We start from the raw sequence: 103,475 nt of genomic DNA, 5'->3' as shown, positions 1-103,475 counted from the left end.
GTCAGATGAACTGAGCTATACATACATGTACACCTTACAATCATTCCACATATGTTGACTTGAGTTATCATTGATATGCTCATAATTATAAATTAACTGTTAACAGAATTTTGAATTTTTGAAATACTCGGGCTTTTCTACCTCAGTAATAGATTACCTAAGCCGTTTTTGGAAAAACTTTAAGGATATTTTGGTCCTCATTGCCCTTCAACTTCGTACTTTATTTGGACTTTTATCATTCTTTTATTCGAGCGTCATTGATGAGTTTTTTGTAGACGAATAGCGATTGCGGCGTAAATATAAAATTTCAATCCTGGTAACTATGATGAGTTTATTATCCATATACAAATTATAACCGACCTATTGCTGATAGTATACAAGAAAGAGAACAAACTGTAAAAACTGTGTTTGACCAAAGAACAAAGAAAATGAGATTAATGTCAGACGAACCATATAAGACAGACATGCACACCTTTTAAAAATTTCATACATCGAATATAGATGACTTATTTCATAAAGAATTTTAGAACAACTCAATAAGGAAACCTGAACATTGTACAATGAACCATAAATATATAGCTAAGGTGATTCTATATACCAATAGCAACATTGCTTATAGTTTAAGTAAAAAGAAGGGCAAAAGATACTAGAGAAACAGTCAAAGCATAAATCGAAAATAAAATGACAACGCCATGTCTAAAAATGAAAAAGACAAACAGAAAAATAATTGTACACATAAACAACATAGAAAACTTAAGACTGAGTGACACGAACGCCACCAAAAAATAAAGATGATCTAAGGTCGGAAGGGTAAGCAGATCTTGCTCAACATGTGGCACCCGTCATGTTGTTCATGTTATTAAAACTAAAACCCCTTGAATAGTCTTATTCGGTAGGTCACACTCATGTAAAGGGAAGGGGATTGTAGTAACGACGTAAGAAACATATATGATATCATCTGTGAAACAGACATTCCCTAACGATCAACCAACTCGTGATGGCGTCCGTGAAATTTACGAAGGGATGATTTCAACTTCAACATTTTGGAACTCTTGGTTTAGCAGCTTCCTTGTGAGTAACAATACCGATTATGAATCAAGGATTTATGTTAACATAAAACAGGTCAAAACACAAAAACTTAACTTTGAGCAATACAGCGTGAAAATGAATTCAAGGTCAAATAAAATCAGCAGACTGACATATACTAATGTTTTTCTTAACACTAAATATATTAGATATAGCTTATAATATCTGATATATGCACTTAACCATGAATTTTACCTTGTTCAATTACTGTATAAACATTAATTTTCGTGGGGTTAAAATTTCGTGGTTTTGTATCCAAAAGAAAGTTCGTGTGGATTAATTTTCGTGGATTTTAAGATTATAATAGAAAACAATTATGTAAATGTAACTTTATTATTTACAATATTCAATAAAACTTATCTGAACTTTCACTGTTGGGAAAAATCAATAATTGCATTTTATAATAACAGTGAGCACACATCAAGTGTTGTAAAAGAGGGACCAAAGATACCAAAGGGACAGTCAAACTCGCAAATCTAAAACAAACTGACAACGCCATGGCTAAAAATGAAAAAGACAAACAGAAAAACAATAGTATACATGACACAACATAGAAAACTAAAGAATAAACAACACGAACCCCACCAAAAACTAGGGGTGATCTCAGGTGCACACGCTAATAATGTAACCTGCACACGCTAATATTGACTTTTACACACCTTTGATGTTTTATTCAATGCTAGGACAATGATTGTTACAACTTGAGGGCAGTATCTATCAAATTGGGTCGCGGTCAAACGAATACTGTCTGACAAGCATGATGACCTAACTAGGTATACATAATGAAGTTATCCTATTAATCATATAAAAGAGAAATTTATATTAGAATATCTTTTATTTTTTAAAGTAGTCACTTTAGCATGAAAATGTAATCCAGGTCCAGGTCTTCCAACTTCTGAATTATTTATCTTTTAAGTAGTTGATAAACTCTGCTACCGACGCTGGGTCACTATCCCTATGTCTTGCGTTCTGCGACAGAAGTCACAGGTTCAACAAAAACTGCACAATAAAAAAAAGTTATAACCTCAACAAAAGCTTTAACACACTGATTTTTTTTTTAATTCTGGGAAGACGAATATCATGTTTTTATTTTAATTTTAATTCATATAGACTAATAATACAAAAAATCATTACTTTTGAACATTTAAAGAAAAAAAGAAAAAAAAAAAAAAAATTAATAAATAATTGCAAGGTCATGTTTTTTATGATATGGTAATGACCATTTGATTTTAAGAAAGGACAACCACCTTGTGACTTCATTAACATAAAATGCAATCTTTTCACATACAATGTAAGTAGCATACAAGTTTAAAGCCATGTATTTTTTATGAGCATAAAGATTTAGCTGTAAAATTACCTTGTTCATAATACATAATTTATAGACCAGCATCACTAGTCCGACTCGAATAGTATGAAACGAAAACATGAAACTTTGAAACATCAATTGTTTTATTCAAAATAACTCACCACGAAGGTAATCGTTATTTTCAAATATAAGATGATGCAATCCACAAATATCTTTCGTCCATTGGAAGGTTAAGAAGAATAAAAATAAAACCTTCATTTAAGTTGTTTTCAATAAAAACAAATAATGCAATATTTAAATACTTAACGCAGTGATAAAGGCATGACTGTCTTTAAGTGCAAGTAAATCCTGTTAACGAAAATCGAGATAAAACATGTGCTGAACAGATTAATGTAATGGGTTCGTACAGTATTTCTTTCTTTGATATACCGAATAGGTGTCTCCAGGTGCACAAGGGAAATTCCTTACAAAAAGAGGCAGAAATACCATATGAGCATTCAAAACTCATCAGTTAAATTGTAATGGAAATACAATGTCTACAAAACATAACATACACAAACACAAAAAAGAAAAAGAAAGTAAACTGAAACATGAACCACTTCCAAAACCGGAATTGAACTTAGGTAGTTGTGGACGGTGAATGGAGGCACACTCATTTGATGTAATTTTCAGAAATTAATCTTTGTTAGTAATGCAGGTAACTTCGCCAATTTAACTTGATCATATTGGAACAAGTACTAGTATACATTTTATACGTTTTCAAGCAAAATAATGAAATAAAGTTATTATAGAGTAAAAACTAAGATCACCGTGTAAAACGTCTAATGCGGTATGTTGACCATTTTTGACATATATGACATGCGGTGTTGGTTTCTCAAAGAAGTGAAACAATTTAGTTTTTTTTGGTAAATTACAGTGTAACCAATATTTTTGGGAAAATATTCAATTGCTAAATGCTATATTGCACGCAAAACAATAAATAAATAAAACTTAATACACAAGAGGAAATGCTGAATTGTTATTTCTCAAACAAATAGTACTTGCAAAAAACAAGGTTTCTAAACACATAATCCGGAACATCATGCGTGTGACGATTGATACAATGAATCTAAATCATTCGATTCATTTGACACGTATTGTAACATTAGTTCATGCTTTTTGTAGTAGCGACCGTTTCCAAGGCACTCGTTGTAAGAAACATGCGTTAAAATATGCGCATAGTTAAAGGGCCGAGCCACCTTAAGGCTGTTTAAACCTAATTAATCCATTACGAGGATACAAATCAAGGTATAAAACTGACGGAAATGAAATGGATTCCAAAGGGAGCGACAGCTATTGCGTTGCTCGAGTAAGAGTATCTTGATATACATGCACCACTTCCCATGCGAATCATTGAGGACCCCTTATTCCCAAAGGTCTTCTTTTTAAAATTCTTAAATGCTGTTAATGTAATATTTCCGTTGGGTATAAAGTAAAAGGTCTATCGAAAGATCAAAGTTTTGAAACATTTTCTTCATAACTAGTACCATATCAATGATTATTCGTGTTAACAGAAGTGCTGACTATTTCTTTTTATACCCTATTGGAAGAAACACCGCTAGCAGTAGTATCGACCAAGCGGACCACCGGTTGTAAACAAAATCATCATATGCGGCTTAAAATTTGTATGCCAGACAAATGTACATATATGATGACTATTCTAGTATATAAAGATTGGATACAGCGAAACATATCTCCCGTTAGACACGGACACACCTTATTGGCAGTTCTTCCTTATGTTGATCAGTTTTTTTATGTAAGGAAATAAAATCATTATATAGTGAACATGCACACGCGTAACGTATTTTTTGAGATAAGTAATTTCGAATCCACCTATCTCAAATATGTTGTCGATGAGATACTAGTAGTCAAGTATTTTGACATTATAATCATTTATGTCTTTATTGTTGAAATCCCCGTTTTTATTCTATATGTAAACAAATTCTTGACCTAAGTCTGTGAATTTTCTGGTATGAGGAAATCAAAACAATAAAGGCAACAGTAGTATACCTCTGTTCAAAGTTAGATCAAACTCAGACAAGAAAACGAAATTATGCATTGCTATAAAAAAAAAAGGGGACTGCCTGAAAAATTGCAATCTGGAATTCTATGTAGACAAAATTTAACGCATTAGTTATATATTAGGTTTTCTGTGAACTTTAAGACATTTGTTCATTAACAAACCTGTAAAAACTTGTAAACATACATAGTTGTAATATTATTAGTTCTAAAGACTACATTGAATGCTAGATAAGATGAACATATGACGATTGATGAACCGAAACGTCGTGTGGTTAACGGACATCACATATGAGTAAGTTATCGAGATCCCCAAAGCGTTTTAGACACACATTTATATGGATCAAATTTCACAATGCGAGTAATTACACCTACGCTATTCAAGGAGTCACATAATTCCTAATTATTTGGGACTTACCCGTAGAGGCTCAAATATGTAATAATGGTTTGTAAAAGATCTAAGTTGTCGCAAGCCAATAAAATTTGATGAAAATAAAAGAAGTATTTATGCAAACAAATGATATCGATAGTTTACAACCACATGAACCGTACCATTAATTATTGGTCCATATAATACCAAGAACTTATGTATCTTCATTGATGTTAACATCAATTGATGTTAAATTAACTCAGAGGAAAGCAAATAAGCATGACATTTATCTCTCCATAGTTTATTGTGGATTTAGAGAAAAAACATGACATCAATGTTTGTATACAAAAATGACATGCTAGTCATTATAATATTTTTCTCCAGTCGAATTAGTCCACGATTTCAACGGGAATTCTAATACAAACAAGGTCGTTGTTCTGGTCATCTCTAATTTCCCATTTCACAGTCAAACGGAGCTGAAAAAAGATGTATACATTCATTAAAAATATGAAAACCAATTTAGACGAAAGCATTTTAAAAAGGGACCAATTATAAAAATAGTCTCAAAGTGGACAAGACCGATAGAAAGTCAATGTTCATTACATGTGTTGCTTTTTCATACAGTACGAAAACTCGTGCTAAACAGAAGAGAAAACTGCTTCGTAATTACATTTGGTTTACAAAAGATGTAGATATAGGCTATAAATCCACAAACATTTGGAATAGTTTAAATTCACGTAAGTTGGATATTTGGTGGATAGTTGTCACATTTCAAATCATAGCACATCAGAGAATGCGACTAATTTGCAAACATGTATTTGTCATAGGAAACAAGAAGATGGGCTACTAGTGACCGATGGACTGCCGGAATTCTTGTGATATATTTTTTTGTTTAAAATTGGAAATTTCTGATACTCTAATGTGTACTCTTTTTTATATTTTCACATGTTTCCTTTTTAAGATTAAATATCAACACAGTATAAACATTGTGTCTTTTTGTATAAAAAATGATTTTATAATTAGCAAATCAAATTCATACTAAATATTATTGTTATACACGTCTACACTGTTCTGCATTATAATATGTCGACACCCACATTGTGGCATTGCACAATGTACTAGGTAATGTTTTTATCCGGCTATAAATGGCGTTGTTACTAAAATCAAATGATTAATTGATGTGTACTAACTGATATTCAGTTTAAGCAATATGTTTTGTGTTTTTACATTGAGCTAAATGTCAGTAAAAAACTGCGGTTATTCTCTGTTCTGTACTTTATGTCTTTTTTTAAATATTTGGGATGTTTGAATACCATGCAATATCTGGTTTGTGTTTTTGTAAGATATTTACAGCTATGATCGATCGGTTGAGTTAAAAATTTGCAGCCGATTTATTTTTTTGTATTTCGAAATATTCACCCGTTTGCAAACAGTAAATTTATAAAAACTACCATCAAATTGAGATTCATGTCAACATTGAAGTGTACACTACTTGGCTGTTGATACCACCGGGGACCAGCAGTGTCACCGACCGAGTAGTGCACATAAATATTAGAGGTACCAGGCTTATAATTAGGTACACCATACGCGCATTTTGTCTACTTTATGGTCAGCATTTACGTGACGATCATATCAAATAGTACGAAAGCCAAACAAGTTCAAAGCTGAAAAGCATTGAGGCCCAAATATTGGAAAAAGATGTTCAAAATACGGCTTAGGTGATCTATCCTTGGATAAGAAAATCCTTAGTATTTCGAATAGTTCATATTGTTGCAAACAGTAACTTTATTGAAAGGACCATGAAATCGATATTCATGACAAGACCGAAGTGTTGACTTCGAGGCTGATGATACTCTCTGGACGTATTATGTAAGTGCCTGTCCTATGTCAGGAACATGCATTCAGTGATTGTAGTTGGTTCATGTGTATAATACTTTGTGTTGTTAAATTGTTATTTTTCTTCCAATCAAATCGTTTCAAATTCAAGTTTGGGCGTTTTATAGCCGACTATATATTTTTGAGGGCCTTATGGTTGCCTATAATTGCTTCAATCCACTTTATTTGAACATTAGTGGAGAGTTGTTTCTTATGCAATTATACCACAGCCCCTTTTTTGTAATTCCCATAATAAGCTAAATCAAAAGCATACCAGCGGATAATGGATGTCGACAGGCAGTTCATTTGTATATTGGATTATTTCCCCTTTGGTTATGTCACAATGGTTAACATTGCTTATGCAAGCATCCTCGGTCACTCCGTTAAATCGAACGCCCTCTTCTCCGTCATTACTGAGTAGTTTAAGAAAAAATTCGGCGACACCGCCTAAAACACCATGAACAACTGTTGTAACTTTGCTGGTATTAACGTCTACAAAAAACAAGAACATTAAGACGCATGTCACATTTCAAGACATTGTCGTAAAGACAAATCTAATTATTTCAAAAATAGTTGGTACCATTTTCCCTTTATTTTGGAAAACAACTACAACTCCATATTTTTATTCATACTTACAAGATTTAAAGAGAAAAAATAACTTTGGATCTATAAATTTTGGGTTGAAAGTGCTAGATTTTAACAACCTATTAAATTGCTCAAACGTTGATAGGTTCGAAAGTGTTTAAAACAAAACAAAACAATTAGGTCTATCAAGCTAATGCAAAGAAAGAGGTTGTTAAAGCATGGACAGAATTGCAAAATAAATTTATAAAAAAAAACAAAGAAGAATTATTTATAACAGACTCGCATAGGGTTAATGAAAATATTCAAATTTCTATAGAGAGATCTAAGTGATACATGGAATGCTAGATATAATGAGGGTAGACTAATAGCTGTGGCGTAATTCTTCAAATTATCATAAGAACATTTTGTTTTATCCAATAACGGCTCAAATGATATATATTTGAACAGCGGGATACTATTGTTTCCTTTATTTACGTCTAGTACTAATTTTTCTAATTAAATATTAAACAAAGGCAGTATACAGTTGTTCAAAAATCGTGAACCGATTGAGAGAAAACAAATCCATATAACAAACCAAAACCAAGGGAAAGACATCAACTTCAAAAAGAAAACAACGAAATAACAGAAACACTGAATTACAACAAAAACAAAGGCCAATACAATATACATAGAAAAGACATATTTTAAAACAACTGCCATATAAATGGTCTATAAGTTAAGATAATAATTGGGATTGGCGTCTTTTTGGTAAAACAAAGAAATTAAAACTTTATGGGTTCGAATATAGAGTCATACACAGAATCACAAAGTAAATTGTACTGGACTCAAATGACCTTAAAGAATCTAATGCTAGAAACGAATATCTGTTAAAAAAGTATCAGATGGTACCCGTGGCTTTCAATACTAGGATATGTGTTTTGTGATTTAATACTAGGTACTTTTTATTATCTTTTTAAGTCGCACGTTTCATATTTGTTTTTATCTCTTTCACAATAATATTTATATGATTCCAAACTAGGGAAGAAAACAATGCTTCCTTTCAAAGCTAGCATTGTTGGTCTGTTATTTAGACGAATTATATATAAAGAACGTATTTTAAGCCTAGTATCACAACCACTGCTGTTGATCCGATGATCTGTGTTACGTTCCTTCAAAGAGTTATCTACCCTTAAGGTGGTATGGGGGTCTTTTGCCATCTTGGATTGTAAAAAACAGAGAATCTAAGGTCAATATTTTCTATCAAGTTAGCAAAATTTGATGCAGGAATGCAGATATTTAATGTGAATTTTCATTTAAAAGAACCAATTTATTAGAATATAACTTAGAAATATTAATATTTTTACAAGTGCAGATTATTTTTGATTGTTTTTGAATATTTTCAAATTGGCATTTTAAAAGGGAGGTAACTCTAAAACAGTGCATTTTCTGAAGAACTCTTCATGAAATTTTCCTATATTGTCTTTTAGCTGGAAAAAACGTACGGTGACCCTATCTTTTCTTTTGATATTCTCAAAGCATTGTCTGAAAGCAATCTTTTCCTAATTTATTTTACAATTCTATCTTTTTGTATAGTTTCTATTCACAAAATTGTGTTTTTTCCTGTATAATCCATACAAAATTCGTCATTTTGTCACAATCTGTAGCTTGAGAAAATGCGCGGTGACCTATCATTTTTATAATATTTTTGAACATGTATCAATAGAAACTACATTTTGACAAAGAATGAACAAATTCTATCATTTTTATTTTAGACTCCCATACCACCTTAAATGGCTTATTTGAAAATATTTATCCTTAAACACAAAAGTTGATATTTTTTTCATATTTTGAGTTTATAACAACTCACATAGCTCTGTCTCCAAATTTGCAGATTTGGATAAGTAACTAGAGCGATTTTGTACGTACTGGGAATGTACGATCCAAAATGGCGGTATAACACGAATCTACCGTACGAACTAATTATTTGAATGCATATCTTGTATGAGTTTAGACAAATATACATTAAATCGGTCAAATAGTTCGTGATTTAGTCTCAGTCTTACTTCCAGATAACCAAGATAAATTAGATTTTGCAATATACACACATTCCGGATAATTAAATCTCATGATTTGAACTTCTACAAGCGTAACGTAATAATCAATATGCAAATATTAAATGATGGGACAGAAAGTATGATACATCTATGAAAAGGGGAAGTTGACAGTTTGAAATAGTCACGTTTGTCATAAATAATAGTTTGAAGTCGCCCTTATCTGTCCATTTCCAAAAAAAGATCAATTTTATGAGGCAAACATTCTATTTTTAGTATGGTTTTTTTTCGAATTCGCCAAGACGAAATACATTGTACAGAAATGTTAAGCATGCCTTATTTTGTATTTGTGTAGGTTTAGTTTAAATTGGCATATGTTACCCTGTTGATCATATGGATTGTAATGTGTCGTGAAAGTCTAATGCATCATCGGTATCTAATGTTACGTTTTAGGCATTCCGTTTGAAGATAAATCAGAATCAGATTATCATTGTCAATACTTTGAAGACTCGAGAGGGTACCATAACTAAAACAAATTGATTAAAATTGAGAATGGAAATTGGGAATGTGACAAAGAGACAACAACCATAGAAAAGACAACAGCAGAAGGTCATCAATAGGTCTTCAATGATGCAGCGAGAAATTCCCGCAACCGGAGGCGTCCTTCAGGTGGCTCCTAAACAAATATATATATATACTAGTTCAGTGATAATGAACGCCATACTAATGTTTGTGACATTTTGGTCTTTTGTGGATTGTCTCATTGGCAATTATACCACATCTTCTTTTTTATAAACTCGAGATTATACACAAAAAACTAAAATTAAAAATAAGACAAGACTAAAAAAGGCCAGAGGCTCCTGACTTGGGACAGGCGCATAAATGCAGTGCGGATAAATATATTTATGAGATATCCAACCTCCCCCTAGCGAATGTAGAAAAGTAACAATATGTACATTAACATCCAGTTCAAGAGAAGTCCGAGGTTGATGTCAGAAGATGTAACAAAAGAAAATAAACAAAATGTCAATAATAAATAATTAACAACAGACTACTAACAGTTAACTGACATGCCAGCTCCAGACTTCAATTAAACTGATTGAAAGATAATGTCTTCATCATATGAATATCAGGCACAATCCTTCCTGTTAGGGTTTTAGTATTATACCATCATAATATATATGAGAAGAACATAACCCGTGTCATGCCAACAACTGGTTTTTGAATAAATGTGTTGGCTTTTGAGGTGTTTACTGACATTTTTGTGCTTTAAAAAGAATATTACCATAAAAGATTGGATGTAAAACACCTGAATGAAGAAATCGGCATGTTGAGCTATATTTACGAATGATGTTCGTGTACCGATGATAATGACAAGTTTGTGATATCGAAACCCTGGTGTAATAATTTTTAAATTTTTAATCAAATTTTATACTCTCTAACAACCAATTTCCATTTCGTTAGATGAATTCAAACGGTAATAGATATGATCGAAAGTTTAACTGTCCCTCTAGTAACTTTCGCCCCTTTTTAAATAATGTTTAATATGCTGTATTTTATCTGAAACAGTTAGAACGCAGTCTCATTTTAATCATTAATTATATAGAAAATTCTTGATAATCACTAAGAAATAAAATGACAAAATGAGAAGAAAACAAATCTACGTGTTGACCATTAATATTTAGGTCTTTTCATTCATTTGCTTCAATAAACAAAACACTTCCTGCTTTAGTTTAGATATTAGTATTTGTCTTACCTCCTATACATTTCTAGGATACTAATTGGTTCAAAGCAACCGTATGGAGACCATGTATATTTTATATTAGGATAGTAGGTGGAGATTATTCAAATACAGGGTTAGTAGTTGTGTTATGTACCTTTACGCAACCGAGCTGAGGAAAAGTGTTACAGATACGAGGAAAATATTTAAATTAAAGATGACGTTTGAAATAAAGTCGTAAAATACATTTTAATCTAATAAGTTGTTATTGATGGATTTTTTTGTGTATAGAATCACTAGCATACAGCCCTTGGATGGTGTAAACTTCCCCAAAAAAACGTGTATGGTGTAATGGTGTATGGTGTATGGTGCAATGGTGTAAGGTGTATGATGCTATGGTGTATGGTGTAAGGGGAATGGTGTAATGGTGTATGGGGAATGGTGTGATGGTGGAACGTGTGATTGGGAATGGTGTGAATGATGGTGTACGACATTTCATTAGTTGAAAACGAAGTTTTTTTATTTTGTTTTTTCAAATTGTAAACATAAGCAATAATAATAATCTTAATATTGAAAATTTAATTGCAATATGGGTAATTTCGGATCGTGTAGATAGAATGGGTAATGGTGTATGGTGTAATGTGTAAGGTGTATGGTGCAAAGGTGTAACGTGTATGGTGTAATGGTACAAGGTGTATGGTGTAATGGTGTATGGTGTATGGTGTTATGGTGTATGGTGTTAGTGGGAAGTTTACACCATCCAAGGACTGTACTATGTAACTGACAATACATATGTACTACATGTGATTGAGCCTCAATGGAAAGGGTAATATATAATGCAGTTTGTAATGATTAATTTGTTATATGAATATTATTAAATATTTTATACCAACACAGCAAAAATATTCGTGTCGTAATTTGATGCAGGTTAAATTACAAAAAAGAGACTGTAGAAAAGGGTATTTTTAACCAACTTACTACAATATGTATGGAAATGCCCATGCTTTATAAAAGGAATATTTCGACATCTGGTCATTATGAACGGAGAAATTGCTACAGCCAGTCATTACGAGATCTCAGTCATGCATTACGAAATCTCAGTCATGCATTACGAAATCACACCCGTGCATTACGAAATCACAGTCATGCATTATGAACAGATGAACGGGACATCGATTAAATCAAAATGTCGTTTATTTCTTTTTTTTTTAAACTTAATTTCATAAAAACAAGTTTACATGACATTGTTTTGTAACGACTTTAAACGGAAATATTTCACAGCCTTTTTCGAGTACGACTTTTGATTATTATCACTGTTTCATTTACGTTGTTCAATCCTCAGAATGCAGACTTAAGATTAGTTCAACTGTCTGATTTAGCAAGTGAAATCCCGTTTTATATAAAAATTCTACAAGTACAGCAACATCATTGTCTTTATAGGATAATTTTGTAAAGGTTTTAAATAATTAGTGAAAGCGACTTAATAATTAAACAGGTGTATATAGGTGTATAACATTCAATAATTGATATGTATCAAACTAGAATAAAAACAAACGTTCCACACTGTATGTTCGAGTCAGAATTCAGCTAAATTAAACAGCTTTGTTTTTGTCGTTATTGAAATTGCCTGTTTTTAATTTACAACTTCACATTATAATGCTACGTAATTTGGAATTGTTTTACCTCAAAAGTAGTTCTAATTAATACTTACTGGAGGTAAAGGTGGCCGACATGGATACATTCGTACCACGTTGAAGATTGCAATCATGTGTTTTACTAAAACCGGAGCACCCAACATCGATAGATTCAAGATGTCCAGTTTTACTATGTAATGCGCTTGGGTCTGAAATAAAAATTAACTGCTTCTTAACATAGAAAGGAAATTTATAAAAACTGACCTTATAATACATACATATGGATATGAAAAAAAAACTAAATTAGTATTTGGTGATATTATGTAAATAGCTATAAGAAAGCTTTTTATTCCGTTGTCTTGTATAATAGTCAATTTTCGAGTTCGATGCGTGTCCGTAAGAAAACTTTGGTTTTATTTAACACAATTCGTGCGTTTAGAGGCATTGTCACTACCATTCCAATATTGAGCGAGTGGTTGGAAAATACCGATGCTATATTGTACGAATTATTCGGTAAATTGAATTCTTAAGTTTTAAAACAGCACTGCTGTCATTAGAGAATTGTGATTAAATACATACAGAACAAAAATTATTATCTTGCATAATGACAATCACTATTACGCTTCATGAACGTTAATAATGCAGGGATATAGAAGATCCTCTCTATCTGGTAAATGACGTCATAAAGCTAAAGCCGCGCAAAAAAGACGATTTTTTATTTCGTCGACCGACAAACTCGAAAATAATATATAGCAATATTGTTGATCGTATACGAACCTCACTTTTGACTGTTTGAAATATTTAAAAAATGTTAGGCTTGTTTTTTCCCCAGAAATCGTAAATTGTGTAAATATTTCTTAAAGAAAAGTACATTAGATATATAAACATAAACGAATCGATCTTTCCAATATATGAAATTGACGAGGGGATGTTAAAATTCAATCACATGGATGAAAACGTTTGCATACTGCATCTAAGCTGTCCAACATTTTCTAACATGTAAAAATAAGCTCCTAACTATTAGATTATATATTAGATAGGGTAAATTAACACTACAATGATCTATTGACTATTCTAATGCAATTATGTTGTTTAAATGGTTCTGATTGGATGTCAGTGAGTGTAAAATTCTCTATCGCCTTGTCTGTATCTAAGGAAGCTGACATTTTGAAATGCGGAATGTAATAACATGAACTTTTTTGCAATAATTGGCAAAATATTCACTTGTTGTATCAAAAAATCGTTTTTTTATCAAACAACTAGTATTACGTTCTGAAGCCAGAAAACGACCGGTATTTCCGTTTGACGCCGGGAGAATACCTATGTCGTCACCTAGTCTAGGGGCCAAAGAAGATCCACTCGTTTTGCGGAGTTTTCTTAAATGAACATTTAACACAAAATTAATGATAATATTTAATTATGTACTTGTTTTGCATTAGAATAGAGATAACTGTATTGTATTTGAAACTTCGCGGTCGTCCATCTGTAGTTTTACTGTCGCAAATACCCGTTAACCTGTCTCCGATACGCATCGCCAGGTAAACTAAATTTGTGACAGTAAAACTACTGATGGACTTCCACAAAGCTTAAAATACAATACAGTTATCTCTTAATTCTCTTATTAAATACCATTGCTTATATATAGTGATACGTAATTTCTTACCACATAATCTGTAACGTGGTTTGATACATCGAACAAGACATACGACGAACGGAAGAATTATGAAGAGGTATTTCATACTAATCGCACTAGATAATAATACAGAAGAAACTGGAAAGTATAACAGCAATTATGTATTTATATATATATAGTACCACAAACAATGACCAAATGTGTTATATCCAATGGATTTACACAAAGTAACCTCCTACTTATCATTTGAATTCCCTTCAACTTAGCATGTACGAATTGTCTAATAATAAAATCCAGATAAGATGTAATACATGTAGTTCAAAACCTTTAAATGAAAGTTTTATTTAGATTGGCTTATGGTTGGTGTGCGCTGAAGATAGTACTTATAGGATTTTGTTATCCCAGGCTAAGATGACCTTATCCGTATTTGGCCCACCTTTTTGGAATTTTGGAACATCAATGCTCTTCAAAAAGTAAAATCACAAAAATACTGAACTCAGAGGAAAATCAATACTGAAAGTCCATAATCACATGGCAAAATCAAATAACAAAACGCCTCAAAAACGAATAGACAAGAACTGTCATATTCCTGACTTGGTACAGGCATTTTCAAATGTAGAAAATTGTGGATTAAACCTGGTTCTATAGCGCTAACCCTCTCTCTTTAATAACAGTCTCATCAAATTCCGTTATGTTTACATGATGCGTTAGATAAACAGTCACAATAAATAAAATAGTCAAAATATGGGTACATCAGTCATCATCGCATAACAGTTTTAAAAGGGACAATTTAACAGAACACAAAAACATCTATCTACGAATACATGGATTGACTTGAGTGTCTGACGTATACGTCACATAAATTTGTCGTTCAATGTGCATACAAACAGTTTTAAAATTTACATAGGCAATGTAAGCATACAAAGTTAAAAAATCAAAAGTATGTAAGAACAAATTACAGAAATAGACCGAGATTTAAACTAGTCCAAAAGTTATAGGTAGAATTTATGAGAATCCAAAAATAGTTAATTCCACTACGCGATTGAATGATTTTGACGTTTGTTGTTCAACGTATATAGTAATTCATAATAGAAATATATCATAATGACATATAATAGACCAAAATAATACTGACGGGATCTTTTAAAGTACAGAGTCACGTAATAAGAACAAAAGAAATACAAAGAGTCGCATATACAAAACAAACCAAAAAATGAAAGCCAATACACACATATTGACGAGATGTATAAGTACCGAGCCAAGTCAAACGGATATCACATAAAACCTTTCAACAGTAAAAGTAATATTAATAATAGAACAAAGACAAATGAAAGAACAGTAAAACATGTTGTTAAGATGTTAAAAACATCAGTACGCAGAATCTATACATCAAGACCATCGTGTATTATTTGAGAAGTTGATATGGAATATTTATCAACAAGGTCTTGATACCTTCCGATGAACTTTTTTTGAAAAAGGACAAGACGTTCTTTGACATACCCCTGGTTCATCAACTTTCTACTCAGACACTGATGACGTTTTAGAAAGTCTGAGTAGGAGCTGCAAGCTTTGTACTTGTTTGGCGTTATACATATTTTGATTTGACCGTCACTGATGAGTCTTATGTAGACGAAACCCGCGTCTGGCGTACTAAATTATAATCATGGACCTTTGATAACTAATTATACCTATAGTGTTTACTTTTACAATTGTGACTTGAATGGAGAGTTGTCTCATTTGCACATATACAATATCTGCTCATATCTATCATTGCTTTCTAGAAATAGTCGACATACCTATATCTTTCAAACCCACCACTTTTCATATGTTTAAGACTTCGCTCATTGTATGTTTTTACAAAAAGGAAAAGGAACAAAAATAAATGTGTGTCAGATACAAAATTGTATAATAGTAAAAGCGTTTTCATTGTAGGGAAATTAAAGAGCACAAGGCTGTATGTTAAGTCGTTTGTGGATATAACTTTGTCTCATTTACAATCCAACAAATTCTCTTTATGAAATATTTGATAATTTATTGTTACCACTCCGATTTTAATGATTTATTTACATTGTAGTTGAATATGAGACTTTCATATTTAAAAAAAAAACCCAGCCTGCTTATAATTTGGTTCAAAGATACTATACTTTTTTAAATCTATCTTCGACTCGTCCAAGATGCGAGTGCAATATAGCTAAACTGATCAATGGAACGGACATATAAGTTGGGATCTTATAAGTATATGAGAAATGTGACAGCTACCTATTTGTAGGAAATTTTAAAAGATTTATATAAAGATACAAAATTAAGTATCTTCCTTAAGCGAAAGATAATGCTTAAATTCATTTAGATAAGATATATATAAACGAGTCTAAATTGAAAACTACGTTCAAACCTATGATTGCGTTGGATAAAAATTACCCTTTGTTTTACGTGTGCATGTAAAACAAATTTCGTTTTATGAGGGTCTAAAACAGCACAAACAACATTTTCCAAAAGACAAAAAAAAGTGAAAAAGTATATATAAACAAAACGCATTTGACTAACAGGTCGAAAAACTGATTTTCTTTAACCCTGCTGACTGCAATTGGCGATTGCCAAATGAAATTGATCACACGATGTAACAAAATGGATCTTAATATAAATGTAATACTAAACAGAAAACAATTAACTTGTGGCCACGATGTTATGCCACAGACATACAGTGTCAATATTTTTTTAGTACACCAGATCCGGATTTCGACAACAAATGTCTCTTCAGTGATGTTAGGGATCGAAACGGTATTTGGAAGGCCATATAAAAGTACCCTCATTTTTTATAAAAAGTACCCTCGTTTTTAGATAGACTCTGGAATTTAAAAATATATATATAAATAGATAGATTATGTATTGAATATTGTTTTGACAGGTTTCCTTATCTTTTAATGTTTATTCTAAATCTTAAGTTATTAATACCGAATGCTACATGTATGTATGAAAGTTATCAGTGTTTATTTAACTACTCTGACTGTATGAGAAGTCACAGTCTAAATTTAGAGACTGACAATTTCACACATATGCATTTTAACCACACAACAAAATGTTTGAAGAAAAGTATTTTGTGAATAACAGTAAACATGTTAAAGGTTCGTGATCAATGTTGATTTTAATGGCTCAATTGAAACGTCATGGACATGAAATACACAGAATGACAGATTAATTTATTTTATTGGATAAAGAAGTTGAATATTAATAATATACTGTAGCCAAAATACTTCCTGTTGTCTATATCTACTAAATATAGTAAACAAGTAATATGTCCAGTAACACGTCAATTTTCATCCTTGTTTTGAGCTGGTTTAAAGATGGAAAATAAGTATAATTGTTGTGGTCTCATGTTCAAAACTTTATTAGTTTTCAAATGACCAAACTGCTGGTAATATTGTTTTGCTCATTAAATTCAGTCATATTCTTTTTTTATTTGTATGTTTAAATCAACACAATTATCGGAATCATGAAACGATGTGTTTTTACCGGTTTTGTTGTCACTCAATCGGTTTATGACTTTTGAACAGCGGTATACTACTGTTGCCTTTATCTTCCTGTCGTGGCAATAATTAAATTTCCTCTGCATACGTGTGGACATCTTAGATGTTGTTTCTTAGCAGATCTTTATTATGCTTGATGTACATATTGAATATAATTGTCTCATAAGTTATTATCGGTCCGAAGAAATCGGTTTATGTCCCTTGATGTTGATACATTTTCTCCATACTCGGGCATGATCATCAAGGGACACACGTCTAGTGTGTTATAAGAAACTTGAACTGCTTAGTCTGTCGTCTCACTTGCATTGATCCCAGTTTTACGAAGTCATTATTTTCTCACATAACTTTAATCTTCTATACGAAACTACTATTATTCCTTTCCCTCCTGTTTTTTGTTTCTCAATTTTCTCTTTAAAATTGTTGATCTACATTCTGGTATTCTTAATCTCTTATCTAGGTTTGTATTTCGTCCGCGTTGTTTTTTTAATCCGTCTCGCCGCATATGTCATGATGCTTATCCGACCCGAATATGTTGGTCAAATATATTGTTTTTCCTCTGTAGGTTTAAGGTATTGTATTATTTGATTTAAAGCTTATTCGTATCATGTACATTGTTTGTGCCTGCCTATTTTCATTATTGCCAACGATTTATTTTTGTTGCTATTTGAATAAAAATATATAATCAAAATATGAAATTGGAATTTCGTCTTATCTATATGTACTATTCAAATTGTCACTGGATACACAAATGTAAGTTAAACATAGGATGAGTTAATTAAAAACAAATCCTACTAAGTATAGAGTGCACTGTGAAGGCATCCGGGGCTATACATTATCAAACTTTGTATATAGAGATGTACCGCTCTTGTCAAAAGACATATAATAATTGTCCTTTTACATATTTTCAAACTCATTTTCTATTTGATGGCTGAATCTCATTTTCTAAAAATAAAGAATAAAATATTGAGTTCGATGATTTTGCTTTAATTCGTTCATGAGGGTCTGGTTCGGGTCTGGTTCGGGTCCTTCAATTCTATATTCTCTTCATTTTTTTCAGCACTTTTTGAAATATGATGTTTATACTGATGTGGAAAGGAAGCACTCTTTTAAACGGGAAATTTAGAAAAGATCTATAAATACCACATGTACTAAATTGACACCCGTATGGCATATTAATACGGACAAAGATTAGATTGAGAATGGAAATGGGGAACGTGTCAAAGATACAACAACCCGACAATAGAACATAGGTTTACTTTGATGAGGTCGAGACTCAGTATTCTAGTACATTATGATTTAGTTTCGCGTTTTTTTAATATTTGAATAATTTAATTTATTTAATTTAGGATGTAACGTGTCTTCTAATTGGCCGACAGTATTATGTGTTATCATCTCATATACATTATTCTCTCATGTGACCATGACGTTTGTAACATGTTTTGATGATTTACGCCAGTTTGAAATGGAACTTAATTAAATTATAGGAAATGACTGTTATATTTTTCTGTCTATTTCAAATAACATTAAAAAGTTGTGCACGCTTGATAATAACCCGCTACGCACCACATTTTTTTTATGTTATTTGTATTAGACAGAAAATAAATTACAGTCATACCTGAAATATATTTTTTTCAAACCTCAATTTTATATGAATGTCACAAAGAAAAATACGAAACCTCAGGAAAAACAAGAAGTAACGTCCTAAACATGCTAAATTTAGATATGAAAATACCACTCATATGCATTTTAATCACACAACAAAATGTTTGGAGATAAATATTTTGTGAATAACAGGAAATGTAAGTAATTATTGATATTAAGAACAACGTTATGAGCATTATGTTATCAGACTCGTGAAATTATTTTACTGAATAAAGACATCGAATTGTATTCAAATGCTGAAACACTCCATGTTGTGTTTCTCAATCAAACATAGTAACAAAGTAACATATCGTGTGACACGTCACTTTTCTTCTTTATTTTTGCTCGCTGATAGATGGAAAATAAGTTTTATTTTTGTGGTTCCATTTAAAACTCTAATTTGTTTTTCAAAGACATGTATTGCTGGTAAGTTTGTTTTATTCACCAGTTGATTAATTTCATTTCTTTCTTTAATGTATTTATATTTTGTATGTTTAAACAACACAATTATTGAAACCATGTTATGTCTAGTCTCAGTGATAATCAAATTGTTATTGTTTTACTTTCAATAAAACAGTTTGGTTAGTTTATATATATTAGTGTATTCTGGCTGTAGCATAACAATAATATCAGATCACTCACTGCAAAATTTTATTTTGTTTTACAATTGGTACGAAAACGTCGCCCTTCCAAAGTTTCAAAGTTTATATAAGCCTTATACAAAGACATAGATCTAATATTGTGTATATGTTCTTACAATGTTGTTAGTAATCAGATCCAATTGTGCAACTCGAAACTTTTGTTTCATACCATCAAATTTATCAGATGGAAAATTAGTAATGACTATTTCACATCATATCACTTATTGAAAAGAAAGTTAAGTTTGCAGACCTCTTTTTGAATACGCATTATAGGCATACACAAAGGGGAGAAGACATTAAAAGAAAGTCATTATGAATAATTATATACCTTTATGGAGTTATTTTCATTCAGAACGTCAGGTCATTCTTTTTCAGAATCAACCCGGACGATACCATGTTTCAATGATATATGCTCCAGGGCATAAAATAATGTCATTATTTTGCTTGCTAAACATGCAATCTATGATTAACTTCAAAATTTTATTCGTCTAATAGTTTTTTGTTGCCGATTTGGAAATTTAATTTCTAACGTTCAATCGATGATAGGTGTAAAAGAAACCGTCATTGTAGTCCCGCATTTTAATTTTAGAAACCAATAACGTGAAGTTTTGTTGATTTATCGCTATAATAAAGAAACATTATCATATATGTCAGATGAATTTTAATATAGACTTTTATAAAATAAATCCAGATTTAACATATTCGTGTGTAAGATTTTGAAAATCTTTTTAAGTCAAACTGAATAGGTTGATTGATTTTTGGTTGCTTGCTTAACGTCCAGTGGCAAATATTTCATGCATGTTCAGAACGATACACACTGAATAAGAAATCATACTGTTACCTACATGTATTTATATTCGTCTTCGTGTCAGTTCTTAACTATTAAGTTAAAATTTATTTATACCTTTTACTTTATCAAATGATCAACTAATAAGATAATCTTATATTCTATTGAATAACATTAACGTAACTCACGAACAGGTCTGGTGCGGAGGGTATATAACTTTATCCTGATTATCTTCAAATAAAATGTAGACAATCTTTCTGAATTTTTCATTCGATTCAAGTAAAATGGATAAAAAATAACCACTTTTCCGCGATAGAAATAACATAACAAATAGAAAAAATACATACCCCTTCCTTCTTTTCCATAAGCTAAGTGGTACAATAAATAACTTACAATGTATCTTGTATTTGTCATACACCTTTATCGGATGGTAACAATACATTTGTGTGTTACTTCATGCAGTTACAGTAATATTTTTATTGTGTATGGGTAATAATTTTTAAAAGGTTTATATCTATATTATTTATTGAGTTTTATTTCACATTTTAAATGAGCTGCAGGGCGTATTAAAACCTGAACGCATTAGAAAGGAATATCCCACTTTAGTGTTGTCGGTAAAATATGATACTAAATGTTACAAATCTTTATAAAATTAATATTTTTTTTTACGGTATATAAGTCAGATAATGCATCTGGTCGGTCTTTCATTTGAACAATCCTGACACCCCTCGGTGTGTTCTACGACAAGAAAAACCTTAACACATAACTGCATTATCTATAACCGAAATTTTATTATAGAAAGGACAAGACTTGTGTCATTGCTACTTAGGAAAATAAAATATGTTTTAACTAAACATTTTCGTTAACCTGAAACTATTATTGTGTTATAGAAGTTGTGGTTTTACCGCAGACCAGTTTAGATATGGAAGTATTAAAGTTATATGTACTTCCGTGATTTTCAATTGAGATTACTATGAATGATTGTAATGTCCTTGACATAGGGACATATAAAGATTTTATCTGCCCCCAAAAAGGTAAATGCATTTAGGAAAGTCATCACTAGAGAGGAACATGATAATTTTATCATGGGTGAACACATTTTCATATCTTCTTATTTAGTAGTACCAGGGTAATAAATGTTTAATTCAACTGCTTCTGAATTCATGAATGAGTAATATGATAACATATGGTTATTAGAGTGCAGGTATATCATTTGAAAGGTTACTTGCATGTCAAAAACTGAAATATTCATTTCCCATATGGATATTGTGAAATAAGATACTATGAATAATCGATGGCATAATGTACAAATAAAGGCAACGATAGTATACCGCTGTTCGAAATTCATAAATCGATAGAGAAAAATAAAATCTGGGTTACAAACTAAAACTGAGGAAAACGCATCAAATAAAAGATAAGAACGACACAACAGAAACACAACATCAAAATGTAACACACACAGAAAGGAAAACCTTATTTGGAGACAATATAATTTTGGATGTAACACGTCTTCTGATTGGCTGACGTAATTTTGTAATGAGCCCATAGACATAATTTCGTCATGTGACCGTGACGTCATCAACGTTTTTCCATAGTTGTGTACGGTTTAAAATGGAATTTAGAATTAAATTATAAGAAATGACTGTAATATTTTTTCTGTCTATTCGAAATAACATAAAAAATGTGATGCACACTGTTAAATAACCCGCTACGCGCGTTATTCAGTGTGCACCACATTTTTTTTTTTTATTTCTTCATAGACAGAAAAATATTACAGTCATTCCTTAAATAAAAATATTTTTAAAGACGGTTGCCCTGGTCGCAAGCTGAATAATATTAAATACAATTAAAAACCAATTGTTCAGAGAACAATTGAAAGTCTTTCCACACTAAAGTAATTTGGATAAGAAGGTAGTTTCTTTATACTGATGCGATAAATGATGGTTTAATTATCTTTTTGAGTGATATAATGGAGATAATATGCTACTTCCGGTGAAATTAATGTCCCATCCGGTCTCATATGATAGCTTCTTTCACACTGATTCCAAAAATATATAGTTTCTATATACTTTTGTATGTAGAATGGGAGATAATTGGCCACTTCCGGTTTTTTGGAAGTAATTTTGAGTCTTCAGTAACCTGTTCATGTATCTATATGACAAAATATATGGATTTCTGGGTACTTTTAGGTGAAAAAAATTGCAAAAATAGCTACTTCCGGTTTTCTAAAGGTCACTTCCGGTAGCCATTTTTCAAGGTCATTTGTCACTTAACCTTTTGTATGAGGTCAAATGTCTTTATAAAGAACTTAATTGAAGATATAATCAAATAACTTCATATCAAGACATTTCAGGGGCACCAACTCCTATAAGATGCCATTTAATTGTATAAGACTAAATGTAACATAGCTTCAATACAATAAAACTGACATTTTGCACTTGTTCTTTTATATGTATCTCTCAAAGTGTCGGAGAAAATGCAAAAACAAACAAAAGTCACAATTGAGAACTTGACCTTGACCTTTGACCTTGACCTCATTTTCTAAGTTGGGACCCAGGGGACTCAAATAAAAACATTCCAGGGTTATACGGTTAACTGTTTATGAGTTATATAAACATACCGACAAATTTATTTTGTAAAGGTAGATAACTACTATAAAATTTCATCGAATCGCTTCGATCCAAATGGGCCAAAAATTACTGAGGATCTAACGAACAATTTGTAAAAAGAAATTTGTCGCTATCTTTTTTTGTTACGAAGGAGATGCACACAGATGTTAAACAGTGAATAGGGAGATAACTCTTACAAAGAAAATGGTTCGGCTTAGCAGGGTGAAATTTAAAAGTGCATAAACTATACGATACCATATGTAAAATATCTAAGCGACATATTGCGAAACAAACATTTATCGCAAGAACAAAATTTGGCGGAAAAAAAAATTAATAATAATCAGAAGAAAAACAATAAGTCTTTCCACAGAAAAGTGGAAAGACTTAATTATGGTATGCTAAAAGACGAAGTGATGAAGCAACCAAACACACACACACAAAAACAAACACATATGTTAGCGCTTATACCCAACTGCAGCCACGCTTCGCGATAGGTCGTGCGACATAATCAGACAAACAAACTTTATTAGATTAACTTTCTAAGGAACGATCGTTTTCATTGGTCAATTCAAACCATCGACCTCACACCTGCAAAAATAGAACACACGTACTTTAACGTTGAATGGACTGATTACTATTCACGTAGCTGGTCAAGGTCGTCTAAAGCTTCCATCGTCGTATTCGCACACATGATTCTAATCACAATTCTAGCTTTATAAATGTGCATGTGAAATTCATTTGTGTTATAATTTTCTGCAATTAATTGGTAGTAAAGTTTAAACTTTAAAATCTTAACAGTTAAAATATTCAATTTAAATATCTCCTCTAAATCAAGGGACGACATCAAAAGTTTAATGTAGGATAAAAAAAACCTCAATTCACATTTTTTTTTTCATTGACACACCCAAGTTGCTTATCATGCCTTCTCTTTTACTCAATGGACTCGATGAATTAACGTTGTAATTGAAAATGAAACTGTATACTTTACTACAAACATTTTTCATATTGTTTGCCAAGTTTTAGATATTCTTCATAGAATAGTGATTTTTTTTCTGATTCCATTAACTTGAAGGAAAAAAATAAATTTCGAAATTGTAAGTAAATTCATAACATGTAACACGCTTTGTTAAGAAAAAATGGAGATGGCCAATCATGGCACAGCGGATAATTGAATGAAGTTTATACAAACGATATAATTCATGAGGTTTTGCTAGTCTCGGTTGAAAAAACGAACGGAAATTATATATTATAAATATTAAACGGTTGGTTTTCCCGTTTGAATGGTTTTACACTAGTAATTTTGGGGCCCTTTATAGCTTGTTGTTCAGTGTGAGCCAAGGCGCCGTATTAAAGGCCTTACATTGACCTATATAAATGGTTTACTTTTATAAATTGTTATTTGGATGGAGAGTTGTCTTATTGGCACTCACACCACATCTTCCTATATCTATGTAAATAGAAACAAACAATGTCTGTATTCATTAAATCATTTAAATGTATTTATAAAAAGGTGAGTTTCATCTTATACATACATTTAGTCATCCTTAATTTCTTGATAATTTTTTTTATCAGTTTATCATACACGTTTCGTTTTGTATTTTATTTCAAATACGAATACATACTACATATACTTTAGCGGATTGTTCAACAATGTTATGCAACTCTATTGTTACAGTATAAATTTAAAAAATAAATATTCACCCATTCATAATCGAAAACAGTACATTTATATGTAATAAAGATGATGTGGTATGATTGCCAATGCCACAACTCTCCACAAGAGACCACAATGACACAGAAATTAACAACTAAAGGTCACTCAATTCAATAATGAGCAAAGCCCATACCGCATAGTCAGCTATAAAAGGCCACGAAATGACAGTGTAAAAACAATTCAAACGGGAGTTGTTCCTTATAAACTACGACATTTCTCACAAGTATTAATATTTATTTAGTTCCAAACATGCGAAAGAAATAATCGTCACTGAATTCATTCAGGTGCACAAATGATACGATTATCTTTGGGGAACAACTTCCTCCTTTTATGGTAGCTACGGTGTGTATGTTTTAGCATGAAAATAATAAAGGATGAATGTCAGTGCAACCCATCATTAATTATTGTAAAGCAGAATCAGTATTATGAAATACTTTATAAGTGACTACGACATTGTAAGGATTATAACCTATCGTAGGTATGAAAGAAATTAAAAGTGGTTCATTTATTCATCCGTATAAAAGCGGCACATGTATTTTATTTTATCCTTATATTTCTCATCATGCCGGGTACAAGATAATTGAGTTGCTGCATGCATAAAAAACTTAGAATATCAGTATACTTTTTCGACCCCACTATTTGAAGTTGTAACATAAATTGGATTTTTTCCTTTGATGTTTTTATGAAATAATTTGCTTTAAAAGTGTGGTAAGGGAAAACCATGGTATATTATATGCAAATTAATGTTGTACCATACTTTGCTAATTAAATATGCAACTCAACTAGAATTCAAAGGGAAAAAGGCGGAGCTTCAGCCATGGTATAACATATTCATGTTCATGTTATTCCATGGCTGAAGCTCCACCTTTTCAGTTTTAAATGTATCCGCCTCGTGAATATTTAGGAAACTGTTAAACATACTAAAAGGTCAAGATCTTCATTTGTTTTCATTTCATAACAAAAAGCAAAAAATTATGTGTACCCAAATCTAAAGAAACCTTTTTCAAAATATATAGGATTGTTACGAATTCTCCTAATTTTGGAAACAATTACTAAATGTTTTTTCTTTAAGTTGTGAAAAAAATGAAATGTGAAACTATCATTTTTTTTGCAAAGATCCAATTAAATTTCGATTTAAAAAAGGGAGTACCTACATAAAAGGGAATAAATATCGGCTACAAATATCTAAAAAAAACATGATTTATTTTTGCGATCAATTAGGGGAACATACACTATCTACGCTCCCTGGATCCGCTACTGTTTAAATACAGTGTTTTATCATTAGAATTGTGTTTTAATAAATAATCTAATAATCGAATTAACAAAATAACGGAAGAAAGCAGTTGGTACGAAAACTAGAAATGTATAAATATGCATTTTTCAATGAGATGAAAATTCTGTAAAATATGATTAATTTGTATGATACTTGAAAACAAAAAAAAACCCAATTCTTACCGCCATTATAATAATTATTCAATCCTTGTCCGACGCTGGAATCCGATATTTTTGTTTACCTCAGTCTGATGACATTATGAAGTTACTTGTGCAAACAACCATACACGGGGAGCAAAACGAAATAAAGATATGGAAAATCTGACATTTTCTTTCCTGTTTTGCAAATTCAGGGGTTCTATTACATGAGATACACATAAGATCATGCACGAGGCGCAAATGTGACTTGCGCGAGCTTCCATTTCATTGGATAAAACTGTAACGTGATCAATTTCCAATATTAGTTGAAGGTCTTGAAGCTGTCAATCATTTTATTTATATTACAAATTTTATATACCATGTGTCTTACTCATTAACAAATTTAAACAAACTCATCCTTCGGATTCGTTTGTTTATATATGTAACTCGTAAAAACCATGGTATATATAGTACTTAGCAAAACATTTATTTAAATATTTTGGCCAAAGGTTTGTAAACTATACAAATCATTGTTTTTACGTTCGTAGTAACATAGTAAATTCCATTGTCGGTCACCTGTGTCAATTCACGTGCACACTGACTAGACTGACTACATTGCTGTTGTATTTAAATCTTTCGGCCAATGAAATGAGACGTTACAAGTTGTTTGTTAATGATACGCCAGAATGTTATCAATGAACTATCAAATGCTAAACTTCACTGCATATCACTGTATAAAGGGTAGAATAATCAACATGAATTTCGTACTTATGATTTCAAGTGATTCAATATGATAAGATATTTATTGGGACAAACAGAAGAATACAAAACGCCCAGAAGTTGTAAACTTCTAGGAATCGTTTAATTTGATTTGTGTTAGGTTGCTGTCTTCTTGATTTATTCCAAACGTTCTAATAACGCATATGCATTATTGCATTTAATTAAACTTGTGAGGATGTAATTCAGTAGATGTTTAATACAAGCACAAGTCATGGGTCATACTGTGACCCTATCACAATATCACAGAACGCACATTAAACTAGAGAAAACAATTTCAACAGTGTGCAATTATCTTTAAAACGAATTAATCATGAAAAATGATAACAACAAAATAAAAAACCCAGCTGTATTTATAGAACTATTCATACGGAAATAAAGTAAGAAATTTGAAACCAATGAGTTATATCATTATCATCATACACAAATACTTTTGATATGTTTTTATCGGTTTCGGAAGTCTAAATATTCATAATCTATAAAAGGAAGAAAGAAGAAAAAGTCGTTATATCCAGGAACATAAATGTCAAGTTAATTTACCAAATACTTTAGTAAATCTGATCTGAGTTTTCATATTGGTTTTTTTTGTCATTTAATTTAATTTGAATGTTTCCTTCAGTTTAGACGAAAAAACCACCATACTTCTAAAGCTTTACCTCATGATACCGACTGTGATATCTCTTGTTATATGTTTCCTGTAAGATATGTTCTGTAAATTGAAGTTGAACACAAGATCCACCAAAGAGTCAAAACGATCGGTGGATTATTGCTTCAATATAACATTTATAACAGGTACGGAAACTAATTACTTTTGGTGCCTTAGAGTAAAAACACGCAAACACACACACACTCAAACAATCGTTATACAGAAAATTTATTTTGTTTTATGATTTATACCAACCGTGTTATATAAAAAAAATCACACGTAGTCAAATATAGGTACCTCTATCAGAAAGCCATTGTTAACCCAAAAACTAATTATTATGGCTATATGAGAGCTTGATTAACGAAAATTAAAAAAAAATCTCTGGAAATAGAACCTCGAACTATAAACCATATTGAATGCACACAACGACAAGAAGGAACTATTTTCAAAGAGCCTTTTAGTTATTTATGCATGTTTATTAACATCTAGGGAATGGCACAATAATAATCAGATTTCAACAAAATAAATGAATAATCAAATCCATGAACATTTTTCAAGAACAGAAATTATAATTGACAAAATAGCACCTGGTATGTAAAATATTAAATTACATTTTTATATATTCATTCCAGACAAATCATCAATAATGTATACATTAATGGTTATATTTTCGAGCAATGGATACATCTTACGGTCCGGAGTGATCGCCCGTCATAGGTATTCTTATGGTAAGCACAGTGAACGTATCAAAATCACTCGATTCTGAGTAGATATTTCAAAGCGTACACAAAGACTTATGGGTTAATTTATAACGACCTAAACATAAAAACCAAATGCATTGTTCGATTCTACTTTTATTTTGTTAATCGAATTAGCAGTGAATTTTATTACTTAAAATGTGTTTTTAGAAAAACTGTTTTTATATTATTTCTTTTCATTAGATAAATGAATTTGTACCGTTAAAGATTCTGCTCTGAACTTTATACTTCGCATCTGCTAGTAAATTTGCACGTTCAGTGTACTATAAAAAATATTCCATTATCTTTATAGGAAAAACTTTAGAAAACCAAAACAATGTAAGTATTATAAGAATAAAGATACGTACTACATCTGTCACTTTTAAGAAATTGGAAAAATTAGGAAACATGCGCAAGATGTCAGGGATTTTCAAAAGCCACAAGTCGACGGTAAACTGACAATGTAAAATATCAGGGGAAAAAAACTCAACGGATAATACAAAATGGTAGTTCCCTATTCGAACGGTTAAGTCAAAAGCTCAAACACATCAAGAATGGAGAACAACTTTCATATTCCTGACTTGGTACACTACAAAGTGAACGCTCTTGACCTTTTTTAATCCACTTGGTTTCGTTGAGAGAGTAAGTTTTTTTACAATTTTATAGATCCTTACAAAAAAGTAATTACCATGGGCTGAGGTAAAATACTCCTCTTCAATCTAATTTTGAAGAGCTGGATATGATTTGGTAGATATTGTTCAGTATACAGAAATAATGAGTGATAATTTTGATATGAGATGGACTCAAATTCAATTACAAAGTATACAAAACATCCCTCCTCGATGAATAGAATAATAACACGTAGAACCAGGAGAACCAGGTACATGTAGTGACCGTTTAAAGACGCAGGATTGCATATCCGCGGGGGATTGATAACATCATCTTATTTAAACCAAATATTCAGTTTTGAATTCATTAGATTTTAAATTTGAAATATAAAAGAAATCATTGATTATTGTAAAAGTTAATAGTCGTTACCTGCGACATCGCAGGTCAGTAATTGAATTAAAGTATCCGCGCATTATTGTAAGCATGAGTTTGTAGTATTTGTATGGTCTTATGATAAGGTCATTCTGATTAAAAGGTGCAATGTTTGCCCTGCTTTCAACTTTTTTCTGTTATAACCCTGTCCTTGTTACCTTACTACAAAACGTTTTTACTATTACCCGTTCGTTGTCATGTCATTTGGGCAGCATCTGCAGTCTCGATGTATCCTTTATTTTGTATCTAACTCTTTTTATATTTTCATGTTTGGTATATTTTTTTTTGAGAATGAGCGAATCAGATAGCTTTTTTTTTATTGGACTGGATTTTATTGTTTTTGGTGAAGGTTAAATTTCTGGAAGAAAGACCAGTCACGACCAGGCTGTAAAACTGTGTAGGCAAATTGCACATAACATTTGTACCGATTCATCATTTACATCATAATCCATTGTTATGCTCCGAATAAAGGAGCAGGAAACAGAACATGAAAACATTCAACCGGAAACAACATGTGACATTTACTTTTATTTTGGTATCAAATTCGATCAGGAACTTATTATAATAGTTTTTAGAATAAATAATGACGCGGTAAACAATAGGACCTGAAATAGTGTAATTTTTAGTCAACGCAGTTGATTTCTATTAGGTATTCATAAAGAAGAATTCTTTGATTTGTCGTTTTGGAGTCATACTTCTTTAATTTAGTAACATAGATCAGTTTAATTCACGAGATATTAAAGGGAGTGGCTGGAAATAAAACACAACTGAATTTAGTAACATAGAAACTAAGATAGTTCTCACTAAAGGAAAATACAGCAAGAAATCTCAAATAAATACTTGCTTCCCTAGAAATCAACTTTTAGTGGGCAGACAGGTATCTACGTTTTGATAATCAGATGTATGTAATGAGGTTTACATGATGTATATATTCCATTGCCAAAACATTAATGAACCATAACTTCAATATTATCTTCGTCTTTCACTGATTTCAACAGGCACATGTACTAGCACATCAAAGTTGAATTCATGTTTAACAGAATACTCGTACCACCTTATATTATCTTGTTGTTATGATTATCAGTGTTTTGACTTAGTTTGAATACAACCCAAAGAATACAATTATCTAGGATTTTCCACCGCATATCTAAATTTCTCGGTTTTTTTCAGGAAAAAAATAATTCGCATACTGTTATTCAGTTCTATATAATTAAAATTGAAATTGACGATAAACAGAGACCAAACCTTCAAAAGAACAATCAATCTATTTATTACGAGTTGAAGCACCAATTGCATTTGTCCCTTAACCAGTCAGATGAGGGAGGAACTAACATCAAATATTTCAACGAGGATGACCAAGTAAGTACATACATATTTCTTGTCTCTGTATGAGCCTCCATTATAAGGAGAACAACCATGAGTTATGGCGTATAAAGGAGGACATTTGAAGGCTGTATCGGTACAGATTATCTTGGCATTTGAAAAAAAAAATATAAAAATTAAAACATTTTTTTTTTAGTTTTATCCACATAATGTACATTTTGTATATCGAGTAGCAAACATCGTGCATGAAACGCAATATTATGAATCTAATAGCACAAAAAAGAGAATAATACACCTAAAACAAACTGAATCGTATTTATATTATAAACTGAAAAAATTACAAATTATCACTTACCGTATAGCGGGTTATTTTCACGGGTGTAAAATTTCGCGATTTTCATTGAACAAGGTATACGAAATATTTTGGCGGTTAATATTTTGGCGGATTGAAAACTTGTATTCATACCTTTGTATGTACACCTTTAATTTGGCGGAACTTATTTTGGCGATTTTGTTCTATCCGCGAAAATAAGCGAAAATTTGCACCCCGCGAATATAACCCGCTATACGGTATGTTATCAATTCACGCTGTTAGCTAATCATTAAGATAACAAATAAAATCTAATGAAAAGGAATGTACGTGTTTTTTAGAATCAAAGGAAAAAAGGGAAATACAATGTACTGCAATATGTTAATAAAAATAATATGACACAACCCATACGACAAAGTGTAATTGGCCTACACATTTGAATAATTTGATTTTGAATGTAACGCGTCTTCTAATTGGCAGACTTTATTTTGTTACCAGCCCATATATATAATGAAGTTATGTGATCGTGACGTCATCGACGTTTTTTCATGCTTTTCTACGGTTTAAAATGGAATTTAGAATTAAATTAAAAGAAAAGACTGTAATATTTTTTCTGTCTATTCGAAATAACATAAAAGATGTGGTGCACATTGTTAAATAACCCGCTAAGCGCATAATTCAGTGTTCACCACATTTTTTATGTTATTTCTTCATAGACAGAATTTTGTTTTACAATAATTCCTTAAATTAACCCATCATAGCACAAAACTTTGTATGACAGGCACGCGTTACGTCTACGTCATTGATGATCGTTTGAAAAAGACAAATAAAAAAAAAGTTGAAAATCAATAAGAACACTACAGGCCAAAAGGCTTTGCAAAACACAGTTAAGGTAATCTTTCTTGGCTAGAAAATCAGCAGTGTTTGGGAAAAACCAACAATTTGGTAAACAGTTAATTCATAATTATGACCATATCAATAATAGTTTATATACACATCGAAGTACCATCTGAAGTTGCCATTCGTTTGATATGTTTTATCATTTGATTTTGCCATTTGATTAAAAACTTTCCGTTTTGAAATTTCTCAAGGTTCAGTTTCTTTGTGCTTTTGTTTTCATCTATTAGACTTGTGACCAACAAAAAAAGAAGCCTCCATCAGAAGTAGTATCGACCCAGTAGTTTAATGTAACTCCATCATGTACAATAGAATTAAACTTTTGTACTCCAGCTGCGCGTTTCGTATACAAAATTTTTTATAAGTGGCGCAAGAAGAAATGACAATATAAAATACGAAGTTGAGTAGCACTGAAAACTCAAATTTCCGAAACAGTTTGCCAAATACAGCTGAAATAATATTTTCCTGGTGTAGGCAATTATTATCTGATACTTATGTTTGTCGAGCAGTTAGCAATAACCAATTGAAGTTATTAACACTATCAATGTCCTCTTACATGAATAAAATTAAAGAAGGCATGCCAGTCTAGGGCCCTGAATTGTGAGCATTATGTTTTTTTTAATGTGCGTTGGCATTCATTATTCTGTTGATTTTATTGTTTTACCAGTAAACATTTCAGATTACTTTTAGTAATTAAGTAACACTTTAACACAAGTTAATTCAATTTTCAAATTTGCCTTTGTAGATAAGCAACACCAACTCTAAGGAAGAAAACGCTGCATCACATAATCATAATCCTATGAACAGGAGAAGTAAGATAAAAACCAATAAAACAAAGCAACAAAATAATCGAAACACGTGGAAACCATCACTTATTGTCTCTATTGATAACATAGTAAGGCAAAGTGTCGAGGAATATATGTCTTCTAAAAGACAGTACGAAGAACGACCAATGGTTCACTGGCCATCAATGCATTATCTACTACTGTTTAAAGACAGACGTATTGACGATGATGCCATCTTAAATAGGAACTAATAGAAGATCTTATAAACAAGTCTAAATTTTGCAGGTTATGTATCATTTATGCAATATATAACATTACTCTTTCAAATAAAGTTTAATCCAGTCAATGTTAATTGAGAATGGAAGGTAGTTTGAGTTCTAGCTGATTGACGTTTGTTTTACTTTCGTTATAATTGAATGAATTGGAATCTGAACTCTCATTATGCAACATTGGAGTTTAACAGGTATAAAAATTGTTAAACAACCGTATTTGACTGCTATGAATATACAGCTAGAAAAGGTTTTGTTGAATATTTTATGAATTTGTCAGTATTACTCAACATCCTTATCTATTTCAAATGACAAAGTCACTATACAGTAAAATAACAAAAATACCAAGATCTAAAAAAAATTAAAATTCGGAAACTACCTAATCCAATGGCAAATTAAAATGCTCAAACACATCAAACGAATGAATAGCAACTATTATATTTCTGACTTGTTACAGGCATTTTCTTTACTAGAAAATGATATATTAAAAATAACAAATAAAAATGTCAAGAACGGTTCACAAAAAGGCATACAGACAAAGCACATTAGCAAAAATGAATAACAAAAATGCAAAATTGTACCATAGTGCAATAATACAATTACGGGATGGATAAGCATAGGTCCACGTCAAATGAATATTATAAAAATATTCACAATGATTAATTAAATATTACTTTAACACGTCAGTAAGATGATAAACCTAATCAGTACCTAGAATTTATCCTTCAAGACCTTTGTGTATTATTTGCGAAGTTATCAATATTGCCTTGGTATCTTCCGAAGAACTTTACTTAGAAAAAGGACGAGACGTTCTTTGACATGCCCCTTGTTCATTAACTTTATTCGCAGACACGGGTGACGTTTTATAAAGTGTGAATACCGGCTGCTAGCTCTTGAATACGGAATATGTTGGGAAATAGATTTATTTTATACCATATGCAGGTGAACTTTGTATATTGCTACTGAGGCCGGGGTAATTGGTAATGTCAAAATAAAAAAAATGTCTCTTTTGTCATAAATTCTGTTACTGAGATTATCGCGTATGTCTAAATCTAGGTAAAAGTCTAAAAATGAAGCAGATGAAGCTGTGTATGTTGTTTCTTAAAATTCTAGTTCTAGGGTATATATTAATGGAACAAAATCGGAAATTATGGACTGTTGATAGAGAAAACATCATCAATATATCTGAAAATGAAATTAAATGATCTGGCTACTTTGATCTTCTTGTTTTTGACAAGTGAAGTCATATGAAAATAAGAAGATTTGAAGAACAAACCGATGTAACAAATATTCCGTCCTTCCCCGCACTTCACCTTAGGTCTCCATGAGAGTTCAATTAGCCGCTAACTATGTATATTCACACTGAAAAATCTATAACTTGCAGTGAAACCTATAACTGTTTCATTATAAATGTTTACACTTTCCAGATCTATGAACATCCCCTATAATAAAAAATGTGATGTAAATAGGTCAGGTCGTAAATATCAAATTGAATCTGACCATTGAAAGACTTTTAAAATCAATTTATTCATATGTACAACACATTACATCAAATGTGCTCAATATGACACTTATAGACGAAACGCGCGTCTGGCGTAAATACAAAATTTAGTCCTGGTAACTATGATGAGCTTATTTCTAACATGTTTATTTCAATATACTGACATCACAAATGACATTTCGACACACAATGTTAAAATATTATTATCCTTGTCATATGTAAATACAGCTTATGAATGTAATCAAAGACACGCCTATATTCTTAGGTTGACGTTGAACAGCTGAATAATCTCTTCAATTTATGAACGAACAGCAGCAGCCCATCTTGGTAGACCGTTATGAAAAATATGACTACGTTTACGTTCTATATGTCGACACAACCATGCCGCCAATTCTCTCTTCGTTTGTGGCGTTGCACTGTTACTCATGTTCAGGGGCATTGTTTTCGAAAGTATATTATGACTAATTATGGTGTTAGGAAATGTCACAGATGATTTCGGATAATTATATAAAAGAAAATGTGGTATGATTGCCAACGAGACTCTCCACAAGAGACCAAAATAACACAGAAATCAACAACAACAACAACAACAAGGCCCCGAAATGACAGTGTAAAACAATTCAAAAGAGAAAACTAACGGCCTTATTTAATATGTTCCTTATGTCATTCCGTTCCTTTTTCACGAATGTGAACTACAGAATTATACTATTTACAGGGTTTTTTATAACATGAGCAACACGACGGGTGCCACAGATGGAGCAGTATCTGATAACCCTTCCACAGGACATGATATCAGCCCCAGTTATTGGTGGGGTTCGTGTTGCTCACTCTTGTGTTTTCTATGTTGTGTCTTGTTTACTACTATTTATCTAGATCTGTTTTATTTTCCTTTTCAGCCATGGCGTTGTCAACATTTATTTTCGATCTATGAGTTTGACTGTTCCTCTGGTATCTTTCGCCCCTCTTTCATAGCCGTAAGACAATGTTTTCGAAAGTGTCCCAAGTTACAATATGTCATAATTCTTAGTGATATTTTGTATGTCTCTAACATGTGTAGTAAATCTATGACAAGAAGATGATTTCCTTTTTTCAATTATTTACTTCCAATTTCATATTATCAACCTTCCATTCGATCCAGCGTATTTTGCTGAAATAACTAAGTTACCACGTTACACCTGTGCATGTTCACACACGTACTGGACCCCATAAACAGGGATACATTCCTTATAAAACCAGAGTAAAAACGTAGAACGAATGACATTGACACTACAGGTTTGTACTATTTTGATGAAGAATTCAAAATAAATGTTTCGACATATGCATGCATACTTTTTATTGCAACTTTTATTAATCTTTAAATGACATGAGAGTTTTCTGTCGAAAGAACAAAAATAGCGGCAGTTTCTATCAGGCAATATGAGATGACTTGTTGCATGGGTGTTGAATGAATTAACAACTTGAAATTATATTGATAGTTTTTTGTACTACATTCTGTGATAAATTTAAACCTTTTTCTGATATAACACAATTTGTTTTTTTTCAAACTTTCCCAGGCGGCTATGTTGAGTGCAGTTAAGTGCCGTTGAACGAGCTTATGGCTATTTTAAAACAAATTAAACTTCAGAGTAAGTTCTCCGCCTGTCACTGTAATTTATACATCCGTTGAAACGTTTTCCAATAAAACAAAATGTGTTTGAATGTGATTGGATAATGTAAAATAAATAAGTACGGACTTTTCAGCGGAAATAGGTGACATGATTACGTTAAGTCATAAAATAATAATAAATAATGAAGCTTATGATTGTTTAACCATTTCAGCATAAAACAACACATTTATTATGGCAGATATAGAAACGACGGATTCAAAATATATATACTAACTCACAATAATCTGGGGACCGCAAAATACATTCACTAGATATAGGAAGATGTGATGTGAGTGCCAATGAGACAACTCTCCATCAAAATAACAATTTATAAAAGTTAAAAATTATAGGTCGATGTACGGTCTTCAACACGGAACCGTGGCTCACACACAAAAATCTATAAAGGGCCCCAAAATTACTAGTGTAAAACCATTCAAACGGGGAAAACCTACGGTCTCATCTAATATAAAAAACGAGAAACGAGAAACACTTATAAATGACATAAACACACGACAACTACTGTTTATCAGATTGTTTATGTATAATTCAAAAAGGGTATATAAAACCCTTTTAACCAATTACTGTTCATATTTCTAATGACACCAATTTCACAAGTGGCCTCTTTGTAATCAGTCCATTTGATGCACGAAATTTGGCTGTTGTTTTAGAAATAATAATCATACAAGACTTCAAACAAGCCAACATGTTTTGTGAGATATCAACCCTCACCCAGTACATCTAGCCAAAGTTGAAAAAGAAACGCACAACAATACGCACAGTAAAACTGAGTTTAAAATAAGCATTATTCCGATGCCAAAATAGATAACAAAAAAAAAACCTAAGCAAATGGACAATGTTATATATATAAATTAACAAAGGACTACAAGCAGTTACTGAAATGCCTGCTTCAGAATGAAGGGAAAACATTGGTTTTTGGCTTCATTGGTTCATGACGTCCGAATCGGTTTACGAGAATTGATCATCGGTAAAGTATTGATACCTTAATTAGAACCATTGACATCATAAATGTATTTTCACTACTGAATACAAGAGACCAACTATAATTTGAAAAAAAGAACGAAACCGATTTCCTGTATTTTGAAGGTTACTTGTTACTTGCATATACATTGTATTAAGAACAAAATTCGAGTATTTTAATGGTATATTTAAGGCTTGTTTGAGTTGTGCAATTGTTCAAATAATCAAGATCTTTTTCGGCAGTGGATAGCCTGTCGCCCGCTTGCCACATAGTTCACTGTCTATAAAACCGATCTTTTGTCCTAAAACAAGGTACTAGAATTACCCTGAAGTTGTGTTGAGAAAAAGTGAATGAATATAAGTGTGAAGGATGTTAGACAAAACTGTTTTGCCATTCCTTCCGTTAGATGCTACAAAACTATGATTTGTAAATACGAAACATATTTAAGTTGCTATAGGACTATCAATTAAGAATAGCCAACAATGTTAATTTCTTATACCAAACCTATTGCAACTAAAATTTTCAATTACAAACGCGTTTTGCAGGATCTCGATATTGACGACTTCAAGTCTAAACCTCCTAATTGCACTTGTGCTAGTTCCCAATTCACATATAATCCTGCTGGTCACGCTATTACCGGTGACCTCAACATTGTTAATAACACTTCTCTACGTAATGTGTTTTTGAAAGGTCCGAAATATCTTGAGCCTAAATCCATCAATTGGAAATACAACTCTAAAATTTTGATGGATTCAGTCGAGGATTATGCCAGGCAATGGGCTAAGCGCGAAAAGGAAGACGTAGACACTCTATCCGAATGGATTAAGGCAGTGAGGTCGTTGATACAAAACAGAATTAAGAAACTGAATGGGTCCATCAATGTCAATGCTACGTCAATCTTTAAAGATCCAAATCATGCTAAACACCTATCCGACCTCCATGATAAATATGTTGTTGTCCCCGCAGACAAAGCCCCAAATAACATCGTTTTTGTGTGTAAAAGTCATTACATTAACTGCTTGATAAACGAATTAGGTATTGACAATTCACTTGGAAACTCAACATATACCCTCACGACACTTACCAAAGAGGAAAACCTGGATAATCATAGGTCTGTTCTTTGTTCCTTTGGAATTTCAACCAAAGATGACGAACTGGATCTTCCATCACTGTATTGGATACCTAAACTACATAAGAATCCTTATAAACAACGGTATATTGCTGGGTCTTCCAAGTGCTCCACGAAACCTCTTTCTAAATTATTAACATCTATTTTAGCAGCAATCAAAGACGGGCTTCAAAGTTATTGTGGCACTGACTATTCTAGAGGTGGCGCGAATCAGATGTGGATACTTAAAAACTCCAAAGATCTTTTAGAGTACATACAATCTAACTCTCTTTCATCTTGTAACAGTATTAAAACATTTGACTTTTCTACTCTTTACACAAGAATTTTACATTCCAAACTAAAGGACAAATTGAAAGAGTTGGTACTACTTTGCTTCATAAAAAAGAATGGCCAACGTAGATACAGGTATCTTGTCTTAGGGAGGGATAAATCCTACTTTGTAAAGAATCGCTCTGATTCAAACAAACAATTCTCTGAAACTGATATTATCAAGATGTTTGATTTCTTGATTGACAACATATTTGTTACATTCGGAGGACGTGTTTTTCAACAGACTGTCAGCATTCCAATGGGAACAAACTGTGCCCCTCTACTTGCCGACTTGCTTCTTTATTATTATGAGGCTGACTTCATGCAGGAACTTCTTAGGAGGAAAGATAAGAAGTAAGCAATATCCTTTAACTCCACTTTCCGCTATATAGATGATGTTCTTTCACTAAACAATTCAAAATTTGGTGACTATGTGGAACGCATCTATCCAATTGAACTGGAGATAAAGGATACTACAGATACAGTTAAGTCGGCTTCATATCTTGACTTACATCTAGAAATTGACAATGAGGGTCGGTTGAAAACAAAACTTTACGACAATAGAGATGATTTCAGCTTTCCAATTGTGAACTTTCCATTTTTAAGTAGCTACATTCACGCAGCACCTGCATACGGGGTATATATCTCCCAATTGCTACGATATTCCCGTGCTTGCATTTCCTATCATGATTTTCTTGATAGAGGGTTACTGCTCACAAAGAAGCTATTAAATCAAGAGTTCCAAATGGTGAAGTTGAAATCATCCCTTCGTAAATTTTACGGACGCCATCACGAGTTGGTTGACTGTTATGGAATAACCGTTTCACAAATGATATCGGATATGTTCCTTACGTCGTAACTACAATCCCCTTCCCTTTCATGAATGTGACCTACCGAATTATACTTTTTACCGGATTTGTAATCACATAAGCAACACGACAGGTGCCACATGTGGAGCAGGATCTGCTTACCCTTCCAGAGCACCTGAGATCACCCCTAGTTTTTGGTGGGGTTCGTGTTGTTTATTCTTTAGTTTTCTATGTTGTGTCATGTGTACTATTGTTTTTCTGTTTTTCTTTTTCATTTTGAGCCATGGCGTTGTCAGTTTGTTTAGATTTAGATCGTGTCAGACGCAGTCCCTTTAGTATACGTCGGGTTCTCCTTTTTAAACAACATATACAGTTATGCAGCATTAGATCCTTAAATACGTGACATTGCATGATCATTTGATAGGACTAACCATGGTTATACTTTACTTTACTTTTTCATGAAATTTAGTATATTTTCAATTGATTTTTCAAAAATGGCTTGTGAAAATGAAAAGGTTATTGTATAAGACTGGCTGGATCATTCATCGTAATAAGTTATTAATATGATTAAATTGAAACACGACTTCCTCATTCTTTGTAACATATGTGCATTTTGTCCGATACCATTTTTCTTATTTATCTTTTAAAAATACATCAAAACATATAAGTTGCTTTAGAATAAGTTTGAAACGAGAAAAAAACCCTTTGATTGAGCCTTCTGTTGAAAAAAAAATCTATTGTTCTGATGTTTTGTAAGAATAAGCATGAACTATTGTTCTATGATATATTTCCTTTCTTATAACGTTTTCAACTTTGATAATATATTTTGTAAAACAAAGTCCATATTCTTAATGTCATATGATAAAAAACAATCACGGAAGTTTTTGTGACTAATTCACATATTCTTATAACTTCCTTGATTAGTTTCAAGTCTATAAATAAAAAAGAAAGTGTTATTATTTCGATAATTTCGTTTTTGATAATCTTAGAGACGTGTGATTTCATATCGTCAAAACCACGGTAAGTTCTAATGTTGAAATACAATTTGAAATGCAATTTCACTTTCAAAGAGGCTTCGAAGGAAAAGAAGGCAGAACAGGTTCTTCTTTTTGCAAACTTGTAGTTCATGTTTTCAATTCGAAATGTTATTTCAAAGAGGCTTCATAGTATGAACATTAGGCAAAATTGACAGAATTGTTTCTTCAATTTGGAAACATGTAGTTTATAATAAGTAATTTCAAAATACATAAACAGTATAGCCAGTCTAGCTTTTTATCAATATATTGTGCATGTTTCATGAGGACTTGCGTCAAATATTTTCTGATTTTAAATTGATTATTCATGGAGAGGCATTATTGTGTTACCATATACAAACATGATAATAGAGTTTTATAATATCAAATATTCGAATTCATTTTTACATAAAATAACACTTGTTGATATTGTTGCATTGGTTATGTAAATTTTCCTCTATCAGGAATGATCATTCCAAAACATTAAGATACAGGGCTGTTTATTTGAAAGTTTGGAACGCTTTGTATTCAAGTCTATAAAATCCGTTCTTCGTCTACGTTACTGTAAACCAATTTTACTGTAAACCAACTTATTTTCAAGGATACTTAATTTTGCGTTTACACTTTTAATTCCACTTAGCAGCTATTGTAAAAGGAGTAGGTTTAGTAACACCCTTTTTTGGCCCCAAAATATAGCAAATTTACAAAATTGGTTAAATGTAAAGTTTTAGTTACTTTTTGGAAGGTATAATGCCTCTGCTACATAAATATAGGCTGTTTTTGTCACTACCGTACACATATATCGGGTACATGACCAGTAAATCATGCTAAATTATTGAAATCTTTTCCGTCATAAATGAAAGTGGTCGCATTCGTGTTCATTTTTTATAATGAAATGTACGTTGTGTTTAATGATAATACATAACATATATAAAGATCGAAGATCAACACTGATGCGACCACTTTCATTTTTGACAAAAACAATCTGCAAAGTGACAGTTTTTGGCATATTTGATAGATTTTTCATATTTAAGCTAGAATCGGAGCGTTTTTTGTGAGTGAATTAGTTAAAATCCTTCACAAAAAATAATTGAATCAATTGAAATAGACATTTAAGTGTTTATAAAGTGTCCAAAAGTTTTTGTCAGATGAACTTAGAATTTGAGGCCAACACAGGCCCTTACCGGACCTAGTCCTTTATTTCATTTACTTGATGTAGTTTTATAAGGAAAGATCCAAGTGTGACATAATCGCTACGATTTATATTCGCTTTATTTTTTTTACTCGTGAACGTCGCAAAAATAGATTGGTCTCTACAATTAGTTGGTTTACAGCATGTTTAAGATTTGATTTACTTCTGTATAGAGTTATTGCATTGAAACATTCATGATATTTCAAAGTTCTTATTCTTTCAGATGCCTATTCTTTTATTTGTTTTGTTCATTGGTAGTTCAGCTTCACACCAATTCAACCAGGACATGGATACAGAATGGCTACTTTTTAAGAAAGCGTACAACAAAGCTTATGGGAACGGAAGTGAAGATTATTTAAGGTGGAGTCTACTTTTCTTTTTTTGTTTCATATGATATCTAAGAAAAAGGAGAAATCACAATTGTGTGTCTTTAAATATGATCATTGAATACACAATATATCTTTATCACAACAACGGAGTTTCATTTTAATATATAACACTTCTACTAAACATCTGTCGTATGAACTAAAATACTGAAGATTTTCTTCCCCAGGTAGTTAGCAGAATTTTACACATTTTTATTTTATTCTAATATTCTCAATCTTTGTACTTGATTTGGTTTCCCAACTGGTTTGACAAGAATGGATCCGCTAGTTATAGTATATTTATATCAATATTTAAATTCGGTCATTAGACTAAACCTTAAAAAATATGAGAATAATGCAATTATTTCATTTTTTTTTTTATATCAGGCGATCTATTTGGGAGAAGAATGTTAGATATATTGAACACCACAATTTGGCAGCCGACAGAGGAGAACATAGTTACTGGCTTGGTATCAATCCTCTTGCTGATATGGTACGATATTAATCAACTAGCTCCATTACTTCTAACAGGAGTGTGGTTTGTGAATCAGACATAATTAAAACGAGCAATCTATTTGACAAAACACAATTTTAGTTAACAGTGTCAACGACTTGCATCCGGAAAAGCACAGGCAATTGTGGCATAGTTTATTTATTTGATTGCTAAATCTTTCTTTTTCATATAAACTGATCATATATATATAATCAATTAACGTCAAACTAACAACACATTGAACGATTTTTTCGGTAATTTATTCATTCCGTCATCTATGTTTTTTTTTCTGGTAGAAGACACGAAAAAACCTCCAGGTACGACAATTGTTTAATTGTTTTCTTACTCAACCAATTATCTTTATTGTATTACGTTAAATGTATGATTTTTGAAGTCGATTGATGAGGTGATCGAGACAATGACAGGTGGATTGATATATAGAAACACCAGTGAAGGTTCTACATTCCTCCCTCCGAATAATGTTGAGATCCCTAGTGAAGTGGACTGGAGACAGAAGGGCTATGTAACTCCTGTGAAAGACCAGGTATTTTTATTCTAGTTACAGCATCATTATTACTTAAATAAGGCGAAACTCCTTAAACAGATTTACAGTAAAAAAAAGTCAATAATATTTCAATGTGAACGCAAGGGTGATACGTTTTGGACAGGGGTTACCCTTACTAGAGTGCAATATATACACCAAGTACTATCGACTTAGATACATGCATCAACATAACGTTGTTTCTAACTGGCCTACAAAAAGATGAATTTACTCCGTCACATGATGTCATTACTCATAAACAGGCACATTACAGCTAAACGGACGGGATGGGTTAGCTCTCTTTTACCCGATATCTTCTATGAGGGTTTACTGATGGATGGATTAACGACTTACTACTTTTGATGATAGAAACCAATCCAACGCTGTACAGAGTCAGAATATGTTAGGCATCATCCGCGTAACCCGCGTCGGCATACACTCCATAACCCATTATGGATGGGGGAGTGTTATGTCGACTGACATCCGAGGGCTGTATCCGAGGTGTTGAAAAATGGCTCTGATAATGCTTCCTGTCATCGTTAATACTACGCTCCAGGCTCATCGACCTGTACTCCATCATCGTGGGTAGCTGTCTGCCAAGCTAACCAATCTGGCCTGATAGCAGCCGTTGTGAAGGCAGTAAACAAACCAAAAAAGACAAACAAACCAAAAGCACTCTCCAAAACCAAAATTGCGGCTTACCAATATGGCGTCCTCCACCTGTTCCTAACCCACAGCAGAAAATATTTAAATGCTCACCTAAAGCGTTTGGACATTGAACTGACCGTGCGAGGGATGTATATCCATTCACGGTCGTTAAACACTTCCATCATTACATGATGTATGTGAGTGTCCTAAGTCATGAGCCTAACATGCAGTGGTTGTCATTTGTTGCTGTATATCATGTTTCTTTCTTTTATTGTTTTGTAAATAAATGTGTCTCTGTGGTTCCTAACAATATATTTTGATCATAAAGTTTTAGTATTATTTTAATGTAAGTCAAGTTTACCGGGGACAATCGAATGATCAATGATGTGAACAGAGAGAGATTCCTTTTACTCAACACAGTGGTGTTTCGTTCTCATGTTTATTGCATATTTTCTTCATTTTAGGGAAAATGTGGATCATGTTGGGCATTCTCAGCTGTAGGATCATTAGAGGGTCAGCACTTCAGGAAAACAGGGAAACTCGTATCGTTATCAGAACAAGATCTGATAGACTGTTCGTCAAAATACGGTAAGCAGTAGAATGATCTATAGGCAGAAGACTTCATAGTACATTTACACAATGACGGGATGTGTAAGTACAAACATATGTATAAAAGAAACACAAAAGAAACCACAAGTATATAGACAAGGCGCATTAGAAAAATTAAAGACAATAATACTTTTACAAAGTAAAATTACACAATGACGGGATGTATTAGTACAGAGCTACGTCATATGTATAAAAGAAACACATGATGGCATATAGACAAAGCACATTAGCAAAAATGAGACAAGAATACAACCGTTAATAATTATAGAACAATAACGCTATGACGGGATGTATACGTACAGAGTCACGTTAAATAGATATTACAAAAAAAGACAATTAAAGCATTATTCATAAACTTATTTTTTGTTTAGAATAATAGAAAACGTTATTAAGATGTTATACAACATCAGTATCTAGAATACATACTTCAAGACCATCGTGTATTATTTGGGAAGCTGATATGAAATAGTCCATCTTGAAAATTCAAAATGCTTAGCAATCCTTGCGGATAGAAATTCGAAACTTTACCCGTCTCAAATGAATGCTATGCCAAAAAATCTATAAACGTGTTTCAAGAGTCACTCACATAGTTATGCATTCTAATAATTAAAATAACTTTCATGGGTAAGTATATCTAAAATTAGGTAATTGTAAAGAGTTAATTGAACAAACGTTGATAGTAAAAAAAACTTTATTACTTTTAATGTAAGGTAACAAAGGCTGCAATGGAGGTATGCTACCTGCTTCATTTAACTACGTCAAAGATAATGGAGGAATAGATACAGAAAATAGCTACCCATACGAGGGAAAGGTAACAACAAACGAATAACATGAAGGAACGCTTGTAAATAATCCATTCTGGATTAATTCTATCTAAAATTGAGAATGGAAATGGGGAATGTGTCAAAGAGACAACAACCAGACCGTAAAAAAACAACAGCAGAAGGTCACCAACAGGTCTTCAATGTAGCGAGAAATTCCCGCACCCGGAGCCCCTATCCAAGATATGAGATACAAAAAACCCACGCTAAGGAAAATGAAAAAAAAAAATAAAATAATAAAAAGTAAAATCACAAAGATACTAAACTCAGAGGAAAATCTAATCAGAAAGTCCATAATCACATGGCAAAATAAAATAACTAGAGGCTCTAAAGAGCCTGTGTCGCTCACCTTGGTCTATGTGAATATTAAACAAAGGAAGCAGATGGATTCATGACAGAATTGTGTTTTGGAGATGGTGATATGTTTGTACATCTTACTTTACTGAACATTCTTGCTGCTTACAATTATCACTATCTACAATGAACTTGGCCCAGTAGTTTCTGAGGATGTTACCGGTAGTACAAATTTACAAATTTTATGAAAATTGTTTAAAATTGACTATAAAGGACAATAATTCCTTAGGGGGTCAATTGACTATTTTGGTCATGTTGACTTATTAGTAAATCTTACTTTGAAGAACATTATTGCTGTTTACAGTTTATCTCTATCTATAATAATATTCAAGATAGTAACCCAAAACAGAAAAATTTCCTTAAAATTACCAATTTAGGGACGGCAACCCAACAACAACTTGTCCGAATCATCTAAAAATGTCTATGCAGATAGATCTTGACCAAATAAACAATTTTACCCTGTCAGATTTTCCCTAAATGCTTTTGTTTTTGAGTTATAAGCCAAAAACTGCATTTTACCCCTATGTTCTATTTTTAGCCATGGCGGCCATCTTAGTTGGTTGGCAGGGTCACTAAACACATTTTTTAAAACTAGATACTCCAATGATGATTGTGGCCAAGTTTGGTTTAATTTGGCCCAGTAGTTTCAGAGAAGAAGATTTTTGTAAAAGCTAACGACGACGACGACGACGGACGACGACGGACGACGGACGCCAAGTGATTGGAAAAGCTCACTTGGCCCTTTGGGCCAGGTGAGCTAAAAATCGAATGGACAAGAACTGTCATATTCCTGACTTGGTGCAGGCATTTTCAAATGTAGAATTGTGTGCGTCCAACGCGCTATTCTTCATTTACCTTCACAAGGTTAATTTATAAACAAAATTTTAAAAGTCAACGCAAATATGCGATACAGCTTAATATCAAAATTGTTTTTAAACTGACGAAAATAAATGAACTTGCTTGACTGAAATGAAGATACAGCTGTAAGGCGGGAAATTTTTCATGTTCAGTTACGTTATCGTTAAATCATCATGTAAAGATCGGAAGGATGATGTATCATTTAAATTTTCAACGCAATGGATTATATAAAATTCATTTTTTTTTTATCAATTCGCATACATTTTATTCATTGCAATTATAGAATTGCATTTATAAGAAATGTTCACAGGTGCATGTGTTTTGTTTATGATACAGGTTGGAAACTGCCGGTACACGAAATCTAATATTGGAGCTTCTATCACTGGTTACACTGTGATCAGAAATGGAGATGAAAATCAGTTGAAGCAAGCTGTTGCAGCAGTAGGACCTGTATCTGCATGCATTTACGTGGATCAAAACTTTATGTTGTATAAACGAGGTTAAATTCTTTAAAAATAATTAATTAAACATTCTTCATGTGTAAGTGTAAAAAATATGGTAATCACAGGAAGTCACAACAGTAGAGTAAGGTGATGCAGCCTCCCACCTTCTTCACATGGAATAGACATTTCCATTCTCAATTTTATTTAATTGACTTGTATACAGTGATTGTCTAATGTTTGTGCTAAAATGTGCGATTTTATTTAGTGCTGTTGTATAATTTGTTTTTATATTATGCTTGCTTGAATCTTCAGTTAAATTTGTGCTATAAAAGTAATAAAAATAATTTAATTATATTTGTTTTAATTTCTTTCATATTTATTTTGTTTAAAAAAACGAATTTATAGATGCAAAAATAACTTATTACCTGTTCTAATAAAAAAAGACACTGGTCAATTAACAGTTGATTAAAAATGTTTGTACAGTGTAATCCTTTGTTTGCACAAGTTTTCCTCCTTTTCCGCCCACATGATATTTTACCTTTTCTTACCAGATTTATAAAAAGTGGGAATAGAGGAAATGAACCAATACAGCATATGTTTAGAAAGGGGCAAAAGATACCAGAGGAACATTCTAACTCATAGATCGAAAATAAAATGACAACGCCATGTCCTGTTGAAATCAAAGGAATGTAAACAATCTAATCATATTTTCTTTGTTTCAAAAATAGCTAAGTTCCATTCATATGAAGACACATTAGATGAGCATTTGTAAGTCGTTTTTCTTATTATTTGTTTTATATTTGTCTATTTAAAAGAGATGACGTGCATGGATTTACAGAACAATATTTAATGATGATTTTATAACTATTTCAGGTGTATTCAATAATCCGACCTGCAAGTCTTACACCGTAAATCACGGTATCCTGGTTGTTGGATATGGCACGGAAAGCAGCGATGATTATTGGCTTGTTAAAAACAGGTATCAGTCATTACTATTCTTTTCATGTAAATTTATTCAATTTTGATTGGTTTATATTTAAGCATTTGATTTAATTATTTTCCATCTTATCTGAGGAATTTTAGTTGTTACATCAATACTTATTTTTTCTAATTGAAAAAAAATACCGAAATTGCTTTTAAGGAGAACTTCTACGAGCATTTCGAATTAGTAAAACTTTAATACCACTAATACAGCTATATGTACAATATATTTATGCTGTCGGAAAATATAAAATTAATTTGTATGAGCTTTAGAGACTGGACCAAAAGCGAGGCTCAGCCGAACTTTTCTCCTGTTTCGTAGCGACATATACATTTGATCTTTTCCGACAATTACATATATTGTGAATATTCTGAAATTACTCCCAACTCTTGAAACTGTAGTTATGAAGTCTAAATCATTGCCACTGATTTCTAAAAGAACCCGAAATAGTTGAAACGCGTACAGCGAAGAGGACCCCAAAATGAACTGGTTAGGAAGCAGAAATATTTTTATGACCGCTTGCTCAAAATGGATGTGAGGTAACAGGAGACTTTATTTGTACAAGTACATACAAATCAAAAATTTATTTGCATACCTGTTATATGTACAATAGTTGGCTAATTGCAGGATAAAAAGATGGTAATACATGTTTCTATATTACTTTATATTGAACTATTAATTCATTTCAGTTGGGGAACAACATGGGGAATGGATGGATACATATTGATGTCAAGAAACAAGAACGACCAGTGTGCCATAGCATTAAATGCCATGTACCCACTAATGTGATGAATATATTAACTTGTTGAATTTCTGAGAAAACTTTGATCATATTGTAACGAATTCCTTCGAGAATATTCGCTACTCTGTTTCAAATATGACAAGCGTTTCTAAAGACTATTATAATGTTATGAATGCTAGTATATAAATAAAGAAACTAAGAAAGCAATAAAAAAGGAAGGTCTGTTATCTTTTTTCCAATATATCAGCCATTGAAAATTTGACGGCACATAGTTCTCTCTAGATTTGTTGTACATTTAACAATTATTTCAAATGACGAAAAACATTTGCTATCAACCTGTACAAATTCTTTGAGGCCTGCAATGCAGTGGGTAACGTGGTTCATTTATATTATATTTTCTTTTTGTACATTGTTTTGTAATAAATTATGCCGTTTGTTTTTTTTGTCTGAATTATCTCATGTTGTTCATGTCTTTTATGTCTTTGATAGCCAACTGTAAATGGAATGAGTTTATCTCATTGATGGAAGCCGTATGGTTGCATATAATTGCCTACAGTTTATTCACTTAACCTCTGGTCCATAGTTGGTAATTATGCCACTCTTCCTTTTTAAAATTCACATTGCGATAAGACGTGTCACGATACTTATCTATCCCAAATTCATGTATTTGGTTTTGATGTTATATTTGTTATTCTCGTGGGATTTTGTCTGATGCTTGGTCCGTTTCTGTGTGTGTTACATTTCAGTGTTGTGTCGTTGTTCTCCTTTTATATTTAATGCGTTTCCCTCAGTTTTAGTTTGTTACCCCGATTTTGTTTTTTGTCCATGGATTTATGAGTTTTGAACAGCGGTATACTACTGCTGCCTTTATTTGTATACTTATTGTGGAAGGAGTCGATTCCTTGGTGTGCAACCCTAATGGCGTCAAATAGTTTAGAGATATTTTTTATTTGGAGCATCTGCATAGAGAAGTGGTATTAGTGGGGATGAGATAACTCTCCTCCAAATCACAATGAATAAAAAGTAAACAATAACTAGTATATATTTGTTTAGGGGCAAGCTGAGGGAAGCCTCTGGATGCGGGAATTTCTCGCTACATTGAAGACCTGTTGGTGACCTTCTGCTGTTGTTTTTTTTATTTGGTCGGGTTGTAGTCTCTTTGACATATTCCCCATTTCCATTCTCAATTTTAATTATAAGTCAATTGTTATGAATGGTACCAGACTCATAATTTTATCCGCAAGACGTGTGTTTCGTATACATACGACTCACCAGTGACGCTCAGATCAAAATAGTAATAAAGCCAAACAAGTGTAACTTTGAAGAGCAGTGAGGACCCAAAATTCCTAAATGTGCCAAATACAGCTAAAGTTATCTATGCCTTGGAAAAGAAAATCCTTAGTAATTCGAAGAATTCATAATTATCGATTTTGCAAAAACTACCATATAATTAATATTCATGTCTACACCGCAGTGCTGACTATTGGGCTGGTGATACCCTCGGGGACAAAACGTCCACCATCAGTAACATCGACCCATATGTATCAATAGTTATCAAAGGTATTAGGGTTTTAATTAAATACGCAAATACGGCCTTTAACACGCAGTGCTGGCTCGCACTGAACAGGAAGCTATAGTAGGCCCTTCACGGATTTGGCTATATTTTTAGGAACTTCTGGATTATAGCTCTCCATCTTTTATATAAGCTTTTGATTTTACATATTTTGGCCACGAGCATCACTAAAGAGACATGCATTGTCGAAATACGCATCTGGTGCAGAAAAATTGGTACAGTTAATGTTATTGTCTGTCTTATTTAAAACAGAAGATGTGGTATTAATGTCAATGAAACAACTCTCCACAAGAGTCAAAATGACACATCAGGAAACAACATCCAAAAATATGTTTCATATTGGATCTCCTTCGTTGTTGGCTATCTAAAAGTGTAAAAAAGGAAACAGATTAATATAAGCAATTGTTGCTTGTTTCTGGATCCTTATTGTATTCAATGTGTTTATAATTTATACTAAGTTGTATTTACCATAATAAAATATTGTTTACACTAAAAGTGAACCACATTATTTGGGTTATTAAGAACAGACATTTAAAATATTACAGTCGTTCCTTATAATTTTATTCTGAAAAGCAGTAAATAATGACACTTACTTATGTTGAAGACGTCACGGCCGCATAACAAAGTTATGTCGATGAGCTTAAAGACAAAATACTTTCAGGCAATCAAAAGACGTGTTACATTCAAAATTAAATTATATTCTTAAAATTTACATTACATATACATTCAACATTGGGAAATATAATACATTTATTTGGAAAACATTCCAAACAATAAGAAACTTTTGTATTTGGGTTTCGGTTATGGTTAAATGTGCGTCGCTACTTGCCGTTTTTGTTTTTATACGCATATAAAGTAGATATAATACAGAAACGTTCTTACCAGGGAATATGCCTGGTTTCATTAGTGTTTTATAATACACAACAAATTAATGATTTTACATACTATTGACCGCTATTCGAACTACATCTTTAGTAAAAAGCTATGTTAACTAACCATATGCTGATATAACATATGTTTTACACACTTCCTCATGCAGGTCTGTGAAGTGCTTTTGAACGAACCTTTGACTATTTTGAGATAAATTAATTGCCGGAGTCAGTGCTCCGCCTGTCACTATATTATAACATCCGTTGAAACTCTTTCAAATATAATTGTGTTTGAGTTTGATTGGGTGATGTAAAAACAAATAAGTATGGACTTATCACCGGAAATTTGCCGTGCTATCGTACGCAATAATGCAAATGTATTTTTCCACTTTTGAATATAAAAACATTTTTTTTTTTTGCAGATACAGAAACGACTGATTAACAATACATAATGGATGTAACATGAGATGGATTTTTAATGTTTCTCTGTCTTATAAATGATAATACTTAGTAATCTTTTCATGAAGTATATCCGTGAAGCCTCAAACGATACAATATCCCTCTTAGATTGATTGCTTGTGTGTTGCGTAACGTCATGTGGCAAATCTGTCATGAATTTTCAGGCATAAACAAATTTTATAAATAAGAAAAGATGCAATATATATATCATGAAATAGAATCCATTCGTCATAAAGGTTTGGGTACATTTAGGCTGTCACTAAAACGTAAGGGTATAATTTGGATATGACAAACGTTTGGCCTTTCTACAGGTCACCTTAGAACCCCTCAAAGAGCTGTTTCATTGCTTCGTAACGCTCAAAAAGCGTGACACTCACTCTGCACGCGGATTGAATAAGTTTGTCAATACAACGCAACTACGAACAGCTTGCATACAAGTGATATATAGAGCTAACTTTCAAACTTGGTATAACCTACTACTATTTCGGGAAATACCTGTATCAAGTCAGTAGTATGACAGTTGCTTTCCATTTGTTGTATTTTGTTGATCAAGCGTCTGATTTTTCAGGTTTTATTGACCTTAAAATTTACATTGGAGCACGTTATTTTGTTAATATTTTGCCTGGACTCCTGATAATTCCAGGTCTGTCATGACATACATTAATTAAGAATTCAAATAATATTACATTAAAGTACTAATGAATAACGAAGTATAATGATATAAAAAAGAAGATGTGGTATGATTGCTAATGAGACAACTATCCACAAAAGACCAAAATGACACAAACATTAACATCTATAGGTCACCGTATGGCCTTCAACAATGAGCAAAGCCCATACCGCATAGTCAGCTATAAGAAGCCCCGATAAGACAATGTAAAACAATTCAAACGAGAAAACTAACGGCCTTATTTATGTCAAAAAAATGAACGAAAAACAAATATGTAACACATAAACTGACTTGGGACATGCACATACATAAATAATGTGGCGGGGTTAAACGGTATCCCAACCCTCCCCTAACCTGGGACAGTGGTATAACAGTACAACATAAGAACGAACTAAAAAAAATCAGTTGAAAAAGGCTTAACTCATCAAATAGACAAAAATACAAGTGGACGTGGCCGGGTACTTATACATCCCTACACAAAAAGACACAATAAACAGATCTGAGAGTACTCGCAGTTATCTTACAGCTTGTTCAAAGCCACTAACAACTAATAAAAAAATCATGCCTCTAAGACTTAACACTCAATCCGTACACATCCAACATACAATGGATCTAGTTTAAAAACGTCATAAACAGCCAGAGAAAAACATGACCTTGTGCAATGCCAAGTTACAGGTATAGACAGATTGTAGATCCATGAAAATGCATATGCATATAACATACTAGTAATATTTAGTTAGCTTTTAATCTACTGATAACAAAATCAATATTTATACCAAAACAGTATTCGATGATCTTGTTTTAGTGTTGAGTAGGTAACCTTTTAAAATAAGTTTATTTAAAGGAGCAACAAGTTTACATGGATCATTACTAAATTTCCGGGCGCGGTTAACAACATTTCCGTAAAAATGAGGATGTTCTATCCCGTTTGAAATAAGTTTTCTACAGGTACAACCAAACTTCAAAACCAAATCTTTATATCTATGGAAAAATTTAGTAGAGGTTTGAGGTGAAAAATTTAGTAAAGGTTTGAAGTAATTTATGGTGACAATATCCCTGGTTTAATAATTTACCAGTAATTCATAGGTTGCGTTCGTTAAAATAAAAAAACGTCGCAACAGAAACGGGCATAGCGAACAAGTTGTGAAATATAAACACCGTAATATGGTGCCAAAGGAACATCACCATCTAAAAATGAAAAATTAACAATAGGGAACGTAAAATCGTCTCTTTTGTCGTTAATTTTAGTGTGTAGTTTTCCGTTTAAAGTCGAAATATTTGAATCCAGGAAAGGACAGTTATTACCGAGTTCATTTGAATTATTTAAAGTAAGTTCCTTGGGGTAAATTTCAGCAGTATATTGAGAAAATTCTTGATTATTTAACGAAAAAATATCATCAAGATAACGGTAAGTGTTGTTGAATTTATCAGTTAAATGCAATTTCAACGGGTCTCTACTGAGTTTAGTCATAAACTGTGATTCGTAACAGTACAAAAACAAGTCTGCTATTAAAGGGGCACAATAAGTGCCCATGGGATAACCCACAACCTGTCGATAAACTGTGTTGCCGAAACGTACGTAAATATTATCAAGGAAAAAATTGACAGCTTCAATCATCTTATCACACCTCCAGTTAGTATATCTAGCATATATACCTTTCTCATTAGAGAAGAAGGCTTTAAATGAGTTTTAGCAAATATATCTACATTCAGCTTTACCAAACGACCATTTGATTAAATTGGAAAACTTTTGTTTAATAAGATAGTGTGGAAGTGTAGTGTAAAGAGTAGAAAAGTCAAAACTATTAACAGAATCAAAAGGACCATCAAAAGCCCGTAATTTATCTAATTTGACCGTTATGGAATAACCGTTTCACAAATGATATCGGATATGTTCCTTACGTCGTAACTACAATCCCCTTCCCTTTCATGAATTTGACCTACCGATTTAGACTATTTACCGGATTTGTAATCACATAAGCAACACGACGGGTGCCGCATGTGGAGCAGGATCTGCTTACCCTTCCGGAGCACCTGAGATCACCCCTAGTTTTTGGTGGGGTTCGTGTTGTTTATTCTTTAGTTTTCTATGTTGTGTCATGTGTACTATTGTTTTTCTGTTTGTCTTTTTCATTTTTAGCCATGGCTTGTCAGTTTGTTTTAGATTTACGAGTTTCACTGTCCCTTTGGTATCTTTCGTCCCTCTTTTATCTAAAACATCCAAAGATTTTTTACACTCCAAAAATGGTTTATACCACTATGTTCATATATTTTATTACAATAGTTTATGATAAGCTCTTTAATAGTAGTTTATGAACTAGTTAAGAGCACTGACAGATTAGTTGTAGAACACTTACTAGAGGCCGAGATGAAACGATATTTAAATGTTTTTTTTTCTCGCACATTGTTGTCAAACAAATTTAATACATGAATAAACTATCAAACAAGTTATTGGATTAGCAAGCTATCAAACTAGGTTTAATATACCATCTATAGACATGTATTGTCGAAATGCGCATCTGGTGCAAGAAAATTGGTACCGTTAATTTTATTACTATACATACGGACATACTTGTAACAAGTCAGGAATGTTACAGCTTTTGCCATTCGAAAAATGTCCTTTAGCATTTTTAAAGGACTTTCCGTTTCGAATTTTCCTTGGAATTCTGTATTTTTGTTATTTTTTTAATTTCTTAAAGATTGATTTTATTTTGAAAATATCATGGATATATGATAAAATTATTGATGTCATGTTATAGTGATGCAGTAATACTGATATAAGAGAGGAACAATTGCAATGCGGTTTTGTTGGTCTTGCGACATGGACTTTTTTCAATCTACGTTTTTCATTTTCGGGTTCTCTTTTTAAATAACATACAAAGTTATGCGGCATTGAATCATTAAATATGATTTACAGGAAATAAGTTATTATTAAAATAAAATTGTAACACGACTTCCTCTTTCTTTGTAACATATTATTACAACTGCAACATCAGTTTTTTATTCAACCTTTTAGAATTACATCAAAATATATAATTTGCTCAAGTATAATATTGAAATGAGATATACCAATTTGGTGAAGCCTTCTTCTGAAAGAAATATCTATTGTTCAGATAATTTATTGGTTTACGCATGAACTAATGAACTATTGTTCTATAAGATACTTCCTTACTTATAACGTTTTCAACTTTAATAACATTTTTGGAAAAACAAAGTCCGTATTCTAAATGTCATATGACAATAAATAATCACGGAAGTTTTTGTGAGTAATTCACATATTCTTATAACTTCCTGGATTAGTTTCAAGTCTATAAATAAGAAAGAAAGTGTAATTATCACGATAAATTCGGTTTTGATAATCATATAGCGGGCGATTTCATATCGTTAAAACAATGGTAAGTGACAATGTTGAAATACTATTTAAAACGCAATTTCACTTTCACAGAAGTTTATATGAACAGAAGACAAAAATGTTGTTTGCAAACATGTAACAAGTTATTTCAGAATAAACCAACAGTTTAGGCTGTCAAGCTTGTTATCAAGGTATAATACATGTTGCAAATAAATAACGCCTTGTGTCGTACATATTTCTTATTTCAAAATTCTGAATACAATTAAAGACATTACTGTATTACAGAAAGTAAGGAATGCATCTTCTACAAGCTGTCGTGTTTTCTAGACATTCATTGTTAGAGTTTGTTATTTCCAATAAAATCTGTTCTTCGTTTTTTTTTAGGTTTCATGTTTGAGTTACTTCTGTATATTGTAACTTCATTCAAACATTCGTGATATTTCAAAGTTTTTATTTTTCAGAAGCTCCTTCTTTTATTTGTTTTGTTTATTGGTAGTTCAGCTTTACACCAATTCAACCAGGACATGGATACAGAATGGCTACTTTTTAAGAAAGCGTACAACAAAGCTTATGAGAACGGAAATGAAGACTATTTAAGGTTTAGTCTTCTTTTATTTTCTTTTTTTTCAAATGAGATATAAAAAAGGAGACATTTTTTTTTACATATAAATGAAACATTATAAATGTAATATATCAAATGCATAACTATCCGTACTACACAATTAACGTGTATGTAAAACAGTCCCAAAACGTTGGAAATATGGATATGTGGTTGGAAGCCAGGAGAAGGCAATCCACCATTAAGGTCAGGGTGAATGTTATACTATAGATCACTGCACGGCCTCTATCAATTAGCATAATATATACCGTAACATGAGCTTTTAAAATGCCCAAATGCAAAATTCAAAAGGAAAAATAACAAAAAAAACCCATTATATTCATAAGGATACGTATAAATATACGATTTATCTATTTGATGCCTTGTTCCATCACTTGGTCGATAAAATGCAGTTTTACGTTTCGTTTCTGATGATATGTCCTGCCCAAGATTTCACTTTTACAGATTTTATGGAAATCTACTTTTCGTTAGGGTCAACTAATTGGAATTGTTGAAGATTTTTCCCCCACTCAGAGATGACCATAACTGTTACGTGTATTTAGCGAAAATTTAATTGTTTTTATTAATGCTCTGAACCTTCGGTCTTGATAATATGCCACTCAACAATTTTGATTTGAGCGCTTCTTGCGAGAAATGTTGGTGTTATACATTTAGAAACTATCACGAAAATAAGATCATTTTATACCCCTTAAGAAAGTTGACCTTACATGAATTTGGCTTTTCGGTTCTGAAATATTCTTGGTTTTTACGTACTAGACTGTTTGAGTTCCTGATAAGGAACATCAAGAAAACCATTCCGGAAGCATGTCCATTTTAAAATACTGTTTTCTTTTTTATCTATTTTTATTGGATAACATTTTGTCAAACTGGTCAGGTTTTACTGCTTACTGAAAGTCGTTCGAGTGCATGTATATGTTATCATAATTTTTTATCAAGTCTTCATTGATATTTGTCTCATTGGCAATCCAATCATTTCTTTTAAATGTAACGTTTTTGTCAGATTCGCTGTATTTGTTCATCAAAATTCCACTAGGAAATGAGACTATTCTCAAACCTGTTAATTTTCAATGGATAGGTGGCATTGTTTGAAGCCTTGTGAACAGTTTCAAAGAACATTTCCAAAGAAATGCGACAGAAACAAACATGTATAAAATTATATTATTGTTGCATACATTTAAGAGGGAGAACATCTTTGTCATTGGTGTCCAATATATCTTTTTATCGATATATTCATATCGGTCATGAGAATAATAATTAGCAAATAAAACAATAATGCTTTTTGTTTTTAATATCAGGCGATCTATTTGGGAGAAGAATGTTAGATATATTGAACACCACAATTTGGCAGCTGACAGAGGAGAACATAGTTACTGGCTTGGTATCAATCCTCTCGCTGATATGGTACGTTATCAAGAACCTCCATGACTACTCAGAGGCAACAACCCGACTAAAAGGCAGAACCGTTCCAAGGCCACCAATAGGTCTTCAACACAGCGGGAAAGCCACATAATTGTTTAAATTTAATGCATTGAACGCCATATATTTTATGCTTTTACTTCAATTCCATAATGTCCTCCCTTTTCTGTGCAAATTTAATCTGAGCGCTAAAAATCAATTGTGCATTTAGTATTTACAATACGTGAATCTTCTAAGTGTGTCTCTAGGAGATTTAACATGAAGATTGTATATGGGATCGGACTCGGACTTCTCTTAAACTCTTAAAATTGTACTGTGCGTATTGTTGTGCGTTTGTTTTTCTACATTGGCTAGAGGTATAGGGGAGGGTTGAGATATAAAACAAATGTTTAACCCCGCTGCAATGTTGCGCCTGTCCCTTTGTAAGTCTGGTATCATTTTTAAGTTTTTAGTATATAATGCGGAGTTTAGTATGACGTCCATTATCACTGAACTAGTACGCATATTTGTTTAGGTAGCAAGATGAAGGACGCCTCTGGTTGCGAGAATTTCTCGCTACATTGAAGACCCATTGGGGATCTGCGGCTGTTGTCTGCTCTATGGTCGGGTTGTTGTCGCTTTGACACATTCCCCATTTCCATTCTCAATTTTATAGAGGAGGGAAAGCAAAACAACATATCTATGCGTGTTAGTGTAAACTACTCGCTGGGTGACTAGTGTCCCGAATTAGAAAAGCACATGTAATTGTGGCGTTGTTAATAACAAGTATTCAATCCTCCAACCTTCCTTTTAAATCACAATTGATATATACATATTTTTTTGAAAGAAATCATAAAGAAACACCAAGATACGAAACATTTTTAAATGTTTTCTAATATACTAGTAATCGTCATAGTAATTCGTTAAGTTGTATGAATTTTGTAGTCAACTGATGAAGTGATCGAAACAATGACAGGAAAATTGATACATGGAAACACAAGTGCAGGTTCTACATTTCTCCCTCCAAATAATGTTGAGATCCCCAGTGAAGTGGACTGGAGACAGAAAGGCTATGTTACTCCTGTGAAAGATCAGGTAAAAATATTCTGGTAACAGCTTCATAACACTCAAATAAAGAGATATGGAGGAAACTAATTAGAGATACCAGCATTATAACTCGGTATTACACCAGACGCAAGTTTCTTTATAAAAATCAGCGGCGGCTAAAAAATATAAATGAAAGGCCATATCAGCTAAAATGTCGAAAAGAACTGAATTCTAAACATATAAAAAACTCTGCCAAATACGGACGATGCCATCTATATTTTTGAAAGCTCAAATATATTTCATGTCAACGCAAAGTTGATAATTATTGAATTGTGTTACACGTAGTAAAGTGTACTATAATCAACAAGTAACATAGACAGGGATGTAAGAACCAAAACGCAGAAATCACTTTTCGGCCTAAAAGATGAATTTAACTCCACCGCATTGTGTGTATGCCTGTCATAAGTCATGAACCTGTAATTAAGTGGGTGTCGATTGTTTCTATACATCATATTTCCATTCGTTTATTTATAATAAAGAATATTTGGTATGATTGCCTATGAGACAACTCTTCACAAGAGACCAACGACACATAAATTAATAACTACAGGTCACCTTCAAAAAGCACATACTGCATAGTCAGCCATACACAGCTCCGTAATCACAAATGTAAAACAATCCAAACGATAAAACTAACGGCCTCATTACTGTACAAATCATATGAACGAAAACAAATATGTAACACAACAACAAACGACAACCACTAAATTATAGGCTCAAGACATAAGACAGGCACATGCATACATATATGTGAGGGCTTTAAACACGTATGTGGGATCATGATACTCCCCTTATCTGGGACAGTGGTGTAAAAGAACAATATATGAACAAACTATACAAATAAGGGCAAAAAAAGGATAACCTTATCAGGTGTATACAAACATGGATTAAAGATATAATCGGGTATTTGTTAATCCCAACAACAACAACGACACTAAGCACAAATCTGACAGTACTCACAGTTACTGAGCCAAAACATGCATCTTACACTAAAATCATCACTTGGTAAACATCCAACATCCAATGGACTAAGTGTAAAGACGTCCGAAACATTCTGAGAAAAATATGACCATGTGCAATGTCGAGATACATGAATGGAAAAATAGTAGATCCACGAAAGTGCAAATGTATATAACAATGATATTTAGTTTGCTTTAAAGTCATAAGAAATCTCAAATCAAAAAAAATAATGCATATGTTTTTTTTATAACTCAATAGATAGTTTACATTATAAAACTTATGTAAATATACTTTTTTCTGCAGAAAATTCTTTATTCAATTCATATTTAGAAGAAGTATTTATTTTAATTGCTTCCTCCCAGGAAGCAATTCCCCCGACATATTTTCCGTATGCAAAGTGACCTCAGTGTGACAAATCTCGTAAAAATCAGGCGATCACAATACGCATGGATGTCCTTAAAATAAACTATTATCTGAATTTATATGTTAAACACGTGCTCAATTTCCATGATTTTTTGTTGATTTTTTGTCGATTGTTGACAAACAGGTGACAATCGTCAAACAACGGCTTCAAAACACGAACTTTAATCACCTGCCATATTTTTTCAACAACACTGTCCGAATGAAAACAAAATTGACGATTAAACGCAATTTACACGAAAAAAATGATAAATTCGTGAAAAGAAGACTAAGTTTATGATGTTTGTATGCTAGGTTCAAGAATTGGAAGAACATTATTTTTCACCGGTAAACTGATATTAATCAATATCAAGACAAATAAAAACAACATTTAATTTTCTAATTACAGTGTGTAATTGGTAACCATTTAAGAATAAACTATTTCTAAGGATCGATAAGTGTATAAATATCGGTTTTAAATTTCAAAGCACGGCAATGCTATCTCTTTAAAAATGATGATGTGCTATACCGTTTAAAATAAGTTTACCACAGGTTGGATAACATTATGTGGAAGTGTAGTGTAAAGAGTTGAAAAGTCATAACCCTAAACAGACTCAAAAGATCAACCAAAAGCACATTATTTTTCTAAAGCATCCAAAGACTGTTTACACTTCAAAAATAGTTAATTTCACTTTTTTCATGTATTGTATTACAAAGGTTTATGATAAGTCTTTAATATTTGTTCCGGAACTAGTTATCTCTTATGGTACTATGCTTTAGAAAGCACAAAGGTGTCAATAGTTACCTCAAAAGCTTACAAAACCTTAAAGCAGACTTATTAAGAAGAGATATAGTTAAGATACTGTTGTCAGGTCATTAAAGATAGCATATTTTGGCTTTTATATTGATTCACTTATAGCTATAGGGTCTTTGCATCAGAACTAGAATACTGTTGTTATTTATGTATTATTGTCATTTTATTTATTTGCTTTTGTTACATCTTCTGACATCGGACTCGGACTTCTCTTGAACTGATTTTAATGTGCGTAACGTTATGCGTTTACTTTTCAACAATGGCTAGAGGTATAGGAAGAGGGTTGAGATCTCATAAACATGTTAACCCCACCGCAATGTTGCGCCTGTTCCAAGGCATGAGCCTCTGACCTTTGTAAGCCTGGTATGATTTTTAATTTTAGTTTCTTGTGTATAATTCGGAGTTAAGTATGACATTCATTATCACTGTACTTGTATACATATTTTTAAGGGGCCAGCTGAAGGACGCTTACGGGTGCTGAAGTTACTCGCTACATTGAAGACCCATTGGTGGCCTTCGGCTGTTGTTTGCTCTATGGTCGGGTTGTTGTCGCTTTGACACATTCCCCATTTTCTTTCTCAATTGTATTACGTCTATGTGATATGTACGGCAAACCACCACATTGCTTTGTACTTAAATGTGTTGCTTTCGGTTTTAGTCCTGCATATTTACCATATCCAATTAGCATGGTGAAGTGAATTCAAAGTTTAAGTATAATATCAATGCAAGTCAAATTTGCTTGAAAGGATCAATGACATGAAAAGAATGTAACGCCTTTCACTTCAAAACAGCTGTGTCTCGTTGTCGTGTTAGTTGCATATTTTCGTGTTAATTGCATATTTTCGTCTCATCAGGGAAAATGTGGATCATGTTGGGCTTTCTCAGCTATAGGATCTTTAGAGGGACAGCACTTCAGGAAAACAGGAAAACTTGTATCTCTATCGGAACAAAATTTGATGGACTGTTCATCCAAATATGGTAAGTAGAATATTATAATGCTAGAAGACTACGAGTGTTATGTATTTAGGCAATGAAGGGAGAAAGACGGCTTGGAAATTTACCAAATGGCCCCTGTGTAATTTCAATCGCTATGTATATCAAGATATATACGTATGGATAACAACTGTCATACTCCTGACTAGGTACAAGTTTTCCTTATGTAAAATATGTTGGATTATATCAGGTTTCAAAGCTAGCTACACCTCTCACTTGTATTGCAGTGGCATTAATTTCCATAATCTTAACAACGATATTTGAACAATACAAACAAACCTAAAGCGGATGAATGTCAAAAATAGGAGTCAAAATTGTGTTATAATCTTAATTACTTTAAAAACAAAATGTAACAAAGAAGTATAAATGGCATATAGACCAATCACAATACCATAAATAAAAGACAAAAATACACGAATTTACCATAGTATAATAACACAAAGAGATAAGTACAGAGTCACGGCATATGTGTATCAAAGAAACATAAAAAGGCATAAATGTTTGCACCTGTCCCAAGTCAGGAATCTCATGTACAGTAGTTGTCGTTTGTTTATGTAATTTATACTAGTTTCTTGTTTCTAATTTTTTATATATATATTAGACCGTTGTTTTTCCCGTTTGAATGGTTTTACACTAGTAATTTTTGGGCCATTTATAGCTTGTTGTTCGGTGTGAGCCAAGGCTCCTTGTTGAAGGCCATACATTGACCTTTAATGGTTTACTTGTTTTAAATTGTTATGTATATAGAGAGTTGTCTCATTGGCACTCACACCACATCTTCCTATATCTATATATAGACAAAGCAAATTAGCCAAAATGAAAGAAAATAATACATAAATATAGTACACTACCACAATAATGGGATGTACAAGAACAAAATAAACTGAAGGACAAGATTACGACAATTATCACAGAACATTAACACGAGGTACAAAACGTCAGTACTCAGAATCTAAACTTCAAGACCATCGTGAATTATTTGGGATGTGAATACGGAAAATTTATCAACAAGGTCTAGGTACCTTCCGATGAACTTTTGTTTTTAGAAAAAATGACGACACGTTCTTTGACATACCCCTGGTTCATAAACTTTCTGCTTAGACACTGGTGTCGTTTTACAAAGTGTGAGTAGGAGCTGTAAATGATTGCGCTCTCATTTATAATATGACTTAAGTCCAAGTATTGAAATACAGTAATACGTACAGATTAAGTGATTATTCAATCACACTTTGAATACAAAATTGTGGTATGATTGCCAATGCATCACAGAAAAAAATGACATAGAATTTTACAAATTCTATGATCCAAATTTAAAAATTGACATTAAGTACAATTTACAGTTAATCTAAATATAAAAAACCCTGAAGGCTTCCTCTTTTTCTATTAAATATCCACCAGTTTTCATTTATAGACATAAATTTCAAATGATCTGTTGAAGGTCGCACTTCTTATATAACTATTTGATTTGTATTCACTATTAGAAATTCAATTCAACTAAATTCTTTATTAACCAAATGTTTTACAACATATAGGTACATGTATAATCAACATATACTAAATACAGATTACAAAAATATACGATCATGACAAACAGACAGAAGTATTAAATACACAAAAAAATAAATACATATAAATATAATACCAAATATCAAATATCAAAACTGTCATTAACTAGTTTATCTAGTATGAGCTAATTGCAATTGAAAAAAGTTGATGTCATATTAAAAAAACCCATCTACTAATCATTATTCTAGGAAACAGAGGCTGCAATGGAGGTTGGTTAGCTACATCATTTAAATACGTCAAAGAGAATAAAGGAGTAGATACAGAAAATAGCTACCCATACGAGGGAAAGGTTAGACAAACTGAATAAAATAAAATAATACCAGTAGATAAGTCGTTACATGGGTTATTCGATCTATCAAAGACATAAGATACAAAAAGCCGACGGTCAGGAAGATGAAAATAACAGTTAATAAAGGACAAGGTACAATAAGGCCCGTTTTTGCCCCAGCCCTATTTTCTCATTTTTCTAATTCTGTTTAGAAAAGCTACTTATCACGTTAAAATATTCCCTTAGGTTCGAAGTTTGTTTGGATGACCTTCAAAACCATTAATATAAGAAAATGGGCGAGATGAGAGGGGAAGGGGGGGGGGAAAGAGCACCAACAACGCCAAAAACAAAAGAGGAAAATTACGATTTTTGATCATTGTTTTCTTAAGATTTAATAGGGTGTACCTACGTGACACAGAGACAATTACAGCGATTTAGAGAGCAAAAACAGTGCTTATGACGTTGAAATTAAAAAATTCCTGGGTCACGTTGGCGCAGGCACTTTAAAACTACAAGTTCGTTGTACAAAACACCTAAAAAGGGAATAATAATTACAATATTTGAATAATAACAGAAATTTTATCCCCTTCAACTCACCCTGTTGCTAATTTAGTGGTTTTGAAGTTCATCCAAAGAAACTTCAAGCATCAGGGAATATTCTAACATTTTAAGTAGCTTTCAAAAACAGAATTTGAAAAATAAGAAAATAGAGGGGCCAAAAATTTTTATGATTAATTTAGTCCTTTGTCAAATCTTGTTAAGTATACAAATGATTTACGCTGATGTGGATCTGATAATAAGTTGCGATATTTGAGAATTAAGAAATACAAATCTTACTGCCACATACATCAACTATCAAGATGTAGAGATCGGAAGAATGTATTTTCAATTTTTATCCCCATTGAATAGATAATTGTATTTTTTTTTATCCATTCGTATACATATTATTCATTGTAAAGATAGTATTGCAATAATTAAATCCGTCTAATAAACTTAAATGTTTACATCTACATGTGTTTTGTTTATGATTTAGGATGGAAACTGTCGGTACACCAAATCTTATATTGGAGCTTCTATCACCGGTTACACTGGGATCAGAAATGGAGATGAAAATCAGTTGAAGGAGGCCGTAGCAACAGTAGGACCTATTTCAGCATGCATTTACGTGGATCAAAACTTTAAGTTGTACAAACGAGGTTAATACAACATTTCGTTTCTTAAAATGCCCTATATCAAGTCAGGCGTATGGATGTTTTTAATACGTTGTCCATATCTACATTGTATGTATATTGGTGTTTTTTTGTTGCAGTTCAGTGTTACTGTTGTGCCGTTGTTGGTGGATGTCCCATGTCATCGTTTGTTGTTTATTGAGAAATTTTAATTTCGTGCCATACTTTTATAGACTCGAGAAGATTAATATAATGCAATATTAGAATGCCGCACTCCTATTTTCGAAGAGTGCATATTGCCCTTTACATGTTTATACATGTAGTTGTTTGTTTCTTTGGATGTCTATCAACTGCATGTATGCCAAAAATATCTAGTTAATCAAATACATGTTATCAAAATGTATAATATAATTCCAGATTTTTGGCTAGTGTAAATGTATTTTTTAAATGTCCTTATACCTCAAGTCAAAGTATTCAAATATTTTTCTTATTCATACTTATCTAAAACAAACTTTATTATTTATCTTTATCGCAGAGATATTGTAAAATGTATTTTTAAAGTCAATATTTAATGATAATTTTCAAACCATTTCAGGTGTTTTCAATAATCCGAGCTGCAAGTCTTACACCCCTAATCACTGTATCCTGGTTGTTGGATATGGCTCACAAACCAATGATGATTATTGGCTTGTTAAAAACAGGTATCAGTAATGACTATTCTATTCGTATTAATGCTTATCAAATTTCAAGTTGTTTTATGTTTTAACTTTAATTTGATCATTAGGTTTTATCTATGGAATATAAGTTGTAAGGTCTTCGATAACAGTGTTAACTGATTTTGTTTCTGGTTGAAAGGATTAACAGAAATTGCATTTAACTAGGGTATCTGCAAACATGTCGAAGTCGTTAAATCAAATACCCATAATTCAACTATAAAGATGGCTATGGTCGGGTTGTTGTCTCTTTGACACATTCCCCATTTCCATTCTCAATTTTATTATGTTCTTTCTATTTCACTTTAAAGTTAGCTGTTTATTATCTAATTTCAGTTGGGGAACCGGATGGGGAATGGATGGCTATATATTGATGTCAAGAAATAGAAACGATCAGTGTGGAATTGCAAGAGAAGCCATGTACCCACTAATGTGATGACTATATGAACTGCGGTTTAATTTGTTGAATTTTTGAAAATACTTAGATTATAGTGTCATAAAATACAGTGAATCGTTCAAATATATAAATCTTTGAAAAACTTTTAAATAAGGAAAAACAGAGAAAGTATAACGTTATTTATCTTGTTTTTTCGAACTAAAATTTCGAAAAGACAATTAGGTATTAAAGATGAAATTAAGAAAACGCAGAGTTCAAACTGTGACATGGATAAATGGTATTTTTTTGGAATTGATGAACAAAGAATTTTTTTTTCTCTATTTGCAAAGAAACATAACACTATTAGCAGTTCGAATAGACGAACCTTCAGTTTTTCGATTCGATCTCTGTCATCTTACTTAAAATAAAATAAAAATAAACACAAAGAGTTATGAGGCGCATTCTATCACTGAGAAGATTCGTAACACAATTATATTAGAGTTTTGCATAGACTTAGCCTTCCGGAGCACCTGAGATCACCCGTAGTTTTTGGTGGGGTTCGTGTTGTTTATTCTTTAGTTTTCTATGTTGTGTCATGTGTAATATTGTTTGTCTTTTTGTCTTTTTCATTTTAAGCCATGGCGTTGTCAGGTTGTTCTAGATTTATCAGTTTAACTGTCCCTTTGGTATCTTTCGTCCCTCCTTTATAGCTAAATACTAGTATACTTCTTCGAACGATGTCAGTATTTTTAGACATTCGTTTGATTCAATAGCAGTATGAATTTGTTTGTAGCATCTTATGCTTTTAAGAGGGTGTCCATTGAATAAAACAGGCAGTGGATTTTGTTTTCAAAAGTTTTTCATCTATTTCATATCACAAATTCATTCTTTCTCAAAGTTAATTTTTTGTTATTAACTGCAACAAATAAAGAGAAAAAAAATACATAGAAAGCACTGAAAATTCATTAAAAAGGGGAGACAACTCTTCATTTTGTACTCATTTTGTTGCATTGTTAGCGAACTTTAAAATCATTTTCTGAGCCATCAACTATTGATTCAAAAATATCTTTGACATATATATCCTTAGTTTGATATAAACATTGCATTGGAACCAATAATTCAGTGGGAAAAAGTTATGTTGTGCCACCCATATCATCATCTTCGCTAGCCAAGGGTTACGATCCACTCCCGCTCTCTTCACCCTTGGCGGATTGAGATAATATTTCGGAGACACAAGGTAAGGATTTTTATTGGTTGCAGTAGATACTCGCTGCATCCAAACAAAAAGCGCCTATAACATGATCACGTGTAAATGTTGAAAGTGTTTGTAAACAATTACCACGTGTTTATTGTGCAACAAGTCTTTACATCACTAAACATAGGACTATATTTAGTGACAACTTGAATGTTTTTAATCAACTTATAGAAGTTTCTGTGTATGTTTCATGCACAAATGCATGAATATTGACATATATTTTCGTTTCCGGCTTTACCAAGTGGTTAGAATCTAGACGCTACCGTGTTTTTATCTCCAAATTGAAGAGTTCAAGTGCTACCATTGGTCAAGAATAATTTATTCGGAATGGGCGTGACTTTAAACTTCCGATAGATGGCGCAACATTGATATCACAAATGTTGGCTCAATCTGCCAAGGGTGAAAAGAGCGGGAGTGGATCGTAACCCTTGGCTAGCGAAGATGCCATATCATAGGATTTGCTTGATATTTATTTGGACAGCCTCTTAATGATATAGTGACGCATAGCTTGATCTTGATCTATGTGAATTGTTTATTTTAACCCGAATTGGCAATTTGAAAATTTATTCACGTAAACAATTCTAGTCATGTTTATCTTTTAATTAATTCAATAATTAATGTGATCATTGATTTTAACGTCACTAAAATACATACCTCCTAGTTTTCTGACTAGCACGGGATTTCCTCGTAAAAATTTGCTTTTTTGTTTAAATGTTAAATACTTTTAAGCATGATCGTTTAGCGATTCCCCACTATACGCCTAGCTCGGTAGCTCATGAATATGTATTTCCATGAATATTATCAATTATAGTCTAATTGATATTTTCTTTAATTTTGTTTATTATAGATACGTTACTTTCAATCAGAATGTCTACCAGCATGAACAATCTATTGAATATTTTATATAGGTACCTTTGATAACAAATTATATAAAGAGTATTTTTATATTGTTTTGTGTTTTTTGTTTTCCTACAGAACATAAAAAAAACCCACGAAAAATATCACATAGTTTGGAAAGGTTTCTTTCATTAGTGTGCACCCTGAATGACGGCACATGGTGTGGAAAATTTTTATATGGTTTTGTTCAATTATAAATACTGCACATATTGAAGAAAGATTACCATCCGTAGTGTGCAATTCATAACGAGACATATAGTTTGCAAAGATTTTTATCATTAGTTTGCCACCTTAACGACAGCAAATATATTGTTCGTTTTTTATACTTACCGATATTTTAACGTAAGAATGAGCCAATTCAAATGAATGTTTTCAATTTCTTCTTATGTTTCTCTGTTACACCACTGTCCTGTGTTATGAGAGAGCAGAACGCTTACAAAAATATTCCTCCTCGCAACATTCGCGATGAGCCTGTCCCAAGTTCAAGAGGCCTGTAGTTAAGTGGTTGTCCCAGCTCATGTATATCATATTTGATTTACGTTCATTGTTCTGTAATAAATTTGGCCGTTTGATCCTGTTTGATTTGTTTTACAAATCTTAGAAGTCTTCTTTGAGACCGTAAACACATGGTATTCTTATGATTCGACTTTATACACGTCCTTCAAAATATCTGAATATATTAAAATATACAAAAAAACCCGTTCAAGGTAAATATCTGCAGAGTTGGATGGAAAGGGAAATTTACGGAAACGTCGATAAGCGATGTTTTCAAAAAGTTATCTTTTAAAAGTGAGCAAATTAAACATGTAACAAGCATAGACTAGTGTAAAATTGTTCTAAATATTGGAAAATGGAACAAAAACTCGGTTATTCAATTTTTAAGGTTGTAGATGTAAGCATGGATGCAATTTGGGAACTCATCATTACGGAATCCTGGATCGTATGGAGGTCGGTTTAAACCCATTTTTCTATGATTCTATATGGATTCAAAAATAAATTGATGTATCTACATGTATATAGTAAACAATGATGCATCTACATAATAGACACAGAACGAAAACTTTTTTTCTGGATCATAAAAAAACCGTAAGTGAAAAAAAACTGTCAAAATTGGTGCAATTTCGTTACCATCACGTGATACCTATTTTGGAAGGCGTAATTTCCTTGGTGTGCAACCTTATTGCGGCACATAGTTTAGAAAGATCTTTAATTTGGACCATATGGATATGCATTATAAGATGTGGTATGAGTGCAATGAGATAACTCTCCACTCAAGTCATAAAAAGAGTAAACATTATAAGTCAAAGTACGGACAGTTGGCTCACATCAACAATGAAGCTATTAAGGGCCCAACAATTACTAGTTTAAAACATGTCTATCTTTCTGTCATTGTTTGACTTATGATATGTGATTGATCATGTTTAATCTTTTCGTATTATCTTATATATTTTATCCTCAAACCATTTGCGTAACATTACAAGTGTACAGACTCATATATCGGAGAAATTATATTTCAAGAATCTGATAAGTTCTCACAATATTCCCAATTCTTTGTCATGGACTGATAAAAGGATTAAAGGTGACATTTTTTGATCAAATTCAGTATTCTTTTGGTAAGTTTTCAGTTCCTGATTAATTTTTGGGAGTAAATTCAGATATAAATAAATACTTATTACCAAAGAGTACTGCGTCATCCTTTTTTATGATAGTTTGGACATGTGCCTATATTTCATATGATTCACGACGATTTATGAATTTCGAACAGCGGTATACTACTGTTGCCTTTATTCATATCCAGTAAAAGAGGGACGAAAGATACCAAAAGGGACTGTCAAACTCATAAATCTAAAATAAACTGACAACGCCAAGGCTAAAAATGAAAAAAGACAAACAGACAACAATAGTACACATGACACGACATAGAAAACTAAAGAATAAACAACACGAACCCCACCAAAACCTAGGGGTGATCTCAGGTGCTCCGGAAGGGTAAGCAGATCCTGCTCCACATGTGGCACCCGTCGTGTAGCTTATGAGATAACACATCCGGTAAATAGTCTAATTCGGTAGGTCACATTCATGAAAGGTGAGGGGATTGTAGTTACGAGGTGAGGAATATATCCAATATCATTTGTGAAACGGTTATTCCATTACGGTCAACTAACTCGTGATGGCGTCCGTAAAATTTACGAAGGGATGATTTCAACTTCACCATTTGGAACTCTGGATTTAATAGCTTCCTTGTGAGCAGCACCCCTCTAGCACCCAGTAACATATGTTGTGGACTGTAAAAATGAAAATAGCCAATATCAAACTGTATCTCCAATATATCATTAATTTAGTAATAATATATGAAAATGTGAAAAGAATTAGCTAAACGTTCCACGTTATCAAAGTTTAGAACTTTTAAAATACGACAAAAAAATGTTATTGCACAACACCTAAAGGAAGCCGCCTACCGTCCATCTTTCACCTGTCGACTCCCGCCCGCTTAATTCCTCCGGATAACTCGCGTAAAGTGTATCTGAATTAGCAGGAATTATGTATTATTCATCGGAATCTGGTAGACGTCTGACAAAATACCTATACGTTAAACCTTAATAATCAATTACAGAATTTAGGTGCAATTAGTTGGAAAGAGATTTATCCCTTTAATATAAATATATTAATGCTAGTCGTGGACTTTTCCATTTTATTGGTTTCTTTATCCCTGAATTTACATATATATCTATTTATTTAGGACTTGGTTTACATTCTTCGGCAAATCTCAATTTTTGTATCGGCTATGTATTGCCCTTACTTGTATATATGAAAAGGTACGTATAAAAGGCTGTCTCAATCCTCGACCGAAATAATGAATTATTCAGTTTGCTTGAACTACGAAATAATCAGAATTCTTTTGAAAAATGTAAAAACCTATTTTCAAAATTTGCTTTAAAAAAAAAATATTCAGCTTTCTATATAGAAATTGAATAATAAAATTTAAATCATTCAAGGATACCATGTATATCTTTAAACTTGATATGAAGCTTGAGACCCCGTTGTAAATCCCACTTTTAACTCAAATATATTTATTGCCTTGACATTTAATTTGGTACGGATGAACCAAATCGTTCTGTAAGATACTTCCTTACTGATAATTTTTTTTCCCTTTTACTTAATATGAGTTTTAGATCAAGGTGCATGTCGTCAATCTGATATGATGTAAATGATCGAGGAAGTTTTGTGAATAATATGTACGTTTTTATAACTTCCTGGGTTTGTTTCTCTACTATAAATAACAATAGATGTCAGTTATCATCACGATTATTGCTTATTTTGATAATCAAACAAAACGGTGATTAGATTTCATTAAGACAATGTTAACTTTGAATACCGAAATATAATTTGAAATCTAATCTTCATTTTTTACAAAAATATACAAAAATACAAAAAAAACAATACAGAATATAAATTTTTACTTTGCTAACAATGTTCCTTTCAAGCATTTCACTTGAAAGAAGAAAAAATCTTGAAAGAAGGCTTTACAACATACACTAACAAACGCAAATCTTTTGTTTGTTTATTGAAAACTTCATAATACAAAAAAAAGAGCAGCCGTTAATTTGGTACCCCAGAAGCGCGTTTCTCTATAAAAGACTCATTAATGACGCTCCATTCAGAACAGTATAACGGTCAAATCAAATACTGAGTTGATAAGCATTGATTTCATACAATCCGAAAATGCCATTTACGGATAAGGGAAATATATGCCGAGGGAAAACAAACTGTGTGTTTTGAATCATGAAACATTTGAAGAACAGTAAATTTACCAAAATATTTGTCCGTTTGAGACAGTTTGAAATAGGTATAGATATAAGAATTGTCCTATTTCGCAACATTGATAAAGAATTATTCCAATTAATATGTTACAGTGTCTTTCTGTTGTGATACTATTGTTTCAGAAAAGACAGAAGGTTTGTTACAATTAAAACGTTTAATCCCGCTGCAATTGTTTGCACCTGTCCTAAGTCAGGAATCTGATGTTCAGTGGTTGTCGTCTGTTTATGTGGTTCATACGTGTTTCTTTTTTTAGCTCACCTGTCCAAAAGGCCAAGTGAGGTTTTCTCATCACTTGGCGTCCGGCGTCCGGCGTCCGTCGTCCATCGTCGTCGTCGTCGTCGTCCTGCGTCCGTCGTCGTTAACTTTTACAAAAATCTTCTCCTCTGAAACTACTGGGCCAAATTAAACCAAACTTGGCCATAATCATCATTGATGTATCTTGTTTAAAATTTGTGTTTTGTTACCCGGCCAACCAACCAAGATGGCAGTCATGGCTAAAATTAGAACATAGGGGTAAAATGCAGTTTTGCTTATAACTCAAATCAGTTGACCCCTTTAGGAGTTATTGCCCTTTATAGTCAATTTTTAACCTTTTTTCGTAAATCTCCATGATCTTTTACAAAAATCTTCTCCTCTGAAACTACCGGGCCAAATTAATCCAAATTTGGCCACAATTATCATTGATGTACCTAATTTAAAAAAATGTGTTTTTTTTTACCTGGCCAACCAACCAAGATGGCCGCCTCGGCTAAAAATAGAACATGGAGGTTAAATGCAGTTTTTGGTTATTACTAAAAAAAACAAAGCATTTAGAGCAAATCTGGTCAAGATCTAACTGCCCTGGAATTTTTAGATGAATCGGACAACTCGTTGTTAGGTTGCTGCCCCTAAAATTGGTAATTTTAAGAAAATTTTGCTGTTTTTGGTTATTATCTTGAATATTATTATAGATAGAGATAAACTGTAAACAGCAATAATGTACAGCAATTTAAGACTCAAAAATAAGTTAAAATGACCATAATGGTCAATTGACCCCCTAATAGTCCATCAGCTAGTTCTCAAAAGCGCGCTAGTTAAGGAGTGTGTGTTACACCCCAGGGTACCGCGATTTTTTTTGATAGAATTCAACTTCATTATCTTATTGATAAAATACAAGGTGTTAGACTAAAAAAAAAGTGTCCAAAAGAGGATTAAAAACGTCCCTTTCAATGGTCCCCTCATTTAGCAATCACGACTAAGTAATTTGTAATTAAGATTTTTAATATAAAGCGATTAAAAAAAAATAAAGTATATGTTTTAACAATTAAAAGAGATACAAAACTTATCATATTAAATGTAACTCGGAAGATTTTTTGTTTAAAATGAAATGTTTTTTACATTACAAACAATCCGATTTTTTGGGTTCAAATTAAGGCATATTTTCACCTTTCATAGAGAAATGCGTTATACAATTACCCGTTTTAGCTAATTAAACTTGAGAATTAATCATTATGCAATGTTTAAATCATTTGCAGTATTTATATATTGTCTAAAATATGAATTATTTGATAACATATATGTACGTGCAAATACTCGTGAAATACCGGAAATCATCAAATTACCGTCTTTGATTCAATATACAACATGTACAATGTATTCACACATACGCATTATCAATTTGCAACTGACAAAAACATTTAATTGTCGATTTATGATGTTTTTGTGAGACAAATTATTTTATAAAGTGAATGTGTAACGAAATATTTATGAACAAAATACAAATTAAGGTGATTTTGTTTGCGTTCAGAAAAGGTGCACTCTATCGAACTCAATAAAGGTGTGGTTGATAACATTTTGTGTTGTAGCTATGAAGTGATTGACTCAAGATTGTTAAGTCATTCAATCGACAAACAACACTTTGAACGAACGTCAAAAAGTCAGTTGTGGGGTTTGGCAATACTTTTTACTCTCTAAGGTTTCTTAGAGATACAAAAAAAGATGGCTTTGTTGGTTTCAGTTTAAATAAAGATTCTGATAATCGTTGGTTGCTAAATGCACATGAAAGAGCTTCAATATAATTAAAATGTCGAGACTTGGTTGGAATGGTTAACAATGGAACAGAAAAACTCGAATGAAGCGAGACGAATCTGATGTTTTGAAATTGTTTCAGACACTGCAGAGCTAGAGAATTTCATTATAACATCTGAGCAGTAAAATGGCTTGTTTTCGGGTTTTGTTGCTTCTTCGGAATTTATGTGCGACCTTCTTAACGCGTATGAAAAGGGAAAATTTGCTTCAGAAAAGGGAAAATTTGCTTCAGAAATTTTCATTACGGAGCGGCTTATTCAAAAGTCAACCGATATCTTCAAAACACTCAAACGAAAATCATTGCTTACATTTTTAAAAAAGGAAATAAAAGGCAAGCAATTAATGGCTGATAAGAACAACAAAACATTGAGAGCAGATGAAAAAATGTCGCCTGCTTGTCATAGCCCAGACAAGATAGTTGGTTATGTGATAGGTTCTCCAGTTTGATTTAGGTCCTCTTCAAATGTCTCTTGCAAACTTTGATTGTACACTTGTAATGAAAAATTAAACCTGTCCTGAGTGGTCTTTTATAAAAGGCTCATTCCTTAGGAAAGCATGTGGATATTTGATGACATGGCAGTTTTTCAAACAATTACTAGGATACCAAGCACTTTTTTAGATTTGGCAATTGTAATTTTAAAAACCATCCTTTTAGTTTCAAAAAGGGTCCCTCATTGATTTTGTCACTGAATAGTATCGCACAATTTTCATAACGAAATTAGAACGGCAGGTCCTTGGAAGGGCAAATCATTACGATAAGTTCTAAACCATCAGTCACAATCGTGTTCTTGGGAATGGAAGAAAATTTTGTTAGTTGGGGGAAACAAAGTTGCTTTTGTTGAATTCTTTTGTTTTAAAAGAGTAAAGAATCCTATAGATTTACACTTGAATGTATTGATTTATTTGTATCACATGGAAGTATGTGCAACAAAATATATGTTGAAAATGAAATAGCGTAGAATGGTTTGAGCTTATAATCAAACAGGAAGAAGCCGATAAAAAAAATGTTTCTTAATAAAATGCAAAAACATGCAAATGACAAAGGTTACTACTCCATTGCTTAAAAACCTTATGACACTGTTGTGGGGTTATTGGCTTACTATTTTCACAGTTGCATATCAATTCTAACATGATTGTAAGTCTGACAGATGCATCCCCCAAATGCAGATTATTAAATGTGCAATCAATGTGTGCAAATTTGGTGAGAATGTTTGTAGAAAACTGCCCGGATTTCGCGCCAATACAGGTAGTGATTCAGTAAGTGTTTTGTCTGGTAAAGAAAAAAGCAAAGCATTCGGCTTTTTAACACGTTATGTTGAGTTTTCAGAAGGTCTATTCCATCTTGATGAAACCTTGGAAGAGGTTGGCGAAGAGTTTTCAAAACACTCGAGAGGTTTTTGTGTTCTATATATGGCTACGAAATTAAAAATATCGACAAATAAAGATCAAAACGTTTTGAAATGCAAAAGATGCAATGCTAAAGCACATTAAACAAGCCAACTTTCAGACGAAGACTAAATCTGCTCTGAAACACAACACTTGTCTGTTGCCAAACAATGGTTGGATTGTTTAGAGCGCTTTGATCAGTATCAATTTTCTAGACCAACCACCAGCGTTAGATGCTTTTGTAATTCTGATGTGCTGTTCATGTGAAGCTGGTTGTGCCAAAAAAAAATGTTCATGTGTTCAACAAGGTTTATCCTGAACAGAAAGCCGTATGTTAATGCTCGAAAGCTTATAGATATAAGCATTATCAAATCGTTGATATTGCTAACGATGATGGAAAAGATGATAATGATAATTCGGTTGAGGCAGGTGACCAAACTTAAATGATTCTATGGATTGACCTTCTGTGTGACCTTAAAAATGTGGTGATGCGGTTGTTAAATTAAAACAAAATAGAAATTTAGAAACCCTGACAGTTTTGTGTGTTTTAATATGTGAGTTATTTCATGAATGCGATGGATAAATTTGTGACAGAATCGTGCATTTCTGGTTGCTTATGTTTGTGTTTGTCGTTGATTCTATGTTATTGTTTCTTAACTTTAAATTTTTATTCAACAGCCTTTATATACTTTATGCTGTATGTTTCAATGTGAAAAAAATATACCATTTTATCAAGAAAATTAGTACGTATGCTTCTTTTCATTCAAAATCATGACTTTTGGAAATTGACCCTCCCCCTTTTTTCTTGGTCCTCTACGATTTAAAAAAATATTAAAAATTAGCCTGCGTTTTAATAAGATATGATGTGTTCCATTTGATAAAAAGTATAGTACTGAATACCTGGTTATTTTTTTTACATTTTTCTGTAATAATGTGCAAAACAAAATTTTTGATATACCCTGAAATAAGTCCACTTTTAACCCCTTTTGGACACTTTTTCAAAAGTCTAACACCTCTTAAAATATTCTTCAGATATTACTCTTTCAATTTATACCAAAAAATTGCGGTACCCTGGGGTGTAACACAGAACTGAATTTTCGCCCTACCAGCTGATGGACTATAAGAAGATATTGTCCTTTATAATCATTTTTTTACAATTTTCATAAAATTTGTAAATTTTTACTAACATTTTCCACTGAAACTACACGGACAAGTTCATTATTGATAGAGATAATTGTAAGCAGCAAGAATGTTCAGTAAAGTAAGATGTACAAACACATCACAATCACCTAAACACAATTTTGTCACGAAATGTCTGCTTCCTTTGTTTAATTCACATATACCAAGGTGAGCGACACAGGCTCTTTAGATCCTCTAGTTTCGTTTTTATATAGATTAGACCGTTGCTTCTCCTGTGTGAATGTTTGTACACTGGAAATTTTAGGGCCCTTTATAACTTGCCGTTTGGTGTAAGCGAAGGCTCTGTGTTGGTGGCCATACCTTGACCTATAATGCTTTACTTTTATAAATTGTTACTTGGATGGAGAGTGTTTGCACTCATATCACATCTTCCTATATCTATCTACTTATAATAGTTAATTGAAAAAAACCAATTCATTGGTTTTTAAAAAAATCAATTCAACGACACCAAGTTTTTTATTCCTACATAATAAAGGCTCCAATTGAGGTTTTGTAGGTGATTCTTTTGCATACGTCAAAGAAAAGAAAATAGAAGTATAGATACAAATATATGGCTACTTGTACCTGGGAAAGGTAAGCAAGTCGAATGAATTTACCATAAAATATATTTGATAAATATTAATAATGACTTTTTTTTATCAATTTTTTTCTAAGAAAACAAAGTCAATGTTGTTTGGTACTTAAATGGCTCCATTGTGCAAAGAAATATATCCTTTGCCTCATTAAAATATAATAATTTTTCATTCATCAAAGCTAAAACAAAAATATAGTAGACTGTAAAATAATAATTTGTAATAAAAAGTAAATATTTCAAGACAAGATCTTTCATATTCAAAAATTGTCAATGAAATTATTTGTGTTTTTTTTTGTTTTTGACGTTAATTTCTAACAAATTAGTGACTCTCGATTTGACTTTTAGTCCTTTGATTTTAAGTTCATTAACCGTTAAATGACTGGTGTAACCCTGCCATGTCTTCGTTTGTCTGTTTGAATTATAAAAACTCGTCCGTAGTTGTCTTATGTCATTTTTTGTTTTTTGACATTCAGTTATGGCAGATCATCGATAATATTTCATTTATTGCAATTGATTCAAAAATGTTTATATTCAGGCCTTGATAAACTTTATTTTTTGTAATTTATTTTTATTTCATCTGAAAATACACCAAATATATATTGTGATATATAATTATATAGTTATTTCATAATACATATATTGATATTATTTTTTTCAATAACAGTCTAAAATTAAAAAGTTAGTTATGCTAATTGGTCTAAATTTTCTACTAGATGATACACATCTTTTATCACTCTGGATTAAAATACCGGAATATGCTGATAAGGTTAATGATGTCATCAACCTTCTTTTCTAGCCACATGCATCACTCCCTATACAATGATGTTGAACATGAGAGGTACCAGGAGAGGCCACCAGAGATCATTAACAGATAACATGTTGGACAACATGTTGGACAGAGTCACATAATAAATGTCAACCTAAGTCAAGGGGAGATAATTCAAATACAATCAAACAAAAACTAGTATGTCAATATATATATAACAATAGCAATAAACATAGATAGTTTATAGATATAAAATTCTGTTGTAAATCCATCCATTCCTGGAGATTTACCATTTTTCATATTTTTCAATGTTTTTAAGCATTCGTTAAACTTGATAAACTTGTGAGCTTGAATTCACCTTTGGTATCTTTCGTCTCTCATTTTCATACTGTACACATATATTTTATATCTTATATGCATGTCTCATTTATTTATGTTGATTGATAGGGAAGTTATTTCTGTTGAAGTCCTTTCGTTCATATTGCAAACTGCTAATGGCATTTTAAAGCTTACTTTATTTACACATGTGGTTTTACTTTCCTGGACCTATATATTAGATTGATGGTCCCATTATTCCACAAATTAAAAGAGCCTGAGTGTGTTTTTCTTGATTCACTATTCACTATTGTTTGGACACTAAAAATCTGCTGAAAAACACTGATTTAAAAACAAGATATAAATTGCCAACGTTTCCTCGTCTTTTGTATATGCCCATTTCTGCTTTTAAATATATCACTAACATGTGTATAGCATATTCACTTAGTGTCTTTCTAAATAAACAACATCTCCAAAGAGGAGTGAACATAATATTCTATAAATCAGTTAAGGACCATAAGGGATATTTGAAGAGAATTTTTAAAATGTTTGTAAAAATATGTTATGATAGTAGATCTTTGATCAGACAAAGGCCAATGAATTAAAAAAAAAGATAATAACAAAAGTCTCTACTTATACTTTCCAAGGATATTTTGAGTTTGTTCAAAAGACAGTAGTCTTAGTCTTGATGTTTGAGCATATTCATTCGGATATTTAAAAGTTGAAAACCAGATTCAAGAAATTAGAAGATTTGGAACAAGAAGTTATTTTAGTCTGCAAAGAAAGCTGAACTTGAGCTATTCTTTATCGACAGATTCTTGAAAGGGAAAAATGAAGCTTCTATAATATATGTTTCTAACTCATCTAACGATTATATATACTAAGCATAATAGATGTACGGATCTGACTAAATATGATAGGAAATGACACTCGAGTATTTATCACTGTATCGATATACTGTTTAAGTGTTATTTTATTTGGATCACTGTTTTATTGTTTTTTTTAACCCACGTTAAATATATATCATTTCTTCAAAATGATTTCGAGACTTTTAACACTATGCTTCGGAATAGTTACTACATTGTTTTTTCGCCAAGATTTATTCGATCCAGATGTCGCCCTAAAAGTCACACTGAATAGTTCGTATGACTATATAATAGGTAGGAATTTTAATTATACATGTATATATACAAGGGTAACATGTCATTGTTTTCTATAAAATAGTTTCGGATGCACGACAGAAAGAAATAGTTGTTATTAATTTACTTTATTTCATTTAAGACATATTCATAAGAAGAAAAAAACCCCGCAAACAATATTATAGATATATAATAATGTGGTATGAGTGCCAATGAAACAACTCTGAATCCAAGTCACAATTTGTTAAAAGTAAACCATATTAGTTCATCAATTCAGAATCTTGGCTCGCACCGAACAGCAAGCCATACATATTCTAAAAAATTACCAGTGTAAAACCATTCAAACAGGAAAACTAACGAAATCTACATAGAGTAGAGAAACGACCATCAAAGAATTTGCAAAACGTGTTAAGTTGTACACAAGTAACACATTCAAAACTTATTGCAGGTCACAAACTATTGGGTACATAAGGCGATAGTAACTTACCGATGCCTAAATCATGCAAACCGATGCAAAGAGCCACGTGATGGTTTTAAGGAAAGACAAAAGAGTAAATCGCATTTAATCCAAAAGGAGCGAGTATGCTAGCAACAACCATTTTGAAAATTCGCACTCATAACAAAATGTAATAATCGTGAAAAGAAGACAATTGGGAAAATTACAGATAAGACCAATTTACTGGATACATGAATCTAGGAATTACAAAAAAAAACCAACAAAAAACTCAACGTTATTGTAAAAATCAATTATCAAAAAAAGAACTATCTTTAAAAAAGATATCCGACGTATTAAAATTTGAGTATATGTTTAAAACTATCATTACAAATTATTTGTGAATATTCCGATTATATTTAAAAAAGTGATTTACCATTTAAATAACGCGTATCTTTCTGTTTATATTCACCAAAACCCCGCGAAAATCTCATATGCGTAGGTTCGTTCTAAAAGTCATGTACGTTCGTACAACAAAGTTTACATTAAAAATTATATAACTATCCCGAATAAACAGTTGTCATGGATGCAAAAAGCTATTGGAGAATCAATTATTTTAATAAAAATATAATTTTTTGTCAGATCTAGTTCAAATAATTATAGTTTTCACCTGCTTTCCATCACGATATAATTAACGAGACGTTTTTTTTCAAACACAACCAAATCACCCACCATGACAGCATTTCGAAAAGGATTTTCGAGCATGCGTATTCTGCTGCCATAGTTAAGCGTCCTTGAGTTCAAAGGGCACAAACCGAAACTATACTGACTACGTCGGAAAAATGCTAAATATGCGGTATGTCATTTTAGATTTACGATATATAATATATTATGAGAGAGAAGAGGACTGTGTGACTAGTTATGCGAATTAAATAGACAAAAAACACAGTAGAAACAATCAAAAACTAAATACAAAAATAAACACTGATTTACATTTCTTGTCTACAAAAGCTCGATAAACAGGTTATATGTAAAGACAATGTAAATCGTTTTGCCCGTCTGCTGTAATTAATTTTCACGAAGTAAATGTTCAATTTTGATCCTATTCTTTATGTTCAGTTAATGGCGAAACGTATGTCTGTTATTATGATGATAATTTAATATGTGTATAGATAAACAAGTTTTGTCAGAAGAATATTTTATAATAACTTAGTATTGTTTATACATTGGGGGCCGGTTCGGCTGGAGCGGTAATCGCCAACAGACTATCAGAGGACGACAATGTCACAGTATTATTACTTGAAGCGGGAGGTTCTGAACTTGACCATGATTACATAAAAGTTCCGTTGGCAACACCTCTTCTTCAGAAGACAGATATCGACTGGTCATATTATACTGTTCCTCAAAAGGCATCATGTAAAGCAATGAAAGAACAGGTAAATATTAATAATCATCATTAGCATCGTACTTTTCCTCGTTATCGTCCTCTTCCACCTCTTTCTCTTCATCGACATTAGTAGCAGCAGTAGCAGCAATACCATCATCATCGTTGTCGTCGTAGTCATCGTCGTCATGTCACAGTCTAATCGTATAGTCAGAAATTTGTCTGTATCAAATGTGGATAAGTTAAAGATATTCAGAGACATATTTCACATTTGCAGCTGATGACTTAATAACCATTTGTTTTATTTTTCAGAGGAGTTACTGGCCACGTGGTCGAGTATTAGGTGGAACTAGTAGTATAAATCACATGGTTTATATAAGAGGAAGTTGCTATGACTTTGACCAATGGGAGAAAGAGGGAGCTGATGGATGGGGTTATACAGATGTTCTTCCATACTTCCTGAAAATAGAAGATATGAAAATTGATCAACTGTCTAATTCTAGTGAGTTTCATTATACTTACGTTTGGAATATTCTTTGATATAAAATTGTGAATAATTCATTTCGAAATCAGCGTCCAGTTGTCCGATTGTGAATGAGCATTGCTGGTGTCAGTAGTTCGTGTCTAACCTGTCTATCAATGGAATTCTCATTTGGGTAAGCAGAGTTACCGTTTAGTGTTAAATCAAAACGAATAGTACGATTTAGTTTTTATAGTTTAACACCAAAAAATAAAGCAATAGTAATGAATGACTATGAAGCTATGATCTAAATAAGATGAAATCCATGGAAATGTGTTCTAAAAATAAGTCAGCATATTTCTAAATTTCAGCTTACCATTCTACTGGCGGCTATTTACCAATAACCCAATCCAAGGTAACATCTCTGGCCAATGTTTACCAACATGCAGCAGAGGAACTCGGTTACAAAGTTGTAGACCAAAACGGAGAGAACATGATTGGTAATATAATTCTCTATTCTTATGATTCGAAGCAATTCTACATGCGTTTGCATATCAATTTAAGATTTAAAATGAGCCTAATTCTAAGTCACACTTTTTTTCTTCTCGGTCATGTTTTTGGGACGATTCTGGAAGGTTAAACTCACACGATACATTTATAGCGCAAATGGAAAGTTTTATCAGCCCATGCTCATAAGGCAACATTTTACGATTAATTCGTTTATAGATGCTGAGTTATATTAAACTATTTACAGGGTTTGTAATAAAATGAGAAACTCGACGGATGCCAAATGATGAACAGGATCTGCTTACCCTTCCGGAGCACCTGCTATCACCCTCGGGTATTTGATGGGGTTCGTGCTGCTTAGTCTTAAGTTTCTATGTTGTGTCTTGTGTACTATTATTTTTCTTTTTCTTTTTAGTCATGGCGTTGTCAGTTTATTTTCGATTTATGAGTTTGAATGTACCTCTCGTATCTTTCGTACCTCTTTTATAACAATTCATCTGCTATCAATCTTATACGTTTGCGAAATACTAATTAATGTTTTATTCAATTATGAAGGTTTTTCGTATGTCCAGTCAAACATTTTTGGAGGTGAGAGATTCAGCACTTCTACAGCCTATATTATACCGATTATAAAAAGACCAAACCTACATATCAGTACCAACTCTTTTGTTACAAAGGTAGGTAAACTTTACAGATAATACTATTAACTTGTTCATATTGAAGGTCATATATAACCCTGATAGTCCGTTCTATTACAAGATCTTAAGAGTGTGGGTACAATATATTGCACCACATTACAGATGCTAGCGAAAAATAAACACGATATTTCAGTAAAGTAGAAAGATATTGGAGGCTTACAATGATACAGGTTAATGCAGATGTGAGCGTTTTTATGTTAATGCATTTGAAAAAAAATACTTGACAAAGTTTTATCTTATTCTTTGTCAATATATCACTATCTGCACCCATTGTATAAATGAAATAATCAACGTGTGGTTTGTTTGATCTCAGTTCTTCATTGGTTAAAATCCAATAATGACGCGAATTTTCTTGCTTTCCTCTGAATTTCCTATTTTGATGGCATGAAAAAAGGCGACAATGCGGGATGACACCACGTAGAAAGAACACATCTTTTTGCATATCGGCGAGCCTCGCGTTTTCAATTTGAAAATTTAACTGTTTCGAGTTAATACATATCGCATCAAACTCGATGCGGTGGTAGAATCTGTATTAATGCAATTGTTATAAATATTTCTGTTGGGACATACTTTTATCTCATAATACGATGTTTTATGTGTTATTCAAAGAAAAACTGTGAAGTAAAATAAAATACATCAAAATGTATTGTTTACTGCATTCTATTGACATGTAGAATAAAACCTCAATGGTTACTTTTCATCAGAATTGTCAACTCACGAATTCATAAAGGCATTTTAGTAGAACTTATTATACTGTGTTTAACAATACATTTGTAGATACTAATAACCAATAAAACTGCAAGCGGCATAGAAATGATAAAGAACGGACAAAAGATGACATTGTTTGCTCGTAAAGAAGTAATAGTATCAGCCGGTGCTGTAAACTCACCACAGCTTCTAATGCTTTCTGGTATAGGTCCTAGAGAACACTTGGAGGAACACAAGGTAAAAATAAACATATTAGACATTGAGAACACTTGGAGGAACACAAGGTATAAATACACATATAAGATGAAGAAAACATATTGGGGAACCAAAGGTAAGTACACATATTAGATTAAAAGAAAATATGGAGGAACACAATGTAAAATTTACATTTTAGACCTTGAGAACACACTAACTAATACAAGGTAAAATATATATATCCGACTTGCAGAACATATGAAGGAACATATTGTAAAACATATAGGACATAAAGAACACCTGGTTGACACAAGGTGAACTTCAGATGCAAGGGACATAGCGAGCACCTGCTGAAAATAAAGGTAACATTAAGATACAGGTGAACTAATATAGAAATTTCAAGGGATGGGAGGAGAATTTACATATAAGTGGCTCGGAAAACACACGGGGGAATACAGGTGACCTATACAAAGATGGAGGGACACTTGGTAACATTGATTTATAGATGACATAGAGAACACTTTAAAGAACACGAGGTAACATTTACGTACATGTGACGTACAGAATACATGGATAAACACAAAGGTAAAATTTATATAAAAGACGATCAAAACACCACATAGAGAAACACAGGATAATATTTACGTACACGTTACCCAGAAACCTTCTGAAGAAAACATGCGTATATTGGATAGGGACAGAAATTAAGCCTTGGCGGGTATATTGGATAGAAACAGAAATTATGCCTTGACGGGTATATTGGATAGGGAAAGAAATTCTGCCTTGTAGGGTATATTGGATAGGGAAAGAAATTAAGTCTTGGCGGGTATATTGGATAGGAACAGAAATTCTGCCTTGACGGGTATATCGGATAGGGACAGACATTCTGCCTGGACGGGTATATTGGATAGGGACAGAAATTGTGCCGTGACGGGTATATCGGATAGGGACAGGAATTGTGCCTTGACGGGTATATTTGATAGGGACAGAAATTATGCTTTGACGGGTATATTGGATAGGGACGGAAATTAAGCCTTGACGGGTATATTGGATAGGAAAAGAAATTAAGACTTGCAACAGGCCATCTTAGGATCCATCAAAGAGTTTTTGCAAGGTTTCTTAATGTAGAAGCGTTGTACTCTCTCTACACAATGCATCAGATTAAACATACTCATTCCGGCAGGTCGTGTCTGCGTACTTGATACATCCTTCATAGAAAAATGTACGTCTTACTTTTGGCAAGGGTTTTACTGTCGGTCAGAAGAGGACCTGTAATGACCATATTTACATGTATATTCCCCAGTTACCTTTGTGGACTTTTTAAAACATATAAATCAACTTGATACTGAAGTATAAAGTATGTAGGAAAGAATGAAATCAATAGCAATAATCAGCTACACTATATTATCTATTTATAATCATGTCAGTAATAATTATTGTATACAAAACTAAAAGTTTCATCTTTCGAAATGCATGTTTTTCGTTATCGAACCTTCCTTAAAAAATTCATGTAAAACAAATTATAACAAATAAATCAAAAATTATAAAGATAAATCATATAATCGATAACATGTCAAATCCGGTAAGGGTCATATTTCGTAATAAAATTAAGTGTCAAACACTTACATTTTGTAAACAACAATTAAAAAATATGTAATGGGAACTATTACTATACATGACATAGTGTTGCTGTCAGTTGGAATGACGCAGCAATCTAAATGATGATGACGTTTGCATATTATGACTTATGACAAAACGCCCACTTAAATTCTCCCTCGCCCTGCTCGTCCGAATTTAAAGCATTTAATCTCTAAATTCAATAGGCTATATACAAGACAAACACAGATATAGGATTAGTTGCTCGCAATAACATTTTATTTTCTCTTGCGATACAATATTTTATTTTGCTTTATTGTACATATTTCTTCGATTGAAACAATATATAAATACATGACATATAACATTGTTCCCCTTCCGCATCGTTTCTTTCCCCCGGCTAATACCTCCAACGCCTGTACGTACAATAAACATAGCAGCAACTGCACATATACAGTGTACCTATGGGACCAACTTCAATTCGACGTAACTGCAAGCACCTTCAATACTAATACATTAAATTAGGCCCGTAGCCAGAGGGGGGTTCGTTGGACTCACAAACTCGACTTTAACAGTCATAATTCGAACCGAACATGGACTTTAACAGTGCTTATTTGTTTTCAAGGGGGGGGGGGGGGGTTCGTCCGAACTCCCCGACCTCCCTGGCTGCAGGTATGTAAATGCCAAACTTTATATAGTACCATTAAACCCTGCCTATAAAAACCGCCAAAACTTTCCTCTTGCCTCCTGCATCTAACATCAAACTTATAAATAGTACATACTGTTACAAAACCAGTATCCGAACTAGTTATACTACAGTATTTCCCATCTATAAATATTCAGTTCTTATCCAAGAACACTTTTTGCACAAACTGTAACCAACCTGTTGAGGATAACAAACATTTCTTTTTTATTTGCCCTAAGTATAATGATGTAAGACAAATCCTTCTTGATTCCATTTACTCCATTGTTGATAATGTTGACATAAATATTGAATTACTACTTTTTGGGAACAGATTATTTTCATAAGAAAGTAAGTAAGTAAGTAACTTTTATTGGTTTAAAATCCAAAATTACAGGATTGATACCAAGACAATACAAATTTGTTATACAAAAAACATACAAACATATATATATATATCATACCAAATTTTTAAACATTATATGCGGAGGTGGTACCACAAAGTTATTTAGTGCTTAATAGAGCATTTCTAGAACACATGTATACAAAAATTTAAATCTTGCTTCATTAGTCATACTGTAAAAAGAGGGAACTATTTCACAAATTTTGGAAAACAGTTGGTTTCTAATTATATTTAGTTTTGTACATTTTAAAGTGAAATGAAATTCATCTATGATATGAATATTGCTATTTTTAAATCTGTTCAAAAATATATCAGTGACACTCAACGTTTTGTTTGAAACTTACTTAATTTTTCTTTCATCTAGTTTTTTTTTTCTACACTCCAACGTTAATTCATTTATTCCACTAACCAAGCTTAGTGTCTCCTTCAAGCCATATATATATATATTTCTAACGACTCATAAGGATATTTGCATGTTTCAAGGTAATTTAAATAAGTGATGATTAATTGCCTATATATTTAAATATACTTTGCATTTATTAAGTAACACTGTTAACATATTTAATTTGCTCGTGTGTGCTCACAAGTAGCATGCATGTTCCACTAATTTTAAATTGCATTATTTTAAATACAGTTGTTGTAATTGAATTATACCTTGTACATGTATAATGGAGATAGCTTTTATAGGGTGTGCCTGTTGCTCAATCCTTTTCATATCTTAATGAATAAAATATGTTTAAAATAAAATATATAAATATTAACTACAAATAGCAAACGGGAAAAACCCTATTTCAAACGAAATAAAATGCATAACAGAAGCTCTTGTAGAGTGAATGAACCCTAAAACGAGTACATGTTGTGCAAGTGATGATGGGAGAGGGGCGCGAACGATACCAGAGGGTTATTCTGTTGTTGCGAGTGACAAAAAAGAGCATTATTGTATGTCTTTAACTCGTAGGCGTAAATATTTGCAATTTTCATTGTGAAATTTCACGTATCAAGCATACCTTTTTTATTCTATCTCAAGAAGTAACATTTTAAACCAAGATTTACAAATTGCAACTTCGAAATCATGTTTGCTAAATTGTTTAATGGTTGAATGCTGAACTTTGTTCTAGATAGAAGTTCAATCAGATTTACCCGTTGGTGAGAATATGGAAGATCATCTAATGTTTTTTATGAAATATAACACGAATAAAGATATGAGTGTTTCTGTAAAGTCTACACAGAGTTGGTGGAACATGTTACAGTATACTCTAACAAGAGGGGGTAATATTAATTACGTTATAACTAATATTGGTTCTTGTTTTACATTTAGACAACGACGAACTATTTAAAGTAAAACACAATTATCAAAACATAACACAAAAAAATCTAAAGATCAACCTATGGAACCAGGGGCGGATCCAGCCATTTTTAAAAAGGGGGGGTTCCTAACCCAGGACAAAGGGGGAGGGTTCCAATTACATGTCCCCTTTCAAATGCATTGATCGTCTAAAAAAAGGGGGGGGTTTCAACCCCCGGAACCCCCCACACTAGATCCGCGCCTGGGAACAGCATGCGCATAACCAAACTATTGCGATGTAGTAAGGTGCTCAAGAAGGTTAAACTGTTCCTGTTCCATTAGTATTGGTACTTAATAATCACAACTCACTAGGGACGGCAGTACTGATTGTCAATTATGAGAATTCAATTTGCTGAATAATTCGTGCAATATCTATAGCATCATAATTTTCTAACCACTTGCTCAACATTGGAACGGAAGTGGCGATGCCTCTATACGCACGAATGACGTTCACTAAAACCAGAGATTTTGACGGAAATGCATCGAACTCGAAATTGTCTGTATTAGATTTTGTCAAAATGTTAAAAACAGCGGAATTGCTTCACTCAAATAAAGATTTAATTTTAACAATAATATTACATTTACCTGTTGTAGGGATATTTTCTTTTTCTGGCATGGAAGCAATAATATTTGATAAAAGTAGAGTGAAAGACACGCAGACATTATATCCCGACTACCAACTAATGTTCTTCAGCATTGCATCAGATAAAACATTTCTAGAGAATGGTTTGCCCCTTAATTACAATGATTCTGTGAGTTATTTTTCGAATAGATATATAGCTTGCATGGCGGTACCGGATTATACTCAATGTTGTAGACCGTATGGTTATTTGGTCTCTGGAGGATACTTTTCTTATTTGGAATCTTATCACATAAGTTATTCCTATAATGAAGCTACAAGCAAAAAAAACAAAAAAAACAAAGGGATTGAATCAACAACTGACATACCAACTAATACTGATTTAAAGAGCAATATCAACCATAATCTAAAGAAACACAAAAAAAAACACACCATAAAACAAAAAAAAGTACTTGAAAGTGCATTGTCCCTAAGATTGCGTAAAACAAAACAAACAAATGGTTCGACACCCATCGAATCACCGATGAAAAAAATGTAGCGGTAAACCGCTTTCCGTTTGCCCATCCTTTCGGCAGTTTTTAAGTCTGTTTGTGTGTTCATCTGTCTGTCCGTCAATTAATTTTTGTCACAATTTGACTCCGAATCCAGAACTTCTTCATATGTTTTATCAAGCTTTATGTAAGCATGCTTTACTGTGTTATGTATTTTCACGTCAACCACTCAACACCGCTTTACCGAATACTCTTTATGTTTAAACATACTGATACTGGTCGTACGGTGGCCTATGGTTGTTAATTTATGTGTCATGTTGGTCTCTTGTGGATATTCTCTTGTCGCATTGGCAATCATACCACATCTTCTTTTTTTTGATAATAGGTATACAATTTTAGCCGCTTCTTTCCTAGGAAAATACAAATCGGTGCTTTCTGAAATGTGGCATCAAACTTCAATTTGAGCATGTTATACTTTTAATATTTTTACACATCTATCATACGGTTCTTTTGTACAAAAATTAATAGAAGGGATATAAAAAATAAGCTATAAACAGTACGTCATCTTGTTTGAAGCAAAGTAGCAGCACAATTTAAAAACTGTTGATTTACTAAAAGACAATATATTATTCGATTGTTTGCACATCCTTTTATTGTTATCATAGGTTGTAAAGCTAGCACAGACGAGGGCATTCAGTAATGAGTTTACTATCACTCAAATATTATTGCACCCAAAGAGTACTGGCAGTGTAAGATTAAAGAGTAAAGACCCGTTTGTTCATCCAGTAATCGATCCAAACTACCTGATGCATCGCCATGATATAGATATTTTCATTGAAGGTGAGAGGTCGTTATTTAGAGTTATTTCATATTTTTCAGAAAGATTTAAGTAGTATATAAGTATCTAGCAACAACGAAATCTAAATAAATGGTGACAATTTGCGCCACAAATATTTGATATTTTATTTATTGGGCCTTGCATTTCCAGCGCCAGTTTATTTCGAACGTTACTATTTTCCCCCGTAAGAAATTTTAAAGATTTTTAAAGCTAAGCACTTTTTTTAAGCATCATACTTTTTACTAATCGCAGTCGCTAATATTGAAAATCGATATTTTGTCTCAAGAATTCTGATTAAAAGGTAAATTATGATATTCTGAAAAATGAACGTGTAAAATAAAAAAAGATCGCTAATAAAACATCCTGCTGATATGATTACCTAATGCTAGCCATACGTATACATTTCAAACGTTATCAATTAATCATCATCATCAACTTCCAATAACGGTTAGAACTCGTAGACAACTGTAAAGATTGACCAGGCGTAGGTCTTGGGGAGCCACTCTCCACACAGATTTAATAGGTTCACATACAGCATGGATATACGGATCCTTACATTGCAATATGCTTACATCATGTATAGACATATTTGCGTCATAACCCGTTGAATATCAAACTTTTATCTGGGAGTTTCATCGAGAATTTCAAAATAAGAAAATTTAGCTATCACGAGTGAAGTATATCTAATAATTTGTAATCGATGGGATAATACCCGTTTCTGTAATTATAATTTACGAGCAATGTCAAGTGCAATCTTAAGAATAGAAATGATGGGGAATAGAAATAAGAGACATGCTATTTAATTAGCAACTGGTCCATCACAATCAATAATTCTTTTATTAGTCAGAACTGTTTAAATGCCCACATAAGAAGACACGAATTTATATAATTGTAGATAATTGCATATACATTCTCATTTTGTCCTAGCAATACGAAAAACACAGGAACTTGCAAAGTCAAATGCGTTAAGGGAATTAGACGCAACCTTGAATAGAGTAGATTTTCCAGGCATTTGTGACGAGGAAGAGTTTGACAGCGACAACTATTGGGAATGTCTTATCCGTTACTATGCCGTGACGGTATATCATCCGTCATGTACATGTCGTATGGGCGACAAAGATGATCAAACTGCAGTTGTGGATTCAAAACTAAGGTATGCATTAGTGAATTGACTGAAAAACAACTTACATATATTTTCATTTTATCAAATTATTACGATACCTTTACATAAAACTCAGAAAATGACAAGAACTTTTACTGAATCTCATTTTGAAAGCAGTCAATGTTTTTTTTCTCATTTTCATTTTTATTTTTAAAATTTACATGGGTTTCCTCTATACAAAACTTTTACGATAAAAGGGACATATTTTTATTCCCTCCTTTTTTGTGTGTTGGCAATGGTGTTCTAATCTTATCTTGCGATGTGTTTACATATCTACTCGTTCTTTATACCATCTATTTATAACATCTTTGTGTCACCGTACGGGTTTCAAAAATAAGAAAAATCCATACATCGTAACAAGCTATAAATGGCGTTAACGTGACAAAAACAACAGTCTGATTAATGACTTTAACAATTATACATTAAGTGTGTTTAGTTTGATCTAATGTTGTACCGTTAAACCACTGTCTAATGTTTATTGAATCCCGGTGCTACATGTAGTTGATTTTGGATTATTTTCTATAAAGTTTTGTTCTGTTTTGGTTACATTTTATGATTTTAGTTCAATATTTGTTTTACAATTTTGTATTCAATTGCATTTTAAAGATATGTTTTCTTTTTTTCATTAATGATACTTAAGGGTGAAAGGAATTGCAAACTTAAGAGTAGCTGACGCGTCAGTGATGCGGCACGTGACATCTGGAAATACGAATTCTCCGTCAATTATGATCGGTGAAAAGGCTGCTGACCTGATACATGGAAAAGATACAGTAATGACATTCAGGAAACAAATAAAACATTTGAAACCCTAGAAGACGATTAAAACAGATATAAATTGACATCAATTTATACAAAACTGATAGGTTTTGGAGTGTATGAAATTAACAATACCGCTCTAATTAGAAAAAACGTCAGCATATACTTATCTATCCCAAGTATTTTCTTCATTTAATCGTAAGACATACATTTACCTGCATGACTATGAAAAGCTGTCGAAAATAAAGTTGTGTTGTAATCTAACCCAATATTGTTTATCATGTACACAATAACAATGATTCAGATCTCTAAATAAAAAGGACGATTCAAATAATTAAATAACAAAGTGAAACGTCTTTCTATGTTGTGATGCTACACTATTTTTTCAGGTAAGGGTGAAGGTTGGTACCTGTTTAAAGATTTAAACCCGCTGATTTTGTTCGCATCTATCCTGAGTCAGGAAACCTGATAGTCAGTGTTTGTCGTTTGTTAATGTGGTTCATACGTGTTTCTCTTTTTTTTTTTAAATTTTTATATAGATTAGATCTTTATATTACCCGTTTGAATGGTTTTATGCAGTGTAGTAAATTGGGGCCCTTCATAACTTGATGTTTGCTTTCGCAGACTGTACTTTTAATAGTAAGTACCTAAAATGGTTTATTTTTACAAATTGTGACTTGGAAGTAGAATTGTCATCCCCCTGAGATCGACACATTATTGATTATTGCCGAATGTTGTTGTATATATCAAAATTCTGATCTGCTTTCTTTCCAAGAACTATTTCTTCAAAAAAAATCATAAATTATTCCCATAAATGTTAATTAATTATGTTACTGTGGTTTTGACGGGACTTGATATATGATTTCGAGAGCCAAAAACAGAACCCATTTGATCTGATTTCTAACATCTCTACCAGAGACATACGGCATCAACTGGAACTGAATTTGACAAATATGTTTCCTCTACTTATCTTGTTAGCATACTTTCGCCAATCAGCTTTTCAATGGTACCCTAGAGTTTTCAGTTTTCATCAAAATGCAATAAGTTAATGCATGTTTATGCCCCATTTATTGGCATTGTGTTTTCTGGTCTTTTTGTTCGGCTGTTTTTCCGTCCATCCGCCCGTCCGTACGTTCGTTCGTCCGTCTGTTTCGTTTCTAGTTAAAGCTTTTGATTGAAGGAGTAGGTCCGGTAAGGGCCGATTATGGCCTCAAATTTCAAGTTCATCTGACGAAATATTTAGGGAAACTTTTTTAACACTTAAGTGTCTTTTTCAGCTGATTCAATAAGATTATGTGAAAGAGTTTAACTGCTTACTCATTAAAAACGCTTTGATTTTAGCTTAGATATGAAAAAATATCAAATATGCCCCAAAATGTCACTTTTCTGATGTTTTTTTGATCCTCAACCTTTATATATGTTTCGGCTTTCAAACGAGCGTCACTAGTAAGTGGACAATATGCACTTCTGGCGTTTTAAAATTTTAAACTTGTTGCCTTTTGCTAGCTATTATTCGTGTGTTTCTCCTATTTATTTATATTGTAGTCCTATAATGTTGTGTTATTATTTTAATGTTATTTTTCACGTGGCCATAAAAAAGGGAGGTGTGGCATGCCACAAAACCAGGTTCAACCCACCATTTTTTCCTTTAAAAATATCCTGTTCCAAGTCAGGAATATTTCCATTGTTACATTTTTATAAATTTCCTGTTTGAATTTTTCAAAAAATAAAAAAAAAAGGATTTTCTCACCCCAGGCACAGATATAACATTTATTATTCCCGATGTATGTATAGCACTCTCAACTAGTAATTTTAATTTTTGACCATTTTAATTCTTATTTGTAAATATATGCAGTTGTTTCTTAACATTTTCTTACACCCCAGCACATATGAATTATTATATATTTTTTAAAACTTTATGATGACAATCTTATGAATTAATTATGATATCTATTATTTAGTGATCATTATAACCAAATTCAGTCATCTGTATATAATTATTTGTTTCCCTATGTTTTAAGGTGTACATAGTTGCTCAAACTATACCCTTTGGGTAGTGATCCACAATTAATGGAGGAATATACAAGAAACTGAACTGAAGTGATTAACTTAGCCGTATTTTGCATCTAATATATCTAATAATATTTTGATATGAGCGTCACTGATGAGTCTTATGTAGACGAAACGCGCGTCTGGCGTACTAAATTATAATCCTGGTACCTTTGATAACTTTTTACACCACTAGGTCGATGCCACTCCTGGTGCACGTTTAGTACCCGAGGGTATCACCAGCCCATTAGTCAACACTTCGGTGTTGACATGAATATCAATAACGTGGTCATTTGTATAAATTTCCTGTTTACAAAAAATTGAATGTTTTGAAAAACTAAGGATTTTCTCATCCCAGGCACATATTACCTTAGCAGTATTTGGCACCACTTTTTGGAATTTTGAATTCGCAATGCTCTTCAACTTTGTAAATTTTTGGCTTTATAAATATTTTGATATGAGCGTCACTGATGAGTCTTATGTAGACGAAACGCGAGTCTGGCGTACTTAATTATAATCATGGTACCTAACTTTTTATATTATCGTCCGTTTTTGTGTGTGTTACATTTTAACGTTGTGTTTCCGTTGTGTCGTTTGTTTTCTCTTATTTTTGAGTTTGAATACACATTACTATAAGACCTGTCACGGTACTTATCTATCCCAAATTCATATAATTGGTTTTGATGTTATATTTTTTATTCTCATAGGATTTTGTCTTATGCTTAATCCGTTTCTGTGTGTATTACATTTTAATTTAGTGTCGTTGTTCTCCTATTATATTTAATGCGATTTCCTCTGTTTTAGTTTGTTACCCCGATTTTGTTTTTGTCCTTGGATTTATGAGTTTTGAACAGCGGTATACATTGTGCCTTTATCTATCACCAAATACAACTTACGTTTCAATATTAAGAATGAACACGAATTTGGCCACTTTAATATAAGACGAAAACCGTCTAAAATTTAACTAAAATGCTAAAATTGTAACTCTCCATTCTCTTATCTGAATGCATAATATTTAAGCTATCTTCTCATATTTTATCTCAAATTCCATTGATTTATGGCAGAAAATTGGTTTTTCCTTGTACAATCTTTACAAAATCTATCAATTTTGCACAACCCGTAGCGTGAAAAAAGCCCCGTGACCCAATCTTTTTATTATTGTTAAAAAACCCTGACATTAACTATATTATGACAAATTATTAAAAGTTTTATGGATTATAATTAGGAAACCCGATCTACCTTAAACTTTCTCGTTTATCATTCTAGATAAAGATATAAGTTTTTGTTTAAATTTAGTTATGTTCTCTACATTGTGCATACATATCGACTTATGAAGCAAAATGTGAAATGTCTAAACTGTTGAGGACTTTCTGTCTAAACTTTAAAGCTTTTGTTTAAAAAAAAAATTGATAACTTTCTATGATTTAGCTAGCTGTATTATTTAAGTTTATCTTTAAGCATTGAATCTTATCATGAATAGAGTATTATACTTCTTCTATTGTTTTTGTTGGCGAATTTATATTTTAATGTTTATCCAGATTATCAAGATAAACAGCAGATGACGAACCAAGTATCGCTATTATGTCGAAGGCCAATATAATGTCTTTCTTAGATTGAACAAAAATATTGTGTCATTTGTTAGCCGACTTAATTTTCGGATTTTTGTTTAAAGGAATCAGGTTTACAGTTACAATATTTTAGGTCTTAATTTCAAGCTTATTATCGATACTGATTAGATATAGGAAGATGTGGTGTGTATGCCAATCAGACAACTTATAGGTCAATGTAAGGCCTTCAACACGGAGCCTTGGCTCACACCGAACAGCAATTTATAAAGGGACCCAATATAACTAGTGTAAAACCATTCAAACGGGAAAACCAACGGTCTAATCTATACTAAAAAACGAGATACGAGAAACACGTATGAATTACACAAACAAACAACAACTACTGTGCACCATTCCCTCGTGTAAAATAATTTGAAATATCCAAGTCTGTATTGTCTGTCTATTTTTTCAAGCAATGAGAGGCTTCCTTGACATTAATTGTTTTGATATTTCAGTAATCATACAAAGTTAAAGTGCAAGCAACATAACTAGTATTTCATACGGTGGAATATGCACAAACTCTCTTGAAAGGTTAAGAAAAATGATATTCCACGTTTTGTTGAAGATAACCGAATTTTCAGCGTAATAGAAGTAGTTTATTGTGACCGTCGATCTACAGAGTTTTGTAGTAAGGGAACTGCTGACATTGCTGACATTTAAGAAGCACAATAATACTAAAACAATAAACCAAAACAATGCTATATTTTATTTGAATCTTGTGTAAGAATCTTTTAACACTGTTTTTTCTTTTCTATTCCTGAAAAAACAACACAATATTCAAATAAGTATTCTGTCAAAATATTTATTGATATCGATATGTTTTCCTTTTCATATGTGTGAAAGCTGTATCTGAGAAAGTGGAATTTTCAAATCTATTAACTGACTTTGTTAATCAGATATGATGAATGTTATTTAAAAGATTAAAAACTGATCAAATAATAACAAAAAAAAGCCTCCTCTTTTACAAAGTTACAGAAAGATACGTTGAAAGATTATGGAAGTACCTACCGCTGGCAAATAAATTTGTTGTCATCCTTGCAGGCAATATCATGCCAAAAATATCCTTTTCGGTTAATCCAAAGCAAACAATTCTCTCTTGCTCCTCCATTTGGTTCACGATGATTTATAGACCAGTGGTTATATGAAATGGATTCCAAATTTTCTATCCAAACCCATCTTCCTTCAGCAAACATGTCTGTGCCACCCAACCAAACTCTGTTATTGTATACTGTACATGGAGTAGATAAGATAAAAAAAAGAAGTACAAAAATAAGAAATATAGTGAACTGTTCAAATATAAATTGATTTTTAACTATTTTAAAGTCGGAATACACAGATGATCCGATGCAAGAGAGACAACTAAAAAAAGGGAGTTTCAATAAAGTAACAAAACATGATTATAAACCTGCATTCGCTTTTCAGATAAAAAGACCTAGTTTGGCAAATGTTGCCCTAACAAATTTAAACACATGTTTCTGAATGTAAAATGTAATTAAGGTTAACTCAGTATAAAACGTCTGTGTTCGGCAAAACGTCGTTATCTTTATATATATATATAATTAAGGTGATGTAGTTTTGTATTGATGCAGCCTGATATAAGAATATAGGTCATGAATTAATATGTAAAAATCCCAAATCTTGCGTTTGTTAGTCTTGATTTGTATTATATTTGTTAAATCAGCCAATCAAAAGCTGCCATTTGTTGTTATCTGCGAGATAATTACCATCAAACGCTCCGACCACCTATTAGATGACTTAATGCAAATTCAAGACCATCAACCGTAGACACGTATCGATATGATATGCTACTCATAAATATTATTAAGTTAAGAAGCCAGGTTACCGAAACCAAATATTTAAACAACAAAATAAAAAATTAAGGAAGAAACGCTTTATGTGGGTGAAAACCTCTTCTGATTGAGATCCAGATTAATTAATGCACATTCAGAGATGTCGTGTTTTTTTAAAATTTCTGTTAGCTCGCAATATATATTATCGTCACAAAATAGCAGTGAATCGATGATATTTCTCTTGTGTATAAGTGCGCTTAATGTCTTTCTTTCTAAGCAAAGCACATAGATCCAAATGATTTAGAAGGATTATTTCTGAAAATATCGCCTGTTGGTTGTGATGACACAAAATATGCCCAGTTTGTTATAAAATAAAAAACAAAATAAACATTGACAAATTACAAAATATCAAAGAGCAACAATATAATGTAAATGCACCCCCTTTAAAACAAACAATTATGCTAATTGTAAGTGTTCCAGAAGGGTAGGCAGATCCCGCCGCATAGTTGGGACGTGAATAATAATTGATTTTAGTTTGCCAATCATATTGCCAATATCTTTATTAACTGAGACAATATATAAAGTATAATAAGGTACATGAGCTTCCATCCATGTCATTTTTTGATGGACTAGCATAAAGTCCTTGTTTCGATACTTCACCCACATATGGTCATTATGGCCGTCTGTAATAGAATATCAGTATATAAATAGTATTTTATTGACGTTTTATATAAGTTTTAGAGAGGTTTGAGAATAAAAATGAAACATGTGTTAATAACCTAATTGAATAAAGGATTCATTATTTAAAAATGTCATAAAAATATTTTGTTCTCTTGTGACGTATCATAGCTTGAATTCCGTAGAACCATTATAATTTTGGTACGTCTAATTTACAATGTATTCCTTTATGGTTGGGAACAGCTGATGATTTAAATTGATAATAATAAATTTACCACAGATTAAAAAATAACAATGTTTTAATGCATTTAAAATAAAAAAGGATAATAAAGCTAATTTTACCTATGACAGAAATTTCCAGTAACCAAATAGCTATTATCCAGCAATAAACGACCATTGTAGTAACACGGGTCAGGTTCAAAAACCCAACATTTGCATATCTTATACAGGTATCGATATCTTAAAACATTAAATTGAAACATTATATTACCATTCGGCACATCAATTGATAAATTTTTATTTGTGCTGACAAAGTGGTTTAATATTAAATTGAGTCCATTAGTTTTAAATGAAGAAATTGTGAATTTTATGTAACTGTTTTCAACGGGCTATGTGGTTGAGCTATCAATTTTACTTTTAAATAAGGGACTTTTCATTTTTAATTTTCTAAGAGTTTTTTTGTTTTTTGATATCTGTTTTCCTATTCCTGTTTTTAAGTTGAAACCAAAACACATAACTAGCTCAAATATAGGATCAACATTGTTCAGCAAAATATACAACACGTGTCCCTATTAGCTTCTGTTCATTTCAGTTATGTATTGAACGTCGGGGATAGTTTCTTCTATATGTATGGTAACTATTTATCTGAATTGTTACCCCTTTTGAATGACATTTTCTAATAAAAATGATGTAAATAGAGACAGCGTTTGGTCAAAATTTGTCTACTGTAACATCAAATGCAAAAATTTATTCATTGCTTTTCTGAATCTTTGGATATAGAAACTCTGTTATCAACTCAAAAGTCGTTACAAAGTGAGAGGTTTAGCGCTATAAAACCAGGTTTAATGTGTTTTGTCGTTTGATTTATTTTGCCTTGTGGTTAGGGTTTTTCCGATTTGATATCCCCCCGAGTTCAGTATTTTTGTTATTTTTCTTTTTTCCAATGTTTCGTATTATGTTTTAAACAATAAAATATAATGCATTAGCAATCTAAATTTTAAATGCGAAATTGTTCGATATTTGAAATATGTTATTTTCTATGTGTATAATAAATGCTTATCGTTAAAAAATATTGACCGAATATATTATTTTTACAAAATATTTATCCTCATATTTTTATCTTCCTCTCTTCCTCTCTTCGGATTGCAAATTGTCACATATATACGTTACATAACACCCATAACTAGTGCTATTTGACAGACAGTAGACGAAATTGTGATAAATCACGGTTGATATTTAAATTTAGAAATGCATTCAACTGAAACATTTTCAGCACTCATTTTAGTGTGTATAAATATGTGTGTTTTACAAGAATTAGGACACTAACCGCAATTTACAATGCTTTTCAAAGTAATAGTTGTGTGTCTTGGTTTAATATTGGCGTCATTATTTAGACAGAGAACAGATCCGGATATTTTTCTACACGTGAAATTAAATTTTTCATATGATTATATAATTGGTAAGAAATCAACTATTGTCAATACCGGTTGTTGTTTACACGTTACTTTGACTGATGTGGGTGATGTAGTAGCTTGGTTTACAAACTTTACTAGCAGTTTTTATTTATCATTGTGTATTCCGTGGTTTAGAACACAAACGCAAGCTTTGTATAATTTTAACATTATACTTAATGAAACTAATATACGTTTTCATTAAAGGTACATGGTATATGCAATTATTGCGATTGATCAGAGTAATTGATATTGCACGTATAAAGTAAACCCTTATAATTCCTTGCTGTGTGCAAAGGACATGCACAGTTGGAGATATTCTTTTAAGGTCTATCCCATTGTTCACAATGATATTATTTCTTCTTATACATAAATCAAATAAGATATGAATTAACATCATAATAAAACAGAAGGAATATCAAATGTTCGATATCATGGCGACGGGGAATACCCAGCATTCATGTGTTCAAAACAACAATCAAGGACGGGTAAATAGAAGTTTCCTGAAAATCACATGAATTCATCTTTAAAATCAACTTGTTCTAGAAGATTATGAATTTAACATTGTAATACTATTTATCATACATTAGTATCAGCAATATTTTTTGTTATCCATAAACTGATATTTAACTTAATATTACAGCTATACAGCTACGTGTATATGAACATTTGCTGCCCAAAAAACCGGTCGATACATAACTTTGGCATTGTACAAGAATGTCTTTGTCTGACATTTAAAGACGTCATTCAATAAATTCATTGAATGCGCAATGATTAATATGTTAGTCTTCAATATATGATATTTTATATTATGACTTTCGAACAGCGGTATACTACTTTATTTATAGTGACGGCATTAAAATAACTTAAAGTAACTGCATGTACTCTCAAATCAGTCCTTTGTGTCTTAAGTCTATTTGGGATTGCATGCACTTATGGCGATGTGATAGGTGCATGTAGCCTTATCAACTAATTTTAATCTAACAATTGTTATGTCAAGGCATGTTTTATATTTTTGAGATATTGGTTTTGCTAATAATGGAAGGCCGTACGGAAATTGCATATGATTATTGCTTGCATGGTTTAAAACTTAAATGAGAAACACGGATATCCACGTTGACAGTCGATCTCATTTTCTGTAGTTTCTAATCAACACTAGAGTCAAATTATCATTTAACCCGTTAGCTAAGTATAGAATAACAAAGATTACGACAAACATCATTTATTGATTCAAAGTAAGGTAACTAGATGGGGAGAACACCATTATTTATTCTATCACTTTCTAGTTATTGCATTTCTTATTGATATGAATATGTCTAACTTTTTATTTTCAGTCATTTTATATTTTTACAAAATTGTTTCACAGTCGGAGCAGGTTCAGCTGGGTTAGTTATTGCTAACAGATTATCAGAAGACAAAGATGTAACCGCGCTATTGGTAGAAGCAGGAGGATCTGAATTAGAACACGATTACATTCCTATTCCCCTAGCAGCACCCCTTCTTCAGCAAACAGATGTTGATTGGTCATTTTATACAGCTCCACAGCAGACAGCATTCAAAGCAATGAAAGAACAGGTTAAACAATATTTCATGGAAAAGATTTTGATATTATACATTCATATTTTGTCAATTTATATTTTCTTATGAGGCAATACTCTGAATATTTTGGGCGTTAATCTACTTTTATATGAGCCAATTTACTAAAGTTATTCGTATCAATAACCAACAAGTTACCTTTATCAGATACTTGAATGCACCTTTTGCATAGAGAACTAAGTCATGCGTTTATGATACTGTGTCTTATTATATGAACAGTCTTGACATTCTACAAAGTACATATACAGTTTCTTTCTTATCTAAAGCTATTTTCAATCCTGTAGAAAGGTTACTGGCCACGTGGTCGGGTACTAGGTGGTTCGAGTAGCATAAATAAGCATCTGGTGCAAGAAAATTGGTACCGTTAATCTTATTACTACCACTGGGTCGATGCCTCTGCTGGTGGACTATTAGTCCCCGAGGGTATCACCAGCCCAGTAGCCAGTACTTCGGTACTGGCATGAAAATACGGATTTGTTGTGTTATTAAAATTTGCTGTAACAAAATGATAGAAATTATTATAAATTAAGGAATGTATCTCCCTCGTGCAAAGCTCTGATTCCTTTCACGGATTTGGCTATACTTTTTGGACCTTTTGGATTATAGCTCTTCATCTTTTATATAAGCTTTGGATTTCAAATATTTTGGCAACGAGCATCACTGAAGAGACATGTATTGTCGAAATGCGCATCTGGTGCAAGAAAATTGGTACCGTTAATCTTATTACTACCACTGGGTCGATGCCTCTGCTGGTGGACTATTAGTCCCCGAGGGTATCACCAGCCCAGTAGCCAGTACTTCGGTACTGGCATGCAAATACGGATTTGTTGTGTTATTAAAATTTGCTGTAACAAAATGATAGAAATTATTATAAATTAAGGAATGTATCTCCCTCGTGCAAAGCTCTGATTCCTTTCACGGATTTGGCTATACTTTTTGGACCTTTTGGATTATAGCTCTTCATCTTTTATATAAGCTTTGGATTTCAAATATTTTGGCAACGAGCATCACTGAAGAGACATGTATTGTCGAAATGCGCATCTGGTGCAAGAAAATTGGTACCGTTAATCTTATTACTACCACTGGGTCGATGCCTCTGCTGGTGGACTATTAGTCCCCGAGGGTATCACCAGCCCAGTAGCCAGTACTTCGGTACTGGCATGAAAATACGGATTTATTGTGTTATTAAAATTTGCTGTAACAAAATGATAGAAATTATTATAAATTAAGGAATTTATCTCCCTCGTGCAAAGCTCTGATTCCTTTCACGGATTTGGGTATACTTTTTGGACCTTTTGGATTATAGCTCTTCATCTTTTATATAAGCTTTGGATTTCAAATATTTTGGCAACGAGCATCACTGAAGAGACATGTATTGTCGAAATGCGCATCTGGTGCAAGAAAATTGGTACCGTTAATCTTATTACTACCACTGGGTCGATGCCTCTGCTGGTGGACTATTAGTCCCCGAGGGTATCACCAGCCCAGTAGCCAGTACTTCGGTACTGGCATGAAAATACGGATTTGTTGTGTTATTAAAATTTGCTGTAACAAAATGATAGAAATTATTATAAATTAAGGAATGTATCTCCCTCGTGCAAAGCTCTGATTCCTTTCACGGATTTGGGTATACTTTTTGGACCTTTTGGATTATAGCTCTTCATCTTTTATATAAGCTTTGGATTTCAAATATTTTGGCAACGAGCATCACTGAAGAGACATGTATTGTCGAAATGCGCATCTGGTGCAAGAAAATTGGTACCGTTAATCTTATTACTACCACTGGGTCGATGCCTCTGCTGGTGGACTATTAGTCCCCGAGGGTATCACCAGCCCAGTAGCCAGTACTTCGGTACTGGCATGAAAATACGGATTTGTTGTGTTATTAAAATTTGCTGTAACAAAATGATAGAAATTATTATAAATTAAGGAATGTATCTCCCTCGTGCAAAGCTCTGATTCCTTTCATGGATTTGGCTATACTTTTTGGACCTTTTGGATTATAGCTCTTCATCTTTTATATAAGCTTTGGATTTCAAATATTTTGGCAACGAGCATCACTGAAGAGACATGTATTGTCGAAATGCGCATCTGGTGCAAGAAAATTGGTACCGTTAATCTTATTACTACCACTGGGTCGATGCCTCTGCTGGTGGACTATTAGTCCCCGAGGGTATCACCAGCCCAGTAGCCAGTACTTCGGTACTGGCATGAAAATACGGATTTGTTGTGTTATTAAAATTTGCTGTAACAAAATGATAGAAATTATTATAAATTAAGGA

General features: G+C 32.4%; 4 protein-coding genes across 4 annotated transcripts; all 4 read left to right on the top strand.

Moving 5' to 3' along the window:
• The first annotated feature begins 29,337 nt into the window (after positions 1 to 29,337).
• LOC134688125 (uncharacterized) lies at positions 29,338 to 33,595 on the top strand. The gene is made up of 3 exons (XM_063548596.1): positions 29,338 to 29,367; positions 30,995 to 31,183; positions 33,100 to 33,595. The coding sequence occupies exons 1-3, from the start codon at positions 29,338 to 29,340 to the stop codon at positions 33,388 to 33,390; spliced, it is 510 nt and encodes a 169-aa protein (XP_063404666.1). The 3' UTR covers positions 33,391 to 33,595.
• A 7,096-nt stretch (positions 33,596 to 40,691) lies between these two features.
• Positions 40,692 to 49,285, top strand: LOC134688450 (procathepsin L-like). The gene is made up of 9 exons (XM_063549172.1): positions 40,692 to 40,801; positions 42,210 to 42,346; positions 42,739 to 42,844; positions 43,239 to 43,388; positions 44,498 to 44,621; positions 45,353 to 45,453; positions 47,012 to 47,174; positions 47,992 to 48,097; positions 48,790 to 49,285. The coding sequence occupies exons 2-9, from the start codon at positions 42,210 to 42,212 to the stop codon at positions 48,887 to 48,889; spliced, it is 987 nt and encodes a 328-aa protein (XP_063405242.1). The 5' UTR covers positions 40,692 to 40,801; the 3' UTR covers positions 48,890 to 49,285.
• Positions 49,286 to 55,674: 6,389 nt separating this feature from the next.
• Positions 55,675 to 68,349, top strand: LOC134688449 (procathepsin L-like). Its single transcript, XM_063549171.1, has 9 exons — positions 55,675 to 55,808; positions 56,227 to 56,363; positions 57,680 to 57,785; positions 58,725 to 58,874; positions 61,914 to 62,037; positions 63,807 to 63,907; positions 64,920 to 65,082; positions 65,651 to 65,756; positions 66,105 to 68,349. Exons 1-9 carry the CDS (start codon positions 55,806 to 55,808, stop codon positions 66,202 to 66,204), a joined length of 990 nt encoding a protein of 329 aa, XP_063405241.1. The 5' UTR covers positions 55,675 to 55,805; the 3' UTR covers positions 66,205 to 68,349.
• A 10,938-nt stretch (positions 68,350 to 79,287) lies between these two features.
• LOC134688448 (oxygen-dependent choline dehydrogenase-like) lies at positions 79,288 to 94,208 on the top strand. The gene is made up of 11 exons (XM_063549170.1): positions 79,288 to 79,586; positions 81,226 to 81,434; positions 81,695 to 81,884; positions 82,214 to 82,342; positions 82,905 to 83,026; positions 83,825 to 83,992; positions 87,750 to 87,900; positions 88,571 to 88,728; positions 89,713 to 89,887; positions 90,813 to 91,038; positions 91,688 to 94,208. Exons 1-11 carry the CDS (start codon positions 79,463 to 79,465, stop codon positions 91,857 to 91,859), a joined length of 1,824 nt encoding a protein of 607 aa, XP_063405240.1. The 5' UTR covers positions 79,288 to 79,462; the 3' UTR covers positions 91,860 to 94,208.
• The last annotated feature ends 9,267 nt before the right edge of the window (positions 94,209 to 103,475 follow it).

The sequence above is a fragment of the Mytilus trossulus genome, chromosome 10 (genome assembly GCF_036588685.1).
Source record: "Mytilus trossulus isolate FHL-02 chromosome 10, PNRI_Mtr1.1.1.hap1, whole genome shotgun sequence".
Lineage (NCBI taxonomy): Eukaryota > Metazoa > Mollusca > Bivalvia > Mytilida > Mytilidae > Mytilus > Mytilus trossulus.
The sequence above is the reverse complement of the archived record's forward strand: the minus strand, read 5'-3'. Positions and strand labels throughout refer to the sequence as shown.

Excerpts from the sequence above, each read along its gene's own strand:
- LOC134688450 (XM_063549172.1), top strand. The coding sequence starts at position 42,210 with ATGCCTATTCTTTTATTTGTTTTGTTCATTGGTAGTTCAGCTTCACAC. Across the intron at positions 43,389-44,497 it reads TAACTCCTGTGAAAGACCAG|GGAAAATGTGGATCATGTTG; the intron begins GTATTTTTATTC and ends TCTTCATTTTAG. Across the intron at positions 47,175-47,991 it reads CTTTATGTTGTATAAACGAG|GTGTATTCAATAATCCGACC; the intron begins GTTAAATTCTTT and ends TAACTATTTCAG.
- LOC134688448 (XM_063549170.1), top strand. The coding sequence starts at position 79,463 with ATGATTTCGAGACTTTTAACACTATGCTTCGGAATAGTTACTACATTG. Across the intron at positions 79,587-81,225 it reads TTCGTATGACTATATAATAG|TGGGGGCCGGTTCGGCTGGA; the intron begins GTAGGAATTTTA and ends TTGTTTATACAT. Across the intron at positions 81,885-82,213 it reads TGATCAACTGTCTAATTCTA|CTTACCATTCTACTGGCGGC; the intron begins GTGAGTTTCATT and ends TCTAAATTTCAG.
- LOC134688449 (XM_063549171.1), top strand. Across the intron at positions 57,786-58,724 it reads TCAATCCTCTCGCTGATATG|TCAACTGATGAAGTGATCGA; the intron begins GTACGTTATCAA and ends TGAATTTTGTAG. Across the intron at positions 63,908-64,919 it reads GCTACCCATACGAGGGAAAG|GATGGAAACTGTCGGTACAC; the intron begins GTTAGACAAACT and ends TTTATGATTTAG.
- LOC134688125 (XM_063548596.1), top strand. The coding sequence starts at position 29,338 with ATGGAGAACAACTTTCATATTCCTGACTTG. Across the intron at positions 29,368-30,994 it reads ACTTTCATATTCCTGACTTG|GAAAAAAATAATTCGCATAC; the intron begins GTACACTACAAA and ends GGTTTTTTTCAG. Across the intron at positions 31,184-33,099 it reads ATTTCAACGAGGATGACCAA|ATAAGCAACACCAACTCTAA; the intron begins GTAAGTACATAC and ends TTGCCTTTGTAG.